This window comes from Lampetra fluviatilis, chromosome 43 (assembly GCF_964198595.1).
Source record: "Lampetra fluviatilis chromosome 43, kcLamFluv1.1, whole genome shotgun sequence".
Taxonomy (NCBI): domain Eukaryota; kingdom Metazoa; phylum Chordata; class Hyperoartia; order Petromyzontiformes; family Petromyzontidae; genus Lampetra; species Lampetra fluviatilis.
Window position 1 is genome coordinate 2,039,436 of NC_136317.1, and position 115,275 is coordinate 2,154,710.

Here is a 115,275-nt window from a genome sequence, read left to right on the forward strand (position 1 = left end):
AACTCGCCCCGGCAATAGGAACGTAGAATTTCTACCGCTGGCTGAGGGGCTGTAATCGGGAGATGGGTACCACTTCGATGCTCATTTGAGCAAGACGTCCTTTTTATTTGGCCTTCGCACAGAAACCGGGGGGGAAGCTTAGACCAAACCCACAGTCTCTGGGATTGTTTTTGTACCTAGCACTCAAAAGGCATTTAAAAAAAACTCACGGTGATTGCCATTTCTCCGATTGAAAAATACAGTGTCACCGAATGGAATTCGCCTTGCCACTGTTTTGCACGTATTTTTTTATGCTGCGATGTTTCGGTTTGGTTGCATCGATGCAAACGAGATGCTCTTGTTGACGCTTTTGGTTCTGTTTTGCTCCTTTGGTTATTGGTTGTCGCCCGAGGGCTTTTCTGTACACAGATCTGCGCTGCGGCCCTCTTCAGCAATGCGGTAACAGGTGACGCTTAGAGGACACACCCTGACCCGAAACGAGCCATCACTTCCTAAAAAGGTGACACTCCGCGCGACATACGTGAGCACGTTCAAGCCAGGAGTGGGGAACCTATAGCCGGTGACATCACTTCATAGAGCCCTCGGCCACGTGACGCCTACCACTACTTCGATTTTGGCTCACAGTATAAATATAGTTTGACTATTTTATTTTTTATTTTTACCAGGTAAAGCCCACTGAGCGATATACCCCATGCAGCTCTTTTTCAGAAGTGACCTGGCCACAAATGATAGCTCAACAAAGCGGCTTATGTGGAAATGCATAGGAATTAAATACTCTAAACGCATGTCCATGTGGAGGGAAAACCCGGAGGACCCGGAGAAAAATCCATTAGAACACGGGGAGAGCACGCACACTCCAAATATCCATGCGTTAGGATCGAGATCGAACCAACGACCTCCTGCATACCAGCCGAGGGAGTGAATATCTCGCTCCCCATATTTATCCTTTACTTTAAGGATCTTAGCCACACGAATTGGGTACTAGAGTGGGGTTACTAAAATATGTTTTTGCGTTACTGATAGCGTGAAAAAAACGGTCAAAACCGGGTTACCGGTTTTCTGCAATGTATAGAAACGTCTAGATCAATAATTGTAAGTTTTACCATTTTGAAGTGATCAATTAAGGTAGTGACTAATGCCACCATGATGCTTGTTCGTTCACGCGTGCCAATCAGTGGATGCATGACCACAATTCCACTGTAAACAATTGCCGGTTCCTGACTTTTGGAGCCAATAACATGAGTATTATTTCCACCTGGAATCAGCACTGTGTTTGTCGCTGTAGCGAGCTCAGTCACTACTGCCACTGCAAGGGCCCTCTTGCACTGAATCAGAGTCTTCATGAAGGCTGGAGGAATCCGATGAGCCGTGAAGCTCTTTTTCACAGAGGTCCAGTATGGGCGGGTCAGCAGATTACAAGAGCGCTGACAGAAGTGACTTCAGACCACGCTCATGTGTGAGCCACACAAGTTGTTTGGAAGTTCTATTGGGCCACCAGCAAGGCAGGTAGGTCCCCACGCCTGGTGTATACGCGGTGAGAGTCACTATTCAGCAATTATGATAGGCGACCGCCATGCATAACAGGCGTTATAGGCGGCGGGAGCTATTTATTGGGTAACAGAGGACAGTACAGAAAAATACATTATTGCGCTGTAATTCTATGGTCCCGCGTCTATGCTCGCTGCCTTCACCACCAACCCGCATTGACTGGCGTGGTATAATTTGATCAAATAACCCGTGACCTGCACAGTGATGGGAGACCTTCATCCAGCAGTGGATTAACAAAGCGCTGTGCCACTCCTACTAAACACCATGGCATGAAGGCCGCGTGTCCGTAATCTGTCTTCCTGTCCAATCAATTCCACCAGACTACTATATATTTGCTCGCGGGCATTTCTTTTCATCACTTTCATATTTTTTTAGTTGTGACAGCAACCCACTCACTAATCTCTTGCTCATCCATATTGGACATACTGAGCCAGTGGTGGAAATGACACATTCCTATGCAGGTAGCGAACCGTAGGGCAATTGCCATTACATTTTTTGTGGTATTTATTACACCTTCGATAGTGCTGTTTGTTACTGGCCACTTAGCGTTTTGGGCCTGAGCTCAGGAACTATGATAAAAAATACAAGTGGTTGCAACCCAGGGCGATCCATTTATAGACAACCCACCGATTCCGAATGCTCCGTTTCTGTCTTCTGCATAGCGTATTGGATTTTATAATAGCCATGGCTCCATAGCTGACAGACCAGAGTGCTAAAATATTTCGCGAGTATATTGAGCTTGGCGGGAGACGCACAGAGGCTGCGAAAGGCCAATGTTTTCTCGATAATTTCCCCCCAATTATTTTTTCGGGGTACGTGAGCGTCGCTCTGAAAAAAGTGGAAATTCTCTCATGTCTACTTCTGGGCAATCGTTAATATGTCAGTTCAAACCGTTCATTGTTAGAGTTTTCACCTGTCCTGGTGGTCACAGGACCATTCGTCGAGGAAGGTGTCCTGGGAATTATGTAAATCTTCCTGGCACAGGAATAGTCCCAATTCTTGCATGGTTGCTATGACTCAAGCCCCACTGAGTCTCAATAATTTTCAGGAGGGTCCTGCCAAGCTTTATTTGCATTAAGGGGCAACAATTTCTGTATTTCCCAGTTAAGTAATTTGCGAGTAATGTTCTTGATTGGTGGTTGTTGTTTAAATTTTGGGATCATAACGCCAGCACATAGCAGCGGAGTCTTCTTCAAATCATGTCACGGTATGTCTCACATCCACTGCGTGGTTAATACACCCACAGTGTCAATCAGGGCCTCCTGCCAGTGTTTGAACCGCAAACCTCCACAGTCGGTACGGTAATATTAAACCACCAACTCAAGACGATGCATTTACATGTAGATCGCCCAAGATGTGTCCCGATTTTATTGTCAGAGGTGGCAACCAAAAGTTAATTCATCAACTGCCTTAACATTTCCAGTTTTATCGTGGGGCCCCACCGTGTAAAAGTGAAAGTGACCAAGTCAAACCCTCTGACCCTTGTCATCCTCTTCATGGCTTTCTGTTCCGTTATAAAACAGATGCGTGCTTAACAACAAATGTGGTGGTTTTCTGATTTGTGCTTGGTGGTATAGCGACCTCTAGTGGCTGCAGGGGTCTCACGTCAAATGCGTTACATAAACTTGTTTAGCCAGGAAAGCTTTGCCGGGTCTCAAGGCGGGGGGCTGAGGGCGGGGGGCTGAGGGCGGGGGGCTGAGGGCGGGGGGCGGGGGCTGAGGGCAGGGGGCTGGGGGGCGGGGGGCTGGGGGGCGGGGGGCTGAGGGCGGGGGGCTGAGGGCGGGGGGCTGAGGGCGGGGGGCTGGGGGGCGGGGGGCTGAGGGCGGGGGGCTGAGGGCGGGGGCGGGGGGCTGGGGGGCGGGGGGCTGAGGGCGGGGGGCTGAGGGCGGGGGGCGGGGGCTGAGGGCGGGGGGCGGGGGGCTGGGGGGCGGGGGGCGGGGGGCTGAGGGCGGGGGGCTGAGGGCGGGGGGCGGGGGGCTGAGGGCGGGGGGCGGGGGGCTGAGGGCGGGGGGCTGAGGGCGGGGGCGGGGGGCTGGGGGGCGGGGGGCGGGGGGCTGAGGGCGGGGGGCTGAGGGCGGGGGGCTGGGGGGCGGGGGGCTGAGGGCGGGGGGCTGAGGGCGGGGGCGGGGGGCTGGGGGGCGGGGGGCTGAGGGCGGGGGGCTGAGGGCGGGGGGCGGGGGGCTGAGGGCGGGGGGCGGGGGGCTGAGGGCGGGGGGCTGAGGGCGGGGGGCTGAGGGCGGGGGGCGGGGGGCTGAGGGCGGGGGGCTGAGGGCGGGGGGCGGGGGGCTGAGGGCGGGGGGCTGAGGGCGGGGGGCGGGGGGCTGAGGGCGGGGGGCTGAGGGCGGGGGCGGGGGGCTGGGGGGCGGGGGGCGGGGGGCTGAGGGCGGGGGGCTGAGGGCGGGGGGCTGGGGGGCTGGGGGGCGGGGGGCGGGAATCTCCGAGCATCGTAACCGGTTCCTCAGCGAACTCCGCTACCCGGGATCCGGTTCCCATTGAATGTAACGGTGGAACCGGTTCCACGGCCTCCTCAGCTGCACTGCGCGGTTAAGAATTTCTATGAAAAAAATCGCCTTTTTTGTCGCTAAGCGTCGTTTCACGAACGAATCCCGCGTGTCGAAACAGTCTTTGTGTGTTTTAAGTTGCACGCCAGAGTGCTCGTTTTTATTCCTGTTACAAAAAACATTTTTAAATATCTGCCAAGACCTGGAGGCGGGAACCGTCGCGGTCAAGCGAAGCCGGCGGGGTCACCTCGCCTCTCTCCCGGTAGGGCTTCTAGGAAAGACGGGAGGCTTCGGCCGAGTGTGCGTACTCGAACTCTAGACGACTTCAGACACGCGCAAAGCGCATTAAACCGTATTCGCTGCGTACTCTTGTGGGCAGTGCAGACGCATCATCATACTTCAGCCCGCACCAACCAGCGTGGTGAAGTATGGTCAAATAACTCCCACGACCTGCACCGCGTGTGGGATGTTTTTATCCACCAGCGCATCGACAAACGCTGTGCGGTGGTTTGTGCGCGCGCGTGTTGCAGATGGCATGGGCAGCTGTTTGCAATATAGAGACAGTGCTGGAGTGTGGCCACGAGGTGGAGTGAGCTTGACTCGTGCTGGAGTGTGGTGGAGGGAGGTCGATTCGAGGTGGAGTGTGGTGGAGTGTGTTTGACTCGTGGTGGTGTGCGGTGGAGTGTGGTTGATTCGTGGTGGAGTGTGGTGGAATGAGGTGGAGTGTGGTGGAGTTGAGGTTGACTCGTGGTGGAGTGAGGTTGACTCATGGTGAGGTTGACTCGTGGTGGAGTGAGGTTGACTCGTGGTGAGGTTGACTCGTGGTGGAGTGAGGTTGACTCGTGGTGGAGTGAGGTTGACTCATGGTGAGGTTGACTCGTGGTGGAGTGAGGTTGACTCGTGGTGGAGTGAGGTTGACTCGTGGTGGAGTGAGGTTGACTCGTGGTGGAGTGAGGTTGACTCGTGGTGAGGTTGACTCGTGGTGGAGTGAGGTTGACTCGTGGTGAGGTTGACTCGTGGTGGAGTGAGGTTGACTCGTGGTGGAGTGAGGTTGACTCATGGTGAGGTTGACTCGTGGTGGAGTAAGGTTGACTCGTGGTGGAGTGAGGTTGACTCGTGGTGAGGTTGACTCGTGGTGGAGTGAGGTTGACTCGTGGTGGAGTGAGGTTGACTCGTGGTGAGGTTGACTCGTGGTGGAGTGAGGTTGACTCGTGGTGGAGTGAGGTTGACTCGTGGTGGAGTGAGGTTGACCCGTGGTGGAGTGAGGTTGACTCGTGGTGAGGTTGACTCGTGGTGGAGTGAGGTTGACTCATGGTGAGGTTGACTCGTGGTGGAGTGAGGTTGACTCGTGGTGAGGTTGACTCGTGGTGGAGTGAGGTTGACTCGTGGTGAGGTTGACTCGTGGTGGAGTGAGGTTGACTCGTGGTGAGGTTGACTCGTGGTGGAGTGAGGTTGACTCATGGTGAGGTTGACTCGTGGTGGAGTGAGGTTGACTCGTGGTGGAGTGAGGTTGACTCGTGGTGAGGTTGACTCGTGGTGGAGTGAGGTTGACTCATGGTGAGGTTGACTCGTGGTGGAGTGAGGTTGACTCGTGGTGGAGTGAGGTTGACTCGTGGTGGAGTAAGGTTGACTCGTGGTGGAGTGAGGTTGACTCGTGGTGGAGTGAGAACTGCGGAGTTCGTCGTGGCAATTAACCACTTTGCATTTGCATCTCTCATACATCTGGCTCCTGTGCACCAGCTTGCTATACATCACAGGACCGTGCTGGACATGGCGATGCCTTGTAGAGGCCTTCATCCAGCAGTGGATTGATCATGGCTGACAATTATGTCTTCCGATATAAGGAAGCCGCTAATGGCCATACATTTTTTAAAAATCTACATTGAAAACTCATTTCATTAGAACTGCTTTTTGTGTTTATTTTGTCGTCCTTCCCCAGAACCTCCGATTAGCACGGTCGTCTGCGTACGGTGTGAAAAAGAAGTTCAACATTGATATACATAACACGCCACTTCTCCCTCTGCGTGTTCCCACAGTTCAACTTCTCTCGGCGGGCTGCTGCTGGAAAAACACACGACGTACGTGCAGCTACACCTACGACGTACAACAACAACAACCGCCATTCGCCATTAAGTGGCGGTGACGTCACCACGACGCTTGTGCCAGGCCATGTGCACCTTGAGGCCACGTGAAGTGTCGAACGCCCGCCGGCAGGAGGTCACGGGGCAGACCCAGGTGCCACGGGTTGACTGACCGACGTACGTACACATACACACACACCAGCAAGTCGGCGGGCATGAGCTGGTCCCCGCGTCTAGCCGGCAAGCGGCAGCGGCGCGCCGTGCGCCTCTGCCTGGCGTTGGCGCTGCTGGTCGTGGCGCTGTTGGCCCTCGCCCCGGCGCTGCTGCCTCCGTCGCTGGCCCTGCCGCTGCTGCTGGGCAACCCCTTGAAGGAGCGGCGCTTTGTGGGCGCCGACGCTTGCCCAGCCTGCTTCGGCGTCAGCTGGTGCCGCAAGTTCTCGGCCGGGCAGCTCGTGCTCGACTCGTGGCACCGCCTGCGCTTCTTGGATTTTGTCAACGTCAAGCAGGTCGGTTTGTGTGGAGCGTGCCGGGCCGGTGGTTTTAGGTGGACTTTTTAGGACCAGGAGTGAGGACTCTGTGATGGTTCGTGACTTCATTTCGTCGTCATGTGGTGTATAAAGGAAAAAAATTTAGTTGGCAGTATAACCTTGTTCACCCTTTTATCGCCACTGACATGGTAAACAATTTTCGTGACTTCTCTCATCGATTCCTCTGCCCGTGTTGAGGACTTAGTCTGACTGTGTTGTCTCATTCACGTTGTGTTCAACCAAAACACTTCAGGTCACAACACTTCTCTATGTGCGTATTCCCTCCCGTCGTCTGTTTCCCCAAGCTCTTACAATAACCTTGCTCAATTCAAGAAAGGAGTTAATTCTAATCTCATTACAAGCTTAGGAATGCAGTTCATTACCGGTCGCTTTATGTTTTGAGACTCTGGGCCTGTGCTCAACATCCGTGTTATTTATTGTAAAGGATTGGCAATGAATGAAGCCGTGAAATTGGAAGACGACTGACCGCCATGGAGGGACTTTCTTCATCATCGCTTCTGAGTAGACAGACAATACCTAAAGAGGAAGACATTTGAAAGTTAAAATTATGAAAAGATATATGGTACACTCGTGTTGAGCAAGCTGCATTTAAGAATTTGTAAGTAATGTTCATTTTTACCGGAAGTACAAAAAAGCACAACCACAATACACTAACAATGTCAAGTACAATTACTAAATTACGCAAGACTTACATTGTAATAATCTTAATACCGTGAAATTTGATATCGTACGCTATTGTATTGTGCAACTTATATCGCGACAACACGTGCTCCTGGATAACATTGATCCAGCTCAAGTGCAGGATCTTGATGGATTGTTGTCTAGTGAGACCGTGAAGGAGGCCTTAATCCAGCAGTGGACAGTTCGTGGTTGATGACGATGCTCATGACGACCAAGCAAAGTCGTCAGATGGTAACCACGTGATCGTTGCCCCCAATCCCCAGGTGTACTTTGGCCACTATGACGACCCGCGAGAAGGCCGCAAGGCTGTGGTACTGAAACGCTTGGGCAGCGCCTCGGAGCTGGCGGCCTTGGACCGCGACATCTGTCGGGATGCTGCGATGGGCAGCAGCGGCAGTGGCGCAGTGACACCTTGCCTCCCAGCTTTGGCCATGCTGCACTGGGAGCCTTTCCGCCAGGCCATGCTGGGGGGCGGCAGCCACTCGGGTCCCCGGCAGGTGCAGCACTCGAGCCCCAACGATCAACACCGGCCGGGGCAGAATCTAATTGACAACCCGGTACAGAATAAAATAGAGCAGCTGACACAACTTGAACAGCAGCAGCTGCTGAATCAGAACTTAATACAAGTTCAACAGGCAGGTCCACCTCACCAACAGCAGCAGCAGCAGCAGGCGGTGGTGCCGCGACTGCTGACGCCGGCGATGGTGGCGGGCTGGTCGGACATGGTGCACTGCCCTTCCCAGCGCCTGCTGGACCGCGTGGTGCGTCGCTACGCGGAGGCTCGCGACTCGGGCAGCGTGCTGCTGAGCCACCTGCACGAGGGCGAGCGGGCAGAGCTGCTGCTGACGCTGCGCTTCAACCCCGAGCCGCTCGTGCTGCAGGCAAGTGGCGTCGCACGCCGGCCATCCCTCCCCTCCAGTGCAGCAAAATATATTGAACTGGTTATTCTCTAGATTTGAAGCTTTCGTGACTGCAAGGATTCATATTCTTAGGTTTTTTCGGTAAAGTCACGTAGGTAAAAAATTAAAATAAAAATTAATAAAAGTAAAATAAAATAAAAAAAAATATTTTTGATTTTACTTTTATTAATTTTTATTTTTTACCTACGTGACTTTACTGAAAAAACCTAAGAATATGGTTATTCTCTCGTGCCTGTGAGCCATGCCTTCAGCAACTCGCACTGAGCATGGGAAGTCGTTCATCCCTGCATATACACATGCCATGTGTCGTGTCGTGAGATGAAGAATCCATTCAAATCTCTCGGAGAAAATGTATAACCCTAGGAATAAGGTAGAATGACTGAGATCCCTTCAAGTGATCTGTAATCTCTTTTCCTATCTTTTAATATTCTTTTGTATCTTGCATGTTTTATGTTATCGGGGTCATCCCTATCCCCTCCCCATCACCATAGACATTTGATTTTGATTGTATTTGCATATTTAAATACCCTTCCCGACTTTGTTTTACACTTGCCAACTAAGGCTGGTTACGATAACTCACAATGATGATCCAGTATAAATTAAACTTAAGTATAAATCTGTGTTGCTATTAGGGACTTATTCCATAGAAAACTGGCAAAAATGTTTCAAATGGTTCATATTCTTAGGTTTTTTCGTTAAATTTAAATTTTTACCTACGTGACTTTACCGAAAAAACCTAAGAATATGAATCCTTGCAGTCACGAAAGCTTCAAATCTAGAATTTTCAAATGGTTGCTCGCTGGCTTACTGACAGGGCCGCTGTCCGATCCCCGTTGTCTCATTGTGGACTACGGACAAAGTGCATCCTGTGCGCCTGATGAAAGCGCTCCCGTTTTTATCTCCAAATGAAGCATTTCCAAGGAACGAACGCATTTTGGAAAGCGATACAGAATCCACTCGTATCCATGATTTTCCTCGTTTTTTTATTCTCTCTCTCTCTCTCTCAGAGCTTCCCGGCGGACGAGGGCTGGCCCTTCCCCAAATACCACGGCGCATGCGGCCGTCTCGTGGTCGAGGCCCTGGTGGGGCCCACGCTCTGGGAGCTGTGGGACGCGCCGTGGCGACGCCGTGCTGATCTGGCCGCGCAGCTCCTGGACCTCGCCTCGCAGCTCAGCGACAACGACCTGGACTACGCGCTCTACCCCCTCGACGTCACGCCGGACAACTTCGCAGTGGGCGAGCGCGACGGCCGCGTCGTGCTGGTGGACGCCGAGAACGTGCTCGTGGTGGACAAGCGAGCCTTGCGGCAGGGTGAGCACCGTTTGCCGGGGGTACAGGGGCAGGGCGTGGGCCCTGGTTGTTGAGATCTGATGGGGGCTCGGTGCCGCAAGATTTCTAGAGGTGGCTACATGGTGGGAGATGTGTAACAGGTGGAGGGCAGGGCTTGTATACATTACTAAGTTTGTGCATGCGATGTAACTCTAGGGGCAACATGGTGGCGACCTCGCCTTGTATACAGGATATCATGGGTTCGATCCCAACCCTGACGCCTGTATATTATTATGGATGTATATGGACGTATATTTAGAGTTTGCATGTTTTCCCCGTGGTCGCGTGGATTTTTCCCTCCACATAAACATGCGTTTAGAGTATGTGACTGCTATGCATTTCAACTCAAAGATCAAACAAAGATCCCCCATATAGCCTTAACAGACTGTAGGGGCAAGTGCTGTTAGCGAGCACCTATGAAGGCTGGAACGGTACACGAGGGGGTGGGTGTCCAGCACCACGCCCGACCGCCTTTGTTTCCCTAGCGGCGATGTTTACACACCGCACCAGGTACTCATTTGAGGCTGAGTCGACCTAGGGGAGTCCCAGGACCGGTTCAGATAATCGTCACTGGTGTTTGCCGTGAGGGGGAATCGAACCCGGGTCGCCAGGTTCGTAGTGCAGCGCGCTGACCGCTACACCACCGCTCCCCACATAGTAACTCACACACACACACACGTGTCCACGGTGTGCAGAAAAACCCGACGGCTGGGACAAGTGGTACGAGAGCGGCAGCGAGGACAGCGACGACGGCGACGTTGGCGCCGGCGGCGGCCCCAACCTTGTCGCCATGGACTCGTCCCCGCCGGACGGCGCCTGCGAGGGCTGCCTCTCGTTCTCGCGCGACGCGCTATGCACGCGCGCGCACCACGACCACAACTTCTACGCCGTGTGCCGCAGCCTGCTGTCGCCGCGCTCGCTCTGGCGTGGCCGCCGCGGCGGGCTCCTCCACTCGGCCCCGCGCGCCGTCGCCTCCAACGGCCGCCTGGTCCGGCTCGTGGAACGCTGCGCTGACCCGAGGGGCCGTCCCGGCCTCGGGGCCGGAGAGAGGCCCGGCGAGAGGAGGGTGCGGGCGGCCCGGGAGCTCCGCGCGTACCTGGCGGAGCTGCTGGCCGGGAATCACGACGGCGACGGTAAATGGGAGGAGCCGGTGGTGCCTTTTGGCTGAGCCTGGCAAGGCTGTCTCCTCGGTGAATTTGGCCAAAGGCTTTTGTGGGAAACCAGAGGCCCCAAGGGCCAGAACTGACCCATAACAGCCCCGTGACCACTTGAGGCCTACTAAGGATACTTATTCTCGTGGCAGATCATCATGGGATAAAACTACAGGGACTCATCATGCGAGCAAATATGAAGGTCGTTTCTGCGACACGGTGGTAGCTGTCCTTGCAGACATTTTGCGAGCTGCATTTTAAAACACTTCAAGCATCCAGTCTGTTGAGAGGCCAACCAAAATAGGTGGCCAGGTGTGAAGAGGATGTTGCTGTAGGTGGTGATAACGTGAAGATTTGATTACCTGCCTCAACTCCAGCGGATTGATGTTCATCAATGGTGTCACAACACAGTCTGAATGTGAACAAATTTTACAAAACGGACGACCTAAAGTTGCAGTATTATATTTACAGTTTTGTGTGAAGCTCAGAACAATGAACTATTAAAAAATATAACTTTCATCTTCTGTCAATTTTCCTACGACTACAGTTTACAATTTACGTTTTAACTATTCATTTTTTATAGTGGATCAGGGTGTATGGCTGAACATTTGCAATATGTAAAAACCTTGCAATATGTATATATATTTACATCAAGCAATGCCCAGCCATTGTAAGTGCACTCCTTGTGAAAACCATGGTTTAGACCACTGGTCACATTGCAATGCAGTACAAATAACTCATGGATGAAAAAATAAGACATTGTTTTATAGCTAGAATAAAATAACATCTAAGACCTGTCAGACCAACATTTTCTAGTACTGGTTTTGACTTGATATCACCAGCAGGGTGTGTGGTCCCATCAAACACTCTCACGGATGAAGACTTTCCTTGAAATACTGGCCATGTCAGTTAAATTTTGATTTAAAGCTTTCGTGACTGCAGGGATTCATCTTCTTGGTTCTTTCGGTAAAGTCACGTAGAATGGAAATAATAAAATAATAAAAATAAAACATCATAAAATAATTCTCACGACGTTTCGGCCACAACGCAAGCAGCCGACCTGTTCTCCACCTGAGGACGGCTGCTTGCGTTGTGACCGAAACGTCGTGAGAATGATTTTATTGTTTTATTTTTATTATTTCCATTCTACGTGACTTTACCGAAAGAACCAAGAAGATGACTAGCCATGTCCTTAACCATAATTCACGTGTTTCCATGCAGCTTCACACAACACCAGGTTGCAGTGTCCACTTGTGATGAAAGACATACGTATCTCTGCCGCAAGTCCACGATCCCAGCCGGTGGGGCATCTCACCTGTCGGTACTACCTGAGGTGGCATCACTTTCGCGGTTACAATTTCTGTATGTGGCCAAAAGCAGTGAATTACACTGGTCAACACACTTTTTCTGGCATAAGGTATTCCAACGGTTTTAAGGTAATTTTGGGGTGCCGATTCCAAATCTGGCATCAGTTTTTGTCTATCACATCAGGTTTTTGAGATATCAAATATTGCATTTTCAATAAAAACTGCAGAAGAAAAATATTAAATAACTGTGGATATCTACATAAAATTATATTATAGACACACTAATCTAAAAATACAGCACCATATTTTAACACTAAAGCAGTCACTGTCTCGCAACAACTTGCAATCATAAGTGACAGAGTTAATTTCGGGTAAAATCAATGAAAATGGGGTATGCCGATAGCATAAAAATGAGATGTGATAGAGAAAATCTGAGATCAGATTTGGAATCAGCACCCTGAAATTAGTCTAAAACAGCTGCAAACGTCCAGGCCAGAAAAAAAAAATTTCTTTTGTTGACCAGTGTTATACATGATCACCATTTGAAATGAGTGGGGGTTATCAAAGAATTCACTCTTATTAGCCATGTAACTACACCGGTGCTACTCAGATTTTGCTACCTTCGGTGGTACCAATTTCAGCTGTGGCCCATGGACGATGCGGGGCAAGCCAGCAAAAGCAGCAAAGTGCAGAAACGCAAAGGTGGCTGGGTAACTCAGGGGTCCCAACACCAGTCGGAGTGCTGGACCGGCAGCGCCGAAACTCTGGGTTCAACCGCGTTCTCAAGTGAATTGAGTTGATGGTCTTAGTCTTGTCAGCAGACTGCACGAAAGAAAAAACATGATTACATTTGGTTTGGTCACGTTGCCTTATACCAGCACTAAGGCCTAAAAACTAATTTTCCATGTGATTAACACCTATAGCAGAAGCATGTGAGGTGTATTGCCTCTGAATGTATTGTGGTGTCATCTTCCAGAAGGTGTTCTGATGCAGGGAGGTGCACTGCTGTCTGTGGAATTGTGAATGTAAGTTCTCATCTCGTGACGTGTCCCCCGTTGACTTACGCCCTGAGTGGGCACAGCCAGCATTGCCGCTGGTGCATACGCAATAAGTACGTAACGATTCTTCAGTTAAGGTTATGGATCGATTGTGCGCGTAAGAACCTGCGAAGAAATGAATGCGCGATGTGGAACAATCGCAACAGTATAACAAGGAACTTGAGACAAAATACAAATGAGATGATACAAATTGGGGCAACAAAAAAATTGTTCCTTGATTCAAATCGTGACCCTGAATTGTGACAGTACCTGAATTTGGGGAAAGGAGTGAAAAATGAATATGCATCGTATATATGAACAGGATGACAGTGATAATGCATAGTGTCAAACAGCAAGGACCTAGGTTCGATTTCTGGCTCAGCTGCCTTTCGATATGGAGTACTATGTTCTTCCCCTGTTCTGCATGAATTTTCACCGGTCTCTCCGGTTTCCTCTCGTACATAAACACATTCCTGCGGAGGGAGCTGGTAGGAACGTTGGGTTGCTCGGTCAATGGCCAGGGTCAACGGCGGCGTGGTGTATTCCGCAAATATGCCCGACTGTGAGGGTGGGCACAAGCCGGCGTGAGTAGGTTAAACGTTGATATAATGGCACCACGGGGTGATCAGCCCCTCCCCACCCAGCCCCACCCTCCCCACCCAGCCCCTCCCCACCCTCCCCTCTCCACCCAGCCTCACCCCTCCCCATTTTTGGATGCATGACGGACGGACACAATAATCCCCTGTGGGCTGGTGTAACCAGGAGGTTCCTACCAGTAAAAAGGGCGTACACTATAACTTGTATTGGCCAAAAATCCCAAAGCTGGAAAATCACCTGCAAATTACTCAATTTGAATTGTACATAGCAACTTGGCCCCAACAGCAAATGCTTGGTAAACTGTTGAAAGAGTTGAGACTCAAAGGGTCCTGGGTAAACGTGCGTAATAAAAAATACTGCATAATTCATGCAACACACGTGTTATGGGGTGTCTTTATTTGAGTTCTATGTTTCATTGCAAGTTGTTATAATTTGTGAAAAAAATTGGCAGCCCATCTTTAAAGAGTATCAGTGGTTAGGATACAATCACGTATAAAATGTACAGCGTTACAGATATTTCTTATTCAGTTTTAATGTTGTAACTGCTTACATGGCCAAAGAGTAATGTTACATACTCATACTGCGTGTGAATTTGTATAATTTACATGATTTGATATGGAACTTTTCAAGTCAATAGCAATCCCTATGTTGCAATGCCCTACTACTTCGAAGAATTTGAATATTTACAGTGAATGTAAATTAGGTGGAAATTCTTAATAAAAAATACAATAAAAGGCAATGTAAACGGAACAGTTCAAATACTTCGAGACCTGCATGTCGGTATTGCGTATTGTAGTTTTGAACACACAGGCAGCTAATGTAACTTTAAACAAGGTCCTCTATGATAAAATAACGACTGATAAATCAAGGCTAAGTTTCACAACGACAACAAAAATACACAACTACAAGCGATTGTAAACTTAACAAGACATTGAGTTGCAGAGTCAACTGCATTGTTTCAAAACGCCACACACGATCACACTCGCGTCAGACTCGGTGCGGGCGTGCAAGGCAAGAGATTAAAAAAAACATTTTTAATACACTGCGTTCACATTCACCAAAACCGCACTGACCAGTGTGGTAAAGTATGGTCAAACACGACAGGATCAAACACACGGCATTGGGAGGACTTCATCCAGCAGTGGCTTGGCAAAGGTGCTGTACATTATTATAGCACACACAGCATGTTCTGTCACTCAAGGAGATGCGTAGTCTGTGACAACTTCACACTTTGAAGGAAAGTTTGTACATTTTTTTTCTCCCGTGCGCTTTTGCGAAAACCCCGCGCTGTGCATTCTCGCGTCTGCGGCGGTGGCAGGGTAAACCAACTGTGGCACGTCGGGCGTCGGAGGTCTCCGTTTAAAAAAAAAAGAAAAGAAAATACACGCCCCAGTGGCAGGCAGCAGCGCACGGGCTGCGGTCGTTTTGCTCCCTGCACATGGCGCATGCGGGGGGAGGGCTCACGCGGGATGGGGCGGACTGCTCGCCCCGTTCTCCGTACAACCGTTGAGCAACACGGAGGACTCGCGAGGCCTCTTCCTCCTCCTAGTCGCCGCGATGGCGTTTCTGGAGCCACGGCTCGAGACAGGTCCCAGAGTGCAGACCCTCACTGCTGCAGGACGCGCCGAAAGCCCTCTAATGCAGCTTCCGTGGGTGTCGGGACAAGAGAGGTTTAGATTTGTGTTTTTAACTTAACGTTGGCAGATTTGTATACAAGGTATTATGCACTTTTTTTTCCGTCCATGAAATATATTTTTTACACCGTTTATGCACTGTGTTTGTTGCATGGTGGTTGCATGGAGATGCGAGCTGAATCAAAATTGTAGTTTTTGCTGTTGTTGTACATCCTGGTTAATGCCTTTTATTCGATTTGGCCCAGAGTTATTGCCCCGAAGGCATATGGTATCCTAAAAAGCATGCATTGAGGAGCTCTGCATCAACTTTTTAAATAGGAAGATGGTTACGTGATAATTATATACATATTTATATTGTTTCCCTTCAATGATTTGACGCGGCAATGCCCTTAAGTATTTACTTTCGCGAAAAGAGCCCTGGTAAAAGTGATGTGCATGTGGACGGCTGTGGTTTGTTAGCGTTTACACATCACACACACAAACAACAGCAGCGCCAGTGCGATATGCAGCGCTTGTGCTTCGTGTCGACGACGACGAGGACGCTGCTGCTGCTGCGTCCCACAGAGCTTGGTGGGGGGTCAGCAGCAGGCGGGGAGAAACGTGAACTTGAGTGCTCGCGAATGAGTTCAGTGAAAGCGGCCCAAGTGCTTGGCCACGAGGGAGAAACTTGGCGTCCTCGCTCCACGTAAACACCGCGCCACGGGACGGCGAAAGCGAACGGCGGACTTCGCCGACGCTCGATCCCCCGAGCAACGCACGTGCGGCACTGGCGGTCGGTACGATTGTGTGTGTTTTTTTTAATCTGCTAAGCGACGAACGCACGCTGCGCTAAGGCCACCGGCTCGGCTCGCCTAGCCCCACGAGTCAACCTGTGAGCTTGGCGACGGGTGCTCGGGCAAGTTGATCGGAGGGCTGCGTACGCGCTGGCGTGCGTGGGTTCGGGTGGGTGCGCTCCGCCTCCATTTGCAGCGAAGTTGAAATGTGGTTGAGACGAGCGGTCCAGGGTCGTGCACGGCTGAGGTCGTTGGCGGCGGCGGCGGCGGCGCCGATTTAGGCCTGCAGAATGAGCATCGTCACGAGCCCTGCCGGCACAAATGACAAGCGCCGCTTGAAATCGCTGCTCGTTAGAATTGGGTTTTGTGTTTAGTTTGTTGTCCTTCCCCCGCACCTCTAATTCGCACGGTTGGCTACGTACACTGCAAAAGAAGTTCTACATACATGCGCTGCCCGTCACTTTTCACACGATCTGCAAATGCAGTTTCAACGGTTGAAAATGGACAACATCCAGATGGCTATCGTGACTGTAGATCCAAGCCGTGCGTTAAAAACGCAAGAATGCAGTATCTATTCATTTAGCTTTCAAACGCAATGCGGTTATTAACAGGTCACGTTATTAAAATAAAGAACGCACTCCAAAGTACAAAATAGTTACGTAAAATCAAAGGGAGACGATCAAAGACACATTCGGAAACTTTACGTCCACGTGTGCTGTCGCGATTGCAAATGACGCACTCCTCCAGGGATAATCCCAGTCACCCACAGGAGCACATTTTAATTGACCTTGGATTTCTTTTTGTCAGAAGAAAATACAAAACAGGTGTTCGTGGGATAGGGAAACGAAAATATTTCAAACAAGTTAGCGCCAAGGGTGGCATAGGACTTTAATTACAGCGAGTAAGACTAAGGGTGAGGAAGGATTTTAAGTAACTTTAAAATTATGGTGAAAAGCGGTGTAGTATATCCTGTGCTTCACAGCCCACTTTGCCAAATTTCGTCTTGACATGCACCAGGGGGTTGAAAAATCAGGTCACGAGTCATCCACTCCGTGTCGTCCATGGGTCACAATGTTAATTGGAACAGCTTTGGTATTCCCAATTTCTTGATATTTTTATTTATTTAACTTTATCCAACAGCCCTTTGTCGGTCCACAGCTGTACCCCACCACAAGCAACCTGCCCATTGACGTGCCTGCGGTAGTACATATTTATGCTGCTGTGTGTCGAGAGGCGGTGGGGGTGGATTTAAAAAACTTTACCACCATTATTTTGACCGCCGTTTTAACCGTGACAGCAGTGGCCGCTGGCCTTTGTTTTTCAGTTAAAAAGGTAAACGTGCAAAGTTTATTGCTGAACATTTCTATACGTGCGGTAAACCGGAAACCAATTTAGATTTGTTTTCTCTTCCAATTATTAATGCGCTTAACGCGAATTAACCCTTTCCCATGTCCGAGACGTCTGAAAGTCGCAGGGTGGGTGTCCCATTCACCTCTGAATCTCAGAACACGCAAGCGGCTCGTAGTGTTATTTTGGAGAGGCATAGCGCTGTTGTTTTTAAAGACATTGCACTCACTGCAGAGGACCGTAGCGACACGACTGATAGCTTGCGCCAAACTGCCACACACCATCCTTGTGGGAGCCTCGGTACCGATAACATTTCATTTTTTTCTTCCGGTTTCATTTCGAACCCAAAGAATACTATTAACAACCCTAAATCCGTACCCAGCACATAGGCAGCGACCAGCTTCTGGTGGGCGGTGAGATGCAGGTAGTGGGGCAGCAGGGAGCCCGTGTCACCCAGCGTGGGCAGCATCAGCGCCACCACGCACACCACTCCGGTCAGGATCACCAGGTAGCTGGCGCCGCTACCCGCGCGCACACCTGCTTCGGTCGTCGCGCGGGGTGCAGGAGAGAGAGAAGGACGGCGCAACAGCCAGCGTCAGCGAGGGTAACGGTGGCGTTGTGGTGGTTGGACACGGGCCATGGTGCGAGGAATGAAATGGGACACCCCCACCCCCTCTCCAGGTTTCTCTTTGAGTAGCTCGGCGTCTGGGGGGCCCTCCACCCCCTTACCGGCATGTGGGCCCCGGTGAGTTGCACGGCCTGTACTCTGCCGACAACGTAGCCACCAATTGCGCTTTTGTTATGTGTGTGGTGGTCAACCATCCAAGAACTCTCTATATGCAGGCTCAAGTCTGCTTCAGCTTTCGAGATCTGGCAAGATCGGCCGCATACCAATTTGGTTACAGCTGTGTTTCAATGTGTTCGTGTCAAAGGTACAAAACCCTGCAATTCCTTGCTCATGCTACTGCTGGCGAAAGAGTCTCCACTCAACGGCATTTTGGCCTACACTTCCATGCTAGGCAGATGTGTTGTAGGTGGAAGAATACCCACACTTGACCCCACCAAAAGCTACCTCCCAATCGACTGAGGTCTACCCATTTGCCTTGCTGTGGCGGGCGGGCCGGGGATGGTGGTATTTGAATAAACCTGCTCGCTGCCGAGAGAAGCACATGTGAAACGAATGCGATGCGGTGTTTTGCGGCGTGCAGTGGCGTTACCGCGTGTGTAGTGAGCGCGCTCAAATATGGAGTCGGCTTCCCGCACTGCAGCTGCCGCCCTCTCTCCGGCCTTCTGTCGCCCCGCGTCTCTCTGCGCTGAAGCTCCTCCCCTCTGCCAACGCACGCACCTCCGATTAGCACGGTTGGCTAGTAGTTGTGCATGCATACACACCCGCGCGCGTGTTAAACGCAACCCCGTTGATCGGTGGACTAGAAACGTTCTGGGGTCACCAGATACCATTTGAACCTCCTGTATTGCACGATGGGCGGTGACGTGAGCAATGGGGGGGGTGGCACTTTACCAGTCACAATTACACTTACATACAGACCCACAGACTTACACAGAGACCACAGTCGACCCATACTTTACGATGCAATGTAAGCGATAATTACCCGCGCCTCCCATGTGTTGTTGTAACACGATGGTTAAGCATAGTGTAGCTATGTATTGGCAATAAAAGAGCTAGTGCTGGTTTTATTAGTACAATTTATTGGCTATTACTGTGAATGTACGGACCATAAATACGCACGGTCTGCTTTACAGGGGACGCAAAACATGTCTTTCGAAATGAGCGGGCGTCACGGTCCAAATTTGTCAAATTCGAAAAGAATTACGCCGCGAATGACTCAATTGGGATTACAACACATGACGATCATTGCCCCTTGCTGGCATGTGTAGGCCCGGTGCCGAGTCGCCTTGTGACGCACAGGAACGGCTGCCACTGGGCCACGCCCTTCAAACGTTTGAGATGACGCGTGACGCAAATGCGACTTTCAGTTGCCGAGGCGTTTGTCGCGACGCCGTATCAACGCAACGATTATGACCATGACCGTCATTATTATGATTGTTGGTAGCAACGTTTAAGAACGATGAAGACCTTGGTTCTTTCGGTAAAGTCACGTAGAAGGGAAATAATAAAATAAAACATAATAAAATACAATTCTAATGACGTTGCGGCCACAACGCAAGCAGCCGTCCTCAGGTGAAGAACGGCTGTCGGAAAGACAGCGTCTGAATGAACACCACCAAGCTTGGCAGCGTATATTTAATACATACACACCCCAAGCTTGGTGGTGTTCATTCGGACGCTGTCTTTCCGACAGACCTGTTCTTCACCTGAGGACGGCTGCTTGCGTTGTGGCCGAAACGTCGTGAGAATTGTATTTTTTTATGTTTTATTTTAATTATTTCCCTTCTACGTGACTTTCACGAAAGAACCAAGAAGATGAATCCCTGCAGTCACGAAAGCTTTAAATCGAAACGACGAAGACGATGACGACATGGGCGGGCGACCCACACCTCGAGGCGCGCGGGCAGCGACATGGCTCCGTCGTCCACGCTGCGCGCCGCCTGCGTGGCAGTCGCGTGCAGCGTCGCGACGATCTCCCTCCGCCCCTCGGCGCCGCCGCTGGTACCGTACACCACCAGGCGGAACTTGTCCGTCTCCCCCACGTGCTCGGCGAGGCTGGCCGCGTGGTGCCGGATGGTGCTGCGTGTGCGTGCGTGCGGGGAGCGGGAGTGTAGTGGTTAGCGTGCTGCGCTACGAACTTGAAAAGCCCAAGTTCGTTTTACGCTCGCCGCCAACACCAGCGACGATTATCTGAACCGGTCCTGGGTCTCCCCTAGGTCGATTAGGCCTCAAATGAGTACCTTGTGCGGCGTGTCAACATCGCCACTAGAGAGACAAAGGCGACCGGGTGTGGTGTGTGCCACCCATCCCCTGGTGTGCCATGCCGGCCTTCATAGGTGCTTACTAACAGCCCCAACAGTCTGTTAGGGCTGTGTGGTGGATCTTCGTAGTTGTGTGCGTGTGCGAACGAGCAGTAGTTTATCGATTACCACGCTGCACTACGAAACCCGGTCACCCGAGTTCGATTCCCGCTCGTGTCCAATAACAGTGGTGAATATCTGAACCAGTCCTGGACCTCCCCGATGTCGTTTGAAACTATTCCCTACTGTGAGTGTGTAAACATCAACACTGGGGCGTAGTGCTGATCACACCACCCTCTCATGCGCCATTCCAGCCTTCAAACATGCTCGCTCACAACAATAGCCCCAACAGGCTGAACGTGAGCGCACAAAATAAATTCCCCTTTTCAAACATCAACTTCGGCCGTTTCATAATCGATTTTTGGACGAGGCGACGTCATCATCTGGCCAAATTTCTGTCGCAAGACCCTCCACCACCCGACACGAATACAAATTAGTTTTTCGAGAGGGTGTGACCTGGCCCGGTGAGTGAACAACGCTTCACGGACCGGACTGGCTGCTTGCGATTACCACACGCAGACTTAAAACATCAGACTTATTTCCGTGCTTCCATCATCTGGCAATCAAACACGCGAACGTCCATCTCGGCAGCGTCCGTCTCCCCCGGTGCGAGTGGCGGATCGTCCGGGCGTGGGCGACTCACATGTCCACGCAGCACTGCTCCTTCACCGTCCCCTCTGCGTCCACCACGGTGTAGCGTGTGGGGGCCGTGCATAGGACTGCGGACACACAAGACAGCGAAACTTCATTCGCTCGCCCGTCCGATTGCTCTCCGACTTGTCTGCCCCGCTACCCACTCGCTCGGTTACCCTCTCACTCGCCCACTTGACCACTCGTTCTCTTATTCTGTCGCCCGCTCACTCACTCGCCAGCCCACGCCACTGGACATCACGCCGAGACCCACCCGACCACCGCCCCCGCTTGGCTCCTGCGCTCGCAGTTTGACCAGAGTCACTGAGGCATGCAACTAACCACTGACACACATCCAAATCGATTCTTGTGCTTGCAATAAATGTATCGATGTTGAACTTCGTATGGAGCCAACTGTGATAATCGGAGGTGCGGGGGAAAAACAAGCTAAAAACGAAATACATCCAATAGCAAGTGCAAGTATTATTTTGGATTTGTATTGTTTTAACTTTCCACTTGAAGGGGTGTCGTGCCAGTGTCGTGCCGGTGTCGTGCCAGTGGCAGATCCAACGTAGGGCCACGGATCTAAAAACCCTGGGAAGTTTTTCGAGCCGCATCACGCCTAACAAACACAGGTGCCACTTGACTGCGCCCCTGCCGCACCCTTGAAGTGCAGGGGGAACTCGTAGGGGTTGTAGATGGTGAGGAGCTGCTTGTGTGAGCGCTGGTCATCCGCGAAGAAGCTGAGCTCCGTGGGGAAGACGAACACAGGCAGCACGAGCCCCCCCGGCACGGAGGCCACCCCCTCGCCAGCCGCCTGCTCGCCGCAAACAACCCCCGGAGCGCGGTCAACCACCAAGGGGGGGGGGGGGGGGGTGGCAGAGTGGCCCGGGCAAAACAAAAACATATAATGCAAACATTTGTAAATTAGACTGTATGACTCTTTGGTTCTTTCGGTAAAGTCACGTATAAAGAGAGAAAATAATAAATTAAATACTAGCATGCAAGTATTTAATTTATTATTTTTCCAAGCATGCCAGTTTTTTTTTATTATTTTCCCCTGCATGCTGGTCTATAATTTATTATTTTTCCCTGCATGCTAGTCTTTAATTTATAATTTTTTCTCTTTATACGTGACTTTACCGAAAGAACCAAAGAGTAGTTCCTGCAGTCACGAAAGCTCCAAATTAAGTATAGACTGTATTAATGTATTTACTGAAAAGGCCGGATGCTTAGTCAAATAATGGACCGTTCATTTTTGTACCGTACTTCCTTTCATTGCTCCAAAGTCTCCCCAATTGCTCCCTGCCTTCATAACGTAGAATTATTTTGTTTAAATCCTGGGTGCAAATGGGAACCGCCTAGTAAACATTTCTCCCAAAAGAGGGCATATAGAACGCACTCTGTCCTCCGCCAGAGCCGTTTCACCGGCGGAATGATGTTGACCTTGCCGCGAGTGTACGGTTGCTTTCAAAGAGCACTGTAGAAAGAAAATATAAATAATATCGCATGCGGACACAATGCCCTGAGTGTTCGAAAGGCACTCCAGAGTGTCAGCGTTTCACGTGCCAACCTGCAAACAGAACCCAGTAAACAGTCCCTGTCAAGACCTTCATGCGGTTCCACAAAGCTGCAAAAGTGAAAGGTGAATTAGCTGAAAGGTGCGCAAAGGAGTATTAAGACGTGCATACTTGGAATTGCTACGAGAGACAGGGAGAGTTCACGCGCGTAGGCTTTCGCGACCAGTATTATTCATAATTAAGGTTTTTGGGTTAGATCGCGTGAGTACAAATGTGTCGTAACCCTCCACCACCCGACACAGCCAATCGGTAAGGGATTTATCACATAAACAAAACGCCAATTACACTATGAGACCTCATTTACCAGTGGCAAAATACAGTAATAGGTTTTTACCCTTTCAACTGGTACAAAACTGACACCTTTATACAAGGCATCATGTTTGCAATAACACTTTTTGGCGTCATCTGGTCCAATACCAATGGAGACTAGGCTCTAAGAAAAGCTGTCTCGGGTGTGGACCAATCAACTTCAAGGACAGTGCATATCATTATCATTATCAGAGTTGTTTCTTTTTGTTTGCATTTTGACTGCTTGTGTTGTGGTTATTGCAAACATGATGCCTTGTATAAAGGTGTCAGTTTTGTACCAGTTGAAAGGGTAAAAACCTATCACTATAAAACGCCAATTAGTTACTACTCCAGCCCTCCGGTGTGTTGAAGAGTAAATCCACAACATTTACTATTTGAGTACCGTGATGTTTCGCTGGTGATTAGATCCAGCATCATCGGGCGATTTGACGTCATCAACCTGAACCCAATCAGGTGCGGAGATCAGAGGCGGAGGAGGAGGGGGGGCTATTAAAACGTTGAAGTGTTGTGTCAAACTAATTATTACTGGCCAAGACTAATTCTAGAATCCATTGAAATTGAGAGAAATAAAAATAATTTTAAACGCTCTGACAGCTACATGCTTAGTGCAGCCTGGAAGCGTATTAATAAGTAATACATCTTACACTTTTAATTCCTTACAGATGAAACACATACTAATTAACTAATTACGAACCTATTATATAATTATAATAGCACCCCCCCTCCTCCACCTCTGATCTCTGTAATTACCAGCGAAACGTCGTACTACTCAAATTGTAAATGTTGTGGATTTACTCTCCAACGCACCGGTGGGTTGAAGCGTTTTGTTTTCGTGACAAATCCCTGACTAATTGGCTGTGTCGGGTGGTAGAGGGTTACAACACATTTATACTTAGGCGATCTAACCCAAAAACCTTTATTATGAATTATGATAATTAACACGTATAGCAAAGAACACAAGCCTCGTCCGAGACATCGTATCGACCGCTAAGAAAAACACGCGGGCTTGAGGAGAACACGTCGCGAGTGGTCGAGACTAACGACAGAGCCGCAGCCAAAGTAGGGGAACACGCCGGAGGGAACACGCCAGTGGGAACACGCCGGAGGGGACGTCCGCTGTGCGGTTGAAGCGATGCAATCAGCTCACGCGCAGGAGCTCGGCGGAACGTCGCATTGCGGGGCCGAAAGAGATGGCGACGGCTTGGGGAGGGGCCTTCATCCAGCAGTGGATCGATCGTGGCTGAGGACGACGACAAAAGCTGCGGGCGAAACGGTGTGGGGGCAAGCGTGGCGATGCGCTGGTGCCGGTATAATTGCAGGGAGGCGCCGTGCCACGGCTCGGGTTACGTACAGTGAAAGCGCGCTTGTCCTCAAGAGCACGCGGCCTTCCCAAAACAGGCGGAGCGTAGATTTCGTCTCGCGTGCGCCCTGTGCATGAACACCACCTGTCCCGCTGTGATTCCGCCACGAAGCACTGCTTAAACTATGGCTGAAAGCACTCCTAATACCTTACAACAACAGTAAAAAAGTTTGTTTTTGGCGAAATTATCATCACCAGCTGTGGTCAATCCGCTGCTGGATGAAGGCCTCTCCAAGTCGCAACAATCTCACCCAGCACCTGCCTGTGACGCAGCATTCCTCCATCCCTGTGGCGGATGCAGCGACATCACTGGACTTGGGTGACAGAGCAGCTGACTGCAGTTCAAAGTCTGAGTTTCAGCGACTTTAAGATTTGCTTCTCATTAATTTAGCTTTGGACTCACCAAGGGGAGACCCAGGACACACAAATCAAGAGCCGTTTGTTTTTTGGGTTGCCACGTCTTCAGTAGTCTACACTGGAGGTGGCCAGGTGGTCCAGCAGTCAACACACTCAGCCGGAACAGCCGAGATCCTGTGTTAAAATTAGTTTCAACCGCCCATGGTTAAACCGAGCTCACAAGTATAGTGGAGTGATGGCTTCAACACAGTCACCGATGACTGAACAAAAAAGACAATCGGATATTATTTTTTTCCCACTTAAATTCGGCAAAAATTCCAGCTGTGGCAAGTTTAAATATTGGTTGGACAGCCATGCTGGCTCTGTTAAAGAGATCTGTATGGACACTTATTCTCGTGACATAACACCAATGTCATGATTAAACAACAAAAAACTAAGTTGGAGCTTGTAGTGACTCTCGTAGAGTTTAAGCAACATTAGACTTGTGATGTTGACAAAACATCGCTTGCCCTGCGAGTACGTTTCCTGTACAGAAGGCTACCTCGGTAAAGAAGGCGATCCTGAGAACAAAACAGCGGGATAGGTGGCAACTTGAGATGCCCTGGTCACTTGAGGCACCAACATGGCTGTGGTATTTCCAGACTGGCTCTGTGGGGCTGGGGGTGCCAGGTCACACGGTGTGCCCGTGCGCGATTGGCTGTTGTGGAAGTCGCAGCCCACCACTGCCAGTTACACGCATTAGTTAATGTGTCTGCAATAGCAACAACAACACCTCACAAACAAAACACCTTGTGAAAGACTCAACGCAGAAGATCCCTGGATTTGATCTTCCAGGAAACTCATGGTCCACCAAAACCGCATCCACTGCACAAACCATGGCAGCAGATGCGTATACCTGATGTACGAATGAAAACTTAAAAACTCTCCAGCGTGCGACTGTGACCATCCAGAACAGAACATAGCACATATAATGACGCAATGCCCGAGATCCACAAACACGAAGGGAGACATCACAGTGACACACTGCCTCTACTCCTGACGCGATTAACTCGCTTGACCACCGAATGTGGAATTGTACATGTTGCTCTGCATCTACGTCAGCCATACGGAAGAAGAATAACACCAGCAGCAGCAGCTGTGGTGACACTGTGCCGTGCCGGGCCTCACCAGGGACGTGCGCTCCTCGGGAGAGGCCGAGCGGAGCACGCGGCCCCCCGCCCCTCGCAACGCTCCACCGCCCCCCAGACTTTCGATGCGTCCCTGCAGGCTGCGTCGCCGCATTCTCGCCGGCCTCCAACCGCCGACCTCCGCCGACCTCCGCCGGCCCCCACCACCACCACCACCACGCCTAGAGCTCCATCGTGGCAGCCATCAACAGCACAGTGTGCTCGCCATCGTGTCTGTACGGAAGGAGGAGATACGAGGCGGGATTGAAGAGACAGCTTGGGGGAGGTGGGGGGGCCCTGGTAAGAGCTGGGTCAGGTGGGGGGGGGGGGGAGTACCACCCAAACGTTCAATCGGCATGATTCAATTAAATAATAGATCAATTTTCGCTTCTATGATTTAGAGCTGCCGCAGGAATGTAGAATCGCAAGTAGCTTTGCACAGCGAGCCACTGGGAAAACCGAGGAAAGGCTGCGTCTTCATCTCCTCCTGCTCATCTCGTAGGCTGGTGAGTGAGCCAGTGGATGGCTTCAGGAGAACCCTTCTCGATATCCAGGCGAGAGCTCAGGAGACCAGGACAGTCTCATTTGCAAGATGACCCCGACTCACCGGAATGCCAAAAAGAAAAGAAAATAAATCAACAAAGTACTGTACAGCAATGAAGTAGAAAGACCAACAATAACCGCCATTCGCCACGAAGTGCCGGTGACGTCACCACGGGGCTTGTGCCAGGCTATGTGCACATTAAGGCCACGTGAAGTGTCGAACGTCCGCTTGCAGTTCATGGGCCAGACCCAGGTGCCATGGGTCGACTGACTGAGATGACTGGCCGATGCACTACCCGTGCCACCTACTGTGCGGACAATAAGGCCAACGCACAATAACAAACACACTATCACGTAAGGAATTGAAAATATTGCACACACATAAAGCAATGCTCAATCAAAGCTAAATATTTAAATTCCCTGCAGCGCAAATTGGAAGAGGGCAATTGCGGTACTCCGTTCAAATGGTTTTAGACTGATATACACCTGTTAATTAAAATACCAGAAAGCATCTGGATAATCTACGTTATCTACGAAAGCATCTTGCTAAAATCCACAAACCGAGAATGTGAGCCCCTCTCTATAATAGGAGGCGCACTGTCAAATATAAATAGAAGGAAACGCTTCATTGGTTAAAATAGATTATTCCACTCGTGATAGAATTTTGCTTGTAATGTTTACGATTTACCACCATCATCATCACTTATTTATACCATGCCTTCGATGCAGTCTTCTTTCGTACGGCTGTCGATGTAGATGCAACAACTACAATTTCACATTCAGGTGGTCAAGCCAGACACACGTGCCAGGAGCAGTGGAGTTGTATATCGCTGTGGTGATGTCTCCTTCATAGTGGCACACGGACTAAAAATGTAGACAAATAAACATTTTGTCATGCCTCCAAATCCTGTTCATGTTATTCCGGCTGTAAAATAGCTTTCTCGAACAATGTTTACCATCAGCCTTTGTTTAATCAGGATAAATAAAGATTCCGATTCTTATTTGCGGATCGAGCCATCGCGCAGTGAAACGTTGTACGGTCTCTTCTGGATGAGCACAGTTGGACACTGCGGAGTTTTACATTTTCCATTTGTCCATCAGGTATCCGCATCTGCCGTGCTCTGTGCGGTGGATGCGATTTGGCGTGGACCATGAGTTTGTGGGATTCCCATGCGGTAGTACAATCTCGAGATGCCAGACAAAAGGGGTATTTGAGCTATAAGCAAAGGATGACTGAGAAGAGAAGCGATTGCAGATGAAAACGTGAGTAAACAACATTGAAAAGCTAAATGGTCAGAAATAATGATCAACTAAAACAACAAACACAATACAAGCGAGATAGAATGCAAGGTGCAATATATATGAGACAGTACCAACAGCAAGTACACAGGAGACAATAGATAGTACCGATTAGGCAGTGCCGACAAAATACCAGACTGCACAGATGGGACGGTACACGTATGTTACGGTATGTTGAACTTCTTTTGCACCGTACGCAGCCAACCGTGCCGATCGGGAGGTGCGGGTGGGAAGAACAACAACACGCTGTGGTTGTGTGCAGGCAGCATGGTACACATTGACCAAATTCGAAAATTGCTCACAAAATGACTCACAAATTGCTCACAAATTGCTCACAAATTACTCACAAATTACTCAATTGTGATTACAGACAGCGGCAATCACCGCCCCTTTAATCTCCAACTCTCGTGTCCGCATTCGGGCCAGGTTGCCGCGGCACCCCTTTGCCACACAGGGGCAGCTGACACTGGGGGTGCCCTTTCAAATGTGTTGAGTTGAGGTGCACGTCGCTTGTCGCCGCGTGTGAGGCACTCTGAGACGTCGCAAGTGTAACAGGCGGAACTTTATCATAAATAAATCATTCTTATTCTTGGTTCTTTCGGTAAAGTCACGTAGAAGGGAAATAACAAAATAAAATAAAAAAAATAATATATTTTTTATTTTATTATTTCCCTTCTACGTGACTTTACCGAAAGAACCAAGAATATGAATCCCTGCAGTCACGAAAACTTTAAATCAAAATTTTAATCATTCTTCTAGTGGTATGATTATTATAAACGAGACGGTGCAAATAATGCAATGCAAATTAGCCGGCGAGTACAAAACAGAACGTGGAAATGAGACAATGACCAATATTTATATTTGATCATCACAGAATTCGTGAAAATTAATAGAAATTGGGAAGGTACGGGGACCATTAAGTAGAGCCAACATGATGTGTAGCCCACACATATTACTCTCTCCACGAATGACTTCGATGTGAACTATTTTGTACCTCATTTTCTTACCGAGCACAGAATGCATCACCTTGTAAATTGCTTGTCTGACAACCCCCACGACTGCTATGCGGTATTGGAAGGCCCTCATTCAGCTGTGGATTTACAAAGACTTGTCAACTGATTGAAAGCTACACAGCCATGTGCCCGATGACGATCTCCCCACACAATGTAAGTCATGGCCGTTGTTTGACCATACTTCACCATGCTGGTCGGTGCGGACTGGGGAAGCGGGGGGAGGAGACGGGGTTCGCAAGACCGGTGTGGATATGACTTGCCGCTGGTGTGAGCCGTGACCAGGAATTGAACTCAGGACTTCACGTCCAGAGTACAACAGGATGGTCCAGATGTCTTGTGACCCCCATTTAATTATCTAAAACTTTATATTTTTGTATACCAATGGGTGTGAAAACAGAAACGAATAAGCAAAGGAAGAAACTAAATAGGGGTTAAATAATTGGGGGGGGGGGGGGGTCACAAGACATCTGGACCAACCTGTCCAGTGCATTTGCATCGCCGCTCCGCCTTGTAACATTTGAACCGCTTGTATTTTACTCCAGCGCCAAACAGCACTGGCCCTTGCTGCTTCGTACTGAATGCCAGGGTCTCCCCAAAGCCTCGTGTCTCACGTGGGGAAAGTTCAGACAAAGGGTGAGCTGCCCTTAGCCTTGTTGACATCAATGGTGCCCGGTCAACAGCGTCACGGAACTCATGCAGACGGAAACATTTGACTCGGGTAAACACTTTCGGCACTTTAAACAAACGCCGTACACGCTCCGATGTCACCTCTGTGTTTAACCCTGTGATCGATCAATTGTTAAGTATGTACTCATCTCCAGTGTTAACGAGGTATATGTCTCAAGTGTAAACTGCAGTAATTTTAATAAACTAATGTGAAACAATAACCAAGTATTAATTTAACACGAATTTTAACTGTTGTATTGAATACTTTTGAGTGTTATAAACTGCTTAACAACGGCAAAAAACACATGATTATGAATCTCAAGTGCTGATGGCGAGTAATAGCTAATATCCTAAAATGCTGACGCGTCAGTATAAATGTGTCGCAACCCTCCACCACCCGACACAGCCAATCAGTACGGGATTTGTCACGTTTCATCACAAGTGTAGACTAACAATCACGAATGTTAACGATCTGATCACAACCCCAACGCGTTTAACCGGACAGGGTCGTTGACCGCCGAACAGCCTTGGGGTTGTTTTTTTAGCTTCTGAGAAAAAAAACCCATCCAAGTTTCATGGTCGGTTTGTTGATGTTTTTAAGTGAAAATCTCACCAGTGACGTCGTCAGTGGAATGTGTGGGGTGGAAGCCGTCAGCGCCCACGTGCTCGTGTTTACCCCTCGAAACCTCCCAAACCACCCTCCCCTTCACCCCCCCACCGCCCCCCACCCTCTCCAAAAACAGCTGTTTATGACTGTCATTACATAATCCCTTGGGCCGAATGGCTCAACATATGCCCGTCTTCGTCACTTACTTTTTTAATACTACTACTACCAACATTATACAAGTAGGAACAACAGGTTCCACACTGCCCACAGGGGATGATTTGTCTGTCTGTCGTGCACGAAATGCGCTGTCCAACCAAGTTCCTACCTGCCCACTCCGAAGGAACGTGTTTTTTTAATCAGCTTGTACGTGTAATGTACACAGTGTAAATATCCATGCTGAAAAGAAGGATTCTGGAATGCGCGTCGTGCAGGAGGTGGCAGTGTCGGTGTTAAATTGCAGGATTTGTGTGAGAGACGGGGAATGCCTTCGTCTATCTAGCCGTGGATTGAGCATGGTGACGGTACAGTTTTGAATGTTCGCTCTTGATAAAAAAAAGTTACACCGATCACTTGGCACGGATATCTTTGACAAGAGGTCTCACTGGCAGTGATGACGATGTTAAGATTGTTACTACAGTATTCACTGTCAATTCACTGCTGGATTTAGGGCCCCCTCCCCACACTGCGTAGGTTATGAGGGATTGTTTGACCAAACCTAAGCACGCTGGTGAGTGTGGGTTGGTGAAAGGAGATGGTGGCAATTCTAGATTTGAAGCTTTCGTGACTGCAAGGATTCATACTCTTAGGTTTTTTTCGGTAAAGTCACGTAGGTAAAAAAATATTATAATAAAAAAACCAATAATAAATTAAAATAACTCAATTAAACGTCGTGATTTAATTGAGTTATTTTCATTTATTATTATTTTTTATAATATTTTTTTACCTACGTGACTTTACCGAAAGAACCTAAGAGTATGAGAGATGGTGGCAGCAACAGTTTTCACTGATGTTAGCCATGGCCTGGAATCAAACTTATCTTGCCCAGCTTACTGTGAGATGCGCCAACCACTAACAGCGCCACTGTTATAGTAAGACACCTCGCCTCAATAGTACGAGCATGGATTGTTTAGCCTCTTAAATTACAATTGTTTAACACCGAGTAAACTCCGAATGCCAGCAATGTTCATTTTTCCATGCCAACACGGCACACTAAAATGTACACAACAGAATTGTGTCAACATCAGCTGCACTTGCACTCATTCCACGTTCAGTACAATGTTACACACATTCCCTTACACGCGGGTAAGTTCGTACGCTCTATACTGAGATATATTTTTGTTAATTTAATCCGGTTAACTTTATTTAACGAGGCGCACATCCACTGACTTTCACTATCTCTTGGAAAGTGACACCATTTCCAAACCAGAGCTGCCACATGCCCCAAACACTGCACTACGTGTATCCCATTGGCAGCCCAGTAGCAAACGCTTATTCACAGGCTACAGCTTTGATGATGCCACTCAAAGAGAGGTCGCAAAAAAACAACTTCCAGATTTCACTTGATTAAAGAAATGCTGGTACGAAAGATATCTCGACTGATGGATTAAACATTAAATGTTTTTTTTTTACATGGACAGATACACGTGTGTCTGTTACATACAATACGCAGTTTTCCAAACGCACACACATATTCCCAGCGGTAGTGTGTTAGCCGCTTTGCAGAGGTTCAACGTTCGAATCCAGTGGCCACCCTGATTAATACTGCGGTAGTATATGACCCAAAAAAAAAATACACACCGTATGCTTCACGTTAAAGATCATTCCATGGAATAATTCGCAAGAGATAGGCCATTGAGTGCCGGTGTTAAGGTCCAACATTCACCACATTTTTTAAATCACTCGCAAATTACTCAATTGGGATTGCAGTAACGCATAGCAACCATTGTCCCCTACTGCAAAGACTTGGCAGGGCCCTCCTGAAAAAAAGAGTCAAGAGACCCTCAGTGAGGCTTTGCTGGGTAAACAAGTGTAACGACAACATGTATGGCACATAGCGTTCGTCATGCCAAATTGTAAATAACGTCACGGACCCTTTACAGCGGTGGCACGCCCAGCCTAAACATTTTCGAGAGTGGCAAATTGTTTTCCTACCAAGAGTGCTGAGCCTGAAATAGGTTTTCCTGAATTGTTGCACCTACGATTAGAACGGTTGGCTACGTATGGTGTGAAAGAAGTTTAACATACCGTACATTACGTACCGTCTCATCTGTAGAGTATGGTATTGTCTGTACTGCCTTATCAGTACTGCCCATTGTTTCCTGTGTACTTGCTATTGGTACTGTCTCATATCTATTGTACCTTGTATTCTCCTCCGATTAACACGGTTGGCTACGTACGGTGCAAAAGAATTTTAACATGCATACATCCAAACTCTAATGTTCAATATACACCAATGATCATTATTTATTTACTTGCAATTTCACATTTATGAAGGGAGAAAACAAATCTCAATTCCACACTTATTAACAAATGTACTGTACTGTATATAGAAAAAATAAACATATGTCTCAACATCTTCTTGGTTCTTTCGGTAAAGTCACGTAGAAGGGAAATAATAAAATAATAATAATAAAACATCATAAAATAATTCTCACGACCTTTCGGTCACAACGCAAGCAGCCGTCCTCAACATTTCAGGGGGAGGAGTGGGGTGATATATCCATTATTGCACATCTGAGTGTGCCTGTGCTTTACATTATCACCACCACCATCATCATCATCTTCCATGGTCAACCCAAGCCTTCCCCCCCCCCCATCTCTCACGGTCCTGCCTGTGACCCCAGACCTGAGCCTGGCCTTCGGATTTAGTGAAACTCCACGTGACCACCACCACCACCACTTACTTCACCCATGCCGGGTCAGCTGTGCTGGTTGGTGAAGCTGATCGCCGGAATGCACCACCACGTTACACTCAGATGACCCCCTCCCCACCCCAGAAACTTGGGAACTATCCAGTCACACGGTGGGCACACGATTGATGTGCCTGCACCGATTACATTACCGCATTGCAATATGTCAATGTTCACTATTTTTTACCGTTACAACATGCAGCTGTCAATATGCAAAGGCGGTGTGTTACGTATTGCTCGTGTGCTATTACACTGGGGTCGGTGAAGCGGTGAGCGTGGCTATCCATGAACCAGGCGTGGCTATCCATGAACCAGGCTGACCTATCCCTTCACTGCACTCACAGCTGTCTACCCATAAGGTCCACCCCGTATTCTTGTACGTGGAAATTGAGTTTTAAGGTCCATACGGCGTACATCAATAGGTGCACAAAAACAATGTGTTTTTGTCTATTTGTTTGTGTTTCTCCCTTGTGATCGGACTCTGTGGGATGAACATTGAGATTTATAAGGGCACGGGGTGACCAATGAGGTCTGAATTGGTCTGTAATAGGTTAGGGGGTTGACAGGTACGTGTGGTGACCAGTGTGGTGAAGTATGGTCAAACAACCCCCGTGATCAACACGGTGTGAGGGGGGGGGAGCCTTTCAAGCCAGGAGCGGTAAACCTTATCGCCCTTCACAGAGTGGCTTAATCTTATGCCAATTTGGAAATTGTGACCAACCACAAACCTTTATCAGAGGGCGACACTCGTAGGGGTACTGTGAATAGTAAAACGAGACGTATTCAAGCTTTGTCAACCCACCACCGTCAGTCACGGAGTTTGCTTGACCATACTTCACCCAAGTGATGGGTGAGTGGGTGGGTGAGTGGGTGGGTGAGTGAGTGGGTGAGTGAGTGGGTGGGTGAGTAGTTGGGTGAGTGGGTGGGTGAGTGGGTGAGTAGGTGGGTGAGTGGGTAAGTGGGTGAGTGAGTGGGTGAGTGGGTGGGTGAGTGGGTGAATGGGTGGGTGAGTGGGTAAGTGGGTGAGTGAGTGGGTGAGTGGGTGGGTGAGTGGGTGAATGGGTGAATGGGTGGGTGAGTGGGTGGGTGAGTGGGTGAGTGGGTGGATGAGTGGGTGGATGAGTGAGTGGGTGGATGAGTGAGTGGGTGGATGAGTGGGTGGGTGGATGAGTGAGTGGATGAGTGGATGAGTGAGTGGGTGGATGAGTGAGTGAGTGGGTGAGTGGGTGGCGTTGGTGCGGATGCCACTTGGTGGCCGTGATAGCCGTGGTCGGGAATCGAACCGAGGTGGCCGGGTTCTTAGCGCAGTGCGCGCTAACCACGCTCCCCCACCCCCCACAACACAACACAGAAGTCCGTGCAACTCTCGCCTGACAACAAAACAAGGTAAAGCGACAACAAAGACTGAACGCAGCACACACTGAGTGATAACTCGAATAATTCGTAACCAAGTCAAGAGGTCATGGTCCGACTCGTCTGCCACAGCCTAACAACCCACCGTGTTCTGTTTACGCGACAAACCTTACGAATTGGCTGCGTCGGGTGGTGGCGGCTTTAACGACACATTTATATACTGTATTTTTACGCGATGTGATCGATTAAAAACACCTGTATTATGGATATTGGTCGCGAAAGCCTAAGTGTTAAACTTACACACGTTAAACTTCTTTCTCGCCGTACCCGCTGACCCCCAGCCTCTCATATACACGGTGGGTTACGTGGCAAGGGTCACACACGGGACCTACACGACACAGCCAGTGACCCCTTCAAACAATGGGTCAGGCAGGTCAACGACCTCAACCACATCTCCTCTAGCCCCAGCCATCGCATCACAAACCCGGTGACCTCTTCAAGCACGGACTGCAAGGGCCAGGGTCACGATCAGAGATTGACCACTGATCCTGAGACCTGCCAAGCCCCCGGGGGTAGACGCGACATCAGAGGCATGGCGATTGTTACCATCATCCCGGCAAGGCGAAGGAGGGGTCACTCACCTCCTTGAGCTCTCGCCCCCCTTTCTCTCTCTCTCGCTCTCTCGCTCGAGGCGCCCTTCAGTGTCGCCCCTCTTGCTCGTTGCCGCCTCCTCTTAGCACCGCCGTCGACGATGTCGCGACATCGAGGAGAAAGGCGACTCGCAAACAACTACACGGAGACAAAGGAGCCGCGATTTGAAATCCCACACCAGATTGGGGGCACTCCGCTTTCTCCTACGGCCACGTAACCCTCCCCCCAACCCCGCGGCGGCCATCTTACTCGGGGAGACGCTTCCTATTGGTTTACAATAGAGGGGGTAGGGGGGGGTCTTCCAACTTCCCTACGTAACATGGTCGCGCGGTTGACGTTCGCGTGACGTCAACTGACGCTTGGACCAATCGGAGTGTGAGGTTCCCCAAGGCGTCGACGTTGCCCGGATGTGCGCCCGGCGGTCGCGCGAGCGCGCGGTGCCGATGTGTGCTGGGAAATCTAATAAAGGGGCGGGGACAATCGCGATGTGGGGGGTATCAGGAGAGGGGCGGGGTATAAGTAAAGGGGCGGGGGCTTGTGGGCGGGGCGGAGGCTTGTGGGCGGGGCGGAGGCTTGTGGGCGGGGCGAGGCAGGGCCACGTGACGCGGACAGCATCAATGGCGGCTGATACGGGAGAAGTCGAGGCAGTTGTTGGCCGCTTAAGGTAAAATCTTCTGGGATGAGCTCGAAAACTTGCGACGTTTAAATCTTCGCCACGCAATAATTGCAACGCCGCGCGGATCTAAATGCACCGATTGAGAATGTTCTTGTTAAGCGCGAGACGCGCGCGGGAGCTGTCGGCACCGGCGGCGGTGGCCTGCAAAGAAGGCCTTTCATCCAGCAGTGGATCCAACACGGCTGGTCTTGCTGATAACAACAATAATTACTACATTTACCTCGCGCTATTCATCAAGGATCTCAAAGCGATGTACAGGATACAGCAGCAGCAACAGACACTCGACATGAATCTAAAATAAATACTCCTTGGGTCTATCGGTAAAGTCACATGTGAAGACGATCGATTTCCTGTGAAGACGATCGATCGCCTGCGTCGTGATCGATACGTCGTGATCAAAACGTCGTGATCTATTTTTATATCGACGTGACTTTACCGAAAGACCCAAGGAGTATGAATTCGTGCAGTCACGAAAGCTTTAAATCAAAATATAAAAACATTAAAAAAGATAATTTACTACATGAACTAAAAGTGTATTAAGCGGAAGCGTAAATGGATAATAGAGGGGTTTTTTGGGGGGTTAGATTGCGTAAATATAAATGTGTCGTTATATCCGCCACCACTGGATAGCCAATTAGTAAGGGTTGTCACGTAAACACAACACGCCGATTCGTTTACGAGTGCAGCACACGTGTTGTGTGTTGGAGGGCAAAGCCGCAACATTTACAACCCCTATATGATGAATAGGTTTTAAGGCGCATTTTAAAAATGTTCACAGACTCCGAGAGATCCATCTGATGTCTCGCTGAAGAGCCGTTCCGTGGCCTGGGGGCTACACGGGAAAAAAATCTCGGTCACCCATAGACCGAAACCTCAGCCTACGGGAATGCTTAGAAGATCTGCATCATGCCCACATCTTAGGTACCTTGGGGTGACATGGGTGCAGTATTGTCAATGATTAATTGGGATGCATCAGCGATTTTGGTTATGGTCGCGTGAATTCTTTATAGTGCCGTAGTTACATATCGGTTGTACAGGACTCCCCTCCGCTGTTCTGCAACGTGTACTGCATGTGCGCCTTAGGGAGAGTGTTAAATGTGGTCAGGCCTAGGTTAACCCAGCATGGAGCACCTCTTATAAAAACGATGTGGGTTTGTCGCCTGAATTATGTATCCACACGTAACATTCTCAGGATTGACCGAAGCCACCGTTCACAGTTTCAGTGGGCCTTACCTGGTAAGATAAACATAAATTTCGATTTAAAGCTTTCGTGACTGCAGGGATTAATATTCTTGGTTCTTTCGGTAAAGTCACGTAGAAGGGAAATAAAAGAATAAAAATAAAACAAAATTCTCAGGACGTTTCAAATTTTCTTGCTGTGGTTTTCACACCTGATGATTGCTTGTGTTGCAATAGAAACCTCGTGAGAATTTTATTGTTTTATGTTTATTTTTTTGTTATTTCCCTTCTACGTGACTTTACCGAAAGAACCAAGAATGTAAGATTAACATAGTTTATTTTTTATATATTTTAAGTGATTTGTTTACCTTTGCGATACAGTCTTTGTATTGTTGTTGTTACGTTCTGACCAGCCCCTTCTGGATGGACATCTATGAAAAAGAGCTTTAATAATAATTATTAATAATTATAATAATTATTAATAATTATTATTAATAATAATGTACACTTATAAAGCGCGTTTCACCCAGAGGTCGTAAGGCGCTGCACAGAGCTGAAAGTAAGTAAATAACTCGCGCAATTCTAAAACCTAATTTAAGCCACGCAGGCTCATGATTTAACCACAGGTACAAATACCCCCCCCCCACCTGCAAAAACACATAACCAAATTAATCAGGAGAAAAGGCCTTTAAGTAAAAACAATTTGAATGTTTTTTTTTATATATATAACCGAGCGACTGAACAGATCAAATATTTGATGGAAGTGAATTTCACAGCTTGGGGCCAGCACGGGAAAAGCCCCCCAGATCACCCATTGAACGGAGGTTTGACATCGGCACACATCGGATTCCTCCAGTATAAATACATATTCTGATATTTAATAAGTTGGAATCCTGTCTCCTCGGATGGAGAACCTGTTCCTGCCTCGCTGCACTTGATGTGAGGTCAACTTGAAGCATTCGGGTCGATTGGTGATGGTGCGGTACTCACCGATTCACTCCAGACACTCACTTACCAGCGAGCGGTCCTTTCACTCGTCTGTCGCTGCTGCCACGGCCTAGTGGCTTTCAAGACTTGGTCAATAGAGGCGAATGGACAAAAACGTATTTTATATCTAGAGACAGAACGGAGGTGTGTAATTCTCCACGAGACAAAATGAGAGTGTTTTTTTGTATTTTCAGTCACAAATGCTACCGGGCCTTGCTGAGGAAGGAAAAGCGGCGGAGGAAGCGGCAGGACCTCGCCAGGCAGCGCAATGAGGGTGAGCTGTCATGTGGGGTGGCCAGGTCACTTTTGAAAAATAAGTTAATATCACCGTGGGCTTTGTCTCGTAGAATGTGGATGGATTGGTGTTGTATTTGTATGTGTTTGGGTGATTTGTTTACCTTTCTTATACTTTGCACTATGATCGTGTTTTTGTATTGTTGTTGTCACGCTCTTACCCGCCCCGACTGGACATCTGTAAAAAAAAAAAGCCTTATAGCTTATCGGATTCCTCGAGTATAAATAAATATTCGGATTCCGATTGCGGTGGGGCTGAAGTTTGGTGTCTCACTCGCCAGCAACTCCTGATGCCATCGAATGAATTACCATAATGTTTAATCGCTTACTTAAATAATAAACAACTCATTCGAAACAGACCCAAACATTGTATGTCCTGGCTTTGACATTCCTCAAAGACACTGGTGTACCATTAGCCACATTAGAACAACAGGCTGATACGGCACCACAGCTTCATGAATGAAAATGTAAAAACAAGCCACATTACTTGAGTGCGATTGTGACCATGTAACCCAAACTGTGGACCATATAGTTTAACCACTGTAGCCTGTGCTCCTTCAACAGAAGAATGGCAGCATTACACCAACTCTCTCATGAAGTCATCTGGTCGCCAGCAGACCTCGACAATGACATTTAGCTCCTAAACTTATCGCCATACGCTTGAGTAGAATGAATTGTTTTACAAGTACCATGTGAAAGAAGGCTCGCCAGTAATGTCGAAGTGTCTCCTTGGTTTTAGTAGTAATATTTAGCAGTTATATATCATAGAAAAGCCTCATTAAGGCTCAATAATCCATTCAGGAAGGTCCTGCCTTGGGGTGTCTGGCCAATTACATTTTCAAGGATGTTTATTATGTGGTAGGAAACTGAAGTATCTGGAGAAAACCCACACATTTGATAGTGCTTATCACCGAGAGCTACTGATGTAATGGTCGTAACCTGCAATGGTAATTAGATGTTTTGATCATAAAGTCACATTTTTGTATTTTGGTGTCTGTATTAAAGTTCATAGTTTATTCTATTTGTGATTTATAAAGCGCCTTTCACCAAGGCGCTTGCCAATGCTTATTAAGTACGGTACAAAATAGCTAAATAAGGATGGGGATAGTGGTAGCATTTACACTTTTTACGGAAACGCACATGTACCCAGCCTACCTCTAAAAAGGCGGGTTATTCAGGGTGGTCAAAAAGTATATGGCTCACATTCTGTCGGCCGATAGCTCAGCCGCTAAGATGACACATTAATCAATGTCCCCTTGTTCTCAATGATCTGAAGCACTTTACCGCACTTACCCTGCCGTGTCAGTGGGATGTGAGGGCCCATAGTAGATGTACATTCTGCATGGGTGTAAGTATTTGCATCCCTCAGTTTCTGACAAAATTAATTATGAAGGAAAAAAAAAAGTAATGGCTTTACCCTTTCCGGCAATAACCCAGGTGTTAAGATGTTCAAACACCAAATAGACATCTATTGCAAGGCATCAAGGTCCTATAGATAATATGAATTATCATTATTAATTTACCCAGGAAAGCCACACTTAGTTCGAATATTACATGGGAAGTTTACCAATGTTTGTATGTGTTTAGCTATGGGAGGAAACCCATTTAGAATAAGAGAACATATAAGCTATGAAAAGATAAGAATAGGTTTTACCCTTTCTGGCAATAAAACATGTGTTAAGCTGTTCAAACACCAAATCGAAACCTTTTGCAAAGAATCACGTGTGCATTAACCACACGTACTTGTGGTGAACATGCAAACAAACATGCTCTGATCATAAAACATTTCAGCTCCACTTGGGTGCCCATGTCAGGAATTGAACCCAGGTCCTTCTTGCTGCGAGGCTGTGCCACCCTGACATCCCCTCTCTGAACAGGGGAGGAGGAAGAGGAGGAAGAGGAGTTGGACGAAGTGCAAAAGGCGAAGGAGGAGCGGGAGGAGCGGCGAATAGAGGCTGAAGTGTGAGTAATATCGCGTGTCTTTCTGACAATGACAGCACATTGTATAAGCAGCTACTTGTACAGCCCTTGTCAATCCACTGCCGGATGAGGGCTTCCCCCACACCGGGGGAGTTGTGAGGGTGACTTCACCTCACTGGTCAATGTGGGTTGGTGAGCACAGAAGTGGGAGGATCGCAGTACAGTTTGGAATTTTCCGCACTGCCCTCTGCCACCCACATCGTAGCACCTTAGCCTATAACACCTGTTGGATGCATTGTGGTCACCGATGTAGGCACTATCCAGGCTGAAACGCCTGTTTTGTTTCCGACATCCGACAAGATCCGACACATTCTGAGTGATTTGGTCATCGGCATTGTTTAAACGTACACCCTCAAATAGCCCTGTGGTTCGTTAATCCCTGTTCGTTAAGCCTACGTATTAAACAGCCCTGTGGTTCGTTTACACTCGGATGCAGTTTTTAGCTTTTTGTTTTCTAGATTTATTTTATTGTTGTTCCCACACGTTTGTTTTATTTCCTGGCTTTTGATTCATTCGTTGCAGCCTTGCAATGCATTTTTATCGTGATTTTTGTTGTTGTTTGTTTGTTAACCTGTCAACTGTGGACACCATAGAATGCGTGCGCACTTGGAGTGGCAGAAACGTGAGAGGCAAGCTCAGGAAGAGTTCCAGCAGCAGCAGGCGCGCACAGAGGAGGAGCGGCGACGTCGCGAAGAGGAGGAGGTTTGAGCGAGCGCTACCATCGTCGTCGTCGTCGTCATTGTATTCCTGTCTTGACTGGAGCGGTGGCGACAAACGAGGCAGAAAAATAACCGAGAATACGAATCATTGATTCCGTATTGAATTGGAATCGTGATGCCGAATTGTGACAGTATATCATATGGGGGGCGAGGAAGGGAAGGGGGGAGTGTGAGTCTAATAGCTTACTCTCAATTATCTAGGGTCGTAGGGTGAGGAGTGGCCCAAATAAAAATAACGTGGATAATGCAAAGCGTGTAAATCAGGCTCTAAAACACATGTATGGTATACCTACGTAAGAGTAGAATGCAGGATTTGGTGAAGTTGCATTGACCGTGGTTCCACAAGCAAGAAGAGCAATACAACTCATCACCTTAATCAATCAACGCTGTGGCCTTAAAAAGAACAAGCATTTATCTTCTTGGTTCTTTCGGTAAAGTCACGTAGAAGGGAAGTAATAAAATAATAAAAATGAAACATAATAAAATAATTCTCACGACGTTTCGGCCACAACGCACAGACCTGGTTTTCACCTGATGACGGCTGCTTGCGTTGTGGCCGAAACGTCGTGAGAATTTTATGTTTTATTTTCATTATTTTATTACTTCCCTTCTACGTGACTTTACCGAAAAAACCAAGAAGATGAATCCCTGCAGTCACGAAAGCTTTAAATCGAAACAAGCATATACTTTAATAGGCAACGTTTCAGGCAATGGCCTTAATTCACAGCGCATAGAGGCCAGAGAGGTTTGTTGTTGACAATGCGTGGAGTTTATTTGTTAGGAGAAGAAGAACACGTCTTCTCTTGTTATTGCGTCTTAAAGTAATACGGTTACTGACATTTTGTGGTCACATGGGCACAGCCGTTGAGCGGCTAACATTTAAACCGGCGCGCACGTAAAGACACGCCGTTACATTTCTTTCTGTTCACAAACACGGTTAATCCAGCCACGGCAAATCGAGAGGGTGGTAACCGTACGCTTGTGCTTGCGCGTGATTTCTGAACAGCGCAAGATTAAAGAGGAGTGGGAGAATCAGCAGGCGAAGGAAAAGGAGGAGAAGGAGAGGAAAGAGGCCGAGCGAAGGACGAGAGAGGTGACGCGCTTACGGAGGGGATAACAAACAAACAAAACTTTGATATCCTCTCTACAGAAAAAGCAAGCATCGATTCATCGTTTATTTGCCGAACAGGCAAAATCGTGTTTCATAAGTTGCCAAAGGTGTGAATAACCAGAACCAGGAGTGTTGTGTGTGCAACTAGAATTGATTCAGTCATATGGCTTTATCTGGGGCTCCCGTATGAGATTATAACCAATGCCTTTTCAAATAATTTGTGTTTGGTGTGTGGGAGGAAACTGGTGTTCGTGTACAGCTCTCTTGTCGACCCGCTGTTAGTTGTGGTCCTCCCCATGCCGTGCGGGTCGTGGGGGTTGTTTGACTGCACTTTAACCCGCTGGTCAGTGAGGGTTGGTGAAGGTGGTGAGCATAGAAGTACAGCGAATATCTTTTGCTCCTCTGCCATGTGCTGCCCATCACTTCTGGTTGCAGCATCGCATCTACTCTCAGACCCCCAGTGGCAGTTATCCCCTGTGTTGCCCAAGGTGACTCGGCACCTCGCCTGCAAATGGGCATCGGTCATCCAGCCAGGGACAATGATTGGCACGTGCAATCCAATTGAGTAATTTGCGGGTATTTTTTTTGCGTTCTTCAAATTTGGAACCGTAACGCCGGCACACGGTGTCCTACCCATTTCAAATGACGCCGGGGCATCGTGAATGTTCGCTCGGAAGCCGGAGGCACGTAGTTACGCGCTGCCGCTGGGCCGTGCGGCCGTGATGGGGACGCGACGTGTCATCGTTGCAGCTTGCAAAGTCATATTCCTTAACCCCAGGCTACATGAAGGCTATGGCTGCACACCCCCACAAGCGAGACTGCTTTTCCAACGAGTATCTTTTAAGCACGCGGCACGGTTTGTTTCCGAACGCAGTTGCCTTCGATAGATTTGTTTGTGTGTTTTGAGCAAGAGTGTGTTATCTGTTGCAGAGGGTTTGGCATTTAAAGGGTTGGAGGTTTGAATTAAGACGTAACCCGAAAAACACAAACACCTCTTATTCTGCAGATATGCAACGAGGCTGTGTGTCTTTCGTTCCTGTGTGATATCAATTGGAAACTGTGTTAATGAGAATAAAAGGCTTTAATGTTACCGTCAGGGTTACTGTTATGGCGTTATAGCTACGCCATCCATTGACGCCGTTTTAAAACTTTAGTAAAATCACCTGCATGCTATAACATTCTATACAAGGAAGATTCAAACCCATGCGCACACATCCTGCACCACAGCATTTGTGCGTGACTTCCGGACAAGGGGAATGTGTGTGTTTTTGAGTTGGGCGTTGAAGCGTTGTGTCGGTTAAGTTGTCTTAAACGTGCTGGAAGGTGGTCGTGGTGGTGGTGATAGTCCCTCTAAAGTAAAAGTGTCGAGGCCGCGTGACATCACTGCCCTGCACTTAACCTCAGCCTGCAGACAACGCTGTGTTCCTGGCAGACGGAGCGGCGTCGCCCCATCGCCCGCCCGCAAGATGCGCGCCGCCACGCTTCACCTCCCACCGCACTCCCCCTGCACTGCGTGCGTGTGTGCGTGAGCGCGTGCATGTGTGTGCGTGTGTGCGCGCGTGCGTACTTGCGTTTACTACCTCCTCGCCCCGCAGGAGGCCATACACAAACTGCTGGAGGACTCGGACAAACAGGTGGGTTTTCAGTCCAATGACATTCCACTTGTGTTCTTCCTTTGCTGGAATTGTTTCCCCCAAAATGATCTGGTCTGCCTTCCTCGACAGACACCCCCAATTATGGACCCCGCCAATTATGTGGGGTGTTCATCTTGAGATGCGGTTGTATTTAGATCCTATAGAAATGCACATTCGGTTTTGTTACCCAGGTCTCTTCGCAATATGTATACGAGTACTGCTTTAGTGGATAAACCGCAGGCTACTGCAGGAAACTAATATGAAGAGGGGAGCTCACTCGGCTGCTTTGCCTGGAGGAACCTCTAGGAAGGGGACTCGCTGTGGGGGCTTGTGTGGGAGCTTGGAGAAAGGAAGGAACGTAGGGGGTTGGCGCCGGGGGTGGGGAGGGGGTGAATGCTGCTTTGTGCCGTCTTGGTGCCCGCCACCACAATTGCCGTTGTTGACGTTGTTGTTGACGATGTTTACATTGTTGACGTGCAGGCGAAGGGGCGGAGTGCGGGCGAGGACTGGCGCAACCCGGATGCTCCCAGGGACTACGGCACGGAGAGGGACCGCGCACACTGCCCCTTCTTCCTCAAGACCGGTGCCTGCCGCTTCGGAGACAGGTCTCCCACGCCCGCCCCACTCTTCGGGCAACGCAATGAATCCACATTGCGTTGCGCTTGTTTACGCAGGAAAATCTCCCTAAGTCTCATGACTCATCTTCAGGAGGGGCCCTCTCCAGTTTTCGCAGTATGGTCGTTTTATATAATTATGGTCGAGTAATTTTGCGGCACAGTTGTAAGCCTCCCGTTTGTATCTAATTCCTACATTTGGTTGTGAGAATCACTTGCGTCAATGATCTATTGTTTTGGATGAATGCCCATCCTGTAGCCGCATGCCACGTACACAGCGAGGGCAAAACACATCAAGTCGTAAATCAAAATCGAGAGCCCCAGTTTTGTGACACTTTGTCCACCTTGTTCTTGATTCCTACCTCAATGCAGGACCCCCCCCCCCCATCAACGAATCCTGAGCCCATTGAGGCTTTTCCTGAGTAAAGGGGACTGCCCATCCACAGCGCTGGAAGCTTAGCGCCTGACAGTTGACGACGGGGGACGGCATTGCGGGCCACTTGGCCACAGGCATCGATAGCAGAAAATGGTAAAGGCGCAGCCCTGCAATTGCTTGCTCAGACGACTGCAGGCAAAAGAGCTTCCACTAAAAGGGGAGCTCTAGAGAGCCCCTGCAGAGGATATTTGGCCTGCTCTTCCACGCTGGCTTGGAAAAAATATGGGTGTACCCACACTTTACCCCACCACACACACATGACCTGCTGATCAACTGTCCACTGCTGAGTGGACAAGTCGGGGGTGAGGGGGGGGGTGGAGAGGCCCAGCAATGATTCTGATATTCACCAATGATGTTAGCCACGGCCAAGAATTTTACTCTGGGAATTTAAGAAACAATTACTTACAGGGACGGATCCACTTGTATACGCCACCAATGACGTCTTTCTGATCTCCTTTGTCTTAGTATTCTGAGGTCAAGGCTCCGTTCCTGGGGTGATCGGACTTTTGCCAGTGCAGCCCCAAGACTATGAAACGCGTTGCCTCTGATAATAAGACAATCAGAATCTTTAGTGCTATTTTAATCTGCCCTATAACCTCACCTCTTTAAAAAGGCCTTTCCCCCATAGTTTTGGCCATTTACGCTGGCTGTCTTATTTCCTGCTTTCCATCCACGGCGCCTTGGGATCCTTGAATGAAATGTGCCTTAGAAATGTAAATTATTATAAGTGTTTCAACTGCTGCTCCCCGGCTATGGATCGTATCACGCCAGTAACCTCCGGATCGCGAGTCCAGTGTGCTAACCGTTACAGCGCGGCAGTTGCCTGTATTGATATCCGTAACCGAGCTCCTCCCGTTAACCCGCCCGCCCGCCACCCCCCGCAGGTGCTCGCGCCTGCACGTGCGCCCGTCGCGCAGCGCAACGCTGCTGCTCCGCTCGATGTTTGCTCCGTTCGGGCTGGATCAGGCTCGCTGCGACGACTACGACTCGGACGCCGGCCTGGAGCTTGGCGACGACGACCTCCGCCGCCAGTTCCGCGACTTCTACCGCGACGCGCTGCCCGAGCTGCGTCGCCCGGGCCGCGTGCGCCAGTTCAAGGTGCGGGCGGCGCCGGCGGGTTTGAAGTTCCGTACCGCGGGCTCGCGGTTGCGCGCACTTGCGTGTGCGCTTGCGTGCGCGCTTGCGTGCGCGCTTGCGTGCGCGCTTGCGTGTGCGCTTGCGTGTGCGCTTGCGTGTGCGCTTGTGTGTGCGCGTGTGGTGTGCACGGTCGGTGATAGCCACCCCACCCCCTCGTGTGCCGTTGCCGGCCTTCAGAGGTGCTCACTAACGGCACTTGCCCCAACATTCTTGTCAAGGCTATATGGGGGATCTTTATCTTTGGTGTCTTAGTCAACCCATGGTACCTGGGTCTGTTCCGTGACCTCCTGCCAGCGGGCCTTGGACACTTCACGTGGCCTCAGAGTGCACCTAGCATGGCACAAGCGCTGTGGTGACGTCACCGCCACTTAGTGGTGAATGACTTTTGGTGTTGGTGTATGGTGAAACGGGAGCGATTGTGTATTGGTTAGCGCGCTGCACTACAAACCCAGCGACCCAAGTTCGATTCCGGCTCACGGACACCAACACTTGTGACGATTATCTGAACCGGTCCTTGGCCTCCCCTAGGTCGACTCACCCTCAAATGAGTACCTGGTGCGGTGTGTAACCATTTCCACACGGGAGACAAAGACGGCCGGGTGTGGTGCTGGCCAACCTCCCCCTCGTGTGCCGTGCCTGGCCCTCATAGCTGCTCGCTAACAGCACTTGCCCCAAACAGTCTGTTACAGGCTATATGGGGGGGGGGGGGGGGTCTTTGTGCATGTCATGTCATAGACAAAGATCCCCCCTATAGACTTTGACAGGCTGAAGGGGCAAGTGCTATGAACGAGCAGCTGTGAAGATCAGCACAACGCACAAAGGGGTGTTGTGTCCAGCATCATGCCTGGCCGCCCTTGTAGCCCCAGTGCTAACGCTTACACGATAGGCACTTATTTAAGGCTGAGATGACCTCGGAGAGGCCCAGAAATGATTCTGGTATTCACCACTGATGTTAGCCGTGGCCAAGAATTAAACTCTGGTTGTCGGATTCGTTATGCAATGTGAGGAACGGTAGTGCAGTCATCAGCGCACTGCGCTACTAACCTGGTTATCCGAGTTCAATTCCGTGGCGATTATCTGAACGGGCCATGGGTCTCTCTTGAGATCAACTAAGCCTTGGCAGTGGAACTGATATTTTACTATTTTTTTATTCTTTCGAGCTGAAATATTGCCAACATGTGTTGTTGGTGACCATGCTGAGACCATACACTCATGAGAACCCAGTTTAATCGCTCGCAGCTGCCTCGATTGAAACCCCAGACTCTGAGCGGTGCCAGCTCAGCCCTCTGACCTCTGGGCTACCCGACCATCGGTGAGCCGAGTGACCGTTTCCTCGACGCAACTGTTCCACTGGGTTCGCGCTTCTTCTGCCGTGCGCAGGTCAGCTGCAACTTCGAGCCGCACCTCCGAGGGAACGTCTACATTCAGTACGAGACGTGAGTGCTCCACCACTGGTCGTCACCCGGCTTCCCGCCGGAGAGAGTCCTCGTAAAGCAGGGCGCAACGCAAAACAAGTTGCCTTGTCAGAGAAACCGTGCACACGCCTTTTGTTTGTTGTCCTTCCCCCGCACCTCCGATTAGCACGGTTGGCTACGTACGGTGCGAAAGAAGTTCTACGTATACACAAGAAACGTTCACATATCTGCAAACAGTCCTGAAACTTGCTCTGATTTGTTGTCTCCAGATTTTTGGAAACACTTTGATCAATTTGGCCAGTTTTCGCTCAAGTTAATCCATAACAGTAACGCAAGTTTATTCTCCGTGTTGGCACATTGGATAGTTTTTTTACGAGAGTTACAGTGCATGAGATGCCGTCGATCACAACGATGAAGATATGACATCGGCTTTTGTGTGCGCGTGCGAGATTGTTTAATCGCAGTATCTGGATGGATTGCGACGGCTTGGGAAGGTCTTCACTCAGCAATGGATAGCTCCTTCGTGGCTCTGTACCATCCCGAGAGAGCTTAATTCTCTACATTTGCGCTTGCCATGGCAGGGAGGAGGAGGCCGTTCAGGCCTTCCAGATGTTCAACGGCCGCTGGTATGCAGGCCGCCAAATCAACTGCGAGTTCTGCCCCGTCTCACGCTGGAAATCGGCCATCTGTGGTAGGAGAACGCACGACTTTAAGGCACCAGACACCTCCACTGATGTAATAGTCGGACTGGTGAACCGCAGAACAGGTTAAGAGCTGTTCGGAGTCAGTGTTTTTCAAGGGAGACTTGAATTTAAAAGATTGGCAAAGATGCCATGACACATGGATCAGACACGTGGTCCCTTTGACGAAAAAATTGGAACAGAAGAAATGCACAGGAGATTTGAGATGCATGCTGGATATTATACTGAGACAAGCACGGGGCATTCACGTCGTACTGACTGTTAAGAAAAGTGGGCCTGCAAAGAACACCACGAGAAGGAATATGATGCCTGACGAACACGCCTGGTTGTGGAATGACGGTGATCAATGCAAACAAAAGTTAAATGGTAAACGCAGCAAATCTCGTTCCTTCCTCAGGGCTCTACGACCGCCGCCGTTGCCCCAAGGGGAAGAGCTGCAACTTCCTGCACGTGTTCCAGAACCCAGGCAACGAGTTCTGGGAGGCGGACCACGATCTCGAGCCGCGATCTCCCGAATCCCACAGAGGAGGCACCGGCAGCAGCCGCCGCGACCGCACCCCACCTTCCGATCGGCACGACCGCCAACGACGCCACCGCTCCCGCAGCGCGGAGAGAGGCTCCACCGCCGCCACCGCTTCGTCGTCGTCGTCCTCGCTGCGGAGGGGCGGCCGGACGTTGCCCAGCGCGGAGCGGACGACGAGGAGGGACGACGGGAGGTCGCGCTGGAGCGAGCGCAGGAGCGAGCGGTCGCCCGCAGAGCGACGGGCGAGGTCGAGGAGCTGGGGGCGATCGGAAAGGTTTGAGAGGTCGGAGAGGTCGGAGAGGACGGAGAGGTCGGAGAGGACGGAGAGGTCGGAGAGGTCGGCGAGAATGGAGAGGTCGGAGAGGTCACCCAGTGGTGGCAGCAGGAGGAGGTCGCCGGGGACGCGCCGGGACAGCTCCTCGCGGCACCATGGCGAGAAGAGGGACGGGCGACGCTCGGGGAGCAGGGAGTCCCGGAAGGACGACAAAACGAAGAATAGAAAGAAGAATAAGAAAGAGAAGAATAAGAGGACAAAGGAGGAGGAGGAGGAGCGGCGGGAAGGAAGTCGGCACCAGCGCAGGAGTGAGGGGCCGAGCGGAGTTGAAGAGGCGTCGATCGGCACGGAGACGCCGCGGGAGCCGGTCAAGATGGACCCGCCAGGGACCGTCTCAGATGACGGGCTGGTTCCGGGCGGTAGCGCACCCACCACCAACGGTTGCGGTGGAAACGGTGACCGTGGCAGCGGTAACCACGGTGATGAGGAACATGCGGAGGAGGGGGAGGAGGCACCACTGCGGCTGAACGGCAGGTGAGTGGGAAAATATAAATATTGGGAGGTGAACGTGAAGGCAGTGGGGACTGATTCACTTAGCAGTGGAGAGAGGATGGCTTGTGGATTTAATTAATGTAAAATGTTTCACTTTTGAGTGAAAGAATCGCTTATAATGGTTAGTTACTACAGTATTTGCATAATTGTTAGCCTATGTTTAAGATGGTGGCATTGCATGGAGAGGCAGCAAACGCAACACATAAGCAAGTAAAAGACATCACACTATCAGAAGAGGCAATGTTCGAGACTAACAACAGGACTGGCAGCCAAATGAAGGACCCTCCCAGGAGAGTGTCCACCCCGGAGACGAAACATCTGTGAAAAAGAGTTTGAGATTTTGACTTAAAGCTTCATAGCTCATCAGATTCCTCCTGGAAAAATATTCTGATTCTGAAACGATGTAATCGGCTTGTGCACTGAGACACTTCTTGGTTCTTTCGGTAAAGTCACGTAGAAGGGAAATAATAAAATAATAAAAATAAAACAATAAAATAATTCTCACGACGTTTCGGCCACAACGCAAGCAGCCATCCTCAGGTGAAGAACAGGTCTGTCGGAAAGACAGCGTCTGAATTTAGACACTGAAGAACAGGTCTGTCGGAAAGACAGTGTCTGAATTCAGACGCTGTCTTTCCGACAGACCTGTTATTCACCTGAGGACGGCTGCTTGCGTTGTGTCTGAAACGTCGTGAGAATTATTTTATTTTTATTATTTTATTATTTCCCTTCTACGTGACTTTACCGAAATAACCAAGAAGATGAATCCCTGCAGTCACGAAAGCTTTAAATCACTGAGACACTGTTGCATCGCGAGTCTGGCTTTGAAAGGCCTTCGCCCAGCTGTGGATGGACCGTGGCTGTGACAGTTCACACCCCACCTCCCTCCCTCCAAACTTGCCCACATGATCTCTCTCGCGCAGCGATGGCGTCTCGGGGGAGCGCGGAGCGGCCGATGTGGGAGTGTTCGCGACGTCGCCAGAAGACGCCGCGGGATGCGAGAGATCGCAGGTCGCCGAGAAGGCGCGGCAGGAAGAGGATGTGAGCCGGGAAGTGGATGACACCGTGCAGTGGATCCTTGAGAGTTGACGTCAATCGTTGTTGATCAGCCACTTCGCGGCAGTCAAGGCCCCACCACCCCCCTCCCACCTTCCTCCCCACGATTCGATAACTCTGCAAGATTCAAATCAAGAAGCGGTCCTTAATTAGTTTTGCCACTTGATGGCATTCTTATTCTTTGGTTCTTTCGGTAAAATCATGTACATAGTCAAAGTTACAAAAATAAAGTGAGTAAAAATACCACGACGTATCGATCGCAACACAAGCGGTCGTCATCAGGAAAAGGGGTTATCCTCTACAGGCAAACTGTTTACAAAGGTTTGGAGATGGGCGTAGCCCAAGTGTATCAGCAGTACCAACAGCATGGGCGGGGCACCAATGCCAATGCAGCAGCAATGCCAATGCAGCAGAGGGCCACCAGGAAATCCCTGCACCCCGCTCCACACACCACACTGCTGACGGTGGAGGTTGATTGACAAGAAAACACAAGTCAAGTCATGACCCAAAGTGGTTGATGACATCTTTCCAATGATTGCTGAGTCTATAACCATCCTCTCACGTTTTAAGTAAAAATTCATTCCCATTCTGTTTTGTTCATCATATTCTCCCGTTTCCCATTCGTGCCAGGAACCCAATGTAACATAAACTTATCATACGCGTAGTTTTCCACAGTTTTATTATCCCCATTGTGCTGCCGATGTTGCGTCACGAGATGGCGGCATCCGTGTGAATCTCTCGAAGCAGAAGCAGTGCCGCCACCCTTGTTCGGGGAGCTGGATCTCGTCCTCAGATCTCTGGTCCACACACCCCAGGGGGCAGCACTTTCCCATCCACCTTTGCCGCACAGAATGTAAGCTATTGATCGCATGACCAGTCAAACTGATGTATTTTTTTTCTTACAAATTACATTTTTGCCAAATAAAGTGCAGAATCAAACGTCACGTGATTTGTTTGTGCAGTCATCGGTGACCAGGCTGAGACTCTCTCAACCCGCTACTCTGGAGAAATCCGGTTTAATCACGACTGTACGTAGCCAACTGTGCTAATTGACTGCCTAGATTCCAACTTGGTCTCAGCGGTGTCAACTCTGCACTCTGACCTGTGAACCAATCATATATTCATACACGGACAATTGGATCCATGCATTGCGAACCCCTTAGTATAATTTTTTTAATCGATTAATTGATACATCGTTACCTAGGTTGTGATTCGCAAATGATGCCAGGTATGTAAGTCCCACACTGCATAGAATTTGTGGTGCATTCAGCAGGAAGAGTGATTTGCTGTGTTTCTGGATCCCATTAAGGTTGATGTAAAGTTTGACATCGCGATGGAATTCGTTTTTCATCCACTTCTGTAGATAAATGCTCTGTGTGTGTTCATGATGACATTGTAATATTATTCTCGGTCAATAACTGAATGTGGCTGTTATAATTTAAAGGTTGTACAAATTGCGTATTAAGTTTTTTTATTTGTGTATTTTTTGTGAATGCCATGAATGATTTTTTTTTATAAATGGTAAAGTTTACAACGAGCAAAATCTCTTAAACTGGATTCGTTTATTTCCATCGTGTTCAGAAAGAATGTACAACTCGTTTATTATGAAATCTTCTCGATATTACACGCTCTCAATTTCACCACCACGCACATCGCCTGACTCGCTGACTTGAAACAAGATCACGGGAAGTTACCATAAAGAGGTGGCCACTTTTGTGTCCTTGCACAAAGCCAGAGTTCAGCACAAGTTGAACTTCATTGAATTGCATTTTGATTTTGCGAATATTTCAATCGGTTTAATGTTCAGCCTTTTGTCATCCCGCTGCCAAATGATCGCCCCACAGTGGCATGTCGAATTGGAACTTTGCTACATCGGCCAGTTTGAGTTAGCGAGTGTGAAACCCAAGACCTGTTCAGGTGTAGCTTGCCACTGATGTTCGTCATGGCCGGGAATGCCAACTCGGGTGTATGTGTTATGTACAAATAATGGATTTAGATGCACAAGTCAAGTTTTTGTTGGGAATTACTCAAGAGACTGGGATAGTCTCATTTGCAAAAGTGACCTGGGTTCGGAAAAATTACAAACTCAAAACGAATACAAAATAATGTAGATCAATGAAGCAAATAGAAGTCTGACGAACATCCGTAGGCTGCCCTCTGCTGCCCATTTCGTAGCCCCGCAGTTTATGTAACACTTGGAATGCGCGGGTTGGTGCCCATCCCAAGACTTGCAGGGTCAAAGTCCTCATGAGCTTCTGGGATCGGGTGCGTTTATTGCGGGGAATGTTATTGCAGCCTGACCGAGGTTCATTTTCCAGAAAAAACTAAAAACAGCATGAAAAGCACAGGTCGTGTCTTCGCCCATAGCTGGCGGACAGATGTTGGTGTGGTGGTGGTGTTTGTGCGTGGGGGAGCGGTGGTGTAGCGGTTAGCGTGCTGCGCTACGAACCCTTGAGAGCTTGGTTCGATTCGCGCTCACGGCCAACACCATGGTGGCGATTATCTGAACCCGTCCTGGTCCTCCCCTAGGTCGACTCAGCCTCAAATGAGTACTTGGTGCAGTGTGCCACGTGGCGCTCTAAGCAACTAACGCTGCCTTAATACTGGTAGGAACCTGGTTACACCAGCCCACAGGGGATTATTGTGTCCGTTCGTCGTGCATCCAAAAATGGGAGGGGTGGGGCTGGGTGGGGAGGGTGGGGATTGGCTGGGTGGGGAGGGGAGGGTGGGAAGGGGCTGGGTGGGGCGGTGGGGATGGGTGGGGCTGGGTGGGGAGGGTGGGAAGGGGCTGGGTGGGGCGGTGAGGCTGGGTGGGGAGGGTGGGGATTGGCTGGATGGGGAGGGGAGGGTGGGAAGGGGCTGGGTGGGGCGGTGGGGATGGGTGGGGCTGGGTGGGGAGGGGAGGGTGGGAAGGGGCTGGGTGGGAGGGGTGGGGCTGGGTGGGGAGGGGCTGGTCACCCCGTGGTGCCCTTATAAAACTCAACGTTTAACCTACTCACGCCGGCTTGTGCCCGCCCTCACAGTCGGGCATATTTGCGGAATACACCACGCCGCCGTTGACCCTGGCCATTGACCGAGCAACCCAACGTTCCTACCAGCTTCCTCCGCAGCAGGAAGGTGTTACAGTCGACTCTGATGTTTGAGATGTCAGTGTGCGCGTGTGTACACGCGTCCCACGTGACGAAGACAACGTTCATTGCTCAGCGCGTCACGTGGGACGTGTTTAACAATCTTCGGGCGTGGGCAGTGTGGAACGAGTGAATGTGTACTGTAATTGAATGGGGGACTACATTGGTGAGACGCGGACAGACGATGCGGTGTTGGTGAGTCTCCTGGACCGGGACTTGGCGGGACCCTTTCATGATTATGCACATTTGTGTCTGTATCCACGACGTCCCCACTTGTGTCCCACACGTGCCCCTGAGTGTCACACACGTGCCCATGAGTGTCTCCCGCACGTGCCCCTGAGTGTGTCCCACACGTGTCACTGAGTGTGTCCCACGCGTGTCACTGAGTGTGTCCCACCCGCTCAATGGGGCTCGTGTTGTGTGCACGGGCTGGGGGTGCGGCACTGAGCGAATTTGGCTGTCGAGAGACGGCCACGCGAATCGGCCTCCCAGGCATTTTGCATTGCGACAGCTGCGGCCACGTGTCTGGGGTGGGGGAGGGCTGGCTTGTGTAACAACAGCAGCAGCAGCAACAGCAGCAACAACACGCGTGTTTCGCTGCTGGGGTGGGGTGAGTGAGCTGTGTGTGTCTGTCGGTGTGTGGGGGGCGGTGGTGCAGTAGTTAGCGCGACGCTGCGCTACGAACCTGGCCACCCGGGTTCGATTCCCGCTCGTGGCCAACACTGGTGACGATTATCTGAACCGGCCCTGGGCCTTCCCTAAGTCGACTCAGCCTCAAATTAGTACCCGGTGCGGTGTGTAAACATCGCCACCCACCCCGTTTGTGTGCGGTTCCGGTCTTCAGAGCTACTTTGCTCACAGCACTTGCCCAAACAGTCTGTTCACGGCTATACGGGGGATCTTGTGTCTTTGATGTGACGGTGATGGTGGTGGTGATGATGATGGTGCACCTAACCTGGCACAAGCGCCGTGGGGGTTGATGGTGGTGGTGGCGGTGATGTTGTTGATGGCGATTCTAATCGATGGGAGTGATGTCATTGATGATGAATTATTTCTACAGCATCAATCGCGACAACACGCACGCAGCTTCAGCGAAGACGAGTTTCACATCACAATCACTTTTTCTTCTTGGTTCTTTCGGTAAAGTCACGTAGAATGGAAATAATAAAATAATTTAAAAAAACATAAAATAATTCTCACGACGTTTTGGCCACAACGCAAGCAGCCGTCCTCAGGTGGAGAGCAGGTCTGTCGAGAAGACAAGAGTCTGAATGACACACTCCAGGCTTGGAGCGACTATTTAAGCTGGGATGGAGGGGGGAAGGGCGCCTTGACAAAATAATTGATATGCTTAAATAGTCGCTCCAAGCCCGGAGTGTGTCATTCAGACTCCGTCTTCTCGACAGACCTGTTCTCCACCTGAGGACGGCTGCTTGCGTTGTGGCCGAAACGTCGTGAGAATTATTTTAATGTTTAATTTTTATTATTTTATTATTTCCCTTCTACGTGACTTTACCGAAAGAACCAAGAAGAAGTGTCTCAGTGCACAAGCCGATTACATCATTTCAGAATCAGAATATTTTTCCAGGAGGAATCTGATGAGCTATGAAGCTTTAAGTCAAAATCTCAAACTCTTTTTCACAGATGTTTCGTCTCCGGGGTGGACACTCTCCTGGGAGGGTCCTTCATTTGGCTGCCAGTCCTGTTTTTAGTCTCGAACATTGCCTCTTCTGATACGTGACTTTACCGAAAGAACCAAGAAGATGAATCCCTGCAGTCACGAAAGAAGCTTTGAATCGAAATTTCACTTTATTCCCGTTTTTACTTCGCGAGGTTGCGAAGTGCTCGCTCAGGACGCTCGCCTGCGTGAAGCCGACAACTCACTCGGGTTTAACAGCAGTGGGCCAGTGGCATCGAATTCACGAAAAAAGTTTCTCTCGCTCTGAATTCGCACTGATTTACATTGACACCTCAGAGGAACGATGTTAGCCAATCGGAATTCCCCTCTTGCACGCTTTTATTTAACTCACTCTGTCTGTTGTCGTATCCTCAAATCTTGTAACTCAATTTTAACCCACTTCCCAATGTGGCATCCACTGCAAACTTGGTATACTTATGTCATACTGATGACAATACTATATTATATCGTTAAAAATACCAAAAATATTTTTAAACATTCTTTTTGTATATGTTATGTTTCGGCTTGGGTCTAATTGTCCACGGTCAACTGACGTTGGCTGTAAATCACCACGCTCCCTTACGTTATGGCAAGCTTCGGGGCCACTTGCTGGAGTCGTGGAGTTCTGCCATTACTAGTATGGTACATTTCATTAAAGCGTGTTTTAAAAAAAGTTTTTAAAATATTACTTATTTATGTTAAAGTCGATGAGCAAATCGTTTGCCAGTGCTGGTCTTTGGCCAATTCGTTTCTCATTGTCAGCCGATGGGCATTCTTTTTAAATCCTTTATATTAAGTTCACTTGCTTGCTTAGGACCGTGCAAATCTTTCGGTCGTTTTTTAACCCACTTCCCGTGATCCAATCGAGCTGACATTTTGCACACACTCGTTGTGCGTGACAATGCATTTTCGTGAAAAAAAATAATTCCAAAATTTTACACCAATTGTTTAATGCTGCCAGACAATCATCTGACCCATAGGTGGCAGCCATCTCAAGCCAGAGGACAAGAGGAGTCTAGCCGCCCCGATGCCACGCATATAAAGGATTTATAGTGAAAAACTTTGTTTTTACGGGTTCATTTTTTTCAGTTGTAGTCTGTCCCGAGTATAGTCGCTGACGTTATTTGAGGTCACCGACCACCTCCCGTTTGTCTGTGTCCGCCGACTGATGCCACGTGTGTTTGTTTTGTCTGCCAGATACAACACGCAGCTTTGCCATGTCTCTCTACCGGAACTCCATCTGGTTCGTGAAAGGGCTGCAGGAATACACAAAGTGAGTGTCGTCACTCTAATGGGTTATTCGGATTCTTCTTTTTGTTAAATTGTCAGATTTCTTTTTACGCGATGTGTTTTCTTGCCATGTACAGGGTTAAATTATTTACCTCGTGGGCCATTCCCCGAAACGTTGCCCATTGTATACTTTTCATTTTAAGGCCGCAGTGTTATTAGTTTTTTTAAAATCATAATTTATGTGCAGAGTTTGATTCCCGAAATGTCATCATTAATTCCGTAGTGGATAAAATCCTTACCGCTTTGCGGGAAAGTGTAGAAACCGATGACGAGAATAGACTGAAACCTCGTCATAGAAATGTGGAATTAGCATCACCGGTTCAGGGGCTGCCAATAGAGATGAGCATCAACACCAGCCCCTATCCCCCCCAAATATAGACGTCAAACTCCGCCGATGGGCGCTCCCTCGCAGCGCTCGACAGAGCCAGAGATGGGTACAAGACAAAGATCCCCCATATAACCGAAACGGACATTTGGGGCAAGTGCTGTTAGCGAGTAGCACCTATGAAGGCCGGGCACGGCACACGAGGAGGTGGGTGGCCAGCAATCATCCCCATTTGCAGTGTTTACACATCGCAGCAGGTACTCATTTGGGGCTCAGTCGACCTAGGGGGAGGTCCCAGGACTGGTTCAGAAAGTCGCCACTGGTGTCGGCTGCGAGCGAGAATTGAACTCGGGCCGCCGGGTTGGTAGCGTAGCGCTAACCACGACACTACCGCTGCCCACGCACGGTGACGCATGGAGATTCACAGTGATACAGATGAAGTATTGGAAAATGACGGCAGGAAACTCCTTGACGGGAACACACTTCTTTTATTAAATCTTGACTTGTAACAATACAACGCGTGGCCTCTCTTCTTCACAATGCGGTCACCATACAACGGTACAACTCGTGACCTCTTCTTCTTCACCCTACGCTTCTCTTGACTCTCTGGATTCTGTGCTGCCGGCTCTCTGTGCCTCGTGTAGACTCCGCGCCTCGGCTACACTCCTCTCTCGCCTCGTGTAGACTCTGCGCCTCTGCTACACTCTCCACTCGCCTCGTGTAGACTTTGCATCTCTCTCTCTGGCTACACCGTATGCATACTCGGCTCGTGTAGACCTTCCTCTCTCTCTGGCTACACCGTATGCATACTCGGCTCGTGTAGACCGTTCTCTCTCGCTGGCTACACACTATACATTACTCAGCTCGTGTAGACCGTTCTCTCTCGCTGGCTACACACTATACATTACTCAGCTCGTGTAGACCGTTCTCTCTCGCTGGCTACACACTTATACCTTACTCTCCTCTATTCTCCATTACTCTCCTCTACTCTCCATTACTCTCCTCTACTCTCCATTACTCTCCTCTACTGGCTCTATCTCTGCACCTTCGTCTTCATTCTTAGATGGTTCCACTTCTGCCCCCTGCTCCTCTGTGCATCACCTTATATACCCCTTCTTCCCGGGAGACGGAGCGGATGCGGACCTCAACGTCGGCACCGCTCCTCAGTTACCCAATCCCCACGCGCTATCCCTACGATCCGGTTCCGCTCAGCGCGTGTTTCCACTCCCCGACCAATCACACCGCGCTGCTACCCGATCACTCCCTCTGGGCGCGTCACCGGCACACAGCCAATCAGCAGCACTACCCCCCACCCGCGCACTGACGCCTGCTCCTCCCCGTCAGCGCGCGTCACCACACACACACCCGTACATACGCGCTGGCACACGACATATACACCCAGCGCGTATCACCACTACATCACCCCCTCCCACATAGCTCGCAGCCGGCCCGGCTGCTAACAACAACCAACCGCGATGATAAAACGACAACCAACAAAAAAAAAACCCCGTAACCCCCCGAGTGTGCCCCGTAACATAACACAACAACAACAAGAATAACTATGTACAGATTGACAATGAACACGAAAAGTCAACAATAACACGATACGAGCAAATTCGAAACGAACGCGCCCCACGTCCCTGCGACTACACGCAGTGACGAGGCGCTCCAACTGCCCCGACTCCTCACGAGGCAGGTCATGCAAAGTAGCACGACCTGGCGCGAGTCCGTCTGGCTGGTCCATCATATGGGGCGGGACACTGACGACCGTCCGGCGGTTCCGGTTGCTCCAGACGGCGCGGAACGGGCCTGAAGGGGCCGGCCCCGCCGCGGAGATCCGGCCGCCGGTGATCGGCAGCTGTCAGTTCCGAGACACCTGGGAGCAGATCAGGCGAAAATACGTGTGGATCAGGCAGAGACATTTCCCCCTCTGGGTCGCCGGTCACGTCACACGCCCGGCCATCACGACACACGGGGAGGCCATATGGAGGCGAGAACGGTTTCAGTCGGGAGGGGTGAACGTACCAACGGCGCTTTCCCCACTTTATCTGAACGCACTGGGGCCGTGCAACGCGCACGACCTCCACGGGTCCCCTCCACGGTCTCAACAATTTAGGCGACGTAGCCAAGGGTGCCTGAGGGCAATGCAGCCAGGCCCTGTCACCTGGTTTCCATTCGTGCATGGACACCTTCCGTGCCCGCAACCGTTCATTAGCAATTTGGCGAGCCCGCGAATTAAGCCGTGCGGCCTCCCTCGCCTCTGTCAGCTTATGAATATTAAACTTAATATGTTCTGCCAAATTAGAATTAGTTCGTGGAGCGGACAGGCCAAGTTGCGTTTCTATTGGCAGGTCAGCTTCCCGACCGTACATCAAATAGAATGGGGAAAACCCCGTAGCTGCATGGGGGGCCATTCTATACGCGGCAAGGACTCCCGGGACCTGCAGGTCCCAATCTACATGTGCCTCGCACACCTGCTGGCACAGCATGGAAGTCAAGGTTTTGTGGAGTCTCTCCACCATCCCGTCAGTCTGCGGTTGGTACGGGGAGGTACGCACCTTCTTGGTACCCAACAGATCGCACACCTCTTGCAACAATTTACTCGAAAAATTTTTACCTTGGTCGGTCAGCAGGCGTTCGGGAGCCCCCTTGTCCAGGACATAGCCCTGGACGAAGGCATCCGTCACAGCCGCTGCCGACTGGTTAGCGAGAGGCCACGCCATAGGCCATCGGGTAAAGTATTCGACCCCCACTAACAAATATTTATTCCCTCTCGGCGTGACTGGGAAGGGCCCCAAAATATCGAGTGCAACGAGCTCGTTGGTACGCGAGACCTGAATAGATTGCAGCGGTGGATTAGCTGCCACGGCCGGTGGTTTACGCCTGGCGCACTCAACGCACCCCTTCAAAATATGCACCACATCACTTCCCATTCCCGGCCAGTAATAGTCACGCTGAAGCAGGGCAAGCGTCTTGTTAACTCCCAAGTGCAAGAGGCGTTCGTGTGCCGCCAAGACAACCCTCCCCCTCACAGCGGAAGGCACCACGAGTGCGTTCCGCCGGGACAAACTGTCCCATTTCAATAACACTCCCTGCTCAAGTACATAGGAGCCGGTACGCTCCTGGTCCCCCTCGGGACCCCCAACCTTGCGGCGCAATGCTAGCAGCGAGCTGTCCGCCATCTGGAGGCGGCCCCATTCGCTGAGCGACAGCGAGAGCAGCGAGTCCCGACCCTGAGAGGCAGTGGAATCATCCCTGATCGGTGCGCCCGCTGTCGCAGCCAGTGCCCCCATCTCCCCCGCAAGCGTCGGTTTACAGCGCGCCGATCCCGACAAACACGCGCATTCATCACAAGGCAACAACCGCGACAAGCAATCGGCATTCGTGTGTCGCAACCCCTTACGGTACGTAGTCGTAAACTGATAGTCCTGGAGGACTTCCAACCAACGCGACAACTGGCCCGAGGGCTGGGCGACCCTCAATGAATACTGTAGCGCCGCGTGGTCCGTTCGGACTGTAAAGTGACGACCATAAAGATATGGCCTAAACTGCTGCACAAAAAAAACAATGGCAAGCAGCTCGCGACGGGTGACACAGTAGCGCTGCTCCGCCGGAGACAACACCCTACTACCGTAGGCGACAACTCTTTCGACACCCCCAACGACTTGGGATAGCACCCCCCCAATGCCCGTGTTGCTAGCATCCGTGTCCAGCAAAAAGGGACTGGCAAAATCGGGATAACACAAGGGTGGGGCACCCACCAAGGCGTCCCGGAGGGAGCGAAACGCGGCCTCCTCCTCCGGTCCCCATTTGAACTTCACTCCCTTCGCCGTTAGAGCGTGCAAGGGTTTTGCAATAGTGGCGAAGTGCTCAACGAACCGCCGATAATAAGAAGCAAACCCGATGAAACTACGCACGTCGGAAACGGACGTAGGTGTCGGCCACGAACCGACACAATCCGTCTTCGCGGGATCGGTGGAGATCCCCGAAGAATCGACAATGTGACCCAAGTATCTAACCGACTTCCGAAGGAGGTGACATTTGGCCGGTTTAAATTTCAGCTTAGCCGATCGCATTCGCAAGAACACCCCTCTCAATCGCTGGAGGTGTTCTTCAAACGTTTTACTGAAAACAATGACATCGTCCATATAAATCAAGCATGTATCCCACTGCAAGCCCGACAAAACCAACTCCATAAGTCGCTGAAACGTCGCTGGAGAGGAGTGAAGTCCCCTGGGTAACCGGTTAAACTGGAACAGCCCCCCTGGAGTCCGAAATGCTGTCTTAGGTTTCGACTCTTCGTCGAGCGGCAACTGCCAAAACCCCGATAACAAATCAAGAGTCGAAAAATATCGCGCACCAGACAATGCATCGAGGGACTCATCCATCCTGGGGAGCGGATACGCGTCAGCCACAGAGATCTTATTCAGGCGACGGAAATCAACGCAGAATCGCAGGGACCCGTCCTGCTTCTTAACCAGCACAATAGGCGCTCCCCACGGGCTAGAGGAGGGCGAAATAATATCGGCTTCTAGCATTTCGTTAACAGCCGACTGAACATGTTCCTTCTCCACGGGACTCAGTCGGAAGGGATTTAGCTTGACCGGCGCCGCATCGCCCGTTTCAATGTGGTGGTGCAACAAATCTGTGCACCCAATGTCATACTCATGTTTACTGAACACATCAGAGAATTCTATGAGCAACTCGCGCAGCGCACCCAACTGCGCCGCCGACAAATCGTCCGAGGCGGCGCATAGCGAATGGACCCACTCAAGGTCTTCCCTTGGCTCAACGTTCCGCGCGGGGCTCGAGCCCACCTGCGCAACCAACCCATCATCCACAGGGACCCGCGCCGCGTGAGCCAGCACGGTGCCCTGTGGAATGACAGCTGGCCGCGACCCCGCGTTCAAAACCATCACAAACGGATCCCTGTCAGCCCGCACCAAAGTGTGAGCCACCGATAAATCAAGACCCCCGACAGCCTTGTTAGAAGGACCCAAAAGCATACTTTGTTCCGAAGCCTCCCTCACCCATGGTTTCCGCAACCGGAGGGGAATCAACATCTGTGAACCCGGGGGCACATGCACGGTCTGTGTCGCCACCGCTTGTATCGTAGCGCACGCCGTCCGAATGTCAGTAGGGCTCGTCAAAAATGCAATCCGGCGACCCGATGGCAGTTCAATGCATCGTTGATCGATAAGAATTTTAATGGGCATTTTAGCCAAAAAATCAGTGCCCAAAAGACACGGAACCGCCAAAGAAGACGAAACGAAAACGGGTCCCGACAATTTGATATTTCCAATGCAAATGGACGCCCTAATCTGACCGATAATGCCCAACGATCCCCCATTAGCGGCGTAAAATGGCACATCCACTGGAAGCAGCGGACGACATTGGACTGGGAGAATATCATAAATGAGGTCCGATATAATAGTTGCCGATGCCCCCGTGTCCACTAACACCCTAATCTCGACCCCATCAATAGATCCCGTAACAACGGACGAACCCGCCGAAGCAGCCACAATTCTATGCCCCAATTCCGCCCATTCGATGTCTCCCTGGTCCCGGCCGAACCCCCCTCGCCGAACCGAATCCCCGAACCTTAACCGGCCCTCCTCCGCCGCAACGCGGCGTCCCATGTGTGCCGAATAAACAGGCCGAGCGTGTGAGGTGCCGCGACTTGCCGGGGATTGTAGAGATGACTTGGGATCTCGGTCGTCGTCCAGCCGAGCACCCATGGCGCGCTGACGCGGAGCGCGGCACCCGGACGCCACGTGGCCCCGGAGGCCGCAGTTATAGCACGTGACGAGGGTCGGAGTAGATCTTGGATGCTCCGACTTTCGGCCCGATCGCAGAGGCGACCGAGCCCCCGGCCTCCAGTCCCCTGGTCGTCCCGTGGCGAACGCCTCCTCTCGTGGGCTGACGACTTGGGGTTCGGTGACCACCGAACCCGGAGCTGCGACGACAGCAGCGTTGCAACCAACTCCTTGTTTCCGTTGTAGGGCCTCGTGCGCTTGAATACTCGTGGCGACTCTCAAAGAAGAAATATCAATCTCGTCAGCTGTGTTGATAGGGACTCCCAGGTCCTGCGCCAACTTAAGCAGCTGCTCCAAAACCATCGCGTCTTGGCCCTCCTCGTCCATCCGAGGGAACGCAGCATCAGCAAGAGCCAGCAACGCCGTGCGATAGGCCAGCGCGGTCTCCGTGGCCGCTTTCCGTCTTGCGTAGAAATGATGGCGGCACGCCGAGGGAGGTCCGTAGACCCTGGCCAACAAACCCAGCGCATCCTTCAGCGTGGAGCGGTCCGACTTCCGTGCAGACCTGAAGGCCGCGAGCGCGTCGTCGTCCAGCAGGGCAGGCAACGCCTGCAGCGCCGTAGCATCGGACCACGCTGACATCTCTTGATGCGCCAAAAACCTTCGCTGAAATTTGCCCCAGTCTCCGCCTTCCGCCTTGAAGGCTGACAACGTGGGCAGACGCTGCTGAAAAATGAAGTCATCCGCCTCGTGGTTCCTCTCCGCCTCTCCGTCGGTGTGTAAGATGGCGGCTCCAGCGGCAGACGTAAAATGGCGGACCCCCTCGCGCGCTGATGACGTCGATGCGCGCGCTTGGGAACCCACCACCACGTGGCGCTCGCCGTTCCCGCCAAAAGTAGGCCCAGGCGCAATGGCGGGAATCCCCCATTCGTTTTGGCGGGAATCTGCAGGGCGACCTTGTAAAATGTCCCCCACCGTCCCCGCTCCTCCCGACGAGCTGATCTCCGCCAAGATGGACGCGGCGGCGAGCAGCAGCTCCGCCAGTCGGGAGTGCGCCTCACGAAGCACGGCCTCGGTCCCCGGTCGCTCGGCCGGCGCCGTCGACGGATCCTGTAGCGTGGGCAAGTCTTCCTCCTCGCCCCCCGCCACCAGCGGCCCCGAGTCGTCCAGGTTTTCCTCGCGGTCAATCCCGTGGGTCCTACGGGTCTTCCTTGTCTCCATGCTTGGAAGCCCGTTTCACTTCTGACGCCAGATGAAGTATTGGAAAATGACGGCAGGAAACTCCTTGACGGGAACACACTTCTTTTATTAAATCTTGACTTGTAACAATACAACGCGTGGCCTCTCTTCTTCACAATGCGGTCACCATACAACGGTACAACTCGTGACCTCTTCTTCTTCACCCTACGCTTCTCTTGACTCTCTGGATTCTGTGCTGCCGGCTCTCTGTGCCTCGTGTAGACTCCGCGCCTCGGCTACACTCCTCTCTCGCCTCGTGTAGACTCTGCGCCTCTGCTACACTCTCCACTCGCCTCGTGTAGACTTTGCATCTCTCTCTCTGGCTACACCGTATGCATACTCGGCTCGTGTAGACCTTCCTCTCTCTCTGGCTACACCGTATGCATACTCGGCTCGTGTAGACCGTTCTCTCTCGCTGGCTACACACTATACATTACTCAGCTCGTGTAGACCGTTCTCTCTCGCTGGCTACACACTATACATTACTCAGCTCGTGTAGACCGTTCTCTCTCGCTGGCTACACACTTATACCTTACTCTCCTCTATTCTCCATTACTCTCCTCTACTCTCCATTACTCTCCTCTACTCTCCATTACTCTCCTCTACTGGCTCTATCTCTGCACCTTCGTCTTCATTCTTAGATGGTTCCACTTCTGCCCCCTGCTCCTCTGTGCATCACCTTATATACCCCTTCTTCCCGGGAGACGGAGCGGATGCGGACCTCAACGTCGGCACCGCTCCTCAGTTACCCAATCCCCACGCGCTATCCCTACGATCCGGTTCCGCTCAGCGCGTGTTTCCACTCCCCGACCAATCACACCGCGCTGCTACCCGATCACTCCCTCTGGGCGCGTCACCGGCACACAGCCAATCAGCAGCACTACCCCCCACCCGCGCACTGACGCCTGCTCCTCCCCGTCAGCGCGCGTCACCACACACACACCCGTACATACGCGCTGGCACACGACATATACACCCAGCGCGTATCACCACTACACAGAGACACGGAGAGAGATGCTGAGGACACAGACAGAACGAGACTGATACAATTCAAAATACATAAAGAGAGAGAGATGGAGAGAGACAAAGACAGAGACAGCCGCACGGAAAGAGACACAGAAACAGAGGGAGAGAATTAGGTATCCTTCCAATTGCTGATCTAACATATATGTAATGATCGATGGCTTTTTTGAATATAGATGCCACTATTTCTCTTGCTTAGTTGTGCTGTACCTCTATGCCCCCCCCCCCCAACATCTGATCTGCCCCCTCCGCCTTCACCGATCCGTACCGATCGGCGTCGCGGATTTACGATCATGGCCCCCCGCGACCCCCCCACGACCCCCCACGGACCCCCGCGACCCCCACTACCCCCCGCGACCCCCACTACCCCCACAACCCCCGCGACACGTGCGGCGTGGGCACGCCCTCATCCAGCTGCGGATCGGCAAACTGGAGGCTGCCGCACGTCGGCGCGTTGGGGCCCACGCTGACCACGGTCTGTGACCGCCACCCGCCTCCCGCCCTGCCAGGGGCGGCTACGAAGCGGCCGCCAAGAGCTTCCGGGCCCAGGACTTGGAGGTGGACGCGAGCGGCCGCTCCTTCATGGTGACGGGGGCCAACAGCGGCATCGGCAAGGCGGCCGCCCTCCACATGGCCAAGAGAGGTCGGCGGGAGGTCACGGGGGGGCAGGGTGGGGGGCCGGTCACAAGGAGGGGGGGGTGCACGGGGAGATCACGGGGAAGTCACGGGAAGTGTGTGCGTGAGCGGGTGAGTGGATGATTGAGTAACAACGTGAATGGGTAGGTGAGTGAATACATGATGAGTGGGTGATATTATGGGCGAGTGAGTCAGTGAGTGGGCGAGTGAATGTGTGAGTTGGTGGGTGAGTTGCTCCCTGCCTCTCTTCCCATGTGACTCCGTGCTCTAGAGACATCACTAATGCACGTCGTTGTTGTTGTTGTTGTTGCACCAGTGCGTGCGAGTTGGGAGCGGTAGTGTAGCGGTTAGCGTGCTGCACTATGAACCTGGCGGCCCGAGTTTGATTCTCGCTCACGGCCAACACCAGTGATGATTATTGTAACCGGTCCTGGGTCTCCCCTAGGTCGACTCAGCCTTCAACGAGTACCTGGCGCGGTGTGTAAAACATCGCCACTCGGGAGACAAAAGGTGGCCGGGCGCGGTGATGGCCACCCTCCCGTTCGTGTACCGTGCCGGCCTTCATCGGTGCTACTCGCTAACAGCACTTGCCTCAAAAGCCTGCTAAGGCTATACGGGGGATCTTTGCCTTTGTGTGCGGAGCAGGCGGAGCCGTGCACCTCGTGTGTCGCAACCGCGAGCGAGCCGAGCAAGCGCGCGAAGACATCGTCAAGGAGAGCGGCAACCAGGTGCCCACCTTTGACCTCTGAACTGCGTGACCCCCCGATGCCTTGTCCACCAGAAGTCTTGTATCGGAGCAGTGGCTCTCCCCGCCCCACCCCCCCTCCCCCGCAATCAAGAGCGCTGGTCCATTACCTTGCAATTCCCTCCCCATCCCTGTCTTGCCCCAAATTCTCACACCTTTGCTCAGTTCATGAAACGTATCGACCCTTTGTCTGCTGTACGTTTCTGGCACGCCTGGGCGTCGTGAGCCTCCGGGCTTGCTCTCAGCAACCGTGATGAAACAAAATAATATCCGTGCTTCTTGTGTACATTGCAAGCGGCATCATATGTCCGCCTGTCAATTCTGTCGGTGTCCGTCGGTTACAGCGTCTGCTTGGCTCATTTTCACGACAGTCGAGTCGGAGGTACATTCTAACCGGACTAAAAACAGGGCCCTGTGCCGTTGATAATTATGAGCTATTCACCTGCCCTGACCATTGACCCGTGTAAAATATATATTTACGATGAGCGAAAACGTGCAGCATGGTAATCGCCGTGGCGTTGTAGAGACTTTCCGCCAAATCGTCTGTCCTCCCGTCTCGCGACAGAGCGTGTTCGTGCACCTTCTGGACATGTCCGACCCGAGCAAGGTCTGGGAGTTTGCAGAAAACTTCAAGAAGGAGAACGAGACGCTCAACGTCCTGGTGAGGAGGGGGAGGAGCGGCGAGTCCTTGACATATACGCCACGGTGACGAGATGTTAACTACCTCGCCTGGTATACACGAGATCGTGGGTTCGGCCCCGACCCTGACACCTGTATATTTGCTGTTTGCATGTCTCTCTCTCTCCCCGTGGTCACGATTTTTCTACGGTTCCTCCGGTTCTTCCCGCCACGTTTAGAATTGACTTGCGGTTTAGAGGATTTGGCTGCCGTAAATTTCCACGCCACGGTGATGACGATGACGATGACAATGACGATGATGATGACAATGACGATGATGATGACGACGATGACGACGACGATGACGATGATGATAATCCCACTTGTTGGGCTACCATTCGTGATGGCCAAGTCGCTTCTGAACAAGAGCTCTGATAGCTCAGTGGGGGTCTTACCTGGTCCAACATTTTTTCTCATAAAAACTGAAAGATCCACGAAGAACTACGGCGGTGGCGTTGACGTCGGCTCGAGGCGGCCGCTCGCTAGCGGGGTGGCGGGTCGTGGCTCCCACGAATGAGTTTGGGTTCGCTAAATGGATTTTCACGTTTGTATCATTGTTTTTACTAAGCAACGCTTGCCTGTGCAGTCCATTTCCCAAATTCGGCACCTTGCTAACGAGTGCAGCCAAAGATGATCGCACTCCGGGTGGTGTTTTAACAATAAAACTCTTTATCAATAACAACAACAACAACAAAGAAAAACGCGAATGGCCACAAAGCCACGGTGGCCTCACCCTGACTCCGCCCTCGCTGTCCCAAAACGGCGGAAAGAAGACTGCTCCGACACCCTCTGTTTGAACACAACGACCAAACAAACGTAAGTTGTCTACACCGGCGTGAGGCCACGCAACGCTGCGGCCGAAAGGCCCCCCACCCCCACCCGGCGTGGCCGAGCCGGTCGAGCCACCGACGCGCCGAGAGGTTTGGCCTTTTGGCAAACCGCTCGCGGCGGCGGCAAGAGCGAGCGACGTGCTGCTTCGGTTCTGCCGAAAGGTTCCCGTCCAGCTTCGCCCGGGTGTTGGCCAAGGGCCGGGACCGCGCAGAGCTGAACGGGGGAAGTGTTGCCACCTGCAGGTTGCACGCGGTGTGAGTAAGATGAAACGGTCGTGCCGGTGGAGGAAACCTGGACTATCCAGAGAAAACCCACTGCCATCATCGCCACCATCAACACCACCACCATCACCACCACCATCATCACCACCATCATCACTCACCATCACTATCACCACCACCATCAACACCACCATCACTGTCACCATCGCCACCACCACAGCGCACAAGAGGGAGGGAACTTCAGGGAGTGTGTCTCTCTCTCCGCTAATGAGCACACGCACTCTCCGCCCGTAGGTGAACAACGCTGGCTGCATGGTGAACCAGAGGGAGCTCACCGCGGACGGACTTGAGACAAACTTTGCCACAAACACGCTGGGTAAGCTTTTGTCAACGCCTCTGTGGCCTTGAGAGGAAAAGTATACACAGTCGGTGACGTTTTGAAAAATTACCCTTCTGCTTTCTCACAGATGTTGACTCCCTCGCCTGGTATACAGGAGGTCGTGGGTTCGATCCCAACCCTAACGCCTGCTGTATATTTGGAGTTTGCGTGTCTCTCTCTCCTCCGTGGTCGCGTGGCTTTTTCTCCAGGTCCTCCGGTTTTTCCCTCCACATTTATAATCAACATCACGCGTTCCGAGCATTTGGCTGCGATAGACGTCCACACGATAGGCCACTTTGTTGAGCTGTATAGCTCAGTGAGGCCTTACCTGGTGAAATGAAAACATTTCGTTTACATACCCGCTCCTTTTGAAGGCCACAGAGATGTCGATGAACTTGTCGAGTTATTTTGAGCGCGCTGTGCTTGTGCCCAGCTGCCAACGCAGCCGCGGCAAACATCTCGGGATCGACTCGGCGCGTACGGGGCGCGTCACCCCGCCTCGGTTCGATTTTTTTTTCCGAAGACGGGTTTCAACCTGGGCCGTCGCTCGGTCGCGCGCGACCGAATCTCCTTGTACGCGGGACGCATCTCGCAGCCGGGTCGCGGAGCCGTTGCGCAACCGGTTGCTTGCGGTCGGGACGGACTCGCAAGCGGCGGGTCCGCTCGGCGAACTGCAGCGAGCGTGGTTTAAAATCGGCGCCGTGACGCGTGTGAGAACTACGGCCGCTCGTTGCCGGGTCTCGTCTTGCGCGTGACGTTGCGAGGCGACATCACTTCGTTGATGTTGCCGTCATAATAATCGTCGACTTGTGACGCCGCGCCACCGCCAAAGCGCCGTGTTACAAGTTGACGATTATTATGTCGGCGTCGTCATAACTTGACTTGTAACGCCACCGCCACTGCGTTCGCTCCTCGCTCTCGTCGAGAGAGACGGGGGACGTCTCAAGAGGTCCGAGGAGGAACCACAGACAAGGTGGAAGGTAGCAGCAGCAGCAGCAGCAGCCAGGTGGCGAGGAGCCAGCGCCAAATTCCTCCCCAAGCTCTGTGGCCCTCTCTACGTATTAAGGTGTTACCGGGGAATTAACATGCACGTGGAAGGAGAAAACCCATGCGTGCGTGGGGACAACGACCTACCCCATACGGATGGATCAGGTGGGTTCCACAGCAAGTGTACGGGCTCCTCGACGCCCACGGGAAGACAGTTTCACGCGACATCTGCGCGCGGTGATCCACCAACCCTCGCTGCTGCCTCCACACAGCGCTGGACTACAGGCAGCAGCAGCTGCCGCCCCAATGTCATCCCACGTTACGCGCGACGTCACCTCGTCATGCACCTTGACGCTTGACGACGTCGCGTTGGGGAAAAGTCGTTACCGGAGCCCCGTCCGTGTGCGTGATTTGATTCGATGTATTTATGCTTTTCCCCCACCCCTTGCCGTCGGTTTCATCAGGCACCTACATCCTCACCACGGCCTTCTTGCCCCTGCTGGAGAAGAGCGGCGACGACGCTCGAGTGGTACGAACCGTGAGGCGGGAGGCGGGGGGGTGAAAGGTCATCGCGCGGGGACCGCCGCGGTGCATTGTGGGCCCAGGGCCAGTTCTGGATATAGCCTCAAATGAGTACCTGGGCAGTATGTCAACATCGCGAACAATATTTCAAGTCTATGTAGACTATGTACTTTTTTATTTACTGTACGTAGCCAACCGTGCTATCAGAGGTGTGGGGAAAGACAACAAACTAAAAATAAAAAGCAGTTCTAAAGAACTGAGTTTTCAATCTAGATGATTTAAAAGTGCATAGCTCCAGTGGCTTCCTAATATCGGAAGGAAGAGCATTCCAGACGGCCGCAGAAGCGCATCTGCCAGCGCCGCGCAATGCGGTGACCACCGTCTTTGTTTGATGGCCCAGCAGCCAAAAGCTGCCACTGCTGCTGCTGTGATAATGAGCGGAGTTCGCGTGATGATGGTTTATGCTCCTTGACGAGATCAGCAAGGCATTGTGGTTCATTTGTGGCAAGCACTTTGTGTGTAACGAGCGCGACCTCATCGTAACGTATCCGTCCGGGGATCGGAAGGCAACGCAGCTCGGCGAGCACGGGACGGCCACGGTCGGATCTTGCAGTACCCGTCACGACACACGTGTGTACGCGCGTGTGCAGGTGACGGTGTCGTCGGGCGGGATGCTGGTGCAGAAGCTTGACCCCGATGACCTCCAGGTGGAGCGAGGTCCATTTGACGGCACCATGGTCTACTCCCAGAACAAGGTCGGTGCGATGGTCGCTCTACAGTTCTCTTCTCGCGTGTCCTGTCCGCTCTCGGTTTCGTAGATAGACTTCGCCACGCTGTCCAGCGCGGGATGATGAAAAATAATAAACATCATGTTGTCGTCTCGGCCCACCGGTAAGTCAAAGAGCCATTTTCGTAACCAAATTTTAGCGATTGGATACGACGTCTTACTCGAAATTATGCCTCGCATCTTCAGAAGATCCATAAAAGTCCAGAGTAAAATCCAGGAAGTGTTCGACGCTTGTTGTACACGTGACAAATTTGTCTGTGTCCCGGTGATGGTAGGGTCTTGACGATACAAACTTGACCCCAGGTCATTGCGTGGCCTAAACCCAACAATCTCTTTTGTTTGCTGTTCGGAACGCGATCGCGAGCAGCGGCAGCAAGTGGCGATGACCGAGCAGTGGGCAGCGCGGCACAGAGGCGTTCACTTCTCCAGCATGCACCCGGGATGGGCAGACACACCCGGTAACACAAGAGACACACGCACAACCCACCCGTTATGCTGGACTTAGGTACCACCGGTAACACGCACAACCCACACTTCACCTGGTGCTATGCAAATCCTCATTTGGCTCCCGCCTTGACCGGAGCAATACAAGGCCGATTCCAGGATACCGGCCTCAATAGGCACTCGCTAACAATGCCCCGCCGGCGACGGTGCCGGCGGCGTTTTGCCTCTGTGCAGCGGTGCGCACGGCCATGCCGGAGTTCCACCGGCGCATGAAGGGGCGGCTGCGCACGGAGGAGCAGGGCGCCGACACGGCGGTGTGGCTGGCGCTGTCCCCCGCCGCTCGCGCCCACCCCAGCGGCCTCTTCTTCCAGGGTAAGGGCCGAGAGGCAGGAGGGCCAGAGTTGCGACGTCACGGGCAACTCGTCCTTTCCCTCTGCACGATGTTGGCAAACGTCCATTTTGGCAGCCGTCGCGATTGTCGTTCGCTTGTGAAAACTTCATTGCGGGTGCCACTGCGCGTGACTTGCGCGTGTGCACGTCGAACTTCTTTTGCACCGTACGTAGAGCGACCGCGCTGCTCGGAGTCGTCGCTCGAGGTCGCCCGCTTCCCTCCCGGCGTCTCCGTAGACAGCGAAGGCGAACGGCGACACTTGGGGAGTGGAATGTAACGCGACGGTGGGACCATCGCGATGGCGAAGCGGCTGTTCCTGCCAGCGACTGTGCATTGAGTCGGTGTGGCGTCGCCCCCAGATCGCAAGGCCGTGGCGACGCATCTCCCGCTTGCCTGGACTCGCTCCTCTGACGCCGAAGCGCAGAGGCTCATGGGGAAACTGGAAGAAATCGCCGCGCGATTCAAGGCCCCCGCTTGAGACGTCCGAAGAATTTGGACGATCGTCGCCGATTCCGCCAGATTCATGGCTTGGGATGTATCCTTGATTGGAGCGAAAAACATTGATTTTGGTAAATTACGCTGTTGGGGATGATTTGATGCCGACTGACGTGTGTACAGCTCTTTCTTGTTTTTTTGTAAGCAAACATTGTCGTCATTTGCGTTGTTGAGAACAGTTCAGTAGCCGTTGAAATGCAAGCGAGGCGGTGTGGATATTGTACAGCATTCCTAGGCAGAGGCAGCAAACTATTTGGAACTTGTCACGACCTGTCATTTCGAACGTTACACCTATTTAAAAGCAGAATGTTTGTAAAACATACGAAACGACTTTGCTCATTCTGTCATTTACCGGCACTGATGTAACAAAAATGTGTGAACTCTATGAAGTGACTTTAAATATTGTTGCACATTTGACACTGGAACATTTTTTTCCTGAATGCAGTGAAAGGGGGAACACCCTCACATGTGGGGGGGGGGGGGAAGTTAAAACTCGGTCCACAATTCAGCAGAGCCCCGTTTATTTAAATTGCGTGCCCTGCCCGCACGTCACGATTCACACTGAAGTACAGTTTCCACACAAAACCGCGGAGAAACGCACGCACGCACGAGAGAGAAAAAAAAATCTAAACTCAAAATAGTAACTAAACAATAAAACTTAAATCTGGAACGCAGTGAAGTATATTTCTCAGATTGTAGGTCCGGGTCGAGGTACAAAGCACCGCCACGCAGGAGCATTCTGTGCTCGATCGATCAACCGGCGGACTGGAAGTTTTGTATTTACGCTCGGGCGATGTTTCGCAAAGAGCAGCCTGGGCAGGACCGCGTTTCCCTGCTCCCTGGCGAGACGGAGAGCCCGCCCCCCCCCAACACGGGAGAGGGCTGGTGGAGACAAATCCCGGAGAACACGATCAGTTCGTTCCGTGGGGGGGTCCTAAAAGCCACGCACACAACCTCACACGTTGTGGTCGTGGGTTTGAACTCGTTGGTCAGCAGTGCTGGATTTAAGTTTTTAAAAAATCCTCGCTGTTGCAAACAAATTGATAAAAGTAACAAGAATTTTCCAGTGGATTTGTCGACTCATAGAATGATCACATTGGTGTCCCGTAGGTGTCCCGTTGGTGTCCCGTAGGTGTGTCCCGTAGGTGTGTCCCGTAGGTGTCCCGTGCAGTGGTTCCCCGACCTGTGTGGGGGACCCACGACTAAAACGGACGGACCGTCAACCCTAAAAAAAAAAAAATTTTGACGCACCACCAATCGAGAAAAACTTTTTGAAAATATAAAAACCGACGAAATATTCGTTATCTGCTAAGACTTCCACGGAGCACACCCCACGGCCTTGCAGGCCGTGGGGCTGTCGGGTGAAAATGTTTTGTCTTATCCAGTTGTGTCCCCAAAGTGTGGATTTTCCTCAAAACGCGTGGTGTTTATACAGTGTAATGTATTTAGGTACTAGCGATGCACCGAGTAAAGACCTCCACGCGAGGCGGCATTGGTAATTTTACATGTGTAGAGGTCACACGTCGTAGATGTGACCCCTTGCAGCCACTAGAGGCTCTACATTCAACACTTAAAACAAATCTTTAAATCGCAACCCTGCATCGTGATGATTAACAAAACGCGGAGGGCAGAAATCGTCACACGCCTAAGGTATACAGGCAAAGCATCAGTGTAAGGAATATTGAGCGCTTTAACTTTGAGCGTCAATTTGAAGAGATTGTATTTAACACAAGTGCTAATTGCAACCCATGGAGAATGATTGTACCGCAGAATTCTTTTCAGTTTTGTTAACTTTGTTTTGTCGGGAGTTGTAAGGGTTGCAACAGTGAAACGCGTTGGACCTAAAAAAAATAAATCGATTCAGGAAAATGTAACCAAAGTTTTCCAGCGGGCAAATAACCGTAACATTGATGATAAACAAAACTATGCATCAATGAACCGATTAGCAAGATTTTAAAACTCGCGATACACGCATCAACTCGCATGTGTAAGAATCGATGCTCTTCCATCAGCGCGTGTTTTTCATGCAATGGGTTCACGTCATCCCTGCAGTTACTCGTGGGCGCTACATTCACCATAAAACAAAAAACACAATGGAACGGTGACACCTAATCGCGAAAATCAAATCATGGGGGGCCAGGAGGGTTCACTTTGAAACCTCTCAAACATACACAAAGTAGGGATTCATCTTCTTGGTTCTTTCGGTAAAGTCACGTAGAAGGAGAATAATAATAATATAATATTAAAAATAAACAAAATAAAATACAATTCTCACGACGTTTCGGCCACAACGCAAGCAGCCGTCCCCCTTCACCTGAGGACGGCTAGCTTGCGTTATGGCCAAAACGTCGTGAGAATTGTATTTTATTATGTTTATTTTTATTATTTCAGTATTTCCCTTCTACGTGACTTCACCAAAAGAACCAAGAAGATACACAAAGTAACCGGTATTGGCCAAATATCCGAATGCTGAAAAGCTACTCAGTTGGATTTCCACAACGCAACATCGCCCCCTACTGCGTGACCCCTGGCAAGACCGCTCCTGAAAAAATAATTCTGGAGACTCGGCGAGGCTTTCTCCGGTAAACAAGGGTCATTGTGCACCCGATTCATCAGCACAAAGTACGCTCTACAGCAGAAATCGGTAGACCTCGCCCGCAGTGTAAACAGCACGAGCAAACCAGCCTCCCGTAACGAGCTGTCCTGCCCCATCCCAGGCTAAGCCATCGACCCACGTTCACGAAACCTTTCAATCGTGGAGGTCAGAACCCAGGGAGAGACTGGGCGCACCCCTGCAGTCTTGCCGACACCGAGCAGATGAAGTTTCACCACTCCCGGTGGCGACTTTGTTTTGGTGAAGTCTATTTTGTTTGTGTTTGTACCGTCGCGTTTGTATTGGCGGTCTATGTTTCAGATATTTATTTTTTGGCGAACCATCGAACAAAGACGGTCACCGCATCGCGCGCTTTCAGGTGCGCTTCTGCGGCCGTCTGGAACGCTCTTCCGATATTATGAAGCCACCGGAGCAATGCGCTTTTAAATCTTAGATTGAAAAATGTATTCCTTTCGAACTGCGTTTTGTATGTAGTTCGTCGTCTATCCCTCGAACTTCAAATTAGCACGGTTGGCTGTGTACGGTGCAAAAGAAGTTCAACATGTACATGCAGCTGGCCAAGGCTTGTCCAGCAACGAGTAAAAATCGCGAGTGGTGGGTGGAAGAATGGTCGGCGTGGAAGTGGGTGGTGGTGGTGGGGGGGGTGGAAGTAGGTGGTGGTGGGGGGGGTGGAAGTGGGTGGTGGTGGGGGGGGTGGAAGTGGGTGGTGGTGGGGGGGGTGGAAGTGGGTGGTGGTGGGGGGGGTGGAAGTGGGTGGTGGTGGTGGGGGGGTGGAAGTGGGTGGTGGTGGGCGGGGTGGAAGTGGGTGGTGGTGGTGGGCGGGGTGGAAGTGGGTGGTGGTGGTGGGGGGGGTGGAAGAATGATCGGCGTGGAAGTGGGTGGTGGTGGTGGATGGAAGTGGGTGGTGGTGGTGGGGGGTGGAAGTGGGTGGTGGTGGTGGGGGGGGGTGGAAGAATGATCGGCGTGGAAGTGGGTGGTGGTGCTGGTGGTGGATGGAAGTGGGTGGTGGTGGTGGGGGGTGGAAGTGGGTGGTGGTGGTGGGGGGGGTGGAAGAATGATCGGCGTGGAAGTGGGTGGTGGTGGTGGGGGGTGGAAGTCGCCCATTCCAGATTTGATCAAAAGCGAGCAGGGCAACGAGGAGCTGCGCGCTTCCAAAAGCATCGCGCGTTGCCCCCTCGCCATCGCGTTAGGGGGGTGGGGGTGGAACCGCTTCCTGAGAGCCCAGGAGGACTTTAAAACACCTTGGGTGGACAACCACCGCACGTGGAAAGCGCCGGTCGCTTCTTGTGTCACTGCAAGAGGCCCCCCCCCCCCCTTGTCGCGAAGGCAGTGACTGGATGCGCCGTAGTAATTTCCTGGTCAAATGCCGCCCCACCCCACCCTCCTCGGGCACCCGTTGAATGCAGCCCAAGATGCTCGCAGGGACTGAATATCGTTTGCAGACCGTTGCCGTACGGAATTAGAACTCGCGGGCCAAGACAAGAGACATCAGTGGGAACCCTGTCTGAGAGCGAGAGAGGGTCCATTGCCATCTCACAGTTCACCAGCACAGACTCAAGCGAGCCCGACTGCTGACGAGACACTGTACATCAAAACCAGTAGTTTGCTTGTACTGAATCAATGCTGCTGAAATCATGCACTCCCCAGAGAGGCCGTTAGGGATCATGGGCTGTGTAAGATTTTATATATTTTTTTTCTTTACGTGGAGAGAAAGGTGAAAGAGATGACTGCATTTTGTTCTTGGCCATGCCGTGGCGGCATTTTATGACGCCACCCGTCCGCTGAGAAACTCGGGGAAGTGAAATCACGTCCACATTTGCCGCTTACACGAATCCGATCGGACACATTTTGGCAATCCACAATCAACCACAAGGGTGCGCGGATACTTTTGCACAACGCTCACGGCCGTTGCGCGAATGTTGTCCATTTGACTGGCGCGTACACAGTCCGCAAAAGTCGTGGCACGGATGGATAGTCATGAAGGGATCGCTGCCCCGTCATTACCCCCAATTCACAAGGCAATTTTAACACAAGAAATCAAAGCCGACTGGCTGGCATGAAAACCTGACGTGGAGACTGGACTGTCACCTTCTGCTGCAATTTGGAGTCCACAATCCACACTCAAAACAACCAAAAGCCAGATTTTATTTCGTTCACGATGGAATTACCGCATTTTTTACTCTGAATGAGTGCACGATTTCCATGGAATCAGCATTAACTAATTGGGAATGGTAACGGCCGACAGATGAATGGTGGGCAACCTGGGATGGATATGTTTGTCCCCTACAAGTCTGCGTTGCTAAAATGGATCTCGAATTTAAAAAAACCTGTGTGCATATCATTCATGGTGATGTTACGGGAGATAAATACTGCACCCTCCTCTTCCTTCTTGGCTCATTGTGTCAAGAGGGGGGGGGGGAAGGTTTGCTTAGTTACACAATTACACCACGAACTGCAGGTGGCAATGGAGGTATCGGGGTTCCATTGAAGGTGGTAGGGGGGGGGGGAGAGAAAATCGGATCCCGTGTTGAGCAATGGCACAACTCCTGCCAGAGTGACTCTGCCAGAGGAGTTCACCCAGGGCAGGGCTTGCGATAGTTGTACCAAAAAGCTGTATTTCGCGAGACCGATTCTGTGCAAAGTGAAGTGGGGTCAGGTGGGGTCAGGTGGGGGGGGGGGTCAGGTGGGGGGGGGGGGGTCAGGTGGGGGGGGGGGGTCAGGTGGGGGGGGGGGTCAGGAGTTCAGGGGGCACCAAGCCAGCTCCACTGAGATCCTGGGTTTGAGTGCGGGGTGTCGGCTGCTGCCCGCGATTAAGCCCAGGATCTCGAACACAGCGGGCCGATGGCCTCTCTCTGACCTCGTCGTCAATGACCGCACGGACAAACGAACAAGAAAAGAAACTTGGTTTCGCACTCAATTTGGATGCATTCCAGCGGTGAACATTAAAAGCACGTTGTTTGACCGTCACGCGATCAACATTTCTCTGCAGCGGCGGCGGCGGCGGCTCGGGTGCCAAAAAAGTGCACGCGTCATTTAAGTGCGTGAACCAACAAAAAATGGGTCCGACACGTGAAGGGGATTTCAGAAGCAGTCCTGCGGCCGTTCTTCAAACGCACGGGCAACGGGCCCCGCTGCCGTGCGAGCGTTCTTGTGCCGAATGTTGCGACTCGTTCGGCGATCGCCGACAGCACGAACGGGTCTCTGAGCCTGCGGAAGACGCTCGCAAAGAGTGACGGAGCCAACAGCGGAAGTGGCTTTTTTGTTCGGGAACGTGCGCGCTCGGAACGTGCGGGGGGAGCGGCGTCGCAAGCGGTTCCCCCGCACCACGTTACGATCTCGCTGACCTGGGTTCAATTCCCGGCCGTGGCTAACATCGGTGGCGAGTGATATCCGACCCTCCAATAGGTGAACTTGGCCCTAAATGAGTACCGAGTGTTGGTGTGTGAACACCAGCCGGCTTGTACCACTGGCGGCACCAGCCTCGTGTGCGCCATTTTGACCTCAATAGGTGCTCGCTAACAGCATGTGCCTCTATCAAGTCTATAAGGCTGCAGAGAGTCGTTGTTTGTGTGCACACGTGAGTATATGTGTGTGTGTGTATGTGCGTGTCCACAGATGTGTGTGTAGCTGTGTTCAAGCACGTGTGTGTGTACGTATAGTCGTGCGCATTCATACACGTGTATGTGAGTGCACGTGTTAGTGTGTGTGTGCGTATCGGTGTTCACGCATTCATTTGTGTCTGTGGCAAATGTATACGCGTGCGTATGCATGCGCATGTATATGCTTGTGTCGCTGCACATGTACATATGCATGCATCCCTGTACGTGTGCGCGCACGCGAGTACTATTATGCATATTTGCACATGTGTATGCGTGCGCACGTGTGTGTACAAGTATCTGGACACACGTGGGCATGTGTATATGTGTCTGCAAACACATGCCTGTACGCGTCTGCACACGTGCGCGTCTTAAGTGTCTGCACACAAGTACGAGTGCGTGTGTGCGTGTGCGCGTGTGCCGTGCAGTAAAGATATCGCGGATTGGATGAGCGCCCCCGCGCGGAACGTAGCCACGTTCACCACGCGGGAGCAGGAGGACCCTGGCGGCAGATCCGAGTGCAGCAGGCAGCAGCAGCGGTGGTGGCGGTGGTGGTGGTTCATATTCTTCGTCGTCATCGTCACGGTCGTCGCCTTCACTTTCTCCCACCCCCACGTCGACCGCGCCAGGCCCGGTGACCCGGCGTGACCCGGCGTGACCCCCCTCACGAGATGACGGACGCGACGTCCCAAAGCTGCGGACGCAGAGCAGGCGGACCGAGGGTCAATGGGTCAGACGGCCGAGGGGTCGCGCCGCGAGGTCGCCCGGAACATCGTTGCTTCCTCGTCGCGTCTCAGTTCCGCGCTCGAGTTCGAGCGAGAGTTCGAGCGAGTGCACTCGATGGCCTGGGGACCGCCGCATCTGACGAGATGTTCAACTGCCTCGCCTGCCTGGCATGCAGGAGGATCGTGGGTTCGATCCCAGCCTTTTGTGTATTTGGATTGCGCGTGTTCCGCAATTTGGTTGCTTTAAATTTACACGTCAAAATCCACTTCGTTGAGCGACCATTTGTGGCCAGGTCGCTTATGAAATAGAGCTACAGAGCTCAGCGGGCCTTACCTGGTAAAATAAAAATAGGATGTAGAGCTGATGGAGAATTCGCAGGAGGGAAATTTTTATCTTGAGGTTCAACAGCCCGTTGATTTGTGTCACAAGTTTAAATTGTTTGTGTAACCTCCAAAACGCGTAAATATACTGCACTTGCCTTTCTTTTTTTAAACACAATTGCCGAGCACAGGCCCGCGCGCTCAAACGTGAAGTGGCCAGCAACAAACAGCGCTTGCACAGTTGCTGAAGAGGTCAGAGTGTAACACGTTTCTGGAATGGAGCAAGGTTATTAGTTATTTTCCTAAGAGCTCGCGAAAGAGAAGACGATGGGGCAGGGGAATCCTTTTACAAATCCACTGCCGGACGACGGGGCCTCCCCAAACCGAGGGGGCCTCCCCAAGCCGCGCGGGTCACCGAGGGTATTTCACCATACTTCACCACACTTCACCACGCCGCCAACGGCGGCACGCGCACGTGGGAGCACGAGGCGCAAAACTGGACTGCGTGCGTTCACGAGAGATGTCCCCGACGGCCGTTACCTTCATGACCTTGTCGGTGCCGGAGGTCAGCAGCCAGCTTCGCGTCAGGTCCAGCTGCATGTGCACCACGTTGTGTTTGCTGTCGTGGAACGTGGCCATGGGGGCGCGGCTGCAGGGCACGCACGGAGACGCGCGGGTGAACGTGCGCAGGTGAACGTGCAGAGTACGTGCGTCATCACCGCCATCGTCATTATTACCAAGCTTGTTTACACAGCAAAGTCTCAAAAGGTCCCGTCAAGCTTTCGCAGTCGGGGGCGACGACTGCCGCGTAGATTCCGAATGGGTAACTTGCGGCTTGCCGGTAATTTTTGGCAAACGTGGACCGTTGACGCCGGCACACGAAGGCCTACTCCTACAAATGACGTGTCAAGCAGACGGCTAATAATACGCAACCTTAGCATTAATCAGGGCGGCCGCTGGATTCGAACCGCGAACCTCAGAATCAAAATCTCGGGATCTTCATTGAGACTGCAGGAATCCGATGAGCCGCGAAGCTCTTCACACACACGTTCAATCGAATCAAGTTCCTGCCACCCCGAACGCAAGACGCCAATTCCAGGACCGTCCCCATATCAACAAATCTTATCGCGACGAGTGCTGTGCGTGTGGCGTGGCGTGGCAGGGGCAGGGGGGGTAGGCAAGGGGCACTCACTCCTGGTCGGTTATGGACTCGTAGCAGGGGTCACACACTCGCACCTCCATCTCGAAGCCCAGCATGGGGATGGTGGAGCGCTGGGCGGTGCACTTGGCGCACAACGCCATGCCGCACTTACGGCAGTGGTGCTGCGCGCAGGAGGAGGAGGGGAGGAAGACGAGGGGATGAGCACGGTGACACAGTGACACCCAAAGCCGGGGGGGAAGCCAGCCCACGTTCCGGCAAGCGACGGGCCGGTCAGTCAGTCGATTCAAAGAGCTCGGGGTTTGGGGTCCTCCCCGTTGCATTGAGCTTTTGAAATAAAGGAACGGCGATGACCCGTGGCATACGGGCACCTCCAGGGTGTGACACCGAGCGACGCAAGCGACGTTGCTTCGGGCAATGCGAACGAATGATTGAGCCGTGCAGAGCTGTGCGGGGCAAGCGCTGTCGGCGAGCACCTATTAAGGCCGAATAGTGCAACTGGAATCGTGCGATGACACCGATACAGTTCCATTCGGCACTCGAGCGGATAGCAGCGCAACCCCAATATAGACAACGGCGTCCAGAAGGAGACTTCACGGAACTACTTCCGAGGTACCTACGATCGTCTCCCTATGCACACAACGGGTGCCGCTGCACCTTCTCAATGCCCTGTTGTCGAAGTCACGGCGGCTACATTGACCACACCACGGCGGGTACTCATTTTTGGTTGGGTCAACCTAGAGGAGGTCCAGGCCAGGTTGATAAACGAGTTGGCTTGGTGAAAATCACACGCGCGTAATTATCGATGCGCAGCTCTAGTCCGCTGTATAATTTTTACATGTCAAATTGAAGCTTAACACCTAAGATTTTCACAGCCAATGCTGTGATTTGTAATTGATATTGGGGTTAGTCTTTAGGATGAACAGATTATTTTGCTCGCCAATACGTAGCCTAACCCAAATATCAATTACGAATGAGAAAAATGTCAAGCCGTACGTAATTTATATTTTTTAAACGCATAAAACACTCGGTGCGTATTCTACCCGGAGCTCTACAAATCGCAAGCACGCACACACATCCGCACGCGCACACACAGACACACACACCCGCACGCGCGCACACCCCCACGTCTCCCGCACGTCTTGCCTGTCTCAGGCCGATGGTCTTGCTGTCCCACATCTGCTTGAAGTTCCAGAAGAAGGGCTGCGCGCACTTCTGGCACGAGTCGCTCTCCAGCCACTGTGGGGTCTGACGCGATGCAGAGAGGGCGGTAAGGAGGGGGGGGGCAGGGTCAGTGGGGTGGGGGGCGCTCGGGGGTGGAGGGGGTGGTGTCTGGTAACCCAGGAGGTGCGCGAGCGAGGTCAGGTTCGTGCCGAGTCTACGGACACACGCCCGAGGTGCGGCTCGCTTCCCGGAGCGCCTGGACAGTCCGGAGTGCGCCCCTCGTTTCACGTTAACATTCTACGGCGTCGCTCGCTTTCGGAGGCATCGTCTTTTTATCACGGAGCCGCCCCTCCCTCACTCCCCCGCCCCCCTTTCGTGCACCTCCTGCCGCCGCACGTCCATGTTCCACACGACGATGGATCCGTCCGAGCCGCAGGACAGCAGCTGCCGCGTCGGCTGAGCGTAGCACAGGCCCTGCACTTTGTTCCTGAGCCGGCACGTTGGGGGGGGGGGTGTGGGGGTGGGGAGGAGGGGGTGGGGGCCGGGCAGCACACGCGGAAGAGATAATGACTCCAGGGGTCACACACGGCAGCACACTTAATTCTCGATTCGTACGGTTGGCTACGTACGGTGCGAAAGAAGTTCAACGTACACACACACACACATCGAAATGACGATGTGGCCGGCGCCGTGGTGCCCACCTGTGTCCCTGCAGCTCGATGGCTGTGCCCTTGCGGCCGCCAATGTCCCACATGATGATGGCGTTGTCGGACGAGCCGGAGAACAGCAGCTTCTGCACGGGGTCCCAGCACAGAGAGCCGATGCTCCCTGCAAACACGCGCACACACACACACACGACAAATGATCCTCTGTGCTGTTAGCGAGTAGGACCTGTGAAGCCCGGCATGGCACAGGAAGCAGGAGGTGGGTGACCAGCACCACGCCCAGTACTCATTCGAGGCCGAGTCGACCTAGGGGAGGCCCAGAACCGGTTCAGATAATTGTCACTGGTGTTGGTTGCCGTGAGCGGGAATCAAACTCGGGTTGCCAGGTTCGTAGCGCAGCGTGCTAACAGCTGCCCCCCCCTCCCCATTCAGCCTGCATAGGCCGCTTGGTAATCTGTGACGCTTTGTAATCTGTGACGCTTTGTAATCTGTGCCGCTTGGTAATCTGTGCCGCTTGGTAATCTGTGCCGCTTTGTAATCTGTGCCGCTTTGTAATCTGTAACGCTTTGTAATCTGTGCCGCTTTGTAATCTGTGCCGCTTTGTAATCTGTGCCGCTTTGTAATCTGTGCCGCTTTGTAATCTGTGACGCTTGGTAATCTGTGCCGCTTGGTAATCTGTGCCGCTTGGTAATCTGTGCCGCTTTGTAATCTGTGCCGCTTGGTAATCTGTGACGCTTGGTAATCTGTGACGCTTTGTAATCTGTGCCGCTTGGTAATCTGTGCCGCTTGGTAATCTGTGACGCTTGGTAATCTGTGCCGCTTTGTAATCTGTGCCGCTTGGTAATCTGTGACGCTTGGTAATCTGTGACGCTTGGTAATCTGTGCCGCTTGGTAATCTGTGACGCTTGGTAATCTGTGCCGCTTTGTAATCTGTGCCGCTTGGTAATCTGTGCCGCTTTGTAATCTGTGACGCTTGGTAATCTGTGCCGCTTGGTAATCTGTGCCGCTTGGTAATCTGTGACGCTTTGTAATCTGTGCCGCTTGGTAATCTGTGCCGCTTTGTAATCTGTGCCGCTTTGTAATCTGTGACGCTTTGTAATCTGTGCCGCTTGGTAATCTGTGCCGCTTGGTAATCTGTGCCGCTTTGTAATCTGTGCCGCTTTGTAATCTGTGCCGCTTTGTAATCTGTGACGCTTGGTAATCTGTGCCGCTTTGTAATCTGTGCCGCTTTGTAATCTGTGACGCTTTGTAATCTGTGCCGCTTTGTAATCTGTGCCGCTTTGCTGTCGCCTGTTGGCCGAGTCGCCCCTTGAGAAGGACGTGGAAGCTCAATGGGCTTCACTCGCCAAGTTCACTTCTTTTGAACTTCTGGGTTCTGTGAGGTAAAACAGCGGCAGCTCGAGGGGGGGGGGGGGGGGGAGTCCAGCTGTGCTTATATCCAGAGTAGTGTGCCTGTATCAGAAGTTGCTCTTTGCCTTCGCCCACCCCCACACCCCACCAGTGTAAAGTCAGCATGCGTTGCTTAATTCAGAAATGTACGTATGTTGAACTTCTTTCGCGCCGTAGGTAGCCACCCGTGCGACGGTTATCCCAAGCGCTTGGGGTCAGACCCTTCCACCCGGGCCTCCGTGGTGCCGAGATGTTAACTACCTCGCCCGGTATACAGGAGGTCGTGGGTTCGATCCTGATCCTGACCCTGACGCCCGCTATATATTTGGAGTAAGCATGTTCTCTGTCCCTGTGGTTGCATGGATTTTCTCGGGGTCTTAGCGGTTTTTCCCCCCGCATTTAGAATCCACGTGCGGTTAGAGTTTTTGGGTGCTATAACTCTCAACATCGTTGCGCTATCAATTGTGCTAGCCAGGTTGCTTCTGAGAAAGAGCTACATAGCTCAGTGGGGGCCATACGTGGTCAAATACAACACAGTTTATAGTTTACCTGGTCAAACACAGTTTATAGTGTACCTGGCCAAACACAACACAGTGTATAGTTTACCTGGTCAAACACAACACAGTGTATAGTTTACCTGGTCAAACACAACACAGTGTATAGTTTACCTGGTCAAACACAACACAGTGTATAGTTTACCTGGTCAAACACAACACAGTGTATAGTTTACCTGGTCAAACACAACACAGTGTATAGTTTACCTGGTCAAACACAACACAGTTTATAGTTTACCTGGTCAAACACAACACAGTTTATAGTTTACCTGGTCAAACACAACACAGTGTATAGTTTACCTGGTCAAATACAACACAGTGTATAGTTTACCTGGTCAAACACAACACAGTGTATAGTTTACCTGGTCAAATACAACACAGTTTATAGTTTACCTGGTCAAATACAACACAGTGTATAGTTTACCTGGTCAAACACAACACAGTGTATAGTTTACCTGGTCAAATACAACACAGTGTATAGTTTACCTGGTCAAACAAAACACAGTGTATAGTTTACCTGGTCAAACACAACACAGTTTATAGTTTACCTGGTCAAACAAAACACAGTGTATAGTTTACCTGGTCAAACACAACACAGTGTATAGTTTACCTGGTCAAATACAACACAGTTTATAGTTTACCTGGTCAAACACAACACAGTGTATAGTTTACCTGGTCAAACACAACACAGTGTATAGTTTACCTGGTCAAACACAACACAGTGTATAGTTTACCTGGTCAAACACAACACAGTGTATAGTTTACCTGGTCAAATACAACACAGTTTATAGTTTACCTGGTCAAACAAAACACAGTGTATAGTTTACCTGGTCAAACACAACACAGTGTATAGTTTACCTGGTCAAATACAACACAGTGTATAGTTTACCTGGTCAAACAAAACACAGTGTATAGTTTACCTGGTCAAACAAAACACAGTTTATAGTTTACCTGGTCAAACAAAACACAGTGTATAGTTTACCTGGTCAAACAAAACACAGTGTATAGTTTACCTGGTCAAACAAAACACAGTGTATAGTTTACCTGGTCAAACACAACACAGTGTATAGTTTACCTGGTCAAACACAACACAGTGTATAGTTTACCTGGTCAAACACAACACAGTGTATAGTTTACCTGGTCAAATACAACACAGTTTATAGTTTACCTGGTCAAATACAACACAGTTTATAGTTTACCTGGTCAAACACAACACAGTTTATAGTTTACCTGGTCAAATACAACACAGTGTATAGTTTACCTGGTCAAATACAACACAGTGTATAGTTTACCTGGTCAAATACAACACAGTTTATAGTTTACCTGGTCAAACACAACACAGTTTATAGTTTACCTGGTCAAATACAACACAGTGTATAGTTTACCTGGTCAAACACAACACAGTGTATAGTTTACCTGGTCAAATACAACACAGTGTATAGTTTACCTGGTCAAATACAACACAGTTTATAGTTTACCTGGTCAAACACAACACAGTGTATAGTTTACCTGGTCAAACACAACACAGTTTATAGTTTACCTGGTCAAATACAACACAGTGTATAGTTTACCTGGTCAAACACAACACAGTTTATAGTTTACCTGGTCAAATACAACACAGTGTATAGTTTACCTGGTCAAATACAACACAGTGTATAGTTTACCTGGCCAAACACAACACAGTGTATAGTTTACCTGGTCAAATACAACACAGTTTATAGTTTACCTGGTCAAATACAACACAGTTTATAGTTTACCTGGTCAAACACAACACAGTGTATAGTTTACCTGGTCAAACACAACACAGTTTATAGTTTACCTGGTCAAATACAACACAGTGTATAGTTTACCTGGTCAAATACAACACAGTGTATAGTTTACCTGGTCAAACACAACACAGTTTATAGTTTACCTGGTCAAATACAACACAGTGTATAGTTTACCTGGTCAAACACAACACAGTTTATAGTTTACCTGGTCAAATACAACACAGTGTATAGTTTACCTGGTCAAATACAACACAGTGTATAGTTTACCTGGTCAAATACAACACAGTGTATAGTTTACCTGGTCAAACACAACACAGTTTATAGTTTACCTGGTCAAATACAACACAGTGTATAGTTTACCTGGTCAAATACAACACAGTGTATAGTTTACCTGGTCAAACACAACACAGTTTATAGTTTACCTGGTCAAATACAACACAGTGTATAGTTTACCTGGTCAAACACAACACAGTTTATAGTTTACCTGGTCAAATACAACACAGTGTATAGTTTACCTGGTCAAACACAACACAGTGTATAGTTTACCTGGTCAAACACAACACAGTTTATAGTTTACCTGGTCAAATACAACACAGTGTATAGTTTACCTGGTCAAATACAACACAGTGTATAGTTTACCTGGTCAAACACAACACAGTTTATAGTTTACCTGGTCAAACACAACACAGTGTATAGTTTACCTGGTCAAATACAACACAGTGTATAGTTTACCTGGTCAAATACAACACAGTGTATAGTTTACCTGGTCAAATACAACACAGTTTATAGTTTACCTGGTCAAATACAACACAGTGTATAGTTTACCTGGTCAAATACAACACAGTGTATAGTTTACCTGGTCAAATACAACACAGTGTATAGTGTACCTGGTCAAACACAACAACACAGTGTATAGTTTACCTGGTCAAACACAACACAGTGTATAGTTTACCTGGTCAAACACAACACAGTGTATAGTTTACCTGGTCAAACACAACACAGTTTATAGTTTACCTGGTCAAATACAACACAGTTTATAGTTTACCTGGCCAAACACAACACAGTGTATAGTTTACCTGGTCAAATACAACACAGTGTATAGTTTACCTGGTCAAACACAACACAGTTTATAGTTTACCTGGTCAAATACAACACAGTGTATAGTTTACCTGGCCAAACACAACACAGTGTATAGTTTACCTGGTCAAATACAACACAGTGTATAGTTTACCTGGTCAAATACAACACAGTTTATAGTTTACCTGGTCAAACACAACACAGTTTATAGTTTACCTGGTCAAATACAACACAGTGTATAGTTTACCTGGTCAAATACAACACAGTGTATAGTTTACCTGGTCAAACACAACACAGTGTATAGTTTACCTGGTCAAATACAACACAGTGTATAGTTTACCTGGTCAAACACAACACAGTTTATAGTTTACCTGGTCAAACACAACACAGTTTATAGTTTACCTGGTCAAATACAACACAGTGTATAGTTTACCTGGTCAAATACAACACAGTGTATAGTTTACCTGGTCAAATACAACACAGCTTATAGTTTACCTGGTCAAACACAACACAGCTTATAGTTTACCTGGTCAAACACAACACAGCTTATAGTTTACCTGGTCAAATACAACACAGTGTATAGTTTACCTGGTCAAATACAACACAGTGTATAGTTTACCTGGTCAAACACAACACAGTTTATAGTTTACCTGGTCAAACACAACACAGTTTATAGTTTACCTGGTCAAATACAACACAGTGTATAGTTTACCTGGTCAAATACAACACAGTTTATAGTTTACCTGGTCAAACAAAACACAGTGTATAGTTTACCTGGTCAAACACAACACAGTTTATAGTTTACCTGGTCAAACACAACACAGTTTATAGTTTACCTGGTCAAATACAACACAGCTTATAGTTTACCTGGTCAAATACAACACAGTGTATAGTTTACCTGGTCAAATACAACACAGTGTATAGTTTACCTGGTCAAATACAACACAGCTTATAGTTTACCTGGTCAAACACAACACAGTTTATAGTTTACCTGGTCAAACACAACACAGTGTATAGTTTACCTGGTCAAATACAACACAGTGTATAGTTTACCTGGTCAAATACAACACAGTGTATAGTTTACCTGGTCAAACAAAACACAGTGTATAGTTTACCTGGTCAAATACAACACAGTGTATAGTTTACCTGGTCAAACAAAACACAGTGTATAGTTTACCTGGTCAAATACAACACAGTGTATAGTTTACCTGGTCAAACACAACACAGTGTATAGTTTACCTGGTCAAACACAACACAGTGTATAGTTTACCTGGTCAAATACAACACAGTGTATAGTTTACCTGGTCAAACACAACACAGTGTATAGTTTACCTGGTCAAACAAAACACAGTGTATAGTTTACCTGGTCAAATACAACACAGTGTATAGTTTACCTGGTCAAACACAACACAGTGTATAGTTTACCTGGTCAAACACAACACAGTGTATAGTTTACCTGGTCAAATACAACACAGTGTATAGTTTACCTGGTCAAACACAACACAGTGTATAGTTTACCTGGTCAAACACAACACAGTGTATAGTTTACCTGGTCAAACACAACACAGTGTATAGTTTACCTGGTCAAACACAACACAGTGTATAGTTTACCTGGTCAAACAAAACACAGTGTATAGTTTACCTGGTCAAATACAACACAGTGTATAGTTTACCTGGTCAAACACAACACAGTGTATAGTTTACCTGGTCAAACACAACACAGTGTATAGTTTACCTGGTCAAATACAACACAGTGTATAGTTTACCTGGCCAAACACAACACAGTGTATAGTTTACCTGGCCAAACACAACACAGTGTATAGTTTACCTGGTCAAATACAACACAGTGTATAGTTTACCTGGTCAAATACAACACAGTGTATAGTTTACCTGGCCAAACACAACACAGTTTATAGTTTACCTGGTCAAACACAACACAGTTTATAGTTTACCTGGCCAAACACAACACAGTGTATAGTTTACCTGGTCAAATACAACACAGTTTATAGTTTACCTGGCCAAACACAACACAGTGTATAGTTTACCTGGTCAAACAAAACACAGTGTATAGTTTACCTGGCCAAACACAACACAGTGTATAGTTTACCTGGCCAAACACAACACAGTGTATAGTTTACCTGGTCAAATACAACACAGTGTATAGTTTACCTGGCCAAACACAACACAGTGTATAGTTTACCTGGCCAAACACAACACAGCTTATAGTTTACCTGGCCAAACACAACACAGTTTATAGTTTACCTGGCCAAACACAACACAGTTTATAGTTTACCTGGTCAAACACAACACAGTTTATAGTTTACCTGGTCAAACAAAACACAGTTTATAGTTTACCTGGTCAAACACAACACAGTGTATAGTTTACCTGGTCAAATACAACACAGTTTATAGTTTACCTGGTCAAATACAACACAGTGTATAGTTTACCTGGCCAAACACAACACAGTGTATAGTTTACCTGGTCAAATACAACACAGTTTATAGTTTACCTGGTCAAATACAACACAGTGTATAGTTTACCTGGCCAAACACAACACAGCTTATAGTTTACCTGGCCAAACACAACACAGTGTATAGTTTACCTGGCCAAACACAACACAGTTTATAGTTTACCTGGCCAAACACAACATAGTGTATAGTTTACCTGGTCAAACACAACACAGTGTATAGTTTACCTGGTCAAACACAACACAGTTTATAGTTTACCTGGCCAAACACAACACAGTGTATAGTTTACCTGGTCAAATACAACACAGTTTATAGTTTACCTGGCCAAACACAACACAGTGTATAGTTTACCTGGTCAAACAAAACACAGTGTATAGTTTACCTGGCCAAACACAACACAGTGTATAGTTTACCTGGCCAAACACAACACAGTGTATAGTTTACCTGGTCAAATACAACACAGTGTATAGTTTACCTGGCCAAACACAACACAGTGTATAGTTTACCTGGCCAAACACAACACAGCTTATAGTTTACCTGGCCAAACACAACACAGCTTATAGTTTACCTGGCCAAACACAACACAGTTTATAGTTTACCTGGCCAAACACAACACAGTTTATAGTTTACCTGGTCAAACACAACACAGTGTATAGTTTACCTGGTCAAATACAACACAGTGTATAGTTTACCTGGCCAAACACAACACAGTTTATAGTTTACCTGGTCAAATACAACACAGTTTATAGTTTACCTGGCCAAACACAACACAGTGTATAGTTTACCTGGTCAAATACAACACAGTGTATAGTTTACCTGGTCAAATACAACACAGTGTATAGTTTACCTGGCCAAACACAACACAGTGTATAGTTTACCTGGCCAAACACAACACAGCTTATAGTTTACCTGGTCAAACACAACACAGTGTATAGTTTACCTGGTCAAATACAACACAGTGTATAGTTTACCTGGCCAAACACAACACAGTTTATAGTTTACCTGGTCAAATACAACACAGTTTATAGTTTACCTGGCCAAACACAACACAGTGTATAGTTTACCTGGTCAAATACAACACAGTGTATAGTTTACCTGGTCAAATACAACACAGTGTATAGTTTACCTGGCCAAACACAACACAGTGTATAGTTTACCTGGCCAAACACAACACAGCTTATAGTTTACCTGGCCAAACACAACACAGTTTATAGTTTACCTGGCCAAACACAACACAGTTTATAGTTTACCTGGTCAAACACAACACAGTGTATAGTTTACCTGGTCAAACAAAACACAGTTTATAGTTTACCTGGTCAAACACAACACAGTGTATAGTTTACCTGGTCAAACACAACACAGTTTATAGTTTACCTGGTCAAATACAACACAGTTTATAGTTTACCTGGTCAAACACAACACAGTTTATAGTTTACCTGGTCAAATACAACACAGTTTATAGTTTACCTGGTCAAATACAACACAGTTTATAGTTTACCTGGTCAAATACAACACAGTGTATAGTTTACCTGGTCAAACACAACACAGTTTATAGTTTACCTGGTCAAATACAACACAGTTTATAGTTTACCTGGTCAAATACAACACAGTGTATAGTTTACCTGGCCAAACACAACACAGTGTATAGTTTACCTGGTCAAATACAACACAGTTTATAGTTTACCTGGTCAAATACAACACAGTGTATAGTTTACCTGGCCAAACACAACACAGCTTATAGTTTACCTGGCCAAACACAACAGTGTATAGTTTACCTGGCCAAACACAACACAGTTTATAGTTTACCTGGCCAAACACAACACAGTTTATAGTTTACCTGGTCAAACACAACACAGTGTATAGTTTACCTGGTCAAATACAACACAGTGTATAGTTTACCTGGCCAAACACAACACAGTTTATAGTTTACCTGGTCAAATACAACACAGTGTATAGTTTACCTGGCCAAACACAACACAGTTTATAGTTTACCTGGTCAAATACAACACAGTGTATAGTTTACCTGGTCAAACACAACACAGTTTATAGTTTACCTGGTCAAATACAACACAGTGTATAGTTTACCTGGCCAAACACAACACAGTTTATAGTTTACCTGGTCAAATACAACACAGTGTATAGTTTACCTGGCCAAACACAACACAGTTTATAGTTTACCTGGTCAAATACAACACAGTGTATAGTTTACCTGGCCAAACACAACACAGTTTATAGTTTACCTGGTCAAATACAACACAGTGTATAGTTTACCTGGCCAAACACAACACAGTTTATAGTTTACCTGGTCAAATACAACACAGTGTATAGTTTACCTGGCCAAACACAACACAGTTTATAGTTTACCTGGTCAAATACAACACAGTGTATAGTTTACCTGGTCAAACACAACACAGTTTATAGTTTACCTGGTCAAATACAACACAGTGTATAGTTTACCTGGCCAAACACAACACAGTTTATAGTTTACCTGGTCAAATACAACACAGTGTATAGTTTACCTGGTCAAATACAACACAGTGTATAGTTTACCTGGTCAAATACAACACAGTGTATAGTTTACCTGGTCAAACACAACACAGTTTATAGTTTACCTGGTCAAATACAACACAGTGTATAGTTTACCTGGCCAAACACAACACAGTTTATAGTTTACCTGGTCAAATACAACACAGTGTATAGTTTACCTGGCCAAACACAACACAGTTTATAGTTTACCTGGTCAAATACAACACAGTGTATAGTTTACCTGGTCAAATACAACACAGTGTATAGTTTACCTGGTCAAATACAACACAGTGTATAGTTTACCTGGTCAAACACAACACAGTTTATAGTTTACCTGGTCAAATACAACACAGTGTATAGTTTACCTGGTCAAACACAACACAGTTTATAGTTTACCTGGTCAAATACAACACAGTGTATAGTGTACCTGGCCAAACACAACACAGTGTATAGTTTACCTGGCCAAACACAACACAGTTTATAGTTTACCTGGCCAAACACAACACAGTGTATAGTTTACCTGGTCAAACACAACACAGTGTATAGTTTACCTGGTCAAACACAACACAGTTTATAGTTTACCTGGCCAAACACAACACAGTGTATAGTTTACCTGGTCAAATACAACACAGTTTATAGTTTACCTGGCCAAACACAACACAGTGTATAGTTTACCTGGTCAAACAAAACACAGTGTATAGTTTACCTGGCCAAACACAACACAGTGTATAGTTTACCTGGCCAAACACAACACAGTGTATAGTTTACCTGGTCAAATACAACACAGTGTATAGTTTACCTGGCCAAACACAACACAGTGTATAGTTTACCTGGCCAAACACAACACAGCTTATAGTTTACCTGGCCAAACACAACACAGTTTATAGTTTACCTGGCCAAACACAACACAGTTTATAGTTTACCTGGTCAAACACAACACAGTGTATAGTTTACCTGGTCAAATACAACACAGTGTATAGTTTACCTGGCCAAACACAACACAGTTTATAGTTTACCTGGTCAAATACAACACAGTTTATAGTTTACCTGGCCAAACACAACACAGTGTATAGTTTACCTGGTCAAATACAACACAGTGTATAGTTTACCTGGTCAAATACAACACAGTGTATAGTTTACCTGGCCAAACACAACACAGTGTATAGTTTACCTGGCCAAACACAACACAGCTTATAGTTTACCTGGTCAAACACAACACAGTGTATAGTTTACCTGGTCAAATACAACACAGTGTATAGTTTACCTGGCCAAACACAACACAGTTTATAGTTTACCTGGTCAAATACAACACAGTTTATAGTTTACCTGGCCAAACACAACACAGTGTATAGTTTACCTGGTCAAATACAACACAGTGTATAGTTTACCTGGTCAAATACAACACAGTGTATAGTTTACCTGGCCAAACACAACACAGTGTATAGTTTACCTGGCCAAACACAACACAGCTTATAGTTTACCTGGCCAAACACAACACAGTTTATAGTTTACCTGGCCAAACACAACACAGTTTATAGTTTACCTGGTCAAACACAACACAGTGTATAGTTTACCTGGTCAAACAAAACACAGTTTATAGTTTACCTGGTCAAATACAACACAGTGTATAGTTTACCTGGCCAAACACAACACAGTGTATAGTTTACCTGGTCAAATACAACACAGTTTATAGTTTACCTGGTCAAATACAACACAGTGTATAGTTTACCTGGCCAAACACAACACAGCTTATAGTTTACCTGGCCAAACACAACAGTGTATAGTTTACCTGGCCAAACACAACACAGTTTATAGTTTACCTGGCCAAACACAACACAGTTTATAGTTTACCTGGTCAAACACAACACAGTGTATAGTTTACCTGGTCAAATACAACACAGTGTATAGTTTACCTGGCCAAACACAACACAGTTTATAGTTTACCTGGTCAAATACAACACAGTGTATAGTTTACCTGGCCAAACACAACACAGTTTATAGTTTACCTGGTCAAATACAACACAGTGTATAGTTTACCTGGTCAAACACAACACAGTTTATAGTTTACCTGGTCAAATACAACACAGTGTATAGTTTACCTGGCCAAACACAACACAGTTTATAGTTTACCTGGTCAAATACAACACAGTGTATAGTTTACCTGGCCAAACACAACACAGTTTATAGTTTACCTGGTCAAATACAACACAGTGTATAGTTTACCTGGCCAAACACAACACAGTTTATAGTTTACCTGGTCAAATACAACACAGTGTATAGTTTACCTGGCCAAACACAACACAGTTTATAGTTTACCTGGTCAAATACAACACAGTGTATAGTTTACCTGGCCAAACACAACACAGTTTATAGTTTACCTGGTCAAATACAACACAGTGTATAGTTTACCTGGTCAAACACAACACAGTTTATAGTTTACCTGGTCAAATACAACACAGTGTATAGTTTACCTGGCCAAACACAACACAGTTTATAGTTTACCTGGTCAAATACAACACAGTGTATAGTTTACCTGGTCAAATACAACACAGTGTATAGTTTACCTGGTCAAATACAACACAGTGTATAGTTTACCTGGTCAAACACAACACAGTTTATAGTTTACCTGGTCAAATACAACACAGTGTATAGTTTACCTGGCCAAACACAACACAGTTTATAGTTTACCTGGTCAAATACAACACGGTGTATAGTTTACCTGGCCAAACACAACACAGTTTATAGTTTACCTGGTCAAATACAACACAGTGTATAGTTTACCTGGTCAAATACAACACAGTGTATAGTTTACCTGGTCAAATACAACACAGTGTATAGTTTACCTGGTCAAACACAACACAGTTTATAGTTTACCTGGTCAAATACAACACAGTGTATAGTTTACCTGGTCAAACACAACACAGTTTATAGTTTACCTGGTCAAATACAACACAGTGTATAGTGTACCTGGTCAAACACAACACAGTGTATAGTTTACCTGGTCAAACACAACACAGTTTATAGTTTACCTGGTCAAATACAACACAGTGTATAGTTTACCTGGTCAAATACAACAACACAGTTTATAGTTTACCTGGTCAAATACAACAACACAGTTTATAGTTTACCTGGTCAAATACAACACAGTGTATAGTTTACCTGGTCAAATACAACAACACAGTTTATAGTTTACCTGGTCAAATACAACAACACAGTTTATAGTTTACCTGGTCAAATACAACAACACAGTTTATAGTTTACCTGGTCAAATACAACACAGTGTATAGTTTACCTGGCCAAACACAACACAGTTTATAGTTTACCTGGTCAAACACAACACAGTTTATAGTTTACCTGGTCAAACACAACACAGTTTATAGTTTACCTGGTCAAACACAACACAGTTTATAGTTTACCTGGCCAAACACAACACAGTTTATAGTTTACCTGGTCAAATACAACACAGTTTATAGTTTACCTGGTCAAACACAACACAGTTTATAGTTTACCTGGTCAAATACAACACAGTTTATAGTTTACCTGGTCAAACACAACACAGTTTATAGTTTACCTGGCCAAACACAACACAGTGTATAGTTTACCTGGTCAAACACAACACAGTTTATAGTTTACCTGGTCAAACACAACACAGTTTATAGTTTACCTGGTCAAATACAACACAGTGTATAGTTTACCTGGTCAAACACAACACAGTTTATAGTTTACCTGGTCAAATACAACACAGTTTATAGTTTACCTGGTCAAACACAACACAGTTTATAGTTTACCTGGCCAAACACAACACAGTGTATAGTTTACCTGGTCAAATACAACAACACAGTTTATAGTTTACCTGGTCAAACACAACACAGTTTATAGTTTACCTGGTCAAACACAGTTTATAGTTTACCTGGCCAAACACAACACAGTTTATAGTTTACCTGGTCAAATACAACACAGTGTATAGTTTACCTGGTCAAACACAACACAGTGTATAGTTTACCTGGTCAAATACAACACAGTTTATAGTTTACCTGGTCAAATACAACACAGTGTATAGTTTACCTGTTCAAACAAAACACAGTGTATAGTTTACCTGGTCAAACACAACACAGTGTATAGTTTAAGAGCAGGGTCACCCCAGTGCAGGTGCATCGCCTGCGCACTCGGCAGGAGGCGCGGTGCCACGGCCCAGGCGTTACCCGTGTGCCCCTTGAGTGTGGTGATGATGCTGCAGCTGCCCGCGTCCAGCTTCAGAACGGTCACCTGGCCCGCAAAGTCGCCCACGAACGCGTAGTGCGACTCCACGTCGTACCTGGCGGGCGCCGCTCGTCAAGGAGACATCGCCCCGGAGGCTGGCGCTACCGCGAAGGATTTGCCAACCTCTTCTTGGTTCTTTCGGTAAAGTCACGTAGAATGGAAATAATGAAATAATAAAAATAAAACATTTAATAATTCTCACGACGTTTCGGCCACAACGCAAGCAACCATCCTCAGGTGGAGAACAGGTCTGTCGAGAAGACTCTGTCTTCTCTGTATTCTCTACAGACCTGTTCTCCACCTGAGGACGGCTGCTTGCGTTGTGGCCGAAACGTCGTGAAAATGATTTTATGTTTTCTTTATATTATTTTATTATTTCCATTCTACGTGACTTTACCGAAAAAACCAAGAAGATGAATCCCTGCAGTCACGAAAGCTTTAAATCGAAATTTGCCAACCTGTTCCCGGCTGCAAATCAATTAAGCCGCTTTTTTCCGTTTCTGAGACGCCCGAAAGTTGCAGGGTGGGGTCCCGTTCACCGCTGAAGCTCGGGGCGGTTCAGCGTTGTTGTTTTTTTTATTTTAGGCGTAGCACCACCATGTTGTAATCACAACGCCGGGAACCGTAGCGACACGACCGCACTCTATGACAGCTGGCGCCAAACTGTGCCACACGCCCTCCCGCATGGCCTTGTGGGAGCCTCGGTACGTCTTCTGACCCGAATACGTTCCGATAAAGTTATTTTATTAAAGTTTTTCTTCAGGTTCTGTTCGGATGACGTACACACACATGTACATCATTGGAATGAAATCGTCGAAAGACGTACCGAGGCTGATGACGTACTACCCCGTACGTCGTCGGAATGGGAAAAACGGCACGTCGCATCTGCTACAATTGCTTGCGAGGATTGTTCTTCAGCTGACAATGACACATTAAGCGCTTTTACACGTGACAATACAAGTTGTTTGACTGTATCGGGCGGTGGAAGGTCTTACGACACAGATTTGGTCATTGCCTCACTCAAAAGCGGACTAAGAATCAAAATCCCTGCCCCGTAAACGCACAATATATTTCTGTTAACCGGCTTGTTTTTGTTTTTCGCGATAATCACGACAATGACGACGAGGAGGGGGGCAGGAGGAGGGGGAGGAAGGGGAGGAGGAGGAGGGAGGACGAGGAGGGAGGAGGATACTGCAGGCAGGAGGCCCAGGCGGCCGTGCGGTGTGAGCCCAAGCGGGTGCCGCTCTCCGAGCAGTGCCACGTGAACTGCTTGTCCTGACCCGTGCTCAGCACCCACTCGGACTCGAGCACAAAGTGCACGCCGGTCACACGCTGCTGGTGCGCTGCACACACACACATTAAGACAAAGATCCCCCAGATAACCTTTAACAGACTGTTGGGGCAAGCGCTGTTTAGCTAAATACAGTTATTCGGCGCAGGTTTTACCATATATGAATTCCTGCAGTCACGAAAGCTTTAAGTCAAGATTTTACTATAGACTGGATTGATGGCCTACTGCAACATGCTCATAGTTTATTCATGTAAAAAAAAGTTGTTGTTGCTTCTTATGTATTTATGTTGAACTTGTTTTGCACCGTACGTTGCCAACCGTGCTAATGCAAGGTGCAGGGGAAGGAGAATCTAAGGACAAAAATCAGTTGTCAAGAAATTAGTTTTAAATTTATATTTAAAAGTGCATAGCTCCAGTGACTTCCTAATATCGGAAGAGCGTTCCAGACGGCCGCCGAAGCTCCAATGTCTGCCCTCAGACTCTCCACAGCCAAACTAATTAAAATGTCACGCGGCGCCCAAGCATTTAACGCCGCGCCAATTACTATTTCAGCTCGCTGGTAAGTTCAAGAAATTGTATTAATAACTAATTGAGAAACTTGGTTTATGAGAATTATTGCTACAGAAATTTGGGCAGATCATTACGTGACCGAACCCAAACACACACATTGGCTCTAAAAATCTGCACACTAAATTTAATTCACGTTTTATTTTCACTTTTATTTTTTCCCCCCTTCCAAAAGGCAGAGATGGTGACACTAAATGCGGGCCTCGGAGGCTGGGTCTCAACCGTACAGCGACTGCACGATCTGGCGGAAGGAAGCGACTGTGAGGCGTGGTCACACAGACGGCAGTGGCCGCGGCGACCTCTGAACCTCGACCTCTCCCCCCATTCCACAGCAGCGTGACGTACCAGCGTATGTCCTGGTGCTCGTCATTTTATTGAAGTCTTCAGACATCGAGAACTCCTGTAAGAGAGGCAATGTCGGATCACATTGGGAAATCCCTCCGGCCGCGTGGCTCGTAGCGTACAGCCACGGCACAAACCGTGTTCGTGAAACGCACAAATGCGACCGGATCTCAAGATGCTGTGCAACTGAGGTGGGTCGCGACTGTCCACGGCGACGTTCAAAGGGGGAGTCAGGGGGCTGAGGAGTCAGGGCGGACGCGAGTCGAGGCGAGAGTCTCGCGCTGCTACGGTCCACGCACCGCCACGGCTCCGTTGTCGAGGCCCACGAAAAGTCGCCGTGTCTCAGGGTTGTAGGACATGGTACTGCAGGCCACTGTGCCGGGACACGCAGCACACACGCACAAAAGACAAAGATGAAGACCCCCCCCCCGTATAGCCTTTAACAGACTGTTGGGGCAAGTGCTGTTTCGCGAGTAGCACCTATGAAGGCCGGCACGGCACTCGAGGGCGTGGGTGGCCAGCACCACGCCCGGCCGCCTTTGTCTCCCCAGTGGCGATGTTTACACACATTTGAGGCTGTGTCGATCTTGGGGAGGCCCAGGAATGGTTCAGATAATCGCCACTGGTGTTGGCTGCGAGCGGGAATCGAACTCGGGTCGCTGGGTTCGAAGCGCAGCGTAGCGCTAACCCCCACACTACCACTCCCCACACGGCACGCACACAGCACGTACACAAGTACACAGCACACAAAACGCAAATGCAAACATGCGCGCAATACACACACACACCGCCTACGCACGGCACGTGTGCACAGTGCGTGTGCACATCACGCACAAAGCGAATTGCACACACACGCACACGTGCACACACGCGGCTTCAAACACCCCACTCGGCAAAACGGCGCAACCCAGCAATGGTGGTACAACATCCAGTAAAAGCATAAGTGGCGGTGATGGATAATTTGGTAAATATATTTTTTTTTAATGTAAAACGAAAGTAAAAAAAGTAAAAATGACCGGGAGGTTAATTTAAGAATTTTTAGATTCAGACTTTGGTTGTAGAGTGTACCCTCGAAATAGCGGGGAAACTCAGGGGTGGGGGAGGCTGCCTCGGGGATATCTGCTTTCTCAACTTTTATACGTCATGCAAAGTTAAAGAACAAAAAGAAAGGGTGAAACAAAAACAGAACACTTAAACCACAGAACATCTATAATGGACTACACAGTGAAGTACTGCTGTGGTCACTGTAGAGTTCGGAGCAAATGAACTGGGACCGCCTGGCGCGTGACGCTTCCGGGCAGCGTGCAGACGCGGTACGTGTTGCTTTGCGCTCCGTTCATTTCATTTTTATTTACTTTCTAACAGTACGACCTTTCTGTTGGGAGCTGTGGATTTACAACATTGAATACTAGAACTTTCCCTCGCCTAAAACCCTCGAAACCGGTTGGTACAACAGCAAAAATACAGTGACGATGCTTATTCAGACCGGACACAAGTGCATATTTTGGTGCAAATTATTCAACGAGTTATAGAAAGGGAGTATTATTTGCATAAACAAACGGGTTATTGTCAAAATAAAAAAACGTTGCCCATGTGAGAATGCCGACTGGCTGGGCTGGCTGCACTCTACGGCTACTCGCGAGGAATTCTGTGTCGAGACACGGACCTGCCTTATTTCAATAAGCCCCATGGTTACTTGGGAACACCCTCAGACAGACTCCCACCAATGCACCCTCCCCACCCCCAGCCACTCCACGTGTGACGGGATCTATATCTGCCTGCATTATTCCGACGGCGCGCTGTACGATCTTGCGTCAGCAGCACAACGCTGTGCGGTGGAGGTTGCGGTGGAGGTTACGGCGGCAGCAGCAGCAAAAGTAAACACGACACACTCAATAAGCGAGCGGCGGCGGCCAAGTGAAGGGAGTCAAATAATGAAAAGGTGACGGCGGTGCGGAGGAGCGCCGTGGCAGGGCACCGAGAGATTACGTGGCGGACGGCTCGTGCGCCCCCCCTCTCTCTCCCACTCGCGACCACTTGAATCATTTAAATCCGTGGATCAGAAAAAGCGCGGCAGGTTAAAAAAAGGGGGCGAAGCGAGAACCGGACGGTGGAAGGAGGCTGCGGCACCACAAACGCTCCGCGCGAGGTGCAGGAGGCGTAGAACGGACATTTATATTCACTTGCTTTATACAGCGTGTCCTCACCACGCCAGGCCGATTTCACCGGTGCGGTGCGGCCCGGTGCATTCATTTTCTTTAACAAGACCACGGTATTTTCCAATGGAGACCACATTTAGCCCATTTAAAGCTTATCGTGCTATTTTTTTAAAGAGCTTTTTACGCGAATAAAACACGTTCCTTCGGAGTGGGCAGGTAGGAACTTGGTTGGACGGCGCATTCGTGCGATCCGTGTCACGCGGCGCAAGCTGCGTGGGGCGGCGCGTCACGTGGTGCCGAGCCCGCCCGAAGCGCTCTACGAAATACAAATCGAGGGCGTCGCTATGCACGACAGATAGACAGACAAATAATCCCTGGTGGGCAGTGTGGAAATGTTGTTCCTACCTGTAAAACATAATATATATAGAAAGCGATATGAAAAGATCAATACAAATAAATACGACTGAAACTACCAAATACAGTGATACCTCGGTTCACGAACGCTTCGGTTCACGAACAACTCGGTTCACGAACAGAAAATTTCATAAAAATCTGCTCCGGTTCACGAACTCCACTTCGGTTCACGAACAGGAGCCGCGGCCATTTTTATGCTAATTCCAGGCTGTCACGTGGTCGTGACTTCCTGTAGGAAGATCGCGGAGAGAAGCAGAGACACAGAAAGAAGTACAGTACTGTACTGTGAGTACTGTGAAGACACTTTCAGTGACTTTTTGATTTTTGGTGTGCTTTTTAGCACATACAGTACTGTACTACTGTACAATACTGTACTTACTGTATTGTACAGTTCACCCGTTTGAGTGCTTACTGTCTCCCACCCGCCTCCCACCTGCCTTCCTCCATGCCAGAAGTCATCTCAAGCAAGGTTAGTGTTCTCTCTTTATACATTACTATACTGTACAGTACTACAGTAATGTGTATTGTCATTTGTTTCATATTTTTGTGCTTCAAAAACCAAAAAAACAGGTCAGAACGGATTAACCGGATTTACATTGAACCCTATGGGAAAATGTGCCTCGGTTCACGACCAATTCGGTTCACGACCAGAGACAGTTCACGAATTAAGTTCGTGAACCGAGGTATCACTGTATTGACATCTGATTCTGGAAGGCGCAATCCAACGCTACAGCCGGTTGACCGTCCGGTTACTAAACTTGGGCTGCACCGGCGCGGCACGTTGCCACGGAGCACGAGGGCACAGACAGCGACGAGTCGCCATTGCTCTCCACGCTCTTCAACGTTCGAGCTTCGCGAGTCCAATTTCATTTTTCGGACAATTGTTTTCCTCCTCACTTTTTAGGGGTCCCAACTTAAGCCCCGCTATACGCAGCGCGTGGCACATCCACCACACTTTTATGGGGGGTGCCACTGTGGCGAGATGTGAACTCCCTCGCCTGGTATGCAAGAGGTCGTGGGTTCACTCCTGTGTGGATTTTATTTCAGGTCCTCCAGTTTCTCCCACCACATTTAGAAACACGTGTTTAGAGGATTTGGCTGCTATAAATTTCCACGTGATAAGCCACTTCGTTGAGCTAACATTTGTGGCCAGGTTGCTTCTGTGGGCCTTACCTGGTAAAATAAAAATGTTTTTTTTCTGTTCAATTTCGAGGACCCACAACACTGGCTTTATTTTGGTAGGAAGACCCAGCGTGTTCAGAGTGTGTGTGTTGTGTGTGCGTGCGTTCGTACCTGGCATCGAATGAAACACGCTGGGCCAGAACTGGCCACTGTCCCTCTTGATCCACACGCGTATGGTTCTATAAAGACATGGGATGGAGAGGGAGGGGCGGTTGAGATGCGTGCATGCGTGCACGGGTGGGTGGGAGAGAGTATGGGGTCACGGGGAAAGCACGCGCAATTTATACTCCACTGAACAGCGGCCGCACACAACACAAATAAAATCGCTAAAAATTACTTGGCATTCAGTCTTACTTGGCTTTGAGTTACGAGTGCTCGCCACGTATAGGTTCATTTACATGTAACATTCTTAACATTGCGTGACGGAGCGACGACCGACGTCTCGTGCTGGATCACGACAAGAACTAATTGTGGAACTTGTATCGTGCACAGTTTTTGCCAACAGACTACAGCATGCGGGCGACTCGGAGGAGCTGGAACTTTGCCCTCCATTCACCGAGCAAAGGGGGAAAAGGGTCCCGCTACATTGGGATGCTTGGACATTTCCATTCAGGCACGCCGTCAGAATAATACAGGCAGATATAGATCCCATCACACGTGTAGTGGCTGGGGGTGGGGCGCTTTGGTGAAAATTAAAGACGGTGAACCCGGATAATTCCAGCTCACGCGAGGAAATAACACTCGGATCGATATATAATTGGCACCATCTCGATACCATCGCCGTATCAGCAGTTGTCGTCCGGTCGTCGCGCAATGGATAGAGGATAAATGGCCTGCAATCCCTACTCACTTTCTTTTTAACCTTGTCCAAACACGGACTGTTGCATACTCTCGATCGAAGGTCTATCGCTTCGCTACTCGCGGATCGCAGTGAGCAAAGCTGTAAGAGCTTTGGAAGAGGTAATGACTGAGTTAACCCTGAAGCGGAGCGGCGTATTGCGACCTGCAGAGTGGCGAGTGGGTGAACACTGCGAGGATCAGACGAAACGGTCTGCTTGGACCGAGTCCTCAACATGGATGGAGGAATCAACGAGTGAAGTTCACGGCAGCGGTAACCACGGTAGTAGCGATATCAGAGCGGTAAGCAGGTAACTGACCGCCTCCACGATGGTAACCATACTGACTGTGTGATAACAATGAATGAGCTTTTGCTCAACATCTTTATGAAAGACCCACTGAGCTGTATAGCGCTTTTCTAGAAGCGACCTGGCCACAAATCATAGCTCAACAAAAGTGGCTCATCATGTAGCAATGTATAGCTGCCAAATACTCCAAATGCATGTGGAGAAAAACAAACCGGAGATAAATCCAAGCGTCCACGAAAAGAGAACACGCAAACTCCACATATACACAACAGGCGTCAGTCGGGATCGAACCCACGACCTCCTGCACACCAGGCGAGGTGATTAACATCTCCTGGCCACCGTGGCAATGTCTCCCGGGAAACTCTGCCAGGATTGCGGAATCGACCCGCCTCATCGCCCACGTTGACCCCCACGGCGCTGGCGCCACTGCTTGTCCCTCCTCTCCGTGTGCTGTCAGCTGCCCCCCCCCCCCACGCACGCGCGCCAGGCTAAGTGCCCACGCCCTCGTAGTACCGCGTTAATGGCCTTTGAGCACCCAAAATCCCGCGTGCTTGGGGTTCAACACACACTCGTAACCATGGCAATGGGCTTGAGAAAATTCTGCACACCATACTTGTGTGAACGTGTGTTGCGTTTATGGGTATGGGGGCAGAGGTGGTGCATTGGCCAGTCATCTCAGTCAGTCAACCCATTGCACCTGGGTCTGTCCCATGACCTCCTGCCAGCGGGCGTTCGACACTTCACGTGGCCCTTAAAGTGCACATAGCCTGGCACAAGCGTCGTGGTGATGTCACCGCCACTTAGTGGCGAATGGCAGTTGCTGTTGCTTGGGTATGGGGAGCGGTGGTGCAGCACTCGGCACAATGCGGTACGAACCTGGCGACTTGAATTTGATTCTTAACACCATGGCTAACATTCGGTGTCGAGTGATATCGGAACTGGTTGTGGGCCCGTCCTGCGTCACCTTGACCTTAAATGCGTACCCTGGTGCAGTGTGACATCAGCAATGGGGAGACAAAGGCGGTCGGGCATTGTACTAACCACACCTCTCCCTTGTGCGCAACACGGCCCTAAATAGGTTCTTGCTGAACAGCACTTGCTCGTACGGTCTACAAAGTAAATGGGCGGCTCGACCAGGTTGCTCCATGTAGAGCAAGTGGCTCGCAATCAGAACGTTGCGAGTTCAAATCCTGGTTGGGGTGCGGGGGGGCTGTTATCTTATCTCATCATCCCTCTAGGTCGATAAAATAAGTACCACTTCGTGAGGTCAACAGTGGTTACCCTATTGATTTAGGAATTGGGAAATTCCACCACTTGCTCAGGGCTGCGAGCAGGAGATGCGCATACGACGCCCCGAATGTTCGCTAAGCAGAAAATAATTTTGACTTTGGATTCAGTGCAGCAAGCAGCAGCCCACCAAAGGTCACTGCAGTGCTCAACCGATTTTAGGCAGAACAAGAAAACAAATGCAATGGAGGGTACTCATTAATCTGATTCACTTCACAAGTGCGTACAATCCGAGAAATGTGCAAAATGCGTTATGTAAGTATATAAACAAATAAGAAAACGTAGCACTCACTTCCACAAAGCCTCCGTGTGGTGATTAATCGCAGGCTTCCTGCCGAGGCAAAGTTTTTACGAAAAAAAATATACATAACAGTTAAGCTCAGTGCTGAGCTGAATATGGGGGACCCTATTGGCAGTGTTGCTACAGGGAAATTAGGTGTCAAAGAATGCAAGTCCGCAAAAAAGCAGAGTGGTGCATGCTGGGATTGTGCTGCATGCTGGGATTGTGCTGAGAGACAAGAAATGGAATAATTCTAGATTTGAAGCTTTCGTGACTGCAAGGATTCATACTCTTAGGTTTTTTCGGGAAATTCACGTAGGGAAAAATAAATATAAAAAAATAATAAAAGCATTAATATAAATAAATAATAAATAATTATGTATACTTTTTTACTATTGTTACTTATAATATTTATTTTTATTTTTACCTATGTGACTTTACCGAAAAAAACCTAAGAGTAAGAAATGGAATACACAGATTTCTGATTTATTTATCTTTACAAAAGTTTACGATTTTTATTTTACCAGGTAACCTGGCCATTAATCATAGCTCAACGAAGTGGCTCATCATGTGGACATTTATAGCAGCCAAATACTCTAAACGCGCTTTGATTCTAAATGTGGAGGGGAAAAAATGGAGGACCCAGAGAAAAACCCACGCGACCATGGGGAGAGACACGCAAGCTCCAAATATGCAGCAGGTGTCACGGTCAGGATCAAACCCACGACTTCCTGTATACCAGGCGAGGTAGTTAATAGAGCCACCGTGGGGCCACGTGTACAGCTTGCCACCGTCATATCGACAGCGGAGGAAAGTCGGTGAGCGTGGGCAGGACATCAAGACTAATGATGGAGTGGCAGTCACAGGAGGAAACTCAGCCGCGCCCCACTGCGGAGACGGAGCAACGAAATCAGCTCATGTGCAGGAGGGAGCGAGGGTTTCCCGATTCACCAAGGATTTCTTGCGTAAACAAATAAGTTGCACATAAATGCCGTATTTATAACCCGAATGAGCGATGTAAATTCTAATCGTGTGCGATGAGGTTTAGGAAGCCGACATTTGTGACAGTTATGGTCAGGGCTATGATTATAACTCGGCAAATACTATTAGCAAAAAACGACACTTAAAAAAATTATAATTGGGCCCCCAGAAGATGATGGCCAGGAGGTTAATTGGCTTCCCTTAGACGCCAGGGGCTCAGTGGTATGGGGGTCCACGATCGTGGATCCTATTACCCTCGGGGATATCCATCACATTTACTTCTCTTAGCAGCGGGGTTGAAAATCGTGGATAACTCCGTGGTTAATGTGTAATTTTCACCGTGACTCTCCAGGGGAAAAAGCGCAGATAATAAATTTCCATTCAGCAAACCACTTACGGCAAAAATCGTGGAGAATCTTGGATAAGAGGAAGACCTGGGCCAGTGGATAAAGGGAGTATGTGCCGAGCCTACAGCTGGTACAGATAATAGGAGTCGCGAGGATAATAGGGCCACGGATAAGAGGAGGAGTTCTCCTTATAAAAGTTATTCAATGCGTGCCGACTGATCGTGGTGAATCCGGGATGGGGCGGGAGGGGAAGGCGATGGGGGCATCCGCCTCCCCTTCGAAACCCCGAGAATTGTTTATTTGTATTGATTTACCAGAATATATATAAAAATAAAATGACATCGGGGCCCCTAATTAAAGGCTTGACATATCGGCACGGCCCCACCCCCCACTTGGGAAAATTGCTTCAGCTGCCTCTGCCGACGGACAACACATTTTCTGTATTATTATGACGAGGATGAATGAATGTCAAGCCCTGCGGTTTTGAGCACTTGTTATTTATTTTATTTTAGCGACACTCGGACCTGTTTGGACAGAGGGCACGATTCATGGAGCCATCGCTCGACACGCGGCTGTAAAATTCTACTGCCATCACGCGACAGCACCGCCACCACCACCACCACCACCTCGTCCCGGCGGCTCTCGTGCCGTGTGCTAGCCAAGTCACGTATTCTATTTATTCACGCAGTCGCCAAGCACAGGCCCCAAAAAACGTGAAGCGGCCAGCAACAGACAGCACTCTCAGAGCTGTAATTGGTCAAAGTTGACACGTCTCTTGACTTGATCAAGGTTGCTGTTATTAGAAGCGCTTGGGAAAATAAGGCGATGGGAGGGAATTCCAAAGTGGAGCAACGCAAGGGAAGAAGCAGACAGATCGTTGTCGTGACCCACAGTGTGGCGAGTAGACGAGTGGGAGATAGGTTGAGCGAGTGGGCGAGTGTATTGTTGGGTGAGGAATCCACGAGTGATTTTCAAACAAACAGTAAACCAACGTAGTGTCCATAAAGGAGTGATAAGTAGGCGGCTCGACTGCTGGTGAGAGAGTGCTAGATTATCGATCAGCCTGACTGCTTTAGGTTGAAATGAAGGTATGAACGTTTAACTTCTTTCCCATCGTACGTACCCAACCGTGCCAATCGGAGGTGTGGGGGAAGGACAAGAAACTAAACACAAAAAGCAGTTCTAAAGGAAATTAGTTTTCAATCTATATTTTAAAATTCATAGCTCCAGTAGCTTCCTCATGTCGGAAAGAAATCTATCACGTGCAGCGAGGTAGGAACTGGGCGCTCCTCCCCAAGATTTTACAACAGGAATTGCAACAAAGCCGTCGTCATCCTGAACGCTCACACAACAATGCGACGATAGCTCTCGCGAGATAGAGAGATCGCACCAAGTACCAAAATGCACGTTGGAGGGTGAGTCGGGCAAGGCGACACGCTTCCCCTCCCCGCCCCCCCCCCCCCCAAGGTATTTCACTGCGACGTTGATATCTACACTGGAATGTGTAACTTACAAAAAACGGATCGGGAAAACTTATGGAATTATATCGGTCGAGTGCTGCTCTCAGGAGAAGGTCACTGTGACCTTTGACTCTGTGTGTTGTGCAGTGCGTGCTTAGTTTACATGCTGATGCCAATTTCTTTAAACGCCATAGGTGGAGGCAGGATAGGGTGTTAACGGAGTCATGTAGGAGAGTGTGTATACCTGGGCACGTACTTTCACTATCACTTTGTCAAAAACCTCCCACGCCCGCCCACCCCCCCCATGTGGGTATACTAATGTGTATGGGCGTGTGCGTGGTGTTGGCCACCCACCCCCTCGTGTGCCGTGTCGGCCTTCAAAGGTGCTACTCACTAACAGCACTTGCCCCAACAGTCTGTTAAGGCTATACGGGGGACCTTTGTTGGAACAAAGATTGGATTAACCGTCACCATTCTGGCCCACGACTATATTCCAGAATATATAATTTTTCTATTTTGTTTGTCCTCTAAAGGTCCCATGGTCTTTCTGTATTGTTCTCATTCATTTCAAGAGCCAACTTTTTGGGCATTTTCACATACATTGTTAGCAATTTATTAAATTCCTCTTAGACTTGTATTGTTACATCACGGGGCCATGAGAGATGGCGATGTCTTGGGAAAGCCTTCATCCAACAGCAGATTGATCATGGCTGATGAGGCGTGGAAGGATTTATCGATAAAAAAAATTTGCTTCTTACGGCCGTGACAGAAGCATAGAATTGTTCGCGTGGAAATTTTATCATTTATGCAAATGGTATCAAATTCAGTTATATTTAGCATTTTCAACGTACAATTCAGACACTTTTCAAGATGTCGGTAATCATCAGCCGAATCGTGAAATGGCTTTACACTTAGGCATAGTATGGCTAGCTACTTACGGTTGGCATGGTTGATGAAAGAAGTTCAACATACATACAATTAACTTTTTTCGCACCGTACGTAGCCAACCGTGATAATTGTTAGTACCGAGAGAGAAAACAAAATGCATTCATCCATTTCATGGTTACGGACACGTGTTGAACTCCAAACCAACATTTTCATCGGTGCTAGGATGATGATGGTGCATTCAATTTCATGCATGTGTCAAACCACAAACTTATGTCGTAAAATTTCTAAAATGTTAACTACCATAAAAAAAAATCACACCACACATGCATTATTCCGCTGTGCGGTTACTTCATTTGTGAACAGCGCACATGTTTTTGAGTATTATCCATCACGGCTATAGCAAGCGACGAATGCAATCCACATGCGTCCACATTGAAATCCACGTTCACAGCCACAGTTTCAGTGGGCCCTCTGCTCAAAGTGCCACAGAAACCCTCAAGTGGCACGAGCTTGCCGTATTCGCACCCAACACCAATATGGCGCATGACGGACGTTGCCACTTCACGCGCCGTTCACCACGTCTGATGTGCAGTCAACGACAGTGTCAGGAAATGCTGATGAGCTTTTGCATGTATGTTGAACTGCATGTTGAACTTATTTCGCAACGTACGTAGCCAACCATGCCAATCGCAGGTGCATAATGCAGAGAGCGTTTATTTTTTGTTAAACATAAAAAAAAAATACATTTCTGCGTGTTGTTGGAAACATTATTCCGTGATGGCTATTTATCATCATTTACAGATTTGAAAAACAGCGTCACGTGCATCACGGCTATTCCATTACACTCTTTCCTCAAGATAGTGTGGTCAGACAAACGATGTCTCATGTATTATGGGGTATTTTTTGGACAACTACATTTTTTTTTTACATTTAATATCGCACTCTCAAAGCTACAAAAACTGAACGGATGGGGCAAAGCTAAGTTGTTGTTCAAAAAAATGTTTTTGTGATGTAACGTCTAGTGGTGACCAAACAAAAACTCAATACATTTGTCATTAATACTGTGACCCTAAAAGGAAAAAAACTATATACTCAACTATATTATTTTTATATAATTTTATTGATGGATGTGTGAGGTTTTTTTTTTACTCGGTTTGTTAGATGCTCTCCATTCTGCGCAGAAACGTCGTGGCAGGAAATCCCAGCGTAGTACTGTACCATTCAGCAATGACTACGAAACTGCATTTTTTCGTTCCATAATTGGATTGCGATTTTTTTTTGGTGGTGTCAGCGGTGATTCATTGACGTAGCTCCTCATATTTCTATAGTATAAAAATGAATCGCATTATACGTGCTGTAAATGGGGCCACTGGTCTTGAGGGAAATAATAGGGCAATTGTTGATAAAAAAAAAAACATTCCACGGCACCCAATCCATGAATTCGCCCAGTATTTTGAGGACACACTGTTGGTCGAGCACACATCAGTCGTCTTATCCCATCATTCTTGAAGACTGCTATAGACGATTGGATAAGTGTGTTCATGTCAAAGCTATGTTCAAAAAAAATAATCCGAGAGCTTACAGCTGTGCGGATTGATCTCTGTTGGCCGCCTCGATTGAAATGGCAGTGATTCACATTCCACATTCTAATGGCAGGAACCAGTATGTCCACAGAGCGAGCGTTGTTGATTTTAATGCCACAAGACCCTGAAGGGATGATGACGATGATGACAGCAATAATGCTTGTGATGCCACTGCTGCTGATAATTGGAATTACGATAGTGATGATTGTGATGACCCCTGCTCCCAATTATGGTGATTGTCATGATGCCGATGCCATTACTGTTGCTGATGATGATAGCAGTGATGATGAAAGCTACAACATTGTATGCTGAACTTATTTCGCACCGTACGTAGCCAAACGTGCTAATCGGAGGTGCCAAACAATAACGGTGGGGATGCTGCTGCTGCTGCTTACAATGTTAGAGCGACTCAATTTAATTCTCTCACAACTGCAATACTTACAGTGCTACATTCCTACCAGCTGTGTTCAAGGAAAGCATTACATCACTGCAAAATAATATCGTGCACTGGCATAAGTGGGGCTTTCAGCACTATCTCATCCTCACAGCCATGCGGGTGTACACAGGGACTCATCCATGAGCTTCTTTCGAGGTTCTGGGGTTAAAATCGGATTTCCTTGACAAACACGCCTTAATACATGAATAGAAGCATCATGATGATTGTGGTGATAACAAACGTCCTTCAATAGATCAATAGTATTGTAGCATGATTATGATTTTTAAAATGGATTAGTTTAATTCTACCATTAGTTAATAGATGTCTCTCAAAGTGTTTGACCACTCTCCCGGTCAGGTTACGCACCCTCAAAAAACCCACGTTTCTATAAAAAGGGTATAATTTGCTGATGTTTGGTGTACTATTCATCCTTATACAGGGTGTTTTAAAAAGATGGACCCGATTTCAAAGCAGTACTGGATGGACCCGATTTCAAAACAGTACTGCTTTGAAATTGGGTCCATCTTTTGAAAACAACCCTGTACTTCTCGATTCTTGCATCACAAGCAGAAAAAATGTCACAATATTTTAATAAATCAACAGTAATATTATGATAATGAAAATAACATTTAAATACACTAAAATAATGACAACAAAAGCGTTTTCAACTAACATCAATATGATTATTATTATTGAAAATACTGTAATTGAGCCATCCGTCACAGCTGGTACCTCTTTGCGAGCAATCGGAACCATTCACCGCGTTGTGCTTTTGCCCGCTGTGCAGATCCGGTCACGACTTCTCAAAAGACAACATGCATTTAGTAAATGGGAAATTATTTTGCTGATTTTTGCTTTTTTTGCCCGTGTTATTGCTCATCATCACTCTTGCACCCCCGGTTACAGGAAGGTGACAGTCATTATGTCAATGAATCGTCTGTGCTCTAGTTATAGTCTAGTACCTCGGGAGTGAGTGAGTATAGGCTGCCGCCCTGCTTGTGTAGGCCCCACAGGTGGATTGTGAAACACAGGCCAGGTAGGATTATTACTTTACAGCTTTAGCCGCTCGAGGCAGTCACGTGCAGTCAGATCTAATTTTGTTCGGGTTCAACTTCATCACACGAGCATGCCGCTCACAATTACACGCTCGTAATTCCGTCCGGTACTACACGGCATACGTGTGATCTACACGTAAGGCAATTGTTATCAATCCACTACTGGATGAGGGCCTCCCGCCATGCTGGTGTTGGTGATGAGTTCTGTATTTGTTTAAGGCCACCAGCACCTTTTCCACCACAGACCAAACCCGGACACACATGTGGCAGTCAGTAACTATAGGAACACAATACTATCACCACCAGATCTAGGTACAAATCAATTGCTGCTGCCACCCGCCCATAGGTGCCAATACCCGGACGATGCCGGGTCAAACCCAGCCAAGTCAAAACCCTTGGGGGTATTAATTCTAGATTTAAAGCTTCCGTGACTGCACGGATTTATACTCTTAGGTTTTTTCGGTAAAGTCACGAAGGTAAAATAATAATAAAATAATAGTAAATTAAAATAACTCTATTAAATCACGACGTTTCGGAGGCAACACAAGTCTCCGTCTTCAGGTGGGACCGTCACAGCTATATTATGGGCATAGCCCTTGGGGGCATGCCCATGCTTCACCATGCTAATCACAACAGAGGGTTGATGAAGACAGGGGAGCGTAGAGGCACGGTACAATGGATGTTTTTTTTCTGCACGACCCTCTGCTGACCACCACGTAGCACACAGCCTCGAAGTCGCCTTATGGACAACGTGTTTGTGCTTTGTGGTTGCCCATCCGAGTACTAGCCAGGCTCACCCCTGCTCAGCATTCTTGCCGAGAGTACAGTGCCGCAGTCGGAACTATGTTGTATCAGGATTAAAGAATTAACCAGCACGCTGATAAACAGGGCGATTAGGAATGTGCCTATCGCACGAGCACATATTCCATGCTCCCGATATATTAACTGAACAGGCACGCGTGCTGGTGTTTTGGGAGCATCTATTAAGCGCAACGTGATATTACAATTCGTGGTCGGACGAGAATATCTACATTACAAACGTACACAGACACTGTAAAATACAGGAATATAAATAACAACAATGACCAAGTGATCTGCAGTGTGATCCCACGTACCAGATATCGCGATATGTCAGGGTGAAGAAGCCTGGACCGTGCTTGTGTTGGGCGACCAAATAGCAATGCCCAACACATTCCTGCGGAGGGAGCTGGTAGGAACGTTGGGTTGCTCGGTCAATGACCAGGGTCAACGGCGGCGTGGTGTATTCCGCAAATATGCCCGACTGTGAGTGCGGGCACAAGCCGGCGTGAGTAGGTTAAACGTTGAGTTTTATAAGGGCACCACGGGGTGACCAGCCCCTCCCCACCCAGCCTCACCCTCCCCACCCAGCCCCTCCCCACCCAGCCCCTCCCCTCCCAGCCCCACCCTCCCCACCCAGCCCCTCCCCACCCAGCCCCTCCCCTCCCTCCCATTTTTGGATGCACGACGGACGGGCACAATAATCCCCTGTGGGCTGGGAGGTTCCTACCAGTATAACAGGCTGCTTCTATCGGTTGCGGTGGTGCTACGGGGTCACGTGGTGGACAGCAGTGGGGCAGCGCAGCAAATTCAACGGTTGTACTATACTTCTATGCGCCCACGTCCACGCTCTCCGTATTCACAAACCAGCACTGACCGGCGTGCTGAGGTCGGCTCGAATAACCCCCACGCACTTGACAACAGCGTGGCGGAGACATGCATCTAGCAGTGGACTGACCGAGAACTTTATGATGATGATGCTGCTGCTGCCCGGATGCATCTCAGCGTATCCGAGTGAGTGGCACGTCAACAAGCCCATGGGTGGAGGTGGGGGGGTGTTCCGGGTGGTGACGACTTCGATTTAAAGTCAACAATCGTTGCCCTTTGCCATACACACTCAGCATCCACCCCAGCCCCGTCGGAGGACTGTGGAATGTCCACCACCGGCTTAGGGCTGTAGTCAGGAGATGCAATAGTACCAAGCAATACCTCGATGCTCATTTGAGCTGAAAACTGGTTGTTGTGATGTGCTGGGGAGTGGTGGTCGGCGCTGCTTAGTAGCCTCCTACGCGCCTCCCCCCCCCGCTCACGTAGCTCACGTCCGCAGTCAGTGGCGAATATTTGAACCCGTCCTGGGATTCCCCTAGGTAGGCTCGGCCTTAAAAGGCGGCCGCTGCGCGCCCTGTCCGTAGCGCCGTGACGCACTCGCTGTTACAACAACGTGGTGACGATGGTGGTGATGATGATGGTGGTGGTGACGGTGGTGGTGATGGTGATGTGGTGATGATGTGGTGGTGGTGATGATGTGGTGGTGATGATGGTGATGTGGTGGTGGTGATGATGTGGTGGTGGTGGTGACGCTGGTGGTGATGATGATGGTGGTGGTGACGGTGGTGGTGATGGTGATGTGGTGGTGGTGATGATGTGGTGGTGGTGGTGATGATGTGGTGGTGATGATGGTGATGTGGTGGTGGTGATGGTGGTGGTGGTGATGGTGGTGGTGATGGTGGTGGTGTGGTGGTGATGATGGTGATGTGGTGGTGGTGACGATGGTGGTGGCGATGATGATGTGATGTGATGGCGGTCGGGAGTTGTGAAGGTATTCACCGAAGACTCGCTTGCCCTCGCTGTTGTTACAACAACGTGGTGATGATGAGATGATGAGATGATGGTGGCGATGGCTGTAAGAGGTTTGTGAATGCAGCGACTGACAGCGGCTCGCCTCGCCGAAGACTCACTTATCCTCGCTAACGCTGATGATTCCATCCTCCTTGGGGATGATGGTTGCCATGTTCACAACATCCTGGGAGCCTTCGATCTTCGCCAGAAGCAGTGGACGTCGCACCCTCGCCTCCGTGTGAATCTCGGCCGCCATGGCACAAGGGCCGAGGTGGCTGTGTTGTTGATCTCAGGGGCTAGAACAGCGGCAACAACAGCAGCAGCAGCAGCTGACACACACACCCGCCCACACGCACACAGATAAAGATCCCCCGTGTAGCCGCCTACGCACTGGTTGGTGCGTGGCAAGGGCAGTTAGCGAGCACCTATTGAAACGCGCAACACGCAAAAAATGCCTGCATGTGTGTCAAACGTATATGATGTCTGCCTCACCCTCCACCCCGTAACGTTGTTGTCTTATTTCCCCTGGGCGAGTTTATCGTGAGCCTTACCTTCTACGCGCGTATCCTACAGGTTGTTGTTGTTGTTGTCCGCGCGTGCACCGCACAGCCACAACCACGGAGGAGACACCCACACACAACACTCACACACAACAACAACACCGACTCACACGACACCACCACCACCGACACACACGGGGGGAGCCGCCGCCGCCTATGACGTCATTCCTTCCGCGTCTCGTGCGCTTTTTAAAGCGTCAACGTCGCCACTTCTTCGGCTCCCTCCAAATCCAAAGACAAAGGTTCCCCCCCCCACTCACACACCCGCCCCTCCACCCCTCCGCCCCTCCACCCGCCCCTCCGCCCGCCCCTCCACCTCTCCACCCGCACACCCGCCCCTCCACCCTCCCCCCCACCTGCCCCCCAACCCACTTGCCCCCCACCCCCGCCCGCCCGCACCCCCCACCCGCCCCCACCCACCTGCCCCCCCCACCTTTTTGCCCCACCCACCTGCCACCTGCCCCCACCCTCCTGCCCCCCACCACCCACCTGCCCTCCCACCTGCCCCCCCCCCACCTGCCCCTCCCCACCTGCCCCCCACCCTCCTACCCCCCCTCCTGCCCCACCCCACACACCGCCCCCACCCCACTGTGTCGCCTTGTCACCAGACTGTTTTTTTGGGGGGGGCAGGTTCCGTGAGCGGGT

General features: G+C 49.5%; 5 protein-coding genes across 13 annotated transcripts; 3 read left to right on the forward strand and 2 right to left on the reverse strand.

Annotated features, from left to right (window-relative positions):
* The first annotated feature begins 4,037 nt into the window (after positions 1–4,037).
* Positions 4,038–14,049, forward strand: LOC144946999 (divergent protein kinase domain 2A-like). 2 transcript variants are annotated; one of them, XM_078876099.1, is made up of 6 exons: positions 4,038–4,311; positions 6,086–6,636; positions 7,623–8,240; positions 9,287–9,590; positions 10,304–10,741; positions 11,981–14,049. In XM_078876099.1, the coding sequence occupies exons 2-6, from the start codon at positions 6,346–6,348 to the stop codon at positions 12,256–12,258; spliced, it is 1,929 nt and encodes a 642-aa protein (XP_078732225.1). In that variant the 5' UTR covers positions 4,038–4,311; positions 6,086–6,345; the 3' UTR covers positions 12,259–14,049. The 2 variants fall into 2 exon arrangements, with proteins under 2 accessions (XP_078732225.1, XP_078732226.1); XM_078876100.1 differs by lacking the exon at positions 11,981–14,049 and having other exon boundaries at positions 10,304–11,366.
* A 26-nt stretch (positions 14,050–14,075) lies between these two features.
* Positions 14,076–35,139, reverse strand: LOC144947000 (motile sperm domain-containing protein 1-like). 2 transcript variants are annotated; one of them, XM_078876102.1, is made up of 8 exons: positions 34,876–35,139; positions 25,846–26,078; positions 21,736–21,889; positions 21,086–21,161; positions 19,972–20,161; positions 18,672–18,783; positions 17,833–17,991; positions 14,076–16,416 (listed from the first exon to the last, which is right to left on the reverse strand). In XM_078876102.1, the coding sequence occupies exons 2-8, from the start codon at positions 25,957–25,959 to the stop codon at positions 16,385–16,387; spliced, it is 837 nt and encodes a 278-aa protein (XP_078732228.1). In that variant the 5' UTR covers positions 25,960–26,078; positions 34,876–35,139; the 3' UTR covers positions 14,076–16,384. The 2 variants fall into 2 exon arrangements, with proteins under 2 accessions (XP_078732228.1, XP_078732229.1); XM_078876103.1 differs by lacking the exon at positions 34,876–35,139 and adding an exon at positions 24,109–24,220 and having other exon boundaries at positions 25,846–25,963.
* Positions 35,140–35,453: 314 nt separating this feature from the next.
* ZRSR2 (zinc finger CCCH-type, RNA binding motif and serine/arginine rich 2) lies at positions 35,454–51,710 on the forward strand. Its single transcript, XM_078876104.1, has 12 exons — positions 35,454–35,549; positions 37,922–38,001; positions 39,899–39,983; positions 40,595–40,703; positions 41,727–41,813; positions 43,427–43,465; positions 43,946–44,070; positions 45,400–45,613; positions 47,033–47,088; positions 47,649–47,758; positions 48,166–49,099; positions 50,041–51,710. The coding sequence occupies exons 1-12, from the start codon at positions 35,503–35,505 to the stop codon at positions 50,204–50,206; spliced, it is 2,052 nt and encodes a 683-aa protein (XP_078732230.1). The 5' UTR covers positions 35,454–35,502; the 3' UTR covers positions 50,207–51,710.
* On the forward strand, positions 49,015–73,769 carry DHRS12 (dehydrogenase/reductase 12). Of its 4 annotated transcripts, none has more exons than XM_078876106.1 (11): positions 49,015–49,099; positions 56,177–56,252; positions 65,122–65,255; positions 65,894–65,976; positions 66,559–66,654; positions 68,018–68,099; positions 69,554–69,618; positions 70,262–70,366; positions 70,766–70,856; positions 71,077–71,214; positions 71,593–73,769. In XM_078876106.1, the coding sequence occupies exons 2-11, from the start codon at positions 56,197–56,199 to the stop codon at positions 71,709–71,711; spliced, it is 969 nt and encodes a 322-aa protein (XP_078732232.1). In that variant the 5' UTR covers positions 49,015–49,099; positions 56,177–56,196; the 3' UTR covers positions 71,712–73,769. The 4 variants fall into 4 exon arrangements, with proteins under 4 accessions (XP_078732232.1, XP_078732233.1, XP_078732231.1 ...); XM_078876107.1 differs by lacking the exon at positions 49,015–49,099 and adding an exon at positions 53,780–53,911 and having other exon boundaries at positions 65,122–65,222; XM_078876105.1 differs by lacking the exon at positions 49,015–49,099 and adding an exon at positions 53,781–53,911.
* Positions 73,770–75,132: 1,363 nt separating this feature from the next.
* On the reverse strand, positions 75,133–114,831 carry WDFY2 (WD repeat and FYVE domain containing 2). Of its 4 annotated transcripts, none has more exons than XM_078876110.1 (13): positions 114,622–114,831; positions 114,190–114,366; positions 102,083–102,150; positions 98,516–98,589; positions 98,220–98,274; positions 97,209–97,359; positions 95,896–96,071; positions 82,009–82,135; positions 81,689–81,794; positions 81,290–81,391; positions 80,177–80,307; positions 79,525–79,633; positions 75,133–78,632 (listed from the first exon to the last, which is right to left on the reverse strand). In XM_078876110.1, the coding sequence occupies exons 2-13, from the start codon at positions 114,324–114,326 to the stop codon at positions 78,603–78,605; spliced, it is 1,266 nt and encodes a 421-aa protein (XP_078732236.1). In that variant the 5' UTR covers positions 114,327–114,366; positions 114,622–114,831; the 3' UTR covers positions 75,133–78,602. The 4 variants fall into 4 exon arrangements, with proteins under 4 accessions (XP_078732236.1, XP_078732235.1, XP_078732237.1 ...); XM_078876109.1 differs by having other exon boundaries at positions 114,190–114,399; XM_078876111.1 differs by having other exon boundaries at positions 114,741–114,826.
* Between the last annotated feature and the right edge of the window lie 444 nt (positions 114,832–115,275).

Bases quoted from the DNA above. Each gene is read 5' to 3' on its own strand.
- LOC144946999 (XM_078876099.1), top strand. From the start codon at position 6,346: ATGAGCTGGTCCCCGCGTCTAGCCGGCAAGCGGCAGCGGCGCGCCGTG. The intron at 6,637-7,622 runs GTCGGTTTGTGT...CCCAATCCCCAG, and splicing joins ATTTTGTCAACGTCAAGCAG to GTGTACTTTGGCCACTATGA. The intron at 8,241-9,286 runs GCAAGTGGCGTC...TCTCTCTCTCAG, and splicing joins CCGAGCCGCTCGTGCTGCAG to AGCTTCCCGGCGGACGAGGG.
- LOC144947000 (XM_078876102.1), bottom strand. From the start codon at position 25,959: ATGCGGCGACGCAGCCTGCAGGGACGCATCGAAAGTCTGGGGGGCGGT. The intron at 21,890-25,845 runs GTGAGGCCCGGC...TGCGGCGAGCAG, and splicing joins CCGAGGAGCGCACGTCCCTG to GCGGCTGGCGAGGGGGTGGC. The intron at 16,417-17,832 runs GTACGGATTTAG...TTGTGCCGGCAG, and splicing joins GGTCGCTGCCTATGTGCTGG to GGCTCGTGACGATGCTCATT.
- ZRSR2 (XM_078876104.1), top strand. From the start codon at position 35,503: ATGGCGGCTGATACGGGAGAAGTCGAGGCAGTTGTTGGCCGCTTAAG. The intron at 41,814-43,426 runs GTGACGCGCTTA...CTCGCCCCGCAG, and splicing joins CCGAGCGAAGGACGAGAGAG to GAGGCCATACACAAACTGCT. The intron at 45,614-47,032 runs GTGCGGGCGGCG...TGCCGTGCGCAG, and splicing joins GCCGCGTGCGCCAGTTCAAG to GTCAGCTGCAACTTCGAGCC.
- DHRS12 (XM_078876106.1), top strand. From the start codon at position 56,197: ATGTCTCTCTACCGGAACTCCATCTGGTTCGTGAAAGGGCTGCAGGAA. The intron at 65,256-65,893 runs GTCGGCGGGAGG...TGTGCGGAGCAG, and splicing joins CCTCCACATGGCCAAGAGAG to GCGGAGCCGTGCACCTCGTG. The intron at 70,367-70,765 runs GTCGGTGCGATG...GATCGCGAGCAG, and splicing joins TGGTCTACTCCCAGAACAAG to CGGCAGCAAGTGGCGATGAC.
- WDFY2 (XM_078876110.1), bottom strand. From the start codon at position 114,326: ATGGCGGCCGAGATTCACACGGAGGCGAGGGTGCGACGTCCACTGCTT. The intron at 80,308-81,289 runs GCAAGACGTGCG...TCCTGCGCGCAG, and splicing joins AGACCATCGGCCTGAGACAG to CACCACTGCCGTAAGTGCGG. The intron at 78,633-79,524 runs GTAACGGCCGTC...CTGCGTCCGCAG, and splicing joins GCACCGACAAGGTCATGAAG to CTTTGGGACGTCGCGTCCGT.